Source organism: Lissotriton helveticus, chromosome 8 (genome assembly GCF_964261635.1).
Source record: "Lissotriton helveticus chromosome 8, aLisHel1.1, whole genome shotgun sequence".
Classification (NCBI taxonomy): Eukaryota; Metazoa; Chordata; class Amphibia; order Caudata; family Salamandridae; genus Lissotriton; species Lissotriton helveticus.
The window spans coordinates 795,807,340-795,951,518 of NC_136069.1; positions in this window are offsets into that span (position 1 = coordinate 795,807,340).

The window sequence follows — 144,179 nt, forward strand, 5'->3', positions numbered from 1 at the left end:
TCTGGAAGTGAAGGTGTTCGGAGTTGGTGAGGTTGGAGTCAGAGCTGGTTGAGATGCGGATTGATTTCTTATGGACGATAGCGATTCCACCTCCTGTATGGTCGGTGCGGTCCTTGCGTGTGATCTTATAGTCTTCAGGGATAGCGATGGCGATGTCAGGGGCGGAGGAGGCGTTCATCCATGTTTCCGTTAGGAAGGCGACGTCAGGAGATATGGTGTCTAGAAGGTTCCAGAGGTCAATGGCGTGCCTGTGCACCGATCGGGTGTTGAGAAGGATGCATTCTAGGTGGTTGGGGTCGGGAATCCGTGGTGTGGTCGTAGCGGAGATGTTGTCGGTGCCGCTGAATTTGCAGGAGTAGCAAGAGAAAGGTCCATGGGTTTGTCCAGGGGCGGCTTGGACGCAGTTGGGAGCGCGACCGGGGTTAAGGGCTAGGAGGGTGGCGGCATCGTAGGTAATGCGGGAGGGCTGGGCAGCGCGAGGGCCAGGGGTCCTGGCGCTGGGCGCGGTCCAGGCGCGGACGGGCGTAGACGGGCTTACCTTTGGCGCACCTTCGGCGCGGATTGGGCGCGATCGCTGCGCGTGGGAACTACTGTCATATATGGATAGTGGAGGGGGAGGGGCGAGGGCGTATCAGCTGGGAGGCGGGGCGGGTGCACGAGGACGACGACGAGGACAACAAACAAAATGGAGGCGGAGGGGGGAGGCACAGCGTAGCGCTGCAGGTAAATGCGCTGAGAGCGTAGGGGAAGCAGTTGTAATCTTACAGAGCGCAAATGAGGCACAAAGCAAGCAGAATGTCAACAAAGCGGCACAATTTCAGAAGCCACAGAGCGCCAATGCAAATACACTATGAGCAGATAAACAGCGCAGATCAAGCAAAGCGCTACTTAGCTATGCAGCAGGCGAAATGAACCAAGTGAATAATTCTGGTAAACGAGGCAAAGCAGCGCGGAGAAACCAGCTGTCTGCAGGGACAGTGGGAGCGACTCCTCAGCTCGTGGGAAAGGAGCGAGTCACGGCGCTTCCAGGGGCAGGGAGCTATTTGAGGACAGTGGGAGGGCGTATCAGCTGGGAGGCGGGGCGGGTGCACGAGGACGACGACGAGGACAACAAACAAAATGGAGGCGGAGGGGGGAGGCACAGCGTAGCGCTGCAGGTAAATGCGCTGAGAGCGTAGGGGAAGCAGTTGTAATCTTACAGAGCGCAAATGAGGCACAAAGCAAGCAGAATGTCAACAAAGCGGCACAATTTCAGAAGCCACAGAGCGCCAATGCAAATACACTATGAGCAGATAAACAGCGCAGATCAAGCAAAGCGCTACTTAGCTATGCAGCAGGCGAAATGAACCAAGTGAATAATTCTGGTAAACGAGGCAAAGCAGCGCGGAGAAACCAGCTGTCTGCAGGGACAGTGGGAGCGACTCCTCAGCTCGTGGGAAAGGAGCGAGTCACGGCGCTTCCAGGGGCAGGGAGCTATTTGAGGACAGTGGGAGGGCGTATCAGCTGGGAGGCGGGGCGGGTGCACGAGGACGACGACGAGGACAACAAACAAAATGGAGGCGGAGGGGGGAGGCACAGCGTAGCGCTGCAGGTAAATGCGCTGAGAGCGTAGGGGAAGCAGTTGTAATCTTACAGAGCGCAAATGAGGCACAAAGCAAGCAGAATGTCAACAAAGCGGCACAATTTCAGAAGCCACAGAGCGCCAATGCAAATACACTATGAGCAGATAAACAGCGCAGATCAAGCAAAGCGCTACTTAGCTATGCAGCAGGCAAAATGAACCAAGTGAATAATTCTGGTAAACGAGGCAAAGCAGCGCGGAGAAACCAGCTGTCTGCAGGGACAGTGGGAGCGACTCCTCAGCTCGTGGGAAAGGAGCGAGTCACGGCGCTTCCAGGGGCAGGGAGCTATTTGAGGACAGTGGGAGGGCGTATCAGCTGGGAGGCGGGGCGGGTGCACGAGGACGACGACGAGGACAACAAACAAAATGGAGGCGGAGGGGGGAGGCACAGCGTAGCGCTGCAGGTAAATGCGCTGAGAGCGTAGGGGAAGCAGTTGTAATCTTACAGAGCGCAAATGAGGCACAAAGCAAGCAGAATGTCAACAAAGCGGCACAATTTCAGAAGCCACAGAGCGCCAATGCAAATACACTATGAGCAGATAAACAGCGCAGATCAAGCAAAGCGCTACTTAGCTATGCAGCAGGCGAAATGAACCAAGTGAATAATTCTGGGAAACTAGGCAAAGCAGCGCGGAGAAACCAGCTGTCTGCAGGGACAGTGGGAGCGACTCCTCAGCTCGTGGGAAAGGAGCGAGTCACTCTGGAGTCAAGCTATCCAGGCTGAATGAAGGCTGATAGCCAGAAACCGGTCCTTGGATGCTTGATTCCGGTCTGGGAAAGACATGGCTTGGTAGTTCAGACTGGACTGTTCCCATGAGGCACAGGGTCAGAGCTGATTTGCATATAGCCAGTGTCTAACCCAGGGTGGTGTGGAGTGCATAAAAAATGATGGATTTAGGCCCAGATCCTTGTACTGGGGTGAATGTATGACATTGTTCGACATTCTGTCCATCAACTGTGTTTTTTGCAATTTTCACCCCGAGTGGGCTGGGTATGCTCAGACGTGAGTCCCAGGCTCTCCGCACCACTGGAGTCAAGCTATCCAGGCTGAATGAAGGCTGATAGCCAGAAACCGGTCCTTGGATGCTTGATTCCGGTCTGGGAAAGACATGGCTTGGTAGTTCGGACTGGACTGTTCCCATGAGGCACAGGGCCAGAGCTGATTTGCATATAGCCAGTGTCTAACCCAGGGTGGTGTGGAGTGCAAAAAAATGATGGATTTAGGCCCAGATCCTTGTACTGGGGTGAATGTATGACATTGTTCTACATTCTGTCCATCAACTGTGTTTTTTGCAATTTTCACCCCGAGTGGGCTGGGTATGCTCAGACGTGAGTCCCAGGCTCTCCGCACCACTGGAGTCAAGCTATCCAGGCTGAATGAAGGCTGATAGCCAGAAACCGGTCCTTGGATGCTTGATTCCGGTCTGGGAAAGACATGGCTTGGTAGTTCGGACTGGACTGTTCCCATGAGGCACAGGGTCAGAGCTGATTTGCATATAGCCAGTGTCTAACCCAGGGTGGTGTGGAGTGCAAAAAAATGATGGATTTAGGCCCAGATCCTTGTACTGGGGTGAATGTATGACATTGTTCTACATTCTGTCCATCAACTGTGTTTTTTGCAATTTTCACCCCGAGTGGGCTGGGTATGCTCAGACGTGAGTCCCAGGCTCTCCGCACCACTGGAGTCAAGCTATCCAGGCTGAATGAAGGCTGATAGCCAGAAACCGGTCCTTTGATTGCTTGATTCCGGTCTGGGAAAGACATGGCTTGGTAGTTCGGACTGGACTGTTCCCATGAGGCACAGGGTCAGAGCTGATTTGCACATAGCCAGTGTCTAACCCAGGGTGGTGTGGAGTGCAAAAAAATGATGGATTTAGGCCCAGATCCTTGAACTGGGGTGAATGTATGACATTGTTCTACATTCTGTCCATCAACTGTGTTTTTTGCAATTTTCACCCCGAGTGGGCTGGGTATGCTCAGACGTGAGTCCCAGGCTCTCCGCACCACTGGAGTCAAGCTATCCAGGCTGAATGAAGGCTGAAAGCCAGAAACCGGTCCTTGGATGCTTGATTCCGGTCTGGGAAAGACATGGCTTGGTAGTTCGGACTGGACTGTTCCCATGAGGCACAGGGTCAGAGCTGACTTGCATATAGCCAGTGTCTAAACCAGGGTGGTGTGGAGTGCAAAAAAATGATGGATTTAGGCCCAGATCCTTGTACTGGGGTGAATGTATGACATTGTTCTACATTCTGTCCATCAACTGTGTTTTTTGCAATTTTCACCCCGAGTGGGCTGGGTATGCTCAGACGTGAGTCCCAGGCTCTCCGCACCACTGGAGTCAAGCTATCCAGGCTGAATGAAGGCTGATAGCCAGAAACCGGTCCTTGGATGCTTGATTCCGGTCAGGGAAAGACATGGCTTGGTAGTTCGGACTGGACTGTTCCCATGAGGCACAGGGTCAGAGCTGATTTGCATATAGCCAGTGTCTAACCCAGGGTGGTGTGGAGTGCAAAAAAATGATGGATTTAGGCCCAGATCCTTGTATCGGGGTGAATGTATGACATTGTTCTACATTCTGTCCATCAACTGTGTTTTTTTCAATTTTCACCCCGAGTGGGCTGGGTATGCTCAGACGTGAGTCCCAGGCTCTCCGCACCACTGGAGTCAAGCTATCCAGGCTGAATGAAGGCTGATAGCCAGAAACCGGTCCTTGGATGCTTGATTCCGGTCTGGGAAAGACATGGCTTGGTAGTTCGGACTGGACTGTTCCCATGAGGCACAGGGTCAGAGCTGATTTGCATATAGCCAGTGTCTAACCCAGGGTGGTGTGGAGTGCAAAAAAATGATGGATTTAGGCCCAGATCCTTGTACTGGGGTGAATGTATGACATTGTTCTACATTCTGTCCATCAACTGTTGTTTTTTGCAGGACCACTGGCAGCATTTAATTTACAGGCCCTATGCACATGTAGTGCACTCTACTAAGGACGTATAAGTATATTTAATATGGCGATTGGGTATGAGCCATTGTTACCATGTTTTAAGGAGAGAGCACAAGCACTTTAGTACTTGTTAGCAGTAGTAGAGTGCACTGAATCCTAAACCCAACAAAAACAAGGTCAGAAAAAGTGGAAGAGGAAGACAAAAAGTTTGGGGGTGACCCTGCATAGAGGGCATTTCTAAGAACAACTATCTATGTTTAGCCACTTTTCTTGCTAGGCCTGGCAGAAAGAATCTGCTTGAGGCTTCACCGAGGGCCATCGGCCAATATTTAGAATTTTCTAAAGTGTTATTAAACAGCTTCAGTACAGAGAAGAGGTGTACCCTGGAGTTTTCATTCAAGTGAGTGCATATAATTGAAAAAATGTGCTGCCAGTGTTACTATTTAAAAGCTAGAATGCCACATTTGCTTACAGACCTTGTCTTCCATTCACCTTCTATGCTCACAAAAACTGCCAAATGTGTTTATATTTGGCTCTGGATCCACACTGGGTAGGGCTAGGGTTGCTACCTTTCCAAGAGAAAAATACCAGCCAAAGACTGTAAATGCCTGTTAGAAATGGGGTCTAAAAGTTGGCAGGTTGTTACCCTGTCCAAGTAGTGACCCTTCTTCTTAGTCAGGATAAGTGGATGTACTACTGAAATAACCCCTGCTCACCCCCTTAGTAGCTTGGTACAAGCAGTCAGACTTATCTCAGAGGCAGTGTGTAAAGCATTTGCACATAACATACTGTAATAGAGTGAAAACACTACAAAAGGACACCACACCAGTTTCGAAAAATATCCAATATTTATCCATGTAAAATAGTGCCTTGAAGATGGCAGCCCAGTCCAGTGCTCTAGCAGTGCAGAAAACAACAAATCCAACAGTTTCAGTCGACAGCATCGGTGCAGACCAGTATCGATGTCAGAAGACTTGTAAATAGTATCTTTTGCTCTGGCCGACCACGGCAGTGTGGGCCAGTGTCGCTGTTTGACGAGGTTGCAGTCTGAAGCAGGGTGGTGCGGCATGCGGTGCTGACGGCCATCGTACAAGATTCGCGGCCGTCGAAGATCAGCCGTCGATGGGGCTGGCGTCGGTAGACTGCAGCTGTCATGTGGCATGGGGCGGTGCTTCGTGTACCTTACGAGCGGTGCCCCCGGACCACGGTGCAGACTGCGCCGGCGATGTCAGCTGGCAACGGCAATGTCAGTCAGACCAGGGTGGCTGGGTTAAGCAAAGCGGTGCACAGTACAGTGCCCACAGGTCGTGGTGCAAGCAGCGTTTGTGTGGTGGTGGCGTTCGTCATCGTCGGTGGGACCAGTGTTCCGGTGCGAAGGGCGGCGGTGCCCTCTGCAGTGCCTCCAGATCACGGAACCGCTGGCGGTCTTGGTGAAGGATTCGGATTGTGGTTTCCCTCTGTGGCAACTGAGACACGTGTACCCAGAGGGGTTACCCAAAGGAAGGTGAAGTCTTTGCTGTTCCTGACACTTCTTAAACAGTTGATTGATCGCTGTGACAACTTTTGACTAAATTACTTCCACCGGCTGGTGAAGACAAGCATCTAACTTTCAACCGGATATGTAGGCAACTGGCTAGCCCTCACCCTTTAAATGATCTGTAGCGTGGTACACAGTACTCTGTACCACATATGATTAATGCTCCATATTGTTTGCAGACCACAATCAACTGATGTGAGTCGTAGGTGTCAGCTGACACGTCTACGAATATTGTTCACTACTGAATGGATATTCGTATTAGGAACCAAAATCGTTGATAAGCATGATGTTGCTACTGCACCTCTTGCTTTTGTCACACCAGGTACACACACCTCTCCTGATCTTTATGTTTGTTATTCAACATGCTGTCAAGTTCCTTTCCCCCCCCCCCCCCTGTCCTGATGAAGACCCGCCTTTGATGCGGAAATAGCAGCACAACAGTTTTGGGTCGAAACGTCAATGTTATTGTCTTAATTAGTCCTCGCAATGTCCCTGACTTGAAAAGGAAATTATAACTACCGTTGGGATTTATGCTTTGAATCTTGGACTTGCAATTTAAATATATTTTTTTACGCTTTGTACATGTTATTTATGTCACCTTTGACAACACTATGTCACATATCACTATCAGTCACTAACTGTACACCACCGTCATTTTGTTTTTTCGCTGCATGTGTTTCATGTCACAGACAGCCATCTATGATGATGATTTGCTTATATATGAATATAAAGTAAAGGAATTCAATTCCCTATCTTAAAGAATTTGTTTTCCTTGGGGTGTTACTTGGATATATGACTAAGGCATATTTTCTCCACTGCATCTAATACCTATTGCAAATCAGTTGAACTACCTGACAGAACCACTTTTTTCGTTTATTGTATTTGCCCAGGTTCTGAGGTTTGCTGGGTTGCCCCATTATCTTTAATGACTTCTTGAACAGGGGGCAAGCTCTACCTCACGCCCTTGGAAAAACTCAAACGAAGAAGTTGCACAACATTCCATCCAGTCCTTTCTCTGCCAAGGACAGAAGCAGCCACTGTAGACCAACACAGCAAAGCACACAGCAAAGTGGTAGTTCCTCCTCGCAGCTTCTCCAGCTCTTTCTCTTGGCAGGTTCCTTGATCCAAAAGAGTCCTAAAGATCTGGAGTCTGGGCCCCAATATTTATGCAGCCTTTTCTTCCTTCTCTTGTGGCAGAGTCTCTGTGCTTGGTCCAAACCAGTTTGGTCCTCTCTGGCCCAGTTTCTTGACAGGAGGTGGAGACGTCATTGTGTAAGGCAGACCAGGCTTATTCAGGTGCATGGAAATCTCCTACTACTACTCTATATACAGCCCAGGTCTACTCAGCCCAGCCCTGACTCATCCAGGACAGGCAGGACATACCTCAACCCCCCCCAGTGGCTGTCTACAGTGAATGCACATCCCCAGTCGCTGTCACTCCAAAGCCAGACAGTCGATCCACAACATAGCAGAGGCACACAGGGCGGTTAAGCAAGAAAATGGCTGCTTTCTAAAAGTGGCATTTTCAATCACACAATATAAAAATCATCTTTACTGATGAGTTCAGGCATCCTAAACTCCATTTCTCTATCTTGTCCCAATGGAAAGCTATACAAAGTATCTCCCATTCTATCCTATGGGACAGATAGCCTTTCAATAGCGAAAAACGAAATGCACTGTATTTCACTATCAGGATATGTCACACACACCAGTTCATGTCCTACCTCACCCACACTGCACCCTGCCCATAGGGGTACCTTGGGCAACTTTAGGGATTACTCACATGTAGTAAAAGGGAAAGTTAGGGCTTGGTAAGTGGGTGCACTTGTCAAGTCGACATGGCAGTAAAAACCGCGCACAGACACTGCAGTGGCTGGTCTGAGATACCTTTACAGGGCTACTTCTGTAAGTGGCACAACCAGTGATGTAGGCCCACTAGTAGCATTTGATTTATAGGCCCTGGCACTCTCAGTGCACCTTGCTAGGGACTTACTAGTAGCTCAAGCATGCTAATCATGGAATCCGTAACATAATTTGCAGTAGGAGCACTTGCACTTTAACACTGAACAGCAGTAAGAAAGTGTGCAGAGGCACTAAACCAGCAAAAACAGAGTCAAAACCAGGAGGTCAGAAAGCAAAAGGCAGGGGAAATACACCAAAAGATGCCAGGTCTAACAAGGCCTAGACATGATATTAAAAAGAATTGTAAACAAAATCATATGTATTCATTTGTAACATGACGTTTCTGTCTTTGTTTACTTAATTATTAGTTTATGCATCATTAAAGCAGCTGTAGAACACATTTAAAAGTGCTTTTTATTTATATTTGCATTTGAAATATGTACAGATAAAGTCTAAAAATACTGGCTTCAGGTGATTTTGCTTCATGTACCTGAGACATCACAATACTGAAAGTAAGACAGCTCAGGCTCACAAGTAGGTGCAACTGCTATAATAAATAAGTCCTCCAGTCAATTATGATACTCAACTCACTGAAAAGAAACACAATTACATTATACAGGTATAAGGCACACCCAAGATGGTGTATTTCATAAAAGTAAGAATTATGCTTCCTCCTTATGAAGAAGTGGGTAGAGTACCCTCTATGAAGCAGTTGCTCAACAGCGGAGGTGGGGGCTTTGCCCACAAAACCGGTACACTTTGTAATAACATATTGTAAATTGAGGGTTTGAAGATTAGGTGACTATGGACCAGATGTAGGAGCCCTAATACCGGTGGGTGTTGGCCGAATTCGGCTATTACCGACCGGTATTTGGGTTTTCAGATGAAGGGGCCATTATTTTACAGAATCAGTAAATTTGCCGATTCGGTAAATTTACCGATTCTGTAAAATACCGAATCGGTAATTTTACAGATTCTGTAAATCCAAATGTAGGTGACACTCCTGAGAGTGCCACAGGCCCTTAAGAGTCGGTATTTTACCACACAATCCTATTGTGTGGTAAAATACCGAATCCAGGTGTGCATGCACATCTGTGCATGCACACTGTGCAATGTGACACACAGACATGCCCTTAGGGCATGTATGTGTGCCACATGTCACACATGCCTTTACTTGGGGTGCAAGAGGGTGTCAAAGTGACACCCCCTGCACCTTTGCAACATTTGGTATTTACCGATTCGGTAAATACCGATTCGGTATTTTCCATTGATTCCTATGGGTTTCACAGCCCATAGGAATCAATGGGAAATACCGATTTGGTATTTACCGAATCGGTAAATACCGAATGTTACCGATTCGGTAATTCAAATATAATAATTACCTACATCTCCCTCCTTCATATTTACCGATTCATAAATACCGAATCGGTAAAATTCTGTATTTATGAGTTGGTAAATTGAAGTTACCTACATCTGGCCCTTGGTATTCTATCTATAGAGAACAGATGTTCATGTAAAAAAATATTGATATTTGCTAGGTTAATTTTTTAGAGGTTGGTTATATAAGGTTAGGTTTTGCACTCCATGTCAAAGATGTACAAATATTTAGCTGCAAAGTTTTTTAATACAATACATTTATGTTTTAATTATGTACTAGTATTTGTTAAAAAATACACAGCTTAATCAAGATTAAATTTGTTTTAAATTTAAATGAATTGGATACTGGGGTTTTCTTTTTAATTTTTAATTACACGTAATGTTGCTTCCGTTAAAGAATGGCCTGCTTTTTCTCAGTATTATAAAGGTTTTCAATAAACGTAGGGTTATAAACATATGCTCAATGAACTGAATCTCCAGTGCCCCCTTATGAAAATTTACCACAACAATCTGTAATTACACATTTTAAATAGCTACATTTCATTAACTTTGAGGATTTATTTTAAATTCTCATTTTTAATCATTTGTAGGAATTGTTTATTATGAAATAGCTACATTTCATTAACTGCGAGGATTTCTTTTAAATACTATTTTTATGATCTTACAGAAAAATCCATCATCTGTGGGAATTGTTTATTATGAAATATTGTATCCAACTGTACATTAGGCATCAACACATTAAAGAGTTTAACAAACACTCAGACCGTGGGACGGTCTTTGATTTCCTTACATTATTACATCATAGAGCTTATCCTTACATTATTTGATTCGAAGTAAATTTTTATGGATCATGTTAAAGATGTACGGATGATTACTTTTAAAGTATTTTACTACATTAAATTTATGTTTTTAATGATGCAATAGTATTTTTTTTAATTACAGCAAAATCAATGATCAATTCATTTTCTCTATAAATGAATCGGATGAAGGGTATTTACTGTTATTTACATGTAAATACTGCTATGTTTTGACAATTCAAAGTCTTTCTTATGGGTCTGGAAAAGAATGTTGCTTGCATGCTAAGAAATACATTTAGAGAATGTAGTGGAAAGGATGTTAAAGGACTCTCAGTGATAGCCTTGATGTGGTCAGCCTGCTACGGAATGAGATATTCTGGGTCACTAATGTGGAAATGGTACCACCTTATAATCTAAATAAAGGACATGACCTAAAACGATGTTCAAACAACTCTGACTACTCTAGCCTTGTAATTTCAATCCTCCACTGCAATATATTTTTTCTATGTGAATCTCACCTCTTTTCTCTTAATAAGAGGCACTGAAGAAGAGACACAATATTGGCAAATGTAACCTCCATCACTTGATAACAGTATCAACATTCCAATTCATGTCAAAGTAGATGTAGTGAGTGCTGTACATCGTACTGATCTAAAATGACATACTCAGTTTCATGCATGGTGAAGAACAGACAGATTGCATCCGCCCGTTAACACTTCCTCTCTTCATGCCACTGCACTAGTCACCTTTTCTTTCAACAGCTCCCTGATTAACCCGAAACTTTAGGAGGGAAGCGTACTGCTACACTGGTGCCGTGATCAGTTCAAAGGAAGGTATCAAGAACTCATCTGAGACCACCGGACTGAGAAGGGAAAATATATTTTTACTCACAATCAGTCCGTTGCTCAATGCTGCCTCCATAGGCAAATGAGCACCACAAACTCTTGGAAAAAGAGTAGAACCAAAGCTTATAAATAGCCCTTTCTAGGATGGTGTACAGTCCATTGGGGGTATTGAGGCTCCCAATCCAAGATATTGCTGGGGCTCTTCCTTTGATGCAAGCTCCTTTTTTGTCACTTATAAAGGGTGTTTTATAATAGGAAAAGTAAGATGCCTTGCAATGCAATTTGTTGCCAGATTTTTTAGTGCACTTTTCGCCCCTTGTTCCTGTTTTTGTCACTGGTTTTTGCTCGAACAGGTTCAATCCTTTCCTTTATGGGACCTTCTGACCTGGCTCTTTTCTCCTTCCTGATGACAAGAAGAGTTTGCTGCCTTGCTGATTTCCATAAACAAATTAAGGGTAGTGAAGAGATACTGTTGAGCATGGGCTAACCCTCCCCTGACTCAGAACTTTATACAAACTATAGAGCCCAACTCGTTTAAATCAATTTAAAAACCCTCATCACGGACAGAGGTATTTTAGGCGAGCAAGCCAGGCAGGATCCTTGGAGTCTGTGTAACAACTGGCATGCCTCTCCTCTGTGCACCTATGGAGCACCATTAAGTGCCTTAATATGTACCCATTTACGGACACCAAGTAGGTGGTTTAGATGTGCTTGAAGTATGTATAGTAAATTCACCAGTTAAGTCAGCATTATGGAATAGATGAGGATAGAGGTAGTATATTAGGACCTGACAAAAGCCACGATAGTTTAGAAACATAAGTGGCAAAAACATGTTGGCCCAAGCATGGGCGTCCGCAGAAATGTTTCCAAGGGGGTCTAACCTGGCAAAAGAAGGGGCGTGGCTAATGTTAATCAATAGGGGCGGGGATAAAATGGCAGACAATCAGGATCGGGTAATGCCCAGGCCAAGCTGAGAAAAAAAAGTGGTGAATTCTGCATTTTTTTAAACTGGACAACAATTAGAGCACACATAAACCCTAAAATTACCCCCCTGGCCCCTTAAAACGCATACATTCTCTGAACCCTAAAATTGTCCCCCTGGCACCCCAAAACACATACCCGCCCTGAACCCTAAAATGTCCACCCCTTGCACCCCAAAACCCGTACCCACCCTGAACCCTAAAATGACCCCCCCCTGGTACCCCAAAACCCGTACCCACCATGAACCTTAAAATTATCCCCCTGGCACCCCAAAACCCATACCTACCCTGAACCCTAAAATTATCCCTGCCCCCCAAAACTCATACCCTCCCTGAACCCTAAAATTACCCCCCCCCCTGGCCCCTTAAAACTCACACCCGCCCTGAACCCTAAAATTACCCCCCTGGTACCCCAACACCCATACCCACCCTGAACCCTAAAATTATCCCCCTGGCACCTAAAAACCCATATGCACACTGAACCCTAAAATTACACCCTGGCACACCAACACCCATACCAGTCTGGAACCCTAAAATTACCCCCTGGCACCACAATCCCTAAGTTACCCTGAACCCTAAAATTACTCCCTGGCACCCTAAAACCCACACCCAACCTGAACCCTAAATTTACCCCCTGGCACCCCAAAAGCTGAACAGAATAAGCTTACACTACATTTGCATATTTGGAGGGGACTGTCCTCCTTGACGTTTCCATGCATGTAAGTCTAGAACACTGTTCACTGAGAGTAACTTATATATGCAGCCAGTAGGTAATGCTGATGCTGTAGAATGCATTAAAGTTACTGAAACTTACTTAAAAACTTCTGACTGGTCTTCTGATACTATTTATTGGAGTCGGGCTGATCAGCAGCACTGTCGTCGTGGCATCCAGCCCCTCACTAAGGTCTCACTTTGTAGATAGATGTGGGTCAAATGTCTCCTGGTTTCTCCTTGCCTGGGCCTCCTCTGCTTCTTCGTAGGTGCCCTTGGATGCGAAAAGAGACAGATCCATGGCCCTGTTCACCATCCATCTGGTGAGCAGCCCCGCGGATGTGTATTCCATACAACTGCACCGACAGCAGGGGAAAGGGTTGGCAGTGCAGGTGACCCTTTTTCTTTGCAAAGTAATTCCTGCTGGCATCATAGCCCTGGGTTTGCTGTTTGTGCACTTGTATGGAATACACATCTATACAAGTGCACAGACAGCAAACCCTGGGCTATGATGCCAGCAGAAATTCCCACACACCTGCACTGGCCATCCCTTTCTCCCTGCTGTGCACATCTTCCCACTCCCACCCCATGCACACATTCACAACACATCAAGTGCTTAGGTGAAATCCCTGCCTTCAGGCAAGGATATCACCTCGGTGGCACCAGTCTAAAAGAAAACAAAGGGTGGGGGCAGGGAGGGTCACTGAAACCGTGCAGAGGCGGGCTGGTTCTGGGCCTCTCAGAAGGGGTCATAAAAATCACATTCTTGGATGCTTAGCATTCAACCATGGCTCGTTCTTAGCACCTGGTGGTGGCTCAGATCAAAGTAGGTGCTTTACAAGCGTAATATGATACACAGAAAAAATATAGAAACACAACATCCAGGAATTCTTAACACTCTATGGGAATGAAATATTAAGTAAAACGTCAAACACAAACAGGAACTAAATCGCTGATATGGATTGCCTTTTTACATTAGTTATTTAGAAATCGATCAGTGTTTATGTCAGAATATGGGCATAACGTTAGAGCCCGATAATGACCCGTTGCAACGTCCTCTGCGACCTAGGAGACCCGGCCCATTTAAAGCCCTGGTTGAGGGGTCACTTCAGAGAAACCCCTATTCTGGAATGGGGGCTGGGCAGGATGTTTGTGGCGGGGAAGGAGGCTCATGGTTCCTGCACGGCTTGTAGCGTGTTTTTCCCTTGCTAGTGGAGGTGCGTGCTTCAGTCATGCTTCTGGGCTTCATCCTGTCCAGATCTGCGCATCCGAGAATTTCACATTGTAAGTACCATGGATGCACTGGTGAATGCTTTGCAGACACTTTTGGTGAACTCTGTACTTTTGGTGATGTCATGTGTGAACGCAGCGCCCAAAGTGAACTCACCAGTTAATGTAGGGTGACCAACTGGCAAGGTTGCGAATTCAGGGCGGTAAGTGTAAAAATTCAGGACAAAGGGTCAAAATTCAGGACGAATATTCAGGACAGAAGGTCAAAATTCAGGACAAATCTTCAGAACAAAAGGTACGTTTTACAGACACATCCGAGGAAGTTGCGGGTTAGTATAAAAGTAAGTAAATAGACAACCACTTAAGTACAAGTCAAAATAAGTTTATAATAGGTTGAGACAATTGTACACGTCACGGTTTTTTGGTATGTGCACAGCTTTGAGCAACTGTGCAAGTCTTTTTGAGGTATTTCATATGATAATAATCTATTTATATGGTTACTGCACTAGGTTGTCTAGTCTGATATTTTGTTTGCAACTCAGGGTCGTGAGCAGACATGTTACGTGAGAGAAGTGCTCAGGAAGATCTGCTCGGATAGACTTTGTTACTAGCATCTCATATATGAATGTCATTGTGAGATGTAACACAGCAAGCATAGGTGAACTAAAGGGAGGATTGCTGTGATGAAACCACTATAGGGAACGCATTATGGGGGTTTCAGCAAGTGGAACTTAAAATATGGAATCTGACTTTGCTTATGGGTCTTCGCAGATAGTTGCACTAGCTGACGGAAGTCACAAAGGTGCTTTTCCCTGCAGCTTTCTTAAATAAGGCACTGTCAATACACTATTACATCGTTTATTTTTGACACCTTGCCTATTGTTAAAAACACAATTTACATCTCAAGCACAGTTTATGGCACTATGATGCTCTCCTTAAAACCTTACACCTAAAACAAAGCAGGCAAACATTTACTATTACTAGTGTAACATTCAAGTAACAGTTGGGTGTCACTCAAAATGTCGTATGCATGATGTATGGATCCCACACATAAGCACACAGCAAATACAGAATAGTAATACATAGGCAAGGGAGGAGCCAGAAAATTGAAATACCTCCCTCTTTGAACTAAAGCTCTTATGGCACCAAGAAAAGCAAAGTAAGTCATCACAACCCTCCCCAGAAGAGCTCTATTGTCCAAGGATCTAGCCATTCATCCTTCCATCAAACCCCTGACATCCACCATTTCAAATGTACTTTTTGTTATCTATTAATTTTTTCATCCACCATTCAGTCTTTCACCATTCATTCTGTCCTTCCATCTGTGTTCCCATCCATATTAAAACCTTTTCAACCATTTGCAAACCTATCCAACGTCTGTTCTTGCATCCATCATTTCACTCATCTATCCCTCTATCCTCCCTTTCACCCAATCCATCCATCCATCATCCATCCACTATTTCACCAAATCCATCCTTTCAATCATCCATCCACTCTTCCACCAATCCATCCATTCACTCATCCATCCAACCATTTACCATTTCACCCAAGCCATCCTTTCACTCATCCATCCACTCTTCCACCCATTCATCCACTCCTCCATCCAACCACTTACCTTTTCACCCATCCAGCAACCCTTTCACTTATCCATCCATCAACCATCCACCCTTTCACCCAATCCATCCTTTCACTCATCTATCATCCATAGACCCATTAACCCAATCCATCCTCTCACTCAGCCACCCACTCTTCCACTCATGAATCCCATTCGCTCATCCATCCAACCATTTACCTTTTCACCCAAGCCACCCTTTCACTCATCTATCCACACTTCCACCCATCCATCCATTCAGTCATCCATCATTCCATTCACTGACCCTTTCACTTATTCATTTATCAATCCATCTATCATTTCTCTCATCCATCCACCCATTCACTCGCCCATCATCTACCCTTTCACTCATCAACCCATTCTTTTACTGATCTATCTTTCATAATTGGTGATGTGAAGGGTGGGAACCCACAGGACAGCAGACACATGCGCTCACTACATTTCTTTCACATCCCCTACTGCTCACCTTTACTGGCACGCTCAAATCTTTTCTATTGCCATCTGAAGTCAGTCTGGTATTTTTCTAAATGGTCCTTGTATTTTTATTGGAGCTGTTTGTGTTTATTTTTGTATACAGATAGACATGCACAAACATTTTGCCACCTCTCTCTTTCATTACAGACAATTAAAACAACAGATTGATTTACATTTTTTTACCAGTTTCATAGCGAGATAAAGCATTGTCCGTTCCTTTCACACTACAAAATGAAATGGCACTGGAGAGTAACAAGATCTCACAATTGATCGAACACAAGCAGGTACATTTGTTAGAAGATACGCGTCTTCTTATGAGAAAAGGGTGAGATTATGCTTTCAACTGCACGGATCCCATACTTGCATATTTTCCAGGACAGAATACCCCCAGGGTACCCCCACTGCCTTCACTGTGCACCCCAACTGCAAGAGGAGACCTCTTTTAACCCGGCAGTGCTCTTCTGCTTCTCCTACCATTTGTGGCATATTTAAGCTTCAACTTTGAACTTTACCTTCCGCTGGGCTCCTGGGTGATTTTAAGCTAAGGCGCTTTATAGGTTCCAGGATGGGAAGTATGCTAGGTTCTGAGCTGGGATGGTGCAGTGAGCTAAAAAACGGTGATGGATCAAGCCCTGATCTTTGGACTGGGTAAGAGTGGTCTGCTTAATTCAGACACTCTGTTCATCACCACCCCCTTTTCTGAATCATCGGGAAGTATGCTTTGGCAGCTCAAACTAGCCATTGTCGTTCTGTATGTGACAATCAGCCACAGACAGAATGACAATGGGCGGGAGGAACTGCAAGGAGGAGTAAGAGTAACCCCATCAGGGAGTTGAGGCCTCTGGCAGGGAACAGCTCTGCTCCCTGCAAGGCCCATAATTACAGACAAAAGGCGTCCGTAAAAGCATGGGCGTCCGCAGGTGGGGGCAAGGAGGGGCGCTCCAGGGGTGGCAAGCACCCCTCCTTGCCCCCCATGCGGACACCCATGGGCCCTAAGAGGCTTAGGGGTAACTAGAGCCCTGGGACTTCCTAACTTTTCCAGTTTTTAATCATATTGGCTGGCGCCAAGATTAACGTGTTGGAGCTACCAGGCAGGTATTTTTAAAGAGTTACCCTAACCCCATTCACTACCCTATTCCTTTTCCAAGAAAGTGATCCCATGCATCTCATAGTTTGCTGCATGTCCTGTCCCACAGCGCAACGGGAAGAACTCTGTGATGGATCACTGACTAAATATCGAGGGACAAAATATAGACTACCCAAAATATCGATGCCAAAATATCGACAGACAAAATATCTAATTCCTATCTACAAACAGGTAAGTACCAAAATATCGAATCCAAAATATTGTTTAAAAATATATACTTTGTAAAAATATCAAATTTCTTAAAAATAATGTAAAATTAAAAAAATATTAAAAATAAATAACTAAAATATAGTTCAATATACTTAAATTACCTTTAAATGATTAAATAATTAATGTAACTTATAAAAACAAATATGCAATAATATATGTTAAAACATATATATATATATATATATATATTCACTGAAAAAACCATAGGTTATACACCATATATAGTTAGGAATTAGCATTTAAAAAACCTTATTTTACTCACACAAAACCAATGAAATTCCATATATAGTTAGTTGTACTAACTATATATCGCGCACCCGCAATCCACTGCTGATCATGTCACATATTACATCATTCATGACATGGTCAGTGACATCACTGATGACATCACTGATGACATCTCAAATGACATCACTGATGACATCACTGATGACATCTCAAATGACATCACTGATGACATCACTGATGACAACATCCAGTGACTGTATTTTTCTGTAAAGTTAAAATATGTCTTACATATTTAAGAATGAGTGGATGTATAAGTGTCTGGATGAAGGATTTAGTAGGTGCATGACTGACTGTATGAGTGAGTGGTTAAATGTGTCTCACTGAGTGCATGGGTTAGTGACTAAACTGTCTTAATTTGTGCATCATTATGTCTGTTCTTCTGTAAACTGCTGCATGTGTTGATCAGTAGCTATATGAGTAACTATATGGGTTATTGATTGGTTGCCCAAGCATTTGTATGGGAGACTGAGTGTGTGTGTGGGTGGCTGGGAGGTGTATGACTCTGTGCATAGATGTATGGGTTCAAAAGTGCATGTGGAAACAGCTGGATGGGTGGTTGACTGTGTGCATGACTGTATTGGTGAGTGAATGGATATCTCAGTGCTACATGTCAAAGTAAGTACATATGTAAAATACAGTACATGTGAGAGTTGACATATATAAATAACTGTGCATAAGAGCCAGTGAATGTGTGAGTGGCTGTATGGATCATTGTGAACTTGTATCCAGGATTGTATAAGTGAGTAAATATGTTTTAGTATATGTTTGAATAAGTAAGGTGTGTATAACTGTATAGTTGTGAAAATGGAGGTGTGATTGATTCTTTGCATGACTGACTAGGTGTGTAAGTAACTCCATGGATGAGTGACAGTCTGTGAGTGTCTGTTTACACTGAGTGTATCTAAGGTTATAATAGAGTCTGAAGAGGTTCATCGTATTATCACATGAATGATGTCATCAGTGATGTGATCAGTAATGTCAAATGAGATGTCATCAGTGATGTCATCAGTGATGTCATCAGTGATGTCATCAGTGATGTCATTTGAGATGTCATCAGTGATGTCATCAGTGATGTCACTGACCATGTCATGAATGATGTAATATGTGACATGATCAGCAGTGGATTGCGGGTGCGCGATATATAGTTAGTACAACTAACTATATATGGAATTTCATTGGTTTTGTGTGAGTAAAATAAGGTTTTCTAAATGCTAATTCCTAACTATATATGGTGTATAACCTATGGTTTTTTCAGTGAATTTTCAAGGTTTTGTAAATGCTAATTCCTAACTATATATGGTCTATAACCTATGGTTTTTTCAGTGAATTTCATTGGTTTTTTAAAAGCTAATATCTATAGCTGTAAAATGTATTCTTCTTTAAATCCCAAAATATATTTTATATGTTTATTAATAATTTTTTTTAAATATTTTTTTTTGTTTCGCTCCCGGTCCGCGAACCGGAAAGCTTTCCGTTAGCTCAAATTGATGCCGCGACCCGGTCCGCGAACCGGTAAGAAATCAACATAGTGACGGTATCGCGTTGCCGCGTAATGCGTCTTGTGACGTACCGCGTTAGCGCACCCGGAAGTGCCCCGGGGCGCGGACCGAGGCGCGAAACGCAGCTCCCCGGAAGCGATCCGCGTCGCGTCGCAAAAGCGCGACGTATCGCGTTGCCGCGTAATGCGTCTTGTGACGTACCGCGTTAGCGCACCCGGAAGTGCCCCGGGGCGCGGACCGAGGCGCGAAGCGCAGCGACCCGGAAGCTAACCGGGGCGCGTTCCGCAGCGCGTAACATGAGTGTGAGAGGTCATGTGACATGTTAATAAAACTTTTCATTGGTTCATTTCACTTTTGGTTTCATAATGATGTAAGGCTAGGTCAGGTGACCTAAAAATAACACTTTTCATTGGTTTAGAACTATTTTTTTTCCCAAATGATGAAAGCCCCCACCTTTTTTCTCACTCTGACTTTCAACTTTGAGAAAGGAAGACCTGATCATTTGCTCTGATTAAAAAATGGCTTCAATAGTAGCTTCAGCTTCTGCACCCCCACCACCACCACCACCATCTCCTCATAGGAAGAGAGGACCACCTGCACAGTTTATTGGAGACACAGAGGAGGAAGAGGAAGAACAAGACGGAGAGGAAGAAGAGGGACCACGATTTGTCAAAGAGTTACCCCGGGTATCTCATCGCAAAGTTAGCTTTATCTGGCAATTTTTTTCCATTCTACCAGGAGAGAAAAAAGTAAATGCACGCCATGCTACGTGCCTTATCTGCCAAGATAAGTTATCCCGGGGCACTAATAAAAAATACAGTTATGGAAATCACACGATGCACCGACATATGCAGAGGTGGCATCCAATCAACTATAGTCGTGCAGAGATGCGTGAACTACAACAGAACCCCCCAACTTCGGTAACAAGAACATCTACTGATATCTCTCTCACAGTTGGAGAGGCCAACGAAACAGTGGCAAATATTCAAAAAAATGTTGTCCATATGAAGCTGACATGCTTATATTGTGGCACTTTAATTTCATGCGCAAACATGAGTCTGAAATTAATTAATTTGGCTTTCGAGAAACACCGATGCTCCAAACGCAGCAAGTTTTAATTTTTTTTTTTGCTCCTGTTGAGCCTTTTTCAATGCCTCTTTCTGTTCTTTCCCTTTGAAAAAAAACAAAAAAACAAATAAGTGTTCAAAAAATACAAAAAAAACAAATAATGTTCAAAAAAGAAAAAAAAAATATAAAACAACAAAAATATTAAAAAAAAAGTTCTTTTCAGAACTACCTCTCCGTTATTAAAAAATTGCTAGAATGTTTAGCACTCTGGCAAGCTCTATTTCTTTTGGTTCGCTTCCCGGTTAGCTTCCCGGTACGCGGACCGGGAGCTAACCAAAAAAAAAAAAAAAAGAGTAAGTATAAGGAAAGTAAACAGACAGTGATGTTAAAAGAAAGACAGCTATAGGGAGTAAAGAAGAGATACTGTTTAATAGATCTATTTACCGAAGAAAAGACGGAAGAGGGTATAATTGTGAAAAACAAAATAGATAACGAAGTGAAAGAAAAAAAAAGAGAGTATAACATTAACAAAGAAGAGTTTCTTGGAGAATGTGAGTGAATGTTCAAAATAAGATTAAAACATGAAGAATAACAGAGAGAAAAAATAGAAAACAGAAAACAAAAAATAACAGAAAAAGATTAATTGAAACAGCAAAGAAATGTAAGTAACATAGAGCCATATCATCAACATATGCAATAAAAGTTTTGCAGCTTTTATTGGCAGAAATGTGTCGCTAAAGCTGCTTTTGCGGCAGAAAACTGCCGCTAAAACCACTTTTGCACCAGTTTTCTGCCAATAAAAAGAGCAATAATTTTATTGGCTGTGTTCATAATATGCCCCTTAGTGTGCTTCAACTACACAGAGAAAGCATTATGAACAAATAGTGATACAGTGATCAGTCAAAGACACTAAGAGTAATAGAGACGGAGTGAGTGAACAAGAGTGAGGAACTATGAGAAGAGAGGGACTGAGAAAAAGAGTGGAAGGAGTTGAGTAAGTAGGTAATAGAGAAAGGAATGAGGGAAGTAGCAAAGGCAGGAAACTGAGGGTTAAAGAAATGAAGCAGTGGAACTAATAGAAGTTAAATGTGATAGAAATGTAATGAAAAGAGTACAAAACATTTACCTTATAATTGTCGTTAAATTACTCACTTTTTGTTTTTATACTTTCAATCTGTGAAAGAGAGAACAAACATTTGAAAAATATTAAAACATGTATTTAAAAATTACAAAAGACAAGGGAAAAGATTGAAGGACAAACAGTTTTTCAACAACTTTGACACTTACAGAAGCTTCTGCTTCTCCAGGCCCCCTACACAGTCCTAAAGATATACATTTTAAACTAACAGTATCTTGATGCAGATGAAGTGAGGCCTATCTTAAAACATGGTGCATCTTTTGCATTGCTGTTGTCTCAGAAAAGTGTCGCAAGACACTAAAATTTTAAATGATTGCTTCAGGATGCCAATAAGATGTGTCCTATCCAGAGGTTTGTTTGAGGTGAGGCCTACTCAGGGTTGCAGATGAAATTTCGAGTTGTTGAAGAGAATAGAGGACATAATACATGTGAAGGTCTACCAATGAAGTGAGTCATGTCCACTGCACTCTTGAAAAAAGTCCAAACCTCCTATGTTTCCCTGGACAGACCTAAACTTGATCTGCACAATGTGATTCGTAATGATAGGAAACACAGGTGATGTAAATGAAATACGTGCAATTTATTTTGCTCATTTCACAATCACATCACTTGTGTTTCCTTTGCTTAGGTATCTCATTGTGCAGATGTAGTCCAGCATATGAAAGAATACGCAGAAGTGCAGCACTGCATGCAACAACTTTGACACTTACAGAAGCCTCACCTTCTCCATGCCTCCTACACAGTTCTACATATACATCATAAATGCAAACAGTACAGAATTAATTATACATGTTAAATGGTTTATTTTTGCTGTTCTCAGAATGTATCAAAATTCACTAAAAACAGTGACTTGAAGGTATTCATCATATAACAGCGGGGAAAAAAAAACACAATCAAAATGATTGTGTTTAAAAAACCCATACAACATAACAAATCAGAATTCAGAACTCCTTAAAGTTAACTTACTTTCCATGACGTCAAAGGATGTCCTATGAACAGCTTACACTCTGTTGTGCTGTTATTACTTTCAGCCCACCACTTTCTGAAAGAAAATCTCCATCGTTTTTAAAAACATGTTACATGCAATAAATGACTTCTTGCTCTCTACCACAAGTTTCCACAAGGCCAAATCTTGTCAGAGCCATTTATAACTCTTGGATTTCTTGTAAGCCAATCCCGTCATTTGGCATTTCTGCAACTTTCAGAATTAAAATGTTGAAGATCATTTTCACAATCCTGGAATAGTAATATCTTCCCCTTCTTGCTCAGTCATGTTCTGCATTTCCTATGACACTGATACTGCTTACTATAAAGCAGACTTACACTACCTCTATGAGTACTACAATTATTTAATTCTCTACATCACTTTTAATCACAAAGCAATGTAAAACAGTAGACAGCATTGCAGACTTACATTCCCTCTACTCTATGTTTTGATTGGCTGCTTCAATTAGCTTATAAAAAGAAATAGTTTTTCTGAACTCATTCAAAGTGCACTTATTTCTCCATGACGTCCAGTCTTATGGTTAGAAGTTATGTCTCTGAACTACTATCCTCAAGGCCAAATTGTGTAGGAGCCATTAGAACTTCTTGAAATTCCACAGAGCACATCCCGAGATTATTTCCCTAAAATTTTGGTTTTAAAAACACCAGGTAAGAATTTTTAAGGTCATACGGTAATTTTTTTGGGAAAATTAAAACAGAATCATTGCAGAATGACCAGCCATTTCTAGACTTTAAATAAGCTGTGTAATGTCCTGATGTTATTGAAGGGCCGTCATGATATATAATTGCTGCAGTTACAAAAGTCCTTCCTGATATTGACAACTGCGAAGCTACAAAATTTTTAATTAAAGTTGTCAATTTTGTTCCATCAGGCCTACATCGTTGGAACATTAAAATGACATACTGGCCATATGTTCGTATAAATAATGTGGACACCATTTCAGATTTACATTGGCTACACTCCATGTTGTGATCAGCTGCTTTTACTAGCTTATTAAAGGAGACTGATTTACTGTCTGGCAAAGTTAAATATATAAATCTTTCTGAGTCTACACTAGTAGTACTTGATACCATACAGTTCTCGCAGTCATGCTGCCATTGATAAGAAAGCCCAAACAGCTGATCTACATCTACACCTTCAGCATGCAATACATCAAGCATATACATTAAAAACTCCTGACAATCTTGCTGAATATTTTGAGAGAATTGTGTTTGGCCTGAACATCTGTCTAACAGATTTCGAATTTCAGACACACTTTCTATGTTTGTTCTATCAGTGCTACATTTCTCTAACACAGAATTTAACAAACTGCAAAATCTTTGATCAGAATTGACCACAATCTCTTCTTTTACATTTTCTAGAGAAAACAAAACATTAACCACTACATTAGCATAGCAGTTGACACCAGAACTGTTTTCAAATTGAAAACCAACAACATCTTCAACAGAATCCTTTTTGTTTCTGCTTGTAATTTTAGGTTCATTGACTTTTCGTCTTTTTGCTACAACCTCCCCAGTATTGGTCACATTTCTTCGTTTCCGGCCTACCACACGTTTCTCAAACAAAGGATACTGAGGCAAATGTGGCGCATACTCTCTTCTTAACCTATTGTATTCCTTAACACAATCTAGATCCGCACAAATGTTTGTGACATCACACTCAATCAAGTACAATCCCGATAAAGTTCTAACTCGTGACAATGCCACATATGCCATACCATCCTTGAACACAGAACTGCCAATATTCACCAATGCACAGTCTACACTTAAACCTTGCGATTTATGGATTGTCACCGCATATGCCAAGCAAACAGGAAACTGCTTACGGCGAACATATAAGTCTTTTACAAGCAAAAATCTAGCAGAGCAACGACCAATTAGCTGTACTTCCTCAATGCCATCAAATTTAATTTTAAAAAATTCAATTCCATCTCTATTTCTGTATTTTACAAAATCAACAACATTACCCATTGATCCATTTACCAGACCTCTTTCAACATGTAAATTCCTTCTTAAAATTATACGGCAGTTCAAGCACACATTCAGAGTCTTTTCAAAACCTGCAGTTTTAGATATACTCTTCTCTAATGAATCCAATTTTGTTTTCAGATTCTCAGACAAAATAATTGTTGATCCCATATGCTCTACTCTGTCAATAGCTTCCAGTTTCACAATCTCTTGCTTTTCTAAATGCAACATTTTGTTGTTGAATTTGGCACATTCTGCAAGAGTTGGCATCAAACATATTCCAGATTTCTTATCAGTAATTTTCTGAAAAATATTCTCAGGCACAACATCTTGTTCTGGATATAAATTTGACAGTAATCGTGCATGTAAAGCTTCTTTCCCATGCTCGGTCACTTTTCCAATTCTAACATCTTGTAGAATAGTCTTGTAAACTTCATCCTTCGCCTGACGCATATTTTCATGCAGTTCAGCATAATTGAAGTTTAACCATATATTGACGTTGCCAATGCTGCCTAGGCACTTCCTGGTATCTTCATGCGTGAGCATTTTGAACACAGGTTGCCCTTTCACTGGTGTCAGCTGCAAAAGATCTCTGAAAACAATGATGTGTTTGCCACCAAATAACACATCATACTCTGTTTTGAGAACTTCTTGCATTCTCAAATGCACAAAGGCAAGCATGACATTGGAAACCATGCTTACTTCGTCAATGATAAGAAGTTTCATTTTCCTCAAGATTCTTGAAACTTCAAAACAAGCATCTCCAGATAGCTTGTGATATTGTAATTTGTTGTCATGCTCCACTGGCAGCATCAGTAAACGATGTAAAGTAATCCCTTTAATGTTATGTGCTGCCAGTCCAGTTGGAGCGGTGACAACACAAGACAGCGATGACTCTGTCCTTTCCTGCAAATAGCATGAAATTGCTTTAATGAGGAAACTTTTTCCAGTTCCCGCTTCTCCACTCACGTACAGTCGGACAGGCTTCAACGACGTACATGAGCACTCTTTCTTGTCATGACTTAATCCATGATCAATTTGCATGGTAACTTCGTCATATATTTTCCTCTGCTCAACGTTGAGTTGTCTTTCCAACTCTTCTAAGTTAACCGCATCCTCCTGAGCATGTGCCATGGCTCTTTCCACTTCATTCATAGCAGTGGCAGCTTCATTTTCGATAACAGGTCCTCCTAGTGGATCCTGACTCAATGAAGCAGAACTCTGACTGTCCTGAGAACTGTCTCTGGCAATCTCGGCTGCAATCGTTGCTTCCTGCTCAATTTCCGCATTCAACATTTCTACATATTTGGGAAAAGCAGGACATTCTATGGTCTCCTTGGCAGCATTGAAAGAGTCTTCGTAACAGAGGAAATCTCCAAGCAGTTCCTCTTCTGCACGCCAAGGCTTGAAAAGTTGCAAAAGTGCTAAATAGAAAACCTCCTTTTTTTCAGGAGATTCGCCAGTCAATTTTCGATGGTTTACCAAGTGGCATTTTCTTTGCTTGACCAGACATCCCTCACTTCCTATTACAGCATACACTCCTTTCTCAGTATCTTCTTTGATGTTCCTCTTGAATATGTAATTTTGAAGAACCTCATACAGACAAACATTGTCGAGGTGACTGCTTCTATTTGGATAATATGTATCCAACATGTTGGTCTTCAAAATGTCAGTACTGTTTGCCTCCTTTTCCGCCAAATACTCAATTTCCCGCACAGGTTTCAGAACTCGATTACGCGTTGCAGCAAGACCAAGACTCGCCCAAACGATACTCCTGGACTTGGCATAGAGACTTGCTGAAGACAACCGGTCAGAGCATTCGTACGCTCCGATTTCTCGATGCGACAACATCTTCAGACTGAAACTGTACAACTTCTTGCTGAGGCTCTTTTCATGGGAAATGTCCTCCCACATATCCTTCAATTCTGTCTTCTCTTTTTTGGTGATGTAAGATGTCACATACCGAGCCACAGCCATACAGTTATCAGCCACAAACTGTATATCCATGTTAGCATTCCACATGGACAAAATCACCGGGTTGTAGTCGTTGATGTACTTTGACTCTTCGTTCCTCTTCAAATTGTATGTGTTTTTAGGTGATTTCTTCATCACATTATGTCGCAGCGAAGACATCAAACTGTTTACTCTTCCTTTAGAAATCACCGGTCGTGGAAAGCCGAAACGACATTTGGTGTAGAACTTGTCCTTGTTTCGGAATTTACGACGGCAGTACTTTCCACATCGATGGCTTTGGAAACGCAGAACTTTTTCTCTTAGGCTTTTCTTCTCCTTTGCGTTTGGAACAGCACACGTACAATACTGTTGGATGAAACTCATCACTGAGTCTTCTGGATCCGTTCCAAATTTAGGTGCATCCTTGATCCACAGCAGCATATGTATATGAGGAGCACCTCTTGCTTGGTACTCCTTTCTCCAGAAGAAATCCAACACCTCTCCAAGAGGTGGATTCTTCTTATTCATGATGAAAGACATCATAGCTTCAAATCTATGATTGAAGTACCTACATACATTGACTGGATCCAAAGAGCACAGTTCTCCGGGTGTCTTGAATTCAATGTTATCTACGTTAGCATTTGCCTCTCGTAGAAATTCAAGTAAGTCTTCCCAGCCATACTCGGCACAGCTCAGAGTGAGGAACCATGTGGGAGTACCTAAGTTCCTCAGCATACATTTTAAATCACCATGACGACGGTACCAGTACTCATTAGTACCACGCTGACACGCCATGAGATTAATCAGGTGAGAATCCAAAATACTGTCTTGGACATTGACTTTATCCATAAAGTCACTTGCCGAGATGTTTTGCATGTGTATACCACTTTTCAAGATGTGGTTCACTGCATATGACAGTCCAGACAGATCGCTTTCAAACAGGAGATGAAACAAATAAGGAATGCATTGTCGAAACCTAGCATCTCCTGCATACAATCGCAAAGTCCGGTATTCAGAAGCAGGAATTTGATGAGGTCGCTCATCATATCTTCCTCCTTGACCTGTTGGAAAAAGCTGTGGGAAACACCGAGCTTCCAAACTTTCCTCCCAAACACTAATGGGACTCCCTTTGGCTTGTTTCATTTGAAACAACTCAATAGCATTCCCCATGACTTCCTTGGAATGCAAAGGATGAACACTATAATGTTCATATATTTCTTCACTAGTAGAGGGTTCTACTTTCTCAATTTGACCAGCACACAAATCGCTATCCTCTTCCTCACTTACTTCCTCTTCTGCAACATATACATTCTTATAGTATTTATTATTTTTTTTCAAATACAATGTTGCCTTTTTAACTTTCCTAACATCTACTAAATCTTGCCATATTTTCTTATTCTTTGTCGGAACCCCATTAACTAAGATAACCAGAGGTTCCTCTTCCACTTTTTCTACTCCAATTGTGTTAATGTTTTTCTTCAAATCTAGAGGCAAATAAACAACTCTTCCCTTTAATCCTCTCTGTAAATCTGATGGAGGCAATTTCCCTGTCTTTGGCTCCATTCTTACAATAGCCTGAAAGGGATGGATACTTTGAATCAAAATAGATTCATAAGTATTTAAATCCTTCAATTCAGAAGGAATCTCAACCAATTCCAGATTATTATGAACTGCTCTAGCAGGCATCTGGTTTTGATTTAATTTGCAACAACAATAAGTACACACACGTTGATCCAATCCCAAATCAAAACAATTTTCTACCATCAAGTATGTTGCGAAATCCTTCCATTCACTATTATTTTCCCTTTCACTTTTTGCATATAAATCCACTAACTTAGTCTGATTCTTATAATAAGTGCGTCGACAACACACACAAGTGAAATTTGGCCTCTCACTTGATTTGACCTGAAATGTGACAATTTCCCTCTGGAAATTATCTGTACTGGAAACCTGTACACTATCTTCCACATAACCCGCTTCTTCTTCGTCAATTTCAACATTCTCCTCTTTACTTCCAAAGTAAGAAAACTCAATTTCTTCACATATATTCTTCACATCTATTTCAGAACCATGCAAAAGAGCAGCACATAATTGTTTAAGCATAATTGCTGGACTCTTAGCATAATACAACATTCTAACTAATTTCCTCACTTTATTATGATGCACTGCTAGCATCCTGAAATGATGAAAAACACTCTGGCATACTCTCCTGGAAAGACAAGCCAGTGAATGACCATGCAAACCTGTCACTTCTCTCACTCTGCAAGGATCTAATTCTTGCAACAACCTTATTTTCTGCTTCAAACTTTTCTTATTAAATGACCGTACAAAATCACAAAGCAAATTGATGGAATCCTGTCGCACACTACAAATACTACTGCACTTCCAGGTGTACACAGGACCCTTAGCACGTCTTCCTAAAACCTCATTACCTAACACCTCTTCTGCCTCTGTTGTCACAAGTTTTTCTTTTTCAACTGGACAACCATCTTTCACTTCATAAGCACGACCACTGGTGTCAACTGCATGCACCAAATCATTATCCTGGAAATAACTCTCCTCATTAAAAAATGCCTCACAGCTTGAACTATGCATCCATTCTCCAGAAAAAACTTCACAAAAATTACTACGATTAACTATTCTCTTCCATCTACTATTTCTTTTGAAATCATAAATTGCCTTGTTTAGCTTCCTAATTCTATTGATTATCAAAATAAATAACTTACGTTTAATTTCAAATGCCTGATCAATAACTTTCTCAACTTGTTTTTTTCTCTTATAAAAACCACTTTCTGTTGACCTTTCTTAATATTTTTTAACAAATTGCCAATTATCCTGTTGCGGAACATTCGTTTACGAATGTCCCTAAACTGTTGTTTCCTTCTACTATCATGCACAGAGTTATCTCTTGCTCTAGCAGTAACATTTTTGATTGGTCTTTCCTTTCCATTTGAATTGCTTCTCTTTTTATGGACTGAAACATTTTCTGCAGTAATATTTTTTTTACTACACATATTTCTTATGAATGTTTTTGTACTCTTACCCGGTGCTTTCTTCGTGACTTGACAAATCTTTTTGTTAGAGGACTGCTGCTTCTTTTGATTGGCCTGCTGTCTTTGACGTTTTGCAGCCTTTCTCTCTCTTTCTTTCGTTGGCATGGTGAAATGTTGAAATGATCTGCAGTTGAATCTGTGGTAAAATATATTAAAAAATGTTATTAACCACTATTACCAAACAGTAAATCAATAACAGTGATCAAAAACTTAACACACTACTTGACATTTTAAATAGAAGATTTTTTAGTCCTTGGCAAATTTACAATACAGAAATAGCAGAAAAGAAATGGAATTTATATTCATGTTACCTGTGCTATTTTATATGTGAATCTGATCTAATTTTATGAGCATATTTTAATATTTTATTGAACACACTACACATAACCTGTTTTTGAAGGTGTCTTTATTTTTAAATTAAACGGTTTACACTTTTACTTTTTATTTATTATAAATTTTAAAAATAAATGTTTATAGTTCCATAGGCTCAAGCAGGTCAGCTTCCCACCCTATGTCATATAAATCGGACAAATCTGCATCCTCATCACGCTCTTCTTCATCCTCAGGATTTAAATCATCCAAGGGATCAACATCCACTGATGTTTCAATTACAAGTTCAATGATGAGGTCAAAATCAACTGATTGCAGATTGTCGCTCATGTTGATGTTGTCTTTATCTTTAAAGAAAGATAACAACAATGAGATGTTGCAGAGTAAGAGACAAATCTCAGAGATTATAATAGTAAAATTGTTTAACAAGAGTAACATTTTGCAGCTATTATTTAGCCATGTCCAGCGATGCTGAGCAGGTGAAGCCTATGTCTAATTTTTCAGTGAACAGGACTCATCTCTTCTTAACCTTGGATAAGCCTCACCAACTCTGTGTCCCCTGCACATACTTAAATGTAAAGGGGCAGATTTATGTTAAATGGCACATCCCCAGGCATGCACCAGTTAACGTGCACCGCTGCTCTGCCACCCATGGTGTGCCGTATTTACAATCATATAGGAGAAAGCTGCGTCAAAACCCTGCGCCTGCTTTAAGCAGGCATAGGTCTTGACGCAACATTGTGGAGATGGGGCACCCCTGAGCCTTGCTTGAGCTGCATCGCACTTGCGATACAACTCCAGCAATGCGCCACCTTTACAGCACAGATACGTCACGCATCTGTGCCATTTTTGCCCCATGCTGCGCCGCATTGTAAATGCAGCACACCATGGGTGGCGGAACAGCGGCGCAGGATGACTGGCACATCCCTGGTGATGCGCCAGTCATCATAAATCTATCCCTAAGCTTCTTATCTTGTTACAGATGAACCGCCATATGTACCATCAAACTATTTTGCATTTCCTAAATAGCGAATTTTAAGGAATAAATAGCAATTCTTTACGATTCCTAATTTGCAATGAGCAAATTGCTAATTGCAAATTACCCATTCATTTCCATGGGCTAGGAGGCTCATAGGAATGAAGGTGCAATTTGCGATTAGCAATTAGCTCATCGCAAATTAGGAATTTTTCCAAGGGTGCATGGGTGTCTCAAGAACACCCTGCTGCACCCCTGAAAAAGAAATTTGGGGGCATATGGCGCACATACATGCCCTAAGGGCATGTATTGGCGTCATGTGGCACCTTTTGTTTTTTAAAAAAAAATGCTTTTTGAAAAGAATTCGCAAATTACCACCAACTAGAAGTTGGTGGTAGTTTCCAAATCCTTAATGTCATTTTTTACATATTTTTACTTTGATACATTGCATTTAAGGAATCGCAAAATTTGCAAATCCTTCAGTGCAATCGCAAAATAAGGAATAGCAAATTTTGCTATTCCTTATTTTGCATCAAACTTGTTTGATACATACCATTTGTCTAATTAGCATTCGCAAAGGCTGAAATTTGCAGAATTTTGATCTTTGCGAATGGTAATTAGCTTTATACATATGACCCCAAGTGAGGCCTGTCTTGCAACATGGTGCATCTTTTGCATCACTGCTGCATCGGTTTCATGTGGCACGTTTTTTTTACACCATGACACATCTGCCTAAATGCATCAATTTGTAATTTTCCCGCCTCATAGCAAATCTTTTGCACCGCCACTGCATCATAAAACTGACGCACAGTGGCGCAAAAGAGACATACACCTATCATAAATCTGTCTCTACCATTTTAAATGATTAATCCAGGATGACGATAAGGTGTGGCCTATCCAGAGGTTTGTTTATGGTGAGGCCTACTCAGGATTGCAGATTAAAGTTACGCTTGATAAAGAATACAGAGGAGATAATACATGTAAAGGCCTACCAATGAAGTAAGTAATGTCCACTTTATTGCGCCAGTCATCATAAATGTATCCCTAACCTTCTTATCTTGTTACAGATGAACCGCCATATGTACCATCAAACTATTTTGCATTTCCTAAATAGCAAATTTTAAGGAATAAATAGCAATTCTTTACCATTCCTAATTTGCAATGAGCAAATTGCTAATTGCAAATTACCCATTCATTTCCATGGGCTAGGAGGCTCATAGGAATGAAGGTGCAATTTGCGATTAGCAATTAGCTCACCACAAAGTAGGAATTTTTCCAAGGGTGCAGGGGTGTCTCAAGAACACCCTGCTGCACCCCTGAAAAAGAAATTTGGGGGCATAAGGCACACATACATGCCCTAAGGGCATGTATTGGCGTCATGTGGCACCTTTTGTTTTTTGGAAAAAAAGCTTTTTGAAAAGAATTCACAAATTACCACCAACTAGAAGTTGGTGGTAGTTTCCAAATCCTTAATGTCATTTTTTACATATTTTTTGTTTGATACATTGCATTTAAGTAATCACAAAATTTGCAAATCCTTCAGTGCAATCGCAAAATAAGGAATAGCAAATTTTGCTATTCCTTATTTTGCATCAAACTTGTTTGATACATACCATTTGTCTAATTAGCATTCGCAAAGGCCGAAATTCGCTGAATTTTGATCTTTGCGAATGCTAATTAGCTTGATACATATGGCCCCAAGTGAGGCCTGTCTTGCAACATGGTGCATCTTTTGCATCACTGCTGCATCGGTTTCATGTGGTACGTTTTTTTTACACCATGACATATCTGCCTAAATGCATCAATTTGTAATTTTGTCGCCTCATAGCAAATCTTTTGCACCGCCGCTGCATCATAAAAGTGACGCACAGTGGCGCAAAAGAGGCATACACCTATCATAAATCTGTCCCTAGCATTTTAAATGATTAATCCAGGATGACGATAAGGTGTGGCCTATCCAGAGGTTTGTTTAAGGTGAGCCCTACTCAGGATTGCAGATTAAAGTTACGCTTGATGAAGAATACAGAGGAGATAATACATGTAAAGGCCTACCACTGAAGTAAGTAATGTGCACTTTATTTCGCCAGTCATCATAAATGTATCCCTAAGCTTCTTATCTTGTTACAGATGAACCACGATATGTACCATCAAACTATTTTGCATTTCCTAAATAGCGAATTTTAAGGAATAAATAGCAATTCTTTACCATTCCTAATTTGCAATGAGCAAATTGCTAATTGCAAATTACCCATTCATTTCCATGGGCTAGGAGGCTCATAGGAATGAAGGTGCAATTTGCGATTAGCAATTAGGTCATCGCAAATTAGGAATTTTTTCAAGGGTGCAGGGGTATCTCAAGAACACACTGCTGCACCCCTGAAAAAGAAATTTGGGGGCATATGGCGCACATACATGCCCTAAGGACATGTATTGGCGTCATATGGCACCTTTTGTTTTTTGGAAAGAAATGCTTTTTGAAAAGAATTCGCAAATTACCACAAACTAGAAGTTGGTGGTAGTTTCCAAATCCTTAATGTCATTTTTTACATATTTTTTGTTTGATACATTGCATTTAAGAAATCGCAAAATTTGCAAATCCTTCAGTGCAATCGCAAAATAAGGAATAGCAAATTTTGAATTAAGGACATTTTAAGTCATTTCCACATGTGCAGTGTTTTCAAATTATGATTTGAAAATCGTTTTTGGGGAAAAGGAATGGTTTGCAAATTTATGACAAGGACATAATGGTGTATGCTTCTCTATAAGGCATTTCACTGTCTCTGATGTCATTTTTCCCATATTACATTATAAGACCTTTCCCCATGAAGCACATTCCTTGTAAATATGCTCCCACCTGTGCATGGTGAATTTAGATTTTGACTGTTTGAGTCACATAGCCATGTTAAAAGTGACCCAAAAAAATTGCAAACGCTTTAAAAAAACACATTCATGTGTCTTAAGCACATTTTAAGTCATTTCCCCGTGGACAGTGTTTTGTAAGTGGTGCAAAAGAGGCATACACCTATCATAAATCTGTCCCTAGCATTTTAAATGATTAATTCATGATGACGATAAGGTGTGGCCTATCCAGAGGTTTGTTTAAGGTGAGGCCTACTCAGGATTGCAGATTAAAGTTACACTTGATGAAGAATACAGAGGACATAATACATGTAAAGCTCTACCAATGAAGTAAGTAATGTCCACTTCATTGCGCCAGTCATCATAAATGTATCCCTAAGCTTCTTATCTTGTTAGACATCAACCGGCATATGTATCATATAACTATTTTGCATTTCCAAAATAGCAAATTTTAAGGAATAAATAGCGATTCTTTACCATTCCAAATTTGCGATGAGCAAATTGCTAATTGCAAATTACCCATTCATTTCCATGGGCCAGGTTGCCCATATGAATGAAGGTGCAATTTGCGATTAGCAATTAGCTCATCGCAAATTAGGAATTTTTCCAAAGGTGCAGGGCTGTCTCAAGAACACCCTGCTGCACCCCTGAAAAAGAAATTTGGGGGCATATGGCACACATAAATTTTAACAACATTCCATTACCTCAAAAACGATTTTCAATTCTTAATTTGAAAACACTGCCCACAGGGAAATTACTTAAAATGTCCTTAAGACACATGAAAGTGTTTTTTGAAAGCTTTTGCAATTTTTTGGGTCACTTTTAACATGGTTATGTAACTCAAACAGTAAAAACCAAAATTAACATGCACAAGTGTGACCATATTTACAATGAATGTGCCCCACGGAGAAAGGTCTTTTAATATAATATGGGAAAAATGACATCAGAGACACAGAAATGCCTTATAAAGAAGCATACACCATTATATCCTTGTCATAAATTTACAAACCATTCCTTTTCCCCAAAAACGATTTTCAAATCATAATTTGAAAACACTGCACATGAGGAAATGACTTAAAATGTCATTAAGACACATGAAAGTGTTTTTGATTGCCTTTCCAGCATGGTTGGGTCACTTTTAACATGGCTATTTAACACAAACATTCAAAATCTAAATTTGCCATGCACAGGTGGGAGCATATTTACAAGCAATTTGCGCCACAGAGAAAGGTCTTACATTAAAATGGGAAAAATAACATCAGAGACAGTCAATTACCTTATAAAAAAGCATACACCATTATGTCCTTGTCATAAATTTAAAAACAATTCCTTTTCCCCAAAAACGATTTTCAAATCATAATTTCAAAACACTGCACATGGGAAAATTACTTAAAATGTCCTTAAGACACATAAAAGCATTTTTTGATTGCCTTTGCAGGATGTTTGTATCACTTTTAACATGGCTATGTAACACAAACATTCAAAATCTAAATTTACCATGCACAGGTGGGAGCATATTTACAAGCAATTTGCGCCACAGAGAAAGGTCTTACATTAAAATGGGAAAAATAACATCAGAGACATTCAATTGCATTATAAAGAAGCATACACCATTATGTCCTTGTCAGAAATATTATAACCATTCATTTTCCTCAAAAACGATTCTCAAGTCATAATTTGAAAAGACTCCACAGCTCCTATGCAGAAAAACACCCTGTCAGTACTAATACTTCACATTTTCTCCAATTACATTTTCTCAAAGAAACAAAATCTATTTGTAAAACACTTGAGACAAAGCAACATTTGAAAAACACAACTTTCTTCATAATTTTCTCCTTAAAGCACACTATTCTCTATCTAAATTAAAGAAATATTTTCTCACCTTAGCAAATACTTTGAGTTTGAAAACAGTCTCAGAAACACACCAATTTGTCTTCAGCAGAGCAAAAGGTATGCACTCCAGAGTCTGCAGCTATCAAAAGCACAGAAATGCTGTAATTCTTCACACATATCTCTCATGTCACCCAATCAAAACTCTTCCCTCACTTTTTTTCAAATGAAAACCCTTCCCCCCTCTGCCATTTCATGCCTTTTCTGCATAGCAACCACCTCTTGGAAGACCTCTGGTGTTTGCAAGTTCACACAACAATGTTTCAATTGAACTCTGAACTCTCAGTGCACCTGCATATCCAGTGCAATCTTTCATTTAATGATTATTTCTTGACCACTCAAAATACATCTTTCAAAGAACTCATCCGTGCACCCTAACTTTCTGTTTTCAGCAATCAAAATCCACCAATCACTGTTACTGCTTCATTAACACAGAAACTCCACCGTTTTTTTCATTTTAAACTCTCATTTTTTCAACTGCCATTTCATTGCCACACTTCATCTGACTGCAGCAGAACCTTCTCTCACCATGTTTTCTGTCTGGATTGTTGGACATAGTTATATCCATTGGGCTCACAGGTATGCTGAGAACAGAAAATTACCTAACCTCAATTTACAAGATGTGGAAATTAAGTGGTTTGGCCACAGAGGATTAAAATGTCACCAATTGATACCATTGGTGAAAACCTTTATGCATTTGCCCAAACCTGACCTGTTAATGGTGCACTGTGGAGGTAATGATTTGGGCACTTTGACTGGGGTAGGTCTGGAAATGCTTTTAAAAGACACCTTTGAGCAATTGATGGCACTTTTTCCTCAGACTGCCTTGGTATATTCAAATATATGCCAAAGACAGAAATGGAGGTGGTCAAACCAATTTTGTCCACAAATTGAGAAGTCGAGGAAGCATGTAAACAAATCTGTTTCAGCTTACATGAGAGACCATGGAATGGGCTCCATTTACAACAATAACTTGCGTTACTACATGCAAGATATCTACAGAGGAGATGGAGTTCACTTCTCAGATGAGGGCAACAGAATTTTCACTCTGAATTTAAGACTGTGCATTGGTACCTACTTATAAGTACCTAAATGTACCATAAACCCAAAAGCTCTCCTCAGAGCTACCCTACATCTGATCACTCACAATTATTATTTTACTCTAACTTTTTTCACTAATTTTCAACAAAGTACGCTCCCCGGGGCGCTACCCGGTACGCGAACCGGGAGCTAACCTCGCGAAATTTAAAAAAAAAAATGTTTTTTTTTTCCGCATATATAAGCCTCCTCAGCCACCCTCACAAAACCTAGGGGGTCAAGATAAGTCTACCGTGCCCCCTTCTACCCATTCTGAACATTATTTGCCCTCCATTTTGTATCTTAATTCGACCGAAACACAAAATGGTGGACTCCCGTAACGCTTAAGGTTCGCGAACCGGGGCGCTCAACAGTTCGCGTACCGGGTCGCTCGCTGGGAAGCGCACCATCAAAAAAGGTGGGAAAGTAGTTTACAGAAAAACCACTGGAGACAATTTCACCAAATATAGATTAGCTCATACTACATACCAATCCCTACCATTTTCACAAATTTGATTGGAATTCCATTTAGCCATTTAGCCTGTAGACCTCTCTTAATATCCTGAGGTAAATTACTTCTCAAAACACATCTGAAGTGTTGGAATTGACAACCAATTAAAATGTTACTTTCATTTTCTACTTTTTTTACCTGACATTTGATTGGTTATGTACCTGAATATATATAAAAGAAGAGAATGAAACACAGCCATTTTGACTACTACTTCCTGGTGTACATTTCAATTGGATTTTCACTAATCACTTCAACTTCTTTCTAAAGGTAAGTTGTTATTTTAAAAACTGAACTATATTGTGCACTATCAGTTAATATGGTAAACTTTTTCTGATAGTTATATACTATCCCTCTGTAGTAGTTATAGATTTAGATAGACTTCTCTGTTATAGTTATGGATGGAGTTAGGCTTCTCTTTTATAATCATGAATTTACTTACGTTAAATCACATACACTTTTTTATATTCCTACTTCCACTCTGATACTATACACTGCCCAAAGATAAATTCACTGATAAAAAATGCCTATCTAAAATTAATCCCAACAGTGCCCTATCTCTACTAATATATATTTTTTTTATCCAAATTTCAGGCAACATGGAAGGCGAACAGAAAGTTTCATTTCAAATTGTCCTGCAAGAGAGCAGCCAAGAATTAATTGATCCAAATTATGTAGAATTTATGGATGAAACTTGGGACCAAGAACTACTGCAATGTGTGCAAGCAGTGGATGACCTCCTTCAAAATGAGGACATTTTACACCCTCATAGATTACAAGCTATGTTCAATGAAAATGACGACATTTCAGACAGTGAAATGTTAGAAATGTTATTAAATTTTGAAACACAATCACAATAATAAATAATTGCTTAAAAAATAAAAAAATTAAAAAATAATCAACAAAACCAACAATCAATTAACATACAGTATTTGAAAAAGTCTATCATTCATTTTTCATTGCAGTACGCTGCCCAGAACGCTTCCCGGTTCGCGGACCGGGCGCTACCCACGCAAAAAAAACAAAATTTTTGTTGTTTTTTTTTGCCCCGCGGGGCCCTTTTAAAACCTCCACATTAAACCTAGGGGGTCAGGGAGGATCTACTATGCCCCCTTATGGTTATTTCCCCCTTTGTTTTGGCCTCCTTTTGTCTCTCAATCCTACCGAGAGACAAGATGGCGGCCGCTCCGGACTGTTTAGAATGTTGACAGACACCGGAGAACCAATCAGCTTCGCTACGCGAAGTTCCGTTGCGCGTAAGGTCAGCGAACCGGGGCGCTGCCCGGTCCGCTGTTACAGATATATATCTTTTTTTAAACGTTAATTTCTCAAAATCCACTGGAGCACATATATTGAGACCTACAAAAGGCACATCGGGCTACCAGTCCCTACAATTTTGCCAAGTTTCGTGCAAATCCATTCAGCCGTTCGGGCTAAAAGTGAGGCCAACCGCCCTATGGAAAACTCAATGTTAAAAACACGTTTTGGGACCCCCCTTTTTTCTCGACCCCCCCTTGACGAACCCCCCCAAATTTTCAGGGGGTGCTCAGAAACAAAATGTTCCATTTTCCTGAAAATTTCAGCCAATTCCGTCCACAAACGCCAAAGTTATTAGACATAGAATTTTCAAAAATCCCATAGGGAAAAAATCCTAACTATATATACCTACTGGCGACCGCCAGTAGGTAATATATATATATATATATATATATATATATATATATATATATATATATATATATTAACATATTATTAATAAAAAATACACAATATTATTACCGTAGGATAGCGGGAGTGTAAAAATTACTATTCCCACTCCTGGAAGGGCAACAGTAGGGAAAGCGTTGGATAACGAAGGGGTAAAAATTACTATATTCCAACTCCAAAGAGTGCAACAGTAGGGAAAGTGTTGGATAGCGTAGGGGTGAAAATTACTATTCCCACTCCAGAAAGTGCAAGAGTAGGGAAAGCGTTGGATAGCGTAGGGGTAAAAATTACTATTCCCACTCCAGAGAGTGCAACAGTAGGGAAAGCGTTGGATAGCGTAGGGGTAAAAATTACTATTCCCACTCCAGAGAGTGCAACAGTAGGGAAAGCGTTGGATAGCCTAGTAGTAAAAATTACTATTCCCACTCCATGAGAGTGCAACAGTAGGGAAAGCGTTGGATAGCTTAAGGGTTAACAATTACTATTCCCACTCCAGAGAGTGCAACAGTAGGGAAAGCGTTGGATAGCGTAGGGGTAAAAATTACTATTCCCACTCCAGAGAGTGCAACAGTAGGGAAGGCGTTGGATAGCGTAGGGGTAAAAATTACTATTCCCACTCCAGAGAATGCAACAGTAGGGAAAGCATTGGATAGGGTAGGGGTAAAAATTACTATTCCCACTCCAGAGAGTGCAACAGTAGGGAAAGCGTTGGATAGCGTGGGGGTAAAAATTACAATTCCCACTCCAGAGAGTGCAACAGTAGGGAAAGCGTTGGACAGCGTAGGGGTAAAAATTACTATTCCCACTCCAGAGAGTGCAACAGTAGGGAAAGCGTTGGATAGCGTAGGGGTAAAAATTACTATTCCCACTCCAGAGAGTGCAACAGTAGGGAAAGCGTTGGATAGCGTAGGGGTACAAATTACTATTCCCACTACAGAGAGTGCAACAGTAGGAAAAGCGTTGGATAGCCTAGGGGTACATTTTACTATTCCCACTCTAGTGAAAATAAATTAATATAATTCATATAATTATCAATTAATCAATTAATAACAATTATTTATCAATTAAGAATTAATAATTACTCATTAAAAATTAACAATGTATTCAAAATAAATACCAAGAAATACATTTACATATTTAATTAATTATAATCAAATTACTTCCCACCCTATTCCCCTATAAACCCACAACCCGTTACAGAAAATACATTAATATTATTCACATAATTATCAATTAATAAAAATTAATTATCAATTAAGAATTAATTAATTACCAATTAAAAATTAATTAACAATGTATTCAAAATAAATACCAATAAATTAATTAACATATTGAATTAATTTTAATTAAATTACTTCCCACCCTATTCCCCTATAAACCCACAACCTGCTGCAGAATTAAATGACGCAAAAATAAAATAATATAAAATTAATTACTTAAAATAAATTACAAAAAAATATACACTTTTCACACATGCTGAAGTAATGGGTTTTTTCGGAACCCAGTGGTGCCAGGGACACACCCTAAGACTTCGAGTCCTTCCTGTTTCAGACTACAGAAACACAGAGTCTTCTTGGTGAAGTCAAAGAGTGAATTTATTGGCTGCAGCCAGTAACAGGTATCCTAGAAGTACAACACGGTGTATAGTCTCAGGAGACTGCTCAAACTTACAAAGCTAGCCATCCCTTTTATACAAAATATTATGCTTTAGGCAAACATTCCTTATTTTACAGTTGACCATTCACATATTTTCACTACAAACAAAAAGCAGAATCATGATGACAAGCTTATTTTCAGTTTGTCCAGCCCACAATCAATTACCCGGCAAGGCCCAACATTTTTCATCAGATATCGACGGACCCCTAATAAAACCGGGCACCTCCTCCTCGTAAAGCAGGTCATAAAGTAAGGAACAGAGACAGGTGTGTGTAAGATTAGGCGTGGTTTGTGTGCGATGAAAGGTTTATGGTATGTTGTGCCTTGATACTATCTCGATCGGCCACTGGGAGAGGAACTGACCGAACGGGTTTGGCTTCAGGCAGTGGAGTCAGCTTACCCAGGTCACATAGAAGTCAGCAAAGGTGTACGTGTCCTTCAGACTCGTTTTTGGCCTTAGTCATCGGCCTAAGTGAGGGCAATCACAAAATGGCTGCCATTCTCAAAATGGAACCCGAGGGTTCAGGACGGAATCTCTAATTTCTGGGTGATTTCGTCACTCCAATATGACGAAAATGCTTGTGCATGGTATACTAGTCATTCTCGGTCTGCCGATATCAAAATCGTCATGATACGACGATGTTTATGACACGGGTCCAGAATTTTCAGTACCACAGACCCTCCTTTTGCCGTTACATAGGCAATAACCTACACTCACGCTAATCTGAGTCCAGGTCTATATTCACAAAGTTATTGAGATGTTGCTGTAGCATCATCCTATTACTTAGCTCGTCCCTCGATACAGGTTTCCTTACACACGATGTAGCACATAGGCCACATATAGCAGGGGCAGACTGTACGCACAGACAGAAGAGGAAAAGAATGGCTAAGAACATCCTAATGACCATCAGAATCTTCCATCCCCAGGCGGATAACAGTTCCCAGAACCATCCCATCAACGACCAATCTCCTTTATCCACGTGAATAGATTCGGAAATCTTATGCAATTGGGAAATGGCCTGGTATACTGTCGGAGCGTTATCTGGAATGAAAACACAGCAACTTGATTGGATCACTTTACATACCCCACCCCGGTCTGCGAGTATGACGTCTAACGCGACCCTGTTCTGAAGGGTCATAAGACAATCCGACTGGAGCTCAGCAGTCAAGTTACTAAGGGCACCAGCAGTTTCAACTACGGTGGATTCAACTACCCTCGTCAATTGCCTTATGTTCCTGCTGTTAACCATGGATCCCCAAAACGGCAGAAAACCCTTCACGAAGTCTCCAAATTCTTGTCCTGCAGTGTCTTCTTTACTGAAGACACCTCTAACTAGCCTTGTCTTATGGTAATCTGCCGCAGCTGTGTAGGTGGGAGGCAACAGGAACGAAACAAAACATGTGCCCGAGAAGTCAGGGGGCAAGCATGTGTAGGCTCTATCATGGCAGATGAAATAGGTACCCTTAGCTGCTAGGAACGAAGGGGAAGTCTGAGACGCAAAAACATATGTCTCCGTGCAGATACTCTTCCCTAACTGAGCTCTGGGATTCTTGCCATTACCTTGCAGACATAGGTGACCCTGATGGGGTACAATCCAAATCGGGGTGGATCTCTTAGCTTGCTGTTTCTCACTCAGAGTAACTCCATATCCGGTCACGTTCCATCCAATATACGCTAGTGTCTCATCTCTCGGGATAGTCTCATAGGAAATAGTTTCCTTAATCATATCTACTATACCCTATACTAGAGCACTATTCTTAGGACCATCTTTCACAGAACGTAGGGGGCTGACTTCATGTGAGTAGATGAACATCGTTCTGTATGCCCACACAGAACCGTTATGGTTGAAAGGCAGGACCAGATAAGGGATACCTTTATCAGTAGTATGAGGCATAAGACCACACACCCAACAGTTAGTCGTGTTCACTACTAATTGGTTTTGGTGCAAAAGCTGAACGAAGGAGTTATTGATCAACTCTAATCTCCTAGCGGATTCATGTTGAGGAAGAGGGTGAAAAGAATGTGAGGAAACAGTAGAAGGAGGAGGTATGGGCGGTGTAGTGGATGCAAATGTCACTTGAAAAGAGAATAAAACATATCCCATTAAAAACATCATTACACTGAACAACATGGAAATGCATAATATCAAAAAACGTTTCTTGGTCATAATTCTACAAATTTTAGTTTTAAAGTTAATTTCTTTGGCAGGTCTCTCCATCTCGAAAAACTCCATCCTCTCTAATTGCTGCTCGCGATGGTAGGGTGTTCTATGCTAAGGAATGCTTCTGTCAGTCCAGGGCAACTCCCTTAGACCAACCATAACCGTCGGCCTAACGTCTTCGGCTGCACTCCAAAGACTTCGGCAACCGCGACCCTACAGCTGAACCCGGATGGTGGTTCGAAAAACTAAAATAAAAAAGTTTCTCAGATGAGAGAGCTGCACTTTCAAAAATAGCAAAGAAAAGGAAATTTGTATTAGTCCATAGTTCTCGGCCTTAGATTATAACGTCTTTTCCCAGGTAATGTCTGGTCCTGGAACAAGAGTTCAGGTTCTGTAGTGTCCAATCGAATTGACGGTGGCACAACTTCTTGCAAAAGATTGTCACTTTCTCGTTCAGAAATTGTTCCTTTTACACGTGCATCACTGAAAGGCAGAAAACGAGGCACAGTCTCAGTCTCAGAGTCAGCGATACCCTCCTGGACCCACCGGTCGTACGGCAGAGGCAAAGGGACCCTTTTGCAATGTACGCCGTGGATCCAGTTTTTCTTTCCTTCCACTCGAACGGCTGATCTTGTTGAGAGAAGGACTAGGTGGGGGCCGGTCCAACGGGGGTGGTCATTCTTTGTCCGCTGAAAATTCTTGACCAGCACCCAGGATCCAGGATCGATAGGATGTCCTGGAGCTTCAGAGACCTGAGGCAGAGTATCGTTAACCTGTTGGTGTAAAACACGCAATTTAGCCGTCAATTCATACAAATAATCAAGCAGTACAGGGTGTTCGATCTCACTGAATTTTGTCGGCCTTGGCACTCCCCATATGTTGGCCGGTCGGCCGAACACGATTTCATAAGGACTAAGTCCCACTCGCGAATGCACAGTCATTCTTGTTGATAGGAGTGCTAAAGGCAGAGCGTCAGGCCATTTAAGACCAGAGCTCGCTTGAATCTTGGCCAATTTCAGTTTTAGTGTGCCATTGTAGCATTCTACTAGTCCAGCTGATTGGGGGTGATTTGCAGCGTGGAATTTTTGCTGGATACCTAGCCCTTCACATACTTTCTTCATCACTCGACCCACAAATTCACTCCCATTGTCACTCCAGACCATTCTTGGCAAACCGAACCTAGGGAAAAATTCTTTGACAAGGGCTTTAGCTGTGGATAAGGCAGTGTTGTCTTTCAGGGGATATGCTTCTACCTATCTCGAAAAGGCACAAACAACAACGAGTACGTATTTCAAATTGTTGCACCTTTCCATGTGGTTGAAATCTAGCTGTAAAACCTCGAACGGATACGTTGGAGGCGCAAAATGACCAGCTGGAGTTGGGGTTCCCCTACCAGGATTATATTTCAAACACACCATGCAATTTTTGACCACATTCTCTGCACACTTAGGAATTCCAGCATTTTGCCATACCGGAGCCAACAACTTACAAATCCCTTTCACACTGATATGAGCCATTCCATGGGCCATTGTAACCACTGCAAGCACATACACATCAGGTAACAACCATCTCTGATGCTCTGACAATTCAACCCAACAAACATTTGCATCCATTTTACCCGTACTCTCTCTCCACACACTCAACTCTTTCTCTGTAGCTTCAGCTTGAATAGACTTCACACTCTCTATCGTCTCTTCACACATTCCAACATCACCAACCCATCTTGCTGGGCCTGCAACATACATTCGACTCATCACATCCCTTGCTGTTTCTTTTGCGACTTCATCAGCAAATGCATTGCCACGACCAACATCATCAGTAACCTTTTTGTGCGCACTACATTTCACAATCGCAACTTGCAACGGCAAAGTAAGTGACTCGAGAAGCTCATTCACCAACTGACCATGCTGTATCTTAGCTCCATGCGAAGTCAGAAACCCACGTTCTTTCCACAATCGTCCAAAACTGTGAGCCACACCAAACGCATACTGGCTGTCGGTATATATGGTCACTTTCATTCTTTTTGATAACACACACGCTCTCGTAAGTGCAATCAACTCTGCTGCTTGAGCTGAATTATGTGGGATACGTGCAGCTTCAACAATCGTATGCAAAGTCGTGACAGCATATGCTGCAGTCGTATCACCATTCGGAAGCTTGAAGCATGAACCATCCACCCATAAGGTACCATCACACTTCACAAGAGGAGTGTCCTGAAGATCTACTCTCACTTTCGTTTCTTCTTCTGTTCTGAGAAAACAATCATGCTGTTCAGAAGCATCTGTCTCTGCTACAATCGGCAACAACGTAGCTGGATTCAACGTGTTGCATCTCTTTATGTGTACATGACTCGCTAACAGTGTCAACTCATAACCTGACAATCGAGCACTAGTTAAGTCCTGTGTCTTGGTCCTGTTTAACAAAGTGTCCACTGCATGTGGAACCATCACAATCAATGTATTATTCATCACTAAACCAGCAGACTGCCGAATAGAAACAGCTGCTGCCGGTGTGGCTCTTAAACAACTCGGCAACGCTTTAGCTACCGGGTCCAAAGTCGATGAAAAATACGCGCATTGACGCTGCTTGTCTCTGAACAACTGTGTCAACACTGACAATGCACAACCTTCTTTCTCATGGACATACAATGTAAAGGGCTTACTGTAGTCGGGGGTACCCAACACAGGAGCCAAACATAATGCATTGCGCAATTCGGAAAAACTTTTCTGACACTCTTCAGACCATGGAAGGGGATTCGGTGTATCTTTACAAGTTAATGCCACCAAAGGTTTGGCCAACAAAGAAAAATTCGGTATCCATTGTCTGCAGTATGATGTAATACCCAAGAAAGCACGCACTTCTCTCTGTGTCCTTGGCACACTCAATTTCGCTATTGCCTGAATTCTTTCTGGGGTCAGTTTCCTTCCCTCCTTCGATAAGAGATGACCTAAGTAGGTCACTTCTTGTCGACAATATTGCAATTTTGAAAGGGACACTTTGTGGTGCAACTCAGACAAATGACGCAACAACGACAACGTGGCTTTTTTACAGATTTCCTCAGTATTTGCAGCCACAAGCAAATCGTCAACGTACTGAATAAGGGTAGCGCCATCAGGTAAAACAATCGTATCAAGCTGTGTTTTTAAAGCTTGACTATATATCGATGGACTTTCACAGTAGCCTTGAGAAGCGCGTTTGAAGCGGAAGCTTCGGCCTCCTAAACTGAAGCCGAAAATATCCCTACTCTCCTCGGCTATCGGGATGCTGAAGAAAGCATTCTTCAAGTCAATCACCGAGAACCAGGTCGCGGAAGCTGGAATCATAGTCAATAGGGCAGTGATATCAGGAACAACTGGAAATTGTGGCACAACTATTTTATTGACCTCTCTAAGATCAATCACAAACCTGTAAACAGGTGGCTGAGAAGGGTCGGTACGCTTCAAAACAGGCAGAACAGGACTATTGCAAACGTTGCCTCTTGTCTCTTCAATTACATCTTTTTCAATCAAATCGTAAATGATCGCTAGCAACGCTTTTTCACCTTCACTAGAAATTGTATATTGGGGAATGCGTGGCATTTTAACATTGGCTTTCAATGTCACAACATATGGCGGTATTTCCAAAAGACCCACATCATTAGGACCAGTAGCCCAAAGAATATCAGGAAGAAACGACAATTCTGTCGGAAGTTTATCCTTCGACAAATACATTGGAGAGACCACTTTCTTACCCAGGGTAAGTTGTACTCCTGAAGGAGAACAGTACAAAGTCGCATACAATCTTTTCAACAGATCCAATCCTAACAAGTTTTCACCACAACCTGTCGTCAGAATAAGGGGTGCTTCGAATTCACAAGGTCCAACAGAAAGGGACATAGGACTAGAAATTGGGTTCCTAACCGGGGCCCCAGAAAAACCTACTGAAACATTCATTTCGCCAGACAAAGGTGTGCCAGGGAGTTTAGAGTGCATAATAGAACTCTTTGTAGCACCAGTATCCAACAGAAAAGGCTCTGACACACCTGATGTAATCACCTCAACGTAAGGTCCACTCTGATCTACTGGAACTGAAACAACTCCCTCTCTTTGTCTATGGCTGTCCTAGCAATCATTACCTTCCATATTATCATCTTCTGCATAGTAGTCATCAGCAAAGTACTGAGTCGCCCTACCAGACGCGTTATTCTGCTGATCGAAACTATGCATTGAATTTTGAGGCGGAAAGGAACGCGCGTTCTGGGGGAAATTTCCACGTCCTCTACCTCTAGGAGCTTGTTGAACACCTCGACCTCTTGCACCAGAAGCACCATTCATACGCTGTAACAAAATAGGACAACTATACTTGAAATGACCCTCTTCTTTACAATATGAACACTGATTGGGACCTATAGGAGCACGCTGTTGAGGATACTCGAACCTTTGCGAGTTCCTCTGAAACTGTTGAGGTTGCTGATAGTTACTCTGACCACCACGTGGCGGATACGCCTGTTGTAAAAGAACCTTCGTCTTTAACTCTTTAGTTTTCTTGTCTGCTCTATCCTTCTCATCTTTATCTCGATTTTCATAGTACTGTGCTGTAGCCAGTATCTGTGCTGAAGAGGAAACGGCCCAAGAACTTTCTGAATCCTTTAATTTCTTACATAACTTGGGAAGCAAATTGTGAACAAACTTGTCAACGAACAACCGTTGACCACCTTCTGTACTCATATCTTGACCACTGTGATCGATAAACGTTTCTTCAAACCTGATGAAGAAATCAGACACTGTTTCATCTTTCTTCTGCTTACATGCAGACAATTTGTCCCAAATCACTCGCATAGCAGGCATTAAAGTCTTCATGTACGTAACAATCTTATCAGGGAGGTCTGCTACTAAAGGCTCAGGTTTAGCACCACCAACCTGTCGGCCGTCTGCAGCACCAATATTAGCCCATGTGTCGCCTAATTCTTGCGCATGATCTGTATGACGAATTAGACCCCATAAAGGCTGTGGAACAACATTCCCGAACAACATGTCTATGTCGGTTAAATTCATAATACATGAGCCTGCAGTCTGTGATAATTCCTTGTAATACCCTGCAGGGTTTTTACGGGGGTCAGGTAATGTCTGTTTAAGGGCCAGAACTTCAGCTCGCTTCCATGGAACATGTACCCAAACACGCTGAAAGTGTCCCGGAACTGGGGGATTAGCTGCTTGGTCCCCATCCCTCCAAACTGGGGGAACTTCTCTCATGGGATATTGTCTCGCCTTCTTCTTAACGGAGGAATCAGGCTCGAACAACGACTGAGAAATACCCTCACTCCTAAACGACAACAATGTCGCAACTGCTTTCTTAACATCGGAACCCACAATCGTGCCCTATGCAAACTCGAACCTGACACAACATAAATCAGGCGGATTGGATTCCAAATCATTTTCCTCCAATTCCTCACAAAGAAAAGCACGCATTTTCTCAAAAACGTACCTCTGCTTTGGTGCTTCCCACTGATGGAAGACATCCATAACAGACTCTAACTCATATCTTGTCGGGTTGGTAACCCATTTATGTGCCAAATAATCCAATGTTTCCTGCTCTCTAGAGTCAGGCAGTTGACTACGCAACTGTTTGCGCGCTGAGACAGGGGTCATACTCGATGCCCCAAAGAGAGGATATAGAATGCTAGCAACAGTGTCAGTCATTCTCTGTCGAACAGAAGGAGAAGTCGACGAGAGAACAGGAGGAAAAACAGAATGAGGCAGGGTACTTGCAGATGCAGACGGAGAGGCAGTATCAGGAGGAATACCAGAAAAGGTAGTCGATGCAGTAGGCAAGATCGTAGGAAGTACAGATAGAGCAGGTAGAAAAGTCGCCGGCCCTTGAGGAGGCTGCGCCAGAGGAATAGGAGCCAACTGAAGAGGAGCTGGCGGCTGTGGAAGAACCTGAGGCACAACAATAGGAGGTTGCACAACTAAAGGTTGCGGAGGTGCTGTAGCACTCTGCGCATAGGGGGGGCGAACTCAATAAGTGTGACATTAGGGGGTCTTTTTCAAGTTCTTTTGCTGCATCTTGCTGAAGAGGCGGCAAAACTGGATAACATTTATCAATCGCCATTTTACGTTGCCTGCGCAACTGCTCACTTGACTGTTCTTCTTCGTTATCTTTATACTGCGTAGCAGCTTGCATTATCGAGATACCACTTTCTCTCTTATTTCTCTTTGCTAATTTAATTTCCTTCTGTTTGGCTTTCTTACCCCATAGGCGGAAAGAGTCAAACATGGCCGGCGGGGCTTTCTTCTTAAAAAGTTTGACCTCCAGATTATCTAAGATGTCCGTGTCAAAGCTACCATATTGGGGCCATTTTAAAACACCATCTTTTCTGGTGTATCGGAGCCATACTTCATTATATGTGATGGGGCCTACGCCATATTTCACATATAGTTCATAGGTTAGAGTTCCAATCGGAGGAACCGGACACGAGTCCTCTAATCGGGAATCCCTATTACAACCAAGACAAAACAAATTTCCAAGTCTGCTAAGACCAGGCATCTTCGCTCTCTAGTCTAGCTTCAAGCTTCAAAAGATTATTGAATACGATAGTCTTGTGAATACACGAGTCCCTCTGCTTTGGTACTTGCAAGTTCCAAATCAAAGATCCCAAGGGGATACCCAAACTAAGAACCAAACTAAGGACTGGGAGACGCTCCACTTATACTTAACTGAGGTATCGATGACGTCACCAGAAGACTCGTCTATCGTTTCGCTCTACCAATCATCAAGGGTCCAAAACAGGGCGATAGTCAGGGCAGCAGTCCTTCGTAGCCGTCGGGAAGCGGGGAACCTCGCAGCAAAGACTTTCGGACCACGTCGACATATAGGGGTCGATGAAGTGGCGGCCTTCCTCCAGAATTTTCACACGAAGCTCCTCACGAACCTCTGGCTTGGACCGGTACCGCTGATATCGCCCAACGTTGGGCGCCAACTGAAGTACTGAGTTTTTTCGGAACCCAGTGGTGCCAGGGACACACCCTAAGACTTCGAGTCCTTCCTGTTTCAGACTACAGAAACACAGAGTCTTCTTGGTGAAGTCAAAGATCGAATTTATTGGCTGCAGCCAGTAACAGTTATCCTACAAGTACAACACGGTGTATATTCTCAGGAGACTGCTAAAACTTACAAAGCTAGCCATCCCTTTTTTTACAAAATATTATGCTTTAGGCAAACATTCCTGATTTTACAGTTGACCATTCACATATTTTCACTACAAACAAAAAGCAGAATCGTGATGACAAGCTTATTTTCAGTTTGTCCAGCCCACAATCAATTACCCGGCAAGGCCCAACATTTTTCATCAGATATCGACGGACCCTTAATAAAATCGGGCACCTCCTCCTCGTAAAGCAGGTCATAAAGTAAGGAACAGAGACAGGTGTGTGTAAGATTAGGCGTGGTTTGTGTGCGATGAAAGGTTTATGGTATGTTGTGCCTTGATACTATCTCGATCGGCCACTGGGAGAGGAACTGACCGAACGGGTTTGGCTTCAGGCAGTGGAGTCAGCTTGCCCAGGTCACATAGAAGTCAGCAAAGGTGTACGTGTCCTTCAGACTCGTTTTTGGCCTTAGTCATCGGCCTATGTGAGGGCAATCACAAAATGGTTGCCGTTCTCAAAATGGAACCCGAGGGTTCAGGACGGAATCTCTAATTTCTGGGTGATTTCTTCACTCGAATATGACGAAAATGCTTGTGCATGGTATACTAGTCATTCTTGGTCTGCTGATATCAAACTCGTCATGATACGATGATGTTTATGACACGGGTCCAGAATTTTCAGTACCACAATACACAACACTTAAAAAAAATCAATATTATTAAAAATTCGATATTTTTAATGACCTATATTACGTACTTTGATATTTTGACTTTCTATGTTTTTAAAATCGATATTACATTACTTACCTTAAAAACGATATTTTTGATGTCTATATTCTGTCCATTCTATATTTTAGACTCGATATTTGTGTTAGTCTATATTTTGGACTCAATATTTTGACCATATACCCTCTGGGATGTATGGTATGCAATAGACATCTTGGGGAGATTCAGAAAGTTGCCCATTGCATGCCATTGGCTTTGTGGTTTGTAACTCATGTTTTCTTGCTTCCCATTTGTTGGATGTATTTGCTTTCTGCTGTCCAGGTTCAGTACGTTCTACCTGATGCGAAAGCAGTGTTCAGTGTATTTTTCCATGAACTTGTTTTCTGTCAGCAGGCCTTTAAATCTTGTTCTTATCTCATCATGTTTGATGGGCAGTCAAACACAGAGGTCATATATCAGGTGATGACTTATCCTTCCGAGTGCTCTCTGTCTGTTAACTGGCCTTTAAATCTTGTTCTTATTTCATCACATGTATAGTGCAATGAGACTTCAAAGTGAGAGTGTTTATAGGAAAGAGAAAGGCTTTTTTTTGCAGTGCTGTAATGTGCTGGAGTTTGTGCTATATAAGACCACCTTAACATTCTTTTACTTTTTATTTAGGCATGTTTTTTGTGTTTTTTGTTAGGCACAGGGCCATTAAGCAATTTGCTCAGAATAACAAGTTGTTCAGCGCCGCTGGGACTCGAACCTGGCTCCCCAGTAAGCTGCCTTTCGATTGTATACTGAGTGTGCCCATTCTGGATGCTGATTTAGAACTCACAAGGCACTGTACATTAAACAAAGGGCACAGGTTCACTCACACAATATCTTGATCCATACATGCATAAGGTAAGGGATGCAGGTGGAAACGCTGTCGGATTAAATCTGGATGTGTAATACTAAAGTGCAGCATGGATAACTGATTGGATGCACTTTGACTGAGATATGCACTCCCCTGTGCAGCAACAAGTAATCGAGCACACATAGACATGTCACTGGTAATTGTCCAGACTCTGCTTTGCTCTAATAGTCTTAACAACCAATGTGTTGTACATCAGAGTGCTTCTAATAAAAACACTAGTGTGCAGAGTGTTGAGATAGTTATCAATGGTATGTCTTACATGTGTCAGGCAGTCTGCACTCAGCACTGACCAACACTTTAAGTAACCATAACACTTTATTTACATGTTACGGTAAAGAAGCAAAGAAGGTGTTCTAGACAACTAATCTTTAAGAACACCTTCAGTTTTAAAGACATCTTGTGCTAAACATGTAAAAACCTCATAAACTCTCTGCAAACTAGATAGAAGTGAATTTCATTAACAGACATGGGCGTTTTTCCTTAGTATATTAGATGATATCACTGCATTGGGGGCCTACCTATGCAGCAGGGCTGCAGGAGCATACATTACACCCCTTATCTGTGGTATAGCAGACATTTGTAGGGGTGCATTATAATCACATGTGTAGAGAGCACCTGCATATAATGCTTACATGTAACAACATGAAACGTGATGTGTTTAGGCCATGGAAGAGTAACATGGCGAATTAATGTAGAAAGTGAATGTAACCAGCAGAAAACAGTAGCGCGAAGAGCTCGTATTGTGGAACTGAAGATTATTCATGTATTAAAAGTGTTTATTAATGTTGTCTTCTTAATGTAAGTAAATGCATTATTTGAATGTGCCTTATTTTCCTATGCCATTCGTAAAGTTCATCTGTTAGCTTCTTATGTTAGCCGAATTTTGTAGGTATGAAATGCATTTCCCTGAAAGCTCTCACTTTAGAATTAACAGTTTGAATTTCATGTGTGCATTTGTGTTGCAGGTGAAAGAAGTTAGTTATCAGTTAGAATAAAGGCTTTGTTTTATTAGTTAGGCAAGAGACAAAAAGTGATATTATACATTCTGAATCGATAAGGGAAGGCCATTGTCATTTGCACAGGAGAAGGCTTGGGAACCAAGGACAAATGTGGTGAGAAGAAGAACACCATTGTCCCACGGAAAACTACCTTTAGGACGGTACCCAGAGAAAATGGTGTGACCTGCAATGAATCTTTGGAAAGTTCTCTTTAATGTTGTGTTGTTGGGAGTAGGGAAAGTGCCCACTTCTCCTTCTCACTTCGGAGAGAGAGCACCTTAGAACAAGCTGTGTAGCTTTATGCTATCTGACCCATCAATGGTGGAGAGACTTCTTAGGAAGACTCCACATGTTGTCACCTTTTATTTATTTTCCCTGAAAATGCTTAAGTAGGGATGTCATTTTAGCGTTAGTGTAGGGATAGATTAATGCTTTTCACTCATCAATCCTCGATGCAGGACAATTTGAACTGATACTTTTTGATCCACTTTATCTTGCTTCTTGGATTAATTGTTTTGTTTGTTCTACACCGTTTAACCTGCATAAACAGGTTTGGTGTTATGATGATTCCCATGTATTGCAATACTCTCATCTTGAGGTGTCTCTATGTCCAGTTGTTTTTAACTTTGTAATAAATGAACTAACCTTACGTAGTTGCCTGTGGTTACTATGTGTCCAGAGAAATTCTTGTTGAATTGATTGGCAATATTCATGACCTTTCCCCCTCTATGCTAACATGCCGCTAAAAAGAACCATCATGTTGTGATTCTGGAAAACGTCCAGAACTTATGAGCCTGGCCCTTTCATCTGCGACAAGTGTTCGTCTGAAACAAATGTGGACAGCTCTGTTTCCTTCATGTATTTCCTCTTTGGTTTTGACTCTGGATATGAATAATCATCAAATGTCACTGGAAAATATGAATCTGATGTCAGCGTACTTGATGCTGATGTGTGCTTGCCTTGGGCTGCCCTATTTAATCATTAGGCCTCTGCACCGCTAGAGTACATATGTGCTTCCGAGCTGCCTTCTGTCACCTCACATTGTCTGCTGTCACTCAGACAGCCGAAGGGGCCAAGTGTCTCCCTTTGAAAGGCAAATGTGACACTGTTCGAGCCCCTGTGGCACTGGACAGAAATCCAGTTTCATTTGCTTCTCTGAGGTATCGTATAGCAACAGAGGGCAAGCTTAAAGGAAAAGTGAAGTAAAGGAGGAATCAAAAACTTTACCCAGTATCTTTCAAGATGGTGACGACGTTGGTAACATTTAAAGAAGCCCCATAAATCATTTAACACTTTGAATTATTTCATTTTTATTCCTGCTCAGAGCACCCATTTTCAGTATCCTCTTTCCTTCATCTTCAGTGCATTCAAACTTCTTCCCTAAATTGAGAAAAACCTAAGTATAGATTTGGCAGAAAAAAATGAGTTTCTGCACACTTTGGGCTTAAGAGATAGATTGTTAACCCCTTGCGTGCTCGTGACGGAACCATTCTGTCACGAGCCACGGTGGGGCTGTGCTGGTGACGAAATGGTTCCGTCACGGCCCGGCCCGGCCGCCCGCGCGGCGCTAATTTCGAGCCTGCGCGTTCTATTGAGCGGGCGGGGCCGTGACGGAACCATTCCGTCACAAGCACTGCGCCACCGCGGCTCGTAATGGAATGGTTCAGTCACGAGCATGGCGGGGCCGTGCGGCGACCCCCCTGCTCCCTAGCGCCGCGGCGGAATTACCACTGTGGCCAAGGGGTTAAACTGTATCTTCTGGATTTTCCATGAATATATTTCACCACTGAAAACTTGAAAGAATATGTGTGGGGAAAAAGTGCCCTGAATATTGGAAAAGCCAAAGGAAATTGGTGGGCAAATACCAATTTCCGCCGAAATTCCACATTGTACATGTAAAACCTCATAATAGTGTGGTAATCTAACACCTCGTAAATATCATACATTGGGCATCAACACCGAGGAAAGGCATATGGGAGCAATAGTGACAGAGGGCATTATTTATTGCTGGGTGACGGTGGGAGGCAACACTGTGGTTGGACGTTGGTGCCAGAGGGAGCACAACAACGTAGACAGCGGGTGGGGCAGAAGAGGGAGCAACAAAACTCAGCAGATTTGGTGGGAGAGTGAGCAACGACATGGTGAGTGGGTAGGGGCAAGCAACAACATGGACAGAGGGTAAGGTGGAATGGAGAGCAAGAACATTGGAAGCCTTTAGGGGAAAGCAGCAACATAGACAGTGGGTGGGATGGGAGATGGTAGGAGGGAGAGCAACAATACAGACAGTGCGTGGGTGTAAGCAAAAACAAGAACAGCAGGCAGGGCAAGTAACACGGAGGGAGAAGCACTTCACACTAATAATGACTCCATGGAGACTCATGTTTCTTTCAGTTCCAGATAAGCTCCCTGCTAGAAGCATAGCTCTTTGCAGACAATGCCCCAAAATAACTGTGGGCCACATGTGTAACACGGTTTGGCATTCGCAAACGGGCCAATTCGCAGAATCGGGCCATTGTGACTGGAAAAAGGCTTTTTGAAAAGTACAAATCCCTACTTGCGATTTGGTAACCTATAACTGACTAGCAAATTGGGTTTGTGATTCTTTATTAGGAAGCGGCGTGCTTAGGTCGTCCCTTCCTAATATGAGATCGCAGTGGTATCTATGAATGTTTTGCAACCAAAGTGCGATTGAACAAACCTTCGCATTTTACCACCTACTTCAATTGGGTGTTAACCCATTCCCAAATGTTAAGGAGTCCCCAAGGGACCTCTTTGTGAGTGTTTGTAAAAGCATTTCTTAAGAGCAGGCACTGGTCCCACTGACTTTTTTTTAGGGATAATGGGCTGAATTTAAAAAAGAAAAGATTGCTTTTTTGAAAAGCTATCACAGACATGGCGGTGTGCTGGCCCTGTGGGTCGCAAACCGAGACCTACCACATTAATATTCATGAGGTCGGTCTATTTGCAACCCACTGGGAATCACAAAATGTGTGAAGCACATTTGTACATGGGTCTTTGCTTTTACCACATAGGGAATCATAACAATTCATAATTTGGTAATCACAAACACTTACTTTTGTACATGTGGCCCTGTATCTCTCTCAAATACACCCATAATGAATTGTATCTTACTCAGATTTCATTACAAGACCGGAGGCTACCATTATGCAAATACTTTTATTTGCTGCCCAAAGTGCAGCCCTTTAAAGAATATTATTACATCACAATAAACAGAACATTAGTATCATGAAAAAAAGGCTGTGCAGGCTCCCATCTTCCTCTTTTGTTCGCTGCTCTGACACAGCTAAGTACACTTTCCATTAGCGGTTTATCTCCCTTTTAATTGACTTTACTTTGACTTGCTTTATCTGCTGTTTGATACAATATTTAACTATTATACCTTTTAGATATTTATACTCGTACTGCCAGTTTTTAAGATCCTTATGCATTACTGCTGCACGTTAACCTTTTTTCCCTAACCGGGCTCCCCTGTCCAATTTATGGCGGGGATTAACTTCTCTTGCTAATGATATCCTAAGCATTCAGCTTTCGATTGTTTACTCATTCAGGTAAGTTTCTTGTCTTTTACCCGGTCTGCTCAACGCAAGCAGTCTCAATATTTGTTTCATTAAACAACCAGGGCAATTAAGCGTTCATATTCCCAAGAGCAACAGCTATGTAATCCCCCCCACCCCCCAAAATTTGTTTTAAAAAAAATGGGAAAATATTATAACGAACTGGAGCTTGTGGCCTTTTGACTCCCGCGTCTCCTGGCAACTTGCTAGGAGACGTGGGAACGTGCCTCATTCTTGCGCACTCCTGCGCATTACGAAATGCTCCCTCGACTCGGCGTCTAGTTCCCCTTGGTTACGCTGGTCTCGAGAGCGTAACTGAGCCTTTTGCCGTTTTGGAGCCTCTTTCCCTGATTTTTCCCAATAATAACATTTAATGATAGATCACCACCTGCTGGCTTCTTTCAAACGCTGCGCTCAACTCCTCATTTCTGCCGGTTATATATATTTTATCAAAGCTGCAACTTTTGAAAAACGTCAACCGGCAAGTCTGTTGGTAAGGCCTCTCTGTAGGGTTTAAGCCTCATAAAGGCATTTTATTGATCAAGCCTCATTTAGGCTTTTTATTGAATAAAGCCTCATAAAGGCATTTTAAGGATACTGTACCTGAACTTGTTTATATTTTACTATGGAACCTGATACAAATGTCCCTCAGAACTCCCCTAAGGAGATTTTTGGCGACAACATCAAGAGGTTTGTGGGGGAAGAACTTAAATCTTCCATCAGAGAAGCAGTTGACGCTGCTCTCTCGAAGAGGAAGAGGGTTTCTCCTCCCGGGGAGATCTATTTCTCTCTGTCGGACGGGGAATCCCCCTCCACCTCTGGACCTTATAAAAGGGGTAAGGTGCTCCAGAAAAGAAAACATAAGTTGGAGGCATTCACCAATGCGATGGAATTTGGTAGTCCTCGCGCTACAAGAGATGATGGTGCTCCCTGCAGCGCAATAGAGAGACCTCAATTCCTTGGGGCAGAGAGAAGGGGTGCCCGTAGCGGCATTATAGAATGCGTTACCCTTTACGGGACAAATGATTCTAATGATGTTTTTAATATCCAAACCACAGACTAAGAGGACTTGGATTAGTTTATTTTTGACCCCCAAGATACCTTTGAGGACCTCGATGAGGATTTAGACCACCCCTCCACCTCATCTTTATCTGTTAAAAACCCCCTCGGTGGGGAAATGTTTAACCCTTCCACCATTCGCCATCCTCGTAGCACCGAATGGTGGCCTATGGACCACGTAGGTAAATACTTATCCCAGTGGGTCAGAAAACCCCTCGATATGAATACCCGCAAACTACTGCGGAATGAGTGCCCTCAACCCTCCTTGGAGGACAAGATCTGCAGCACTCCAGCCTTGATCCTGAGCTGATCACCTTCCTTTTTAAATCAGGAAGGAACCCTAGGAAGGGAATTGAAAAAGGTCTCAAGCAAGTTCAAGACAAGCTCCCTGATGTAATGGGTCCACTATCAAAATTTGTGGACATTACTGAGGAGGCTAGATCCAACAATACCCCAATAAATGTTGAACTCTTACAAGGCTGGTCACAATGCGTAATATGTCTTAATGGCAACGCCAATGCAAATCCTATTACTGAACGCAGGAAGGCGGTTCTTCTCAGAATGAACCCCAAGCTCGCAGACCTTTCCGCTATGGAAGATATGTTCAATGCCAAAGGTCTCTTGTTTGGCAACAATTTTGTTAAATCCTTAGGGAAGTATGTCTTCACTTTTAACGCCTTCAGTAAGCACAATCTAATATGCGGTGAGTTTTTGGGGGACAACCACTTTTTGGAAGGGCTGGCAGGAGGGGACAGCCTGTCAGCCGTACCTCCTTCAGGTCCCACTTTTACCAAGACGGCAGAGGCTCCTGCCCCTATAGAGGGTTTCGTGCCAACTCAAATTTCTACCCCCAGCGAGGAAGAGGTTCAAGATCCTGCTGTGGCAGATCAAGGTCATCCAACCAAGCATTTCAAGGTAAGCACAAAGCCTTCTTCCCCCTTGAATGTGGCAGGAAGACTGAAGCATTTTGCACACAATTGGCATCGAATCACTCAAGACCCATTGATCTTGGAGACTGTTGTGGGGCTCAAAATTGAATTTTGGGAAGAGCCACTCCAAGAAAGAATTCCAAAGGAGGTGACTCTAGACAAGGAAAATTCAAAGTTAATAGAGTCAGAGATTTCCCAAATGTTAGACAAGGGAGCTATTATAAAAATTGCCCTGTCAGAATTGTCAAAAAGTTTTCAAAGTACTATCTTTCTTGTCAAAAAGAAAGGCAAGGAATGGCCACCGTCGTAAATTTAAAACACTTAAACAAGTTTCGAACATACAGAAACTTCAAGATAGAGAGTATCCATCTTTTGAGGGACATTTTACAAGCCAAGGACTGGCTGGTAAAGTTGGATCTGAAAGATGCCTACTTTACCATGCCCATGGACTAGGAGTGTCTCAAGTACCTTCGCTTCATTTGGAAGGGAACCAACTACCAGTTCCAGTGTGTTCCGTTCAGCCAATCATCAGCCCCTTGGTGCTTCACCAAGGTTCTTTAACCAATGGTCAGTTCTCTCAGACAGAGAGGGATTCGTCTAATAATTTACCTAGACAATATTCTCATCGTGTCTCAAGACAAGTCAGAAATCTTGAAACACTTAGATATGACCATGAACCTTCTTCAAGACTTGGGTTTCATCATAAATTTGGAGAAATCCATTTTGTCCACGGCACAGGAAATAGAAACCCATGGTTTACGAGTAAACACTATTCTGTCCAGCCTAATACTTCCCCACCAAAAGGTTACCAAAATAAAAAAAACATGTCTCCCTTATTCTTTCCAAAGAATCTATTTGTCTGAAAGACCAAGCCAGGGTTCTAGGTCTCCTCTCCTCCTCTATCCAGGCCATTATTCCAGGTCCCCTTCATTACAGGGGTTTGCAAAGACTAAAAGCTCTGAGCCTGAGAAAAGGCCTCTGGTACGAAGATTCCCTTCCCCTTTCGGAAGACGCTCAAGAGGATCTTCATTGGTGGTTGAACAACCTCCAAGCCTGGAAACATTCCAGATTTTGCCTTAGAATCAGATGCGAGCAACCATGGCTGGGGTGCTGGCCTAAACAATTTAGAGACCAGGGGGAGGTGGTCCTTAATAGAACAATCCCTTCACATAAATTCTCTAGAAATGTTAGCAGCTTATGAGCTTCAAAGAGCTTCTAAAGAACTCGAATACCCTAATCTGCTTGGGCATCTTCTCAGCTGTCTCCTACATAAATCGCCTGGGGGGGCGCGAGATCCAAAAATCTCTCAGATATTGGCAAGCGAATATGGTATTCCTGGTGAGACCAAAAGATCACCCTCAGAGCAGAATTCATCCCGGGATCCCAGAATTTAAGGGCAGACTGGAATTCACGTTTCTTCCACAATTCCAGCGATTGGAAGTTGAATCTCGAGGTTTTTTCCCTGATACAAGAGCTTTGGGGCCCAATCCAGATAGACTTGTTTGCCAGCAGATTAACTCAACAAGTACCAAAATACTTCAGTTGGAGGCCAGACCCGAATGCGTCAGGAGTAGATTCCTTTCTCCAGTCTTGGGAAGGGATCAAAGCTTATGCCTTTCCGCCCTTCTCAATGATTCAGAGATTATTGTGGAAAGTGAGACTCGAGTCATGCTCCATCATTCTGGTAACTCGCTTTTGGAAATCCCAAGTTTGGTTTCCCGGGGTAATAGAGTTAGCGGTGGACTTCCCGTGGTTGATCTCATCATGTTTAGGCCTACTCCAGGGTCCAAACGGAGAAGAACATCATTTGGTCTTTGAAGGGAAGATGAACCTTCTTGTCTGGTGGATATCAGGGATTCAGGCAGATATTCTGACCTTTCAGGAGAAGCTAAAAGCTTATTGGAAGATTCATGGGCACCAGGAACCAGAAAAAGATACAAAGGTGTTTGGAGAAAATGGTCTTATTGGTGCCTAGAAAGGGATTTGGATCCCGTTCAATGTCCTCTACAACAGGTAGCTAATTATCTTGCTCATCTTTTTGAGTCAGGTCTTTCTTTCAGAACTATCAACTGCTACAGATCAGCTATTTCTTCAGGCCATGCCTTGGTTTATAACCTTGCTATCGGTAGCATCCCCCTAATCAAAAGAGTTATTAAGGGTATTAGACTAAGGAGACCTCCCAGAGCTTGCTATCAATCCCTTTGGGATTTTAACCTTATCTTTAATCTTTTCCTTTCCTGGTCTGTCAACCATTTACTCTCCCTCAAAAGAATTTCCATGAAATTGGCAACTCTTCTGCGTCTAATCTCCTTTAGAAGGGTCTCCGACATTAAAGCCCTGGAACTTTCTTATAGATTTTACTCCTTTGAAGGTGTTCATTTGGATATCTGGAAAAGAACAAAAAACAATGTCAGAGTCTATCTCTTACCCCTTTTTCCATGAATGTGAAAAACTGTGTGTGGTGAATTGTATGAAGTGTTATGAAAATAAGATTTCATCATTTAGACCCGTTGGTTGTGATCAACTTCTCTTATCATATGTTAGACCCTTTAGACCTGTTTCCTCAGCGACGTTAGCCAGATGGATATGTTTGTTTATGCATGAGGTTGGAGTGGATCTCTCTAGATTTGGAGCTCACCCTTCTAGGGGTGCAATCGCTAGCAAAGTTTTTTGGGCCGGAAGTTCTCTGCCCGAACTACTTAAAGCTGCAGATTGGTCTAATGCAAGTACCTTCTCTAAGTTTTACTTGAGACCAATAGAGCATGTTTGCAGTGTAGCTCTACATGGCTTTAAACATGCATAATGGTAGCCTCCGGTCTTGTAATGAAATGACGATTCTCCAATTATTATGAAGAGAGAATCTTGATTTCATTAAAGACATACGGAGGCTAACATTATCCCACCATAATATTCTGATATTGCACTTTCTGCTTTTGTCTTCAGCTTTAGGCTGTCATTATACCTTTCACTAGCCAGTGTTTTTTTATTCCTTTTCAGATAACAATGTTAAGGATTAACCCGACTAACTGGAACTTAATTTTGTACTCCTGTGTCATCGTAGCCCAGGAGGAAGATGGGAGCCTATTTGTCATAATACTAATGTTCTGTTTATTGTGATGTAATAACAATCTTTAAGGGCTGCATGTTGGGCAGCAAATAAAAGTATTTGCATAATGTTAGCCTCCGTATGTCTTTAATGAAATCAAGATTCTCTCTTCATAATAATTGGGGAATCGTCATTCTCCCCCATGTGCTATATAAGGCTGTTTCTGCTCCCAACAACTGAACTTAGCAGACACTGGCTAGCACAGACTGTAACCAAGGCTTTGCCCTTCACACAAATTATGATTATGATGAATAATTCACACAGATAATGATACTCATCCCTCCCAAAAAACTAGACTTAACACTAGTATTGCTCCCCCAGAAGTGTACTTAATATTGTCTCAATGAGGTACAACAATAGCTGAGATGCACCTCATGCTGAATTGGCCTCAGATGCAACTGCCTAAATTGGTGCACCTCAAATATGCCTCTTTACCTCAATAAAAATAGAGCTGAACCTCACAAATATATCTTCTCATCTACAAGAAACACATCTCATTGACTATGTTACCTGACATAAAACACAGATACTTACCCCCTTCCCATGGAGCAGCATAACATACACACAATGTGCCTTCTCTTAAGATTTGTATCTAATACTGAAAACTTTGTCCTGGTAAAGCAGCTCACATAGACAACCTGTTTACAAGTTTAGCAAAAAAAAAACGCTGTTGGAGTTGACCTAAAACTGATAAACTTTCAGTTGCTTTAAGAACCAATGGGGCATATTACCAAGGGCCATTATCGCCGCCTTAGCTGGACTTTTTCCCGCTAAAGCGGCGATCATTTTATCGCCCTATTACCTAGCTGTCGCTAACACCAGTTAGTGACAGCTAGTAGGAGATAGCGATCATCTTGGGGCCCACTTTGCATGTCAGCGATATTTATCGCTAATGACATGCAAAGTGGGTGTGCCAAGATGTTAGCGACTGGAAACAGTCTCCAATTATCAACAAAGCCTTACTTTTGGAAATATTTGCGCTAAGCGTGAATATCTCCAAAAGATAACGCCTGCCCAGAGCAGTTCTTAGCCATGTTATCCAATGGAAGGTGGATAACATGGCTAAGAGCATTGTCACGATAATGCATGAATATCGCAGATTTTTTCAGCGATATTCATGCATTTCGCAGGATTTTTAACGCTTTTGAGATAAACCTTGATAATATCAAGGTATCTCAGCGACGATATAATTTTAGCCGCTAACCATGCATAGCGATAATTATCGCTATTGCTTGGTAATATGCCCCAATATTTCTCACCACCAGTACTGTACTTCAAAGACCAACACCTTCACTCATGAATTAACCCCTTCTCCGTGGGGCTAATTACCCCGCAGCACTGGGGGGAGCTCAGCTCGTCACGCTGCACGGTGGTGCTGTGCTCATGATGAGCTGAGTTCGTCATGACCACACCCGTTTGCGTGGAATGCTCAGCACAGCAGGGGAAATATCCCCGTGTGTGAGCGCTGCACGGGTCATGACAAGCTCAGCTGGTCATGAGCACAGAGCAACCGTGCCTGTGCTCGTCATAAGCACAGGAGGGGTTAAATAATTGACCATAGAAGGCAGACAACAAATTAATAGAGAGAGCCAAGTCAGAGGTCTGGCTTGCCTCTAACAGTTTGTGAAGAAGCCAAGCCATAACAATGTTTGGCATGTACACTGTGCAACAAACATCATATAAAAATATGACAAAGTATTAAAAAAAATGCTTTTTTCGTTAACACGCAGAAGCTTTTCACCTTATTACATCAGATTATATCACTGCATAGAAAGGCATTTATTAAAAGAAATAATTTTTATTAAACTAAGAGCAGTGCTTAAATTGGCAGAATAATTTCTGGGGCTCAAAATGTTGCTTAGAAGTCCACGTCCTGCACTATTGAATGTCGGGGTGCTGAGTACCGATACATAAGGGGATGATGGACGGAGCGCTTGAGCAAATCAAACACTCACCCCCAGTCAACTGATCTGGGTTTAATCCATCACCATTCTTTAGCTCACTCCGCCACCCCAGTTCAGATATGGCCATATGAAAATCAGTCTGACCCTGTGCCTCATGGGAACAGTCCAGCCCGAACTGCCAAGCCATATCTTGCCTGGACCGGAAACAAGCATCCTGGGACGGGTTTCGGATTCATAATCCTCATCAGCCAGGCTATCTTGAATCCAGTAGCAAAGTGAGCAAGGGACTCACGTCTGAGCATACCCTGCCAACTTAGGGCGAACAAAGCGATACAAAAGGGGATGATGGACGGAGCGTTTGAGCAAATCAAACACTCACCCACAGTCAACTGATCTGGGTTTAATCCATCACTATTCTTTAGCTCACTCCGCCACTCCAGTTCAGACATGGCCATATGCAAATCAGTCTGACCCTGTGCCTCATGGGAACAGTCCAGCCCGAACTACCAAGCCATATCTTCCCTGGACCGGAAACAAGCATCCTGGGACCGGTTTCGGATTCATAATCCTCATCAGCCAGGCTATCTTGAATCCAGTAGCAAAGTGAGCAAGGGACTAACGTCTGAGCATACCCTGCCAACTTAGGGCGAACAAAGCGATACAAAAGGGGATGATGGACGGAGCGTTTGAGCAAATCAAACACTCACCCCCAGTCAACTGATCTGGGTTTAATCCATCACCATTCTTTAACTCACTCCGCCACCCTAGTTCAGACATGGCCATATGCAAATCAGTCTGACCCTGTGCCTCATGGGAACAGTACAGCCCGAACTGCCAAGCCATATCTTCCCTGGACCAGAAACAAGCATCCTGGGACCGGTTTCTGATTCATAATCCTCATCAGCAAGGCTATCTTGAGTCCAGTGGCAAAGTGAGCAAGGTACTCATGTCTGAGCATACCCTGCCAATTTAGGGCGAACAAAGCGATATAAAAGGGGATAATGGACGGAGCGTTTGAGCAAATCAAACACTCACCCCCAGTCAACTGATCTGGGTTTAATCCCCTTTTGTATCGCGGGGTGCTGAGTACCAACACTTCATAATCTTGATTCCACCTCATGCCTCTTTAATCTATGACCAGATACTTTGTGCCTCTTTATCTCACTCTATCCAGTTACTGCTTTCTCACGTTTTACTCATCTACCTCCCTCTTCTTCTTTTCCCCTTGCATGATTTTTCCCTCTCTTGCTCGGAGTTAAAGGCTGATGAGGAAAAATAACTGTTGGTCCCCAAAACTGAGCGCCAGTGGGTCACACTTGCAACCACCGATTCAAATGAAGCACTGACTAAGTGTCAAGCAAGCTGTCATGTGAACCCTATAAGTTTTCGAGATTCTTATTCTACAAAGAGCGACATTGTTGTCTATTAAAGCAAACACTAAAGATGTTTTTGTACAATGCACAATATGAACTCATGTATTTCCAGATGTTCTCATATACAATAATGAAAAAAAGGAGGCACGCTGGAATAAAATATATGCTTCGGATCACATAGTTTGGCCAAGCAGGTAAGTCAGATTTGATCCCAGGTTTTCTGGTTTCACGTTGTGCAATTCTGCCTTTAGATTGTAATCTCATCTTGTAGAATTACTTTAAGTTTCTTTCTGCTACACTTATCATATAAACTTCACATGCAGGACATCTGATGATAAGATGAGATAAATGTTGAGGCCCGAGGAAGGAAAGGTCTCCCTGTGTAATTTTATGTTTAGTCTTCTACGGCTGTGGACACTGTGGAAGTGGGCCTGCAGTACCAATTCTGCCAAGCCCTGCAACATTTAATTTGTGGGGTCATTGTGTGAGTTTGCATTGGTACCTGCTAACTGTTAACTTTTTGCGTTTTTACTTTTTGAGTTAAAAGTGATGCAGAATTGGATTGGTGAGAGCCAGCAACAACTTCACAGAGTATTCCATTGTGCTGTGCATTGAAAAGATTTCAAAAATAAGCTCAATTTAAATGCACCGATTGAATCCTAAAAAATCGCTGTTCAACTTGATTTTAAAGATATAAGCTCTCCTTTGCTGCTCTAATGAAACATGCATTTACTACTATAATCCAATTACACAACACTTGATGTAACTCTGACGGCCTCATACATACTTTGGAATGGCGGTATACATGGGGAAAATATGAAGATAAAATGTGCAATTAAATTATTTACCACACAGTTTTTGCACAGTTCCACTCCCTGCCTGTTTAAGGAAGTGGGAATATTTTCCATGTAGGCCAGAGACCATGGGGCCAGAGAAGAGCTTGGTTCCCTAGAGTGTGAATTTGGAGCGCTTGAGTCCATTCTACAGAGGCAGAATTCCCTGGCAGATATGGATCAAGCCATTAGGAGACTTGTATATTTACAGACAAGATATAAAACAAAGGTTGAGTTCAAATGCAGAGAGAAGTGGCAGACAACTGCTTGAGGCTCTTTGAATGCGGGAAACTTGTGGGGCATTGTTGGCCTGGAAATCAAAATCTGACAGGAAAAGGAATAATTTTAAAAAATTGAGGATCACTGAAACAATATCGACAGACCGAATATCGGCTACCCAAAATATCGAAGTAAAAATATCGACTACAAAATTATCGACTACCAATACATAAACAACAAACTACACAAATATCGACTCCACAATATTGCAACTAAAAAAAATTGACAACATTATCGACCCAAAAAAATATCGCTAACAATAAATATCGACTTTCAAAAGATATAAAAACATAAGCAAAAATATCGATAAAAAAAATATAGACCACTAAAATATCGAAGAAACACTTTATCGACTTCTCTACACATCATAAAAAACACAATATATAACGAATAAAACATGTAAAATATTAACAAAACTCACCATAATTATATAAAAAAATACACACTATAATTGCTGAGTAAATAAACATCAAATACATTATAAAAAGTAACATTTTGAAAATACAATGCATTGACATCATATTATTATACCACATAACTCCCAAAAAAATTCAAACACTCTCAAGCAACCAATAAAAAAACACCAAATAATTAGGCAGACCAATGAAAACAACCAACACTTTATAGAAACACTATAAAAATAAAGCAAATCCACACCTAGATAACACTTTGCACCACAAAACGTGAAAAAGGGGAAACTCTGCCAGATTTTCACCAGAAGAGAAACCTGCTACACACAAAAAAGGATACACAAAAGAAAAGTAAGTACCACTACCTTATAATAGCAACTAAACTTAGCACTTAAAACTAAAAATAAAAAATTAAACAACAATAACTAAAACATTTTCTTTCCTTCCTTGCAGATATATCAAAGTTACCGAAAAAAAGCCCAACTTTTACAACTCTATCAAGTCTAAAACAAATGTAAGTATATAAAGTAAAATAACAGAGACAACTACTAAAAGAAAAACTATCAAGAGAACGTCCTTAGGCTAAGAAATCTAATAATACAAAATAAAACATATACAAAAATCTCATTTTCTTTTCCCAACAGAACCATCGGCAAAATAAAGAGAAGTAAAGCTTCCAAATACACAGCACTGCCCTCAAAACAACTAAGAAACAGGTAAGTATATAGTGAAAATGTTATAAATGCTAATGATGAACCTAGAAACTATACGAAATATCTCTATGCAACATTTATTTACTGTAGAAAGAAAAAAGAAAAATGACTGAAGGAGCCAAATTCATAACTTCACAGAAAGGCAAAACACTTTAATGTTATATGGGCTATACATATACCCAAGAAAAACAGCATGAAATGAAAGTGTTTTGGAAATGCAGCAAATATTACTGTAACAAATGATATGGTCGAACTATAACACAGGAAGCAACTGTAACCAATACCACAGAACATAACCACCCTCCCAACGTGACAGAAATAGAAATTAGACAAATGCTTGACTCACTAAAAGAAGCAAGTACTAGTACAGACCTCCCTTCTACAACTATCCTTAAAGAACACTTAAAAGTTCTCACCCAACATGCATCAAGCCAACTACCATCCATCGAATGACTAAAAAGGACAATAGCTAGGCAAAAAAGAACAACTGCAGCTACTCCACCTGCCCCAAAAACCTTTGAGTAAGTCCAAATTCCCCCTGAACTGAGATTAACTCATATTGACGAACCATTCATCCTATACGACAATGCATGTAAAGAAAAAAAGAATTATAACATTTGCTACAGCAGACAATATGGTGAAATTACACCAATGCGAAACATGGATGATGGATGGCACATTCTCTGTATGCCCTAAACCTTTCTATCAATTATACACCATCCATGGACACTATCAGAACTGCAATATTACCTTCATATATAGCCTACTACCCAACAAACAGCAAACAACCTATGTTGAACTACTAAATAAAATAAAAGAACAAACAAATAATAACTTCCCCCAAAAAATTATCATTGACTTTGAGAAAGCAATGATAAATTAAATTCTAAAAACCTACCCTCACACAGCAATCCAAGGTTGCTACTACCATTTTAACCAATGTATATGGAAACATATACAAAAATCTGCCTTAAGCTCCCAATACTGCAATGACAGCACTTTTGCCTACCAGGTAAAAAAATGAATAGCGCTAGCCTACGTTCCTGTTACAGACGTAGCAGAACATTACAACCTACTGATAGACAGCCCCTATTATAAAAAAAAAAAATTAAGCCCTCTATTAGACTACTTCGAAGACACATGGGTGGGAAGGCTACACAGATCAGGACAAGGAAAGCAACCAAAATTTCAAATCCCCTGGTGGAACGTCTACCTAAGTACCCTAAATAAACAGGCTAAAAGTAACAACGCTGTCGAAGGATGGCACAATGCTTTCCAAGCAACTACAGGCCGAGGTACCCCCACACTACATAAACTACTCCAATCATTACAAAAGGAGCAAAGTTACCAAGAACTTCGAATGGAGTAATCTGTAACACTAATTGGCCCTAAGCTAACTAAACAAACTAAAAAAATGTACAATACCTTACAAGACCAAGTAACCCTATACTAAACTACCAGAGGCCTACAATATCTGTCTATGATAGCAAAAACAATTCTTTAAACAAATCTAACATACCTATACTGAGAAAATATTAAACATAAAATATATATATGAGATACATGTTAGAAACTGTAACAAAACTGTCAAATATAATAATACAATTTATTTATATGTATCTGAACAGATTGCTTACAATTTCTAACATGTAACATAAAATAATTAAACAAATAAAGTGACAATCCCACTCAAAAAATAAATAAATAAAACTGGATGCCCCAGGGTAAGCTGAGCGCATTATAAGTTTCATATTATTATTATTACTTTGTTGCTGAAGATAATCCTTTGTAACAAAAGAAATCCTTCAATACTAGAAATCCATCCAAACAATCCAAAGGAACCCATAAAAAAATTCCAAAAATTCCAAAAACAATCTTCTCCAATACCATCCAGTCGATAAACTTTAAAAACCCGAAAATATTTATCAAAATTTGAAAAAAAGCTCCAAGGAAACCAAATGTAAAAATGTAAAAATAAAAACAAATCCATAACGAATCTTCTCCAAAATCGATCCAACGGTAAACCATTAAAAACCCGAAAATAGGTTAAAAATTAAAGAAACGCTCCTTGAAAACGCAAAAATGTAAGAAAGTGTGTTTAAAAAAGAATAAATAATATTCTACACACTTCTTACTAAAAAAAACCGCAATCTTCTCCCACAAACGACATCCACGCGAAGTACCTGAAAAAAAAAATACCCACCCACACACAATGCACCCCAACATACATTTGCAAACATTATTAAACATAAGAAGACCGCATGCCTTTCTGTGGCGGCATCGCCGCCGCGGAACGGCATCCAAAGCAGCCCATCATAATATGGCTGGCGGTGTCTATTAGACACAGCCACCATATTAAACCTTTTCCGCCCCGGTCACTTTGCGACCGGGGCGGAAAAGCGGCGGAAGGTCTTTCCGTCCGCCGCGGTCCCCCCGCCATTGTAATATGGCGGGGGGGGAATATAGGTGCGGATGGCGGGCGGATTGCCCCCGCCAGGCTGGCGGGGGCAATCCGCCTGCCATCCTAATGGGCTCCCATATATCTAACTTAAATAAAATACTTAAAAGTAAATTACCCTTCCACACACGAAGCAGCCTCCAACCGCGAGCTGTCCATGTCGAAATGACCCAAAATAGCATAATGCAGTTACAAAATAGTCCCTAAGAAACAAATAGTCCCATTCATACTAACATTAAATAACCTTCTAAAACGATTTGATACATGTTTCAATCAATATTATCTAACTTGTATTTTTTTTTTTTTTTTTTTTTTAAATGTTATAAAAATACTTACAATGTCCTATATGGTATTTTCAATAACTTTATATTAATTAAACAAACATTTACTTTAATAAAAAATACTTACATAACTGTATGAATATTAAATACTGCAATACATGTTACTATTATTTACTCTTTATATGTACAAACAATGTACCTTAAAACCTTACCTGTGTAATAATTCTTTACCTCTGTAAAAATTATTATTATTATTTTATGTATTATTAATAATACTTTCTTCCAAAAAATACAATTGTAATTTATAAATCAATGTCAACAATACCTACTTTTTTTCGCTTATATAAATATGTTTGCTTCAAAAAATCTGAAAATATACAAACACTGTATTATAAAATTATTAAAAAAATTGTATATGACATAAAATAAATCTTTATTTTTACAATAATAAATGTGAAATAAACAAAAAAATATACACTGAATAAATGTTACTTTTCTTAAAAATTATTGTATTAAAAATATATTTACAATACAATTTTTTTTCACCAATATACAACTGTGACTATAATGTAAATATGTTATTAAACTATTTCTCATCAAAATAAAAATGTGTACTTAACATTGAAAAATGTCAATACATTTTTATACTCATTTTATTACCATCTTTTGAACATAATAAAATCTTTAAAACATGCTTTGAGTCTGATCTATTTAATTTCACTTACTGTCAATTATAATAATTAATATTTTATATACATTTTACTGTATAATATGTATGTAAACACTTAAAATATCATTGTATATACTCTTACAAAATGCTGGACAGTCAACCAATATAAATTACTATTCCCACTCCACCTAGTATAAACTCAGGGAAGGTGCTGGACACTAAACCCTTATAATTTACTATACCCACTCCACCAAGTATAATGTCATGGAAGGTGCTGGACACTAAACCCATATAATTTACTATTCCCACTCCACCAAGTATAAAGTCAGGGAAAGTCCTGGACACTAAACCCATATAATTTACTATTCCCACTCCACCAAGAATAAATTCAGGGAAGGTTCTGGACACTAAACCCAGATAATTTACTATTCCCACTCTACCAAGTATAAGTTCAGGGAAAGTGCTGGACACTAAACCCATATCATTTACTTTTCCCACTCCACCAAGTATAAAATCAGGGAAAGTGCTGGACAGTCAACCCATATAATTTACTATTCCCACTCCTCCAAGTATAAAGTCAGGGAAGGTGCTGGACACTAAACCCATATAATTTACTATTCCCACTCCACCAGGTATAAAATCAGGGAAGGTCCTGGACACTAAACCCATATAATTTACTATTCCCACTCCACCAAGTATAAATTCAGGGAAGGTGCTGGAAACTAAACCCATATAATTTACTATTCCCACTCCACCAAGTATAAATTCAAGGAAAGTGCTGGACACTAAACCCATATTATTTACTATTCCCACTCCAGCAAGTATAAAGTCAGGGAAAGTGCTGAACAGTCAAACCATATAATTTACTATTCCCACTCCACCAAGTATAAAGTCAGGGAAGGTGCTGCAAAAAACCCATATAATTTACTATTCCAACTCCACCAAGTATAAAGTCAGGGAAGGTGCTGTACACTAAACCCATATAGTTTACTATTCCCACTCCACCAAGTATAAATTCAGGGAAGATGCTTGACACTAAACCCATATAATTTACTATTCCCACTCCTCCAAGTATAAATTTAGGGAGAGTGCTGGACACTAAACCCATATAATTTACTATTCCCACTCCACCAAGTATAACGTCAAGGAAGGTGCTGGAAAGTCAACCCTTATAATTTATTATTCCCACTCCACCAAGTATAAAGTCAGGGAAGGTGCTGGACACTAAACCCATATAATTTACTATTCCCACTCCACCAAGTAAAAAGTCAGGGAAGGTGCTGGACACTAAACCCATATAATTTACTATTCCCACTCCACCAAGTATAAATTCAGGGAAGGTGCTGGACACTAAACACATATAATTTACTATTCCCACTCCACCAAATATAAAGTCACGGAAGGTGCTTGACACTAAATCCATACAATTTACTATTCCCACTCCACCAAGGATACAGTCAGGGAAGGTGCTGGAAGATAAACTCATATAATTTACTATTCTCAATCCAACAAGTATAAACTCTATAAAGGTAACACATAGTAAACACATATAAATTAATATTTCCACTTCCAAAAACTATATACTTTAGAAAGCTGCTAAACAAAAAAAATTGAATTTACTATTCCCAACTCCACCAAGAATATACTCTAAGAATGCGCAGAACAATAAACACATATAATAATACTTCATAAATAATACATACCTCTTACATCACAAATCTTTTAAAAATATTAAACAATCAAAATTCTCAAATAAAAACAAATATTAGCAATATTTTTGTAAGTTTGTATCATTATTACAATTTTTAATAATTGTTAAATATATTTCTAAAAATGTAAAATAATTTTTAAATACTTGTACCTATTTACATAATTTCTAACAATACTGTAAAAAAAATTAAAATTTTAAATACATAACATTATTTTTCTCAAAACGTTTCCCAAAAATAAATATGTTACAATATTCTAAATTATAGCACAATTCTTAAAAACATTATACTTTATTTACACTACAATGAATTTGTGTAGTTCAAAATTAACATTTTAAAATTGTCAAAATAAATTAACTTTTTAATTTTTTAATTCAAATATTTAATTTTAACAAAACAATATTACACAAAAAACACAAAAAAAACCTAAATAAGAGGCCTAGTAGGATGGCGGACGGACCTGCGTCCGTCCGCCACCTTCGAGGTGGAGGGACCATCCGCCGGGGGTAGTGGCGGTCCCTCTGCTGCAATTAGGATGTGACCGCCACCCTGGCGGTCACATCCTGTATCTTTAACCTTGCGGCGGGTGCTGCTTGAAGCAGCACCCGCGCAAGGTTAAAAATGCATGCTTTGCATTTACATGCACAAAGCAGCAGGCACCGCGCGGTGCCTGCCGCTTTGTGCATGTAAATGCAGGGGGGTACCATAGTAACCCCCCATGTGCACCCCCACCCCCCTTCACCCTGGGGGCCCAAAAGGGGCGCCAGAAGCAAAGTTCCACATGTTTTTCCACGGGGAAAAGCCGCAGCGGAAAAGCATTTGTAAACACACATCCTAATTTGGCTGACGGTCTCTTGCAGACACCGCCACCAAATAATGCTCAACACCCCGCAGATCAGCGGCGGACGCACCTGCCGTCCGCCGCTGTTCCCACCGCCATCATAATCTGGCGATGGGTGTTTTCTGTGACCTCGGCGGTGAATCCACATTCTCCGGGCCGGCGGTGGCTTACACCGGCCCGGAGGATGCGGATTCACCGCCATCATAATCGACCCCTAAATTTCAAAATGTAATATTTAAATTTTTTTTTTTAATTATATGTCCTAAAAAATATAACTTTTAAATAAAAATTCTAATTTCCAAAATGAACATTTCTAATTACATTTTTTTTTAAAAAGAAAAAAAAATTATTAAATAAATTTCAAATTAAAAAAATATACACACCCTACACACCTAAAAAGATAAATAACACACCAAATTTGAAAACAAATTTAAATATTTTTTTTTATTTAATTTTTTTAATGGACAAAAAAATTATTTAACACACTCCCCACCCATTTCCTCTAAAAACACGCATCCCACTCCTAAAATGTATTATACATTTTATTAATTTAATTAAAAGATGTAAAATATTTATAATAAATAAAATTAAAAAAATCAAATTCACATTTTTAAAACACTCCCCACCCTATTCCCCTAAAAACCCACATCCCACTCCTAAAATGTATTATACATTTTTTTAAATATTTAAAAAATGTTTAAAAAAAATAAAAATATATATATATATATATTAAAATTGACATTATGAAAATACTCTCCACCCTCCAAACCACCCCTAAAATGTAAAATGTATAAAAGAATTTACAATTAAAAAATTAAAAATATTCAAAAATATATATATTTTAAAACACTCCCCACCCTATCCCCTAAAAACCCACATCCCACTCCTAAAATTTATTATACATTTTTTTTAATAATTACAAATTTAAAAATTTTTATAAAAACTTCAATACAAAATTATATATATTTAATTTTATAAATTAACAAACATATATATATTTTTTCTTACAAATACCTAACTTTTTCGACATTTTTAACAGTCTATATTTCTAACATCGATATTATTACACTCTATATTTTGAAATTCGATATTCTAACACTATATTTTAAGTTTCGATATTTTTAACTAACAAAAAATAACGATATTTTAAACAGTCGATATTAACTACTCGATATTTCTAACTTCGATATTTGTAATTTTTTTTTAATTCGATAAAACATACCTCGATATTACTTACCTCGATATTACTGCCATCTCGTTATTTCTCATTCGATATTCTGTCCAATCGATAAAAATGACTCGTATAAACACCCGGGGAGTCACTTCTAATAAAATAGGGGAAACAGGGGAGCATTTGGTACATTTGTACTTGACTCTCTGGGGTCGATTCCGATCCGGTAAAAAAACTGTCTGTACGAATCGTATCCGGAGCCCTCTCCGTACGACTCGTACACACGCCGTACGACCCGACGAGTACGATCCGGACCGGGGCATCTGGACGCGATCCGTACGGTCCACGTCAGGGAAGGGCGATTCGTATGGAAAAGCGCACAATCACATACACATCGTACGGTGCGTACCCCCCATGATCGCAGGGGTACGCCCCGTACATCAAGTGTACATGGGGTACGGTGCGTACCCCCCATGATCACAGGGGTATGCCCTGTACACCCAGCGTACATGGGGTATGGTGCATACCCCTGCGATCATGGGGGTACGCACCGTACCCCATGTATGCTGGGTGTACGGGGCGTACCCCTACGATCATGGGGGGTACGCACCGTATCCGGGGGGGCTTTCCGTACCTGTTTTGGCACGAACTCTGCTTTTACGGCTGTTTTCAGCTCCCGTTAAAAAAAGGGTCGTACTGTGCGTACCCGACACGTATCATACTTGCTGGATTGTATAAACCAGCCGCGAGCCGTACAGATGTCGCGTCCAGTGGGTTCCGATGGAGACTCGTACGGGGATTCGAGTCATACGGTCTCTGTACGATTCATACGGAATCCGGCTCCTGGTACGAATCGTACTTCGACGTACGTACGCAGGACGTTGCAGGGTACAATTTGTTCGGGAAAAACGCTCCGAACGGCTATTCGGAGCGTTTTTTCCCGAATCGGAATTTACCCCTCTATATTGAGAAGGCCCACCCAGATATACTAAAGTTAAGTGGATGGCTGAGGGGCAGGGGTCTCCCCGTCATGATGGACACTGGGAAACATTCTCTAGCAGCCCAGCATATTATAGAGGAAGAAATTGGGGAATATCTGAAAAAAGCTAAAAATGACAAAGCAACTGGTCCAGACGACATCCCGTCTGAACTCTATAAGTTATTAAAATAGGTAGTTGTCCCTATATGGAGGGACCTACTAAACGCTATTTATCTTGGGAGTGCTCAGATCCCAGAATCATGGAAAGAAGCCACTCTGGTATTAATTTTAAAACTTGCTAAGGATACTAAGAAGGCTCGTATAGGCCAATTTTACTTGTAAGTACTGATTTTAAGGTCTTTCCTAATATTCTTGCTAGTACATTGGCCAAATTAGCAACCAAACGAATCCATCCCGACCAGAAAGGTTTCAGCCCAAAAAGGAAGATACTTAAGCTCACACAACTCCTAATAGGTATAATTGATCTTGCATCCAATTACTCTGATTCCTTGACAGTAGCTACAATCGGCGCTGCCAAGTCTTTCGATGGAGTATGCTGGGTATATCTTTGGGAGGTTTTGCTTGTATTGGAGTTTAGCCCCAATTGTATTGTGACCCTTCAAAATCTGTATGGATCATCCTTTGTCCACAATTTGCTTAATGAGTCCTTAACTAGGACATTTAATATTTTCCGAGGTACTAGGCAAAGGTGCCCACTCTCCCCACTTCTCTTTGATATTTACATAAAGCCGTTGGCCCAATCTCTCAGGATGGATTCACAAGTAATACCTTTTGTCTCTCAGAGTTTCAGGAATAAGATAACCTTGGATGCAGATGATTTTATAATTTATACTGCAGATCCGAGTACGACCATCTCTAGGCTGGAGGAGCTAGCCCAGGAGTTCTGGACCTTTTTTGGGTATGGTATTAATAAGGCCATATCCAAGATTATGTATTGGAATATACCAGACTTTGATAGGAAATTAAATATTTCTCTGATTTCCCCCTATCTGCAGTTCCCCAGGCACCTCGGAGTGTCTACTAGATAGTTTAAGCTCCCCATTGAGGGATGCTGGTAGTATAAACCTGGTTTTCAAAATTTGATAGTTCAAGGTCTGGGAAAATGGGAAGTGCTAACAGCAAGGACCAAGGGGATTCTATCTAGATTCAAATATCTTCCAATGGCTTCTTGGTTTGTGGCTGAAAGGTAAGACGTTGGAGGAACCTAAGATGCTGAGTTAAGAATGCAGGATATGCGTCCTATAAAAAAGAGGCGCCCATCTGGTATTGGGAACTACTAGATGTAGAGGAGGAAAAATTGAAGGCTCCGTACCAGATTTGGGAGGAGATGGCGCCAGCGACGGAACTACAGCATCAATGGCAAGTACTTCAGAAACTGCTATATAGTACTGTCAGTTCTGCCACACTAATTAGGAACCATTTTTATACCCTCCATGGGCTATATTGGACCCTTCAGAAGGTCCAGAGGTTTGCGAAAAAAAAACAGGTCCCTGACTGCAGAAGGTGTGGTTGTTTTGAGGCTAATAACGAGCATATGTTAGTAACCTGCACTTCTCCTTCTGCCTTTTCGGATAGCGCTAAGTACTCTGTCAAAATCAAGGGTAAGCCCCATCCTTGTTTTATTTGGGATGGGTATTTCATCGTACTAATTCCTTGATTGTTCTCAGTGGAGTTTGTTACTCTACCTGTTGCTATTTTCCAGAAGGAAGATTTGCAAAAACTGGATGAATCCTACACCTCCCTCTCCTATGTTGCGGATAAAGGCTGTAGAACATAAGTGCAAATTGGATCTTGAAACCTCTCCTCATAGATCGGATGCAGTTTGGGCTAGACACTCGAGTTGGGAACGTGTCAGATCCATATAACAGAAAAGGCAGTCCTATGATTACACCTAAAATGCCAAAGCAATCCGGGCGTTATCGAACACTTTACTTAGATGTGGCAAATTCAATGCATAAGGCTTGTTGTCATTCCATTACTTGCACTTCTGGTTGCCTTTGTTGGGTGATATGATGACAAAAAAATGTATATATACTTTAAAAAAATTTAACTACATTTATTTATTTTAACATTACATCTAATAGGGGTTTATTTTAAGTCCTTCCCCTATTATTTTCAATGGGAGGGTTTTGCAGTGCCTCTGAGTGGCCAAGGGTGGTGCTGGACTTACCTCAGCTCTGAGCTTGAGTACATTTATGACTTTGTTGGGTTCCTTTTACCTGTAGTAACTACTGAAGTGCAGTTTATGAATAGCAATGGGCTTCATCTTTAATGTTTAGTGGACGAGTGCAGAGGCTACCCAAACCCTACCCTAAACGCTACTTACTGCTCCCTAAACACCTCCCATTTAGTAGTAAGCAGTCCCCAATTTCCAGCAATTGGCCTGCCCCCCCACACATTTCCTACTTAAATGTATACCTATGTGTTTCCTGAGCTCTCTGCAGTAAGATGGGAGAGATGGAGGTGTAGAACGTTGCATAGAGATTTGTGAATAGCATGTTGTAGCACATTAGTAGTGCTACTGTAGTATAAGTTAACATACTACAAAATTCAGTTTGTAAACAGGGCCCCATGTTTATAAACCAGCTGACTTTAACCAGTGGTACTTAGATAAAAAATTACTTTATTGCAGTTGGTACAGTGAGGCTTGTACTAAAGCTTGCTCGTAGCATGGAACACAGAAGCGCAGCACTAGGGCACCGGAGGGGTGAAGAGCCAATAGATGCCTGCTCCTAGTACACAGCTTAGGAGTCCCCAGTAGTGCCGAGGGTGCAGGGGTACCAGGCCCTAGGCAGAGTAAACAGCTAAAAGCAGACTGCTTCTGGCACGTAGCACAGGAGTGCTGCTATGAGCAGTACAACAGGTGCAGTGCCACCAGGACACAGCGCAGTAGTGAGTCAACAGTACCCTGCTCCTGGCACAGAACACAGGGTTGCCACTATCAATAGTGTAGCAGGTGCCGTGGCACTGGAGCACAGGGAGATAAGAAGCCAACTGTAACCTGCTCCTGACATGTAGCATTGGGGAACAAAAATCATTAGGGCATCGGGTGCAGTGGCACCAGCGCACAGGTGGATGTAAAGAACCAGATGCACCCTTTTCCAGGTATAGAGAACAGAGACACTGCTACACTGTGTTTTGCTACTCAGACAGAGCAGCTAAAGGCTGTCAGAATAAAAAAGATAAAGCAATTTTAGAAAACATGCTTACTTTTATATAATTGCCCCTATATATACTGTCCTTGATGTTCACATACCACAATATTGTAAGTGTTGATATTCAGTGGTACAACTGAGCCCAGCATCAGATGCAGACAAAATCTGCATATTGTACTGGGGAGGGTCCGTGATTGCCAGAAAAACACACCTTTACTGTTAGAATTGGTGGTCTGTAGTTGGTACAGGTAGGTACTTGTGGCAAATAGGGACCCTCTCTAGTCAGGATAAGGGGATTACACTCCTAAAACAACCCCTGCTCACCCTCTTGGTAGCTTGGCACGAGTAGCAAGGCTTTATCTCAGAGGCGTTGTAAGTTAAGCATTTGTGACCACATACAGTAACCCAGTGACAACACTACAAATGGACACCACACAAGATTGTATATCAAAAATAAGTATTCTTTTATATAGAGTTACCAGAAAACCAATAAATGACAAAAAGAATCCACAGTACTATTAGATTTTAAGAGTTCTGGTTAAAAGGCTTAATTCAAGATTCAGTGCGAGTCGGTAGCCCTGTCTGGCTACAGCTTTGTTGAAATAACACAGAGTCGGTGGGTCCAAGGGGTGCGATGCAGGGCAAGACGGTGCTTCGATGCGGTGCTTGCAGCTTGCAGTGCGGCGTCAGAGCCAGAGTTTGGGAGCTGGCGTCGATCAGTCCGGACAGCTGTGCAAGTCGGGTGGTGCGTCGCGAAGCGTGCGAGGCGGTGCCCAACTCCGGTGCGTTACCAGGACTCGAAGTCAGCAGCAGTGACCGCGTCGGTCAGACCAGTACGAGTAGGTGTAGCGAGGTGTTGTATGTCGCGGTGTCCACCAGTCGCGGTGCAGGCAACGGCTCGGTGAGCTCAGAGCTTACGTTGTTTGAGGCGGACATTGCTTGATGCGGTGCCTACAGGACACCGGCCCGGTCGTGAGAGTCGGTCACAGCTCCCTGCCTCTGTAGCCACTGAAACAGCGTTTCCAGCAGCAATTCACAAAGGCTGGTGAAGTCTACTGGTCCTGAGACTTCGTCACGGAGCAAGCTCTCTTCCAAGCCCTCGGAGATCTTTTCACAAGTTGAAAGTAAAGTCCACAAAGTTCTTTCTCCTCTCTTTGGCAGTCAGGCAACCACTGCAGCCCAATCCCCCAAGAAGCAGTTCCGCTTGGGAATAGTCTCTCCTCAGTTTCTTCAGGTTCCTTTTCTCAGCAGAGGTTTCATCTTGTAAGTCCAGAAGTGATCTAATTTCTTGGGATCAGGGTCCCAATATTTGCACCCCAAAATCCTTTGTTCTCTGAGGGGAGAGCGGCCTGTGCCCAGTCCAAACCAGTTCTGAAGCACTCTGTTTACCAGACTTTTCCTTTCCTTTCACAGTGCAGGGCAGGAACATCAGACGCCCCACAGGAACTGGAGCCAGCATTGTGGAAGGCAAGTACAGTCCTGGAGCACTTTGTTGACAGTCTTCCTTCGCTTCTTCCAGTGTGCAGGGCAGAGACATCAAACGCACCACAGGGGGTGGAGCCGGCATTGTAGAGGGAAGGCCCCCGTGGGCCTCCTTGATAAGGCCCGGTTGATAATCATCACTGGCGAGGTCAGTACAACTGTTACATGCCCTGACAAAGTTCAATCTTTTGAACGAAACGCGTTGACTGATGCTTTGCACAATTTGATGGATTTTTTAAATAAAGATTTATTTTTTCACGACAGAATTGACCAAGCTTCATTATTGAAATATATGTGTCTGGGAGTGCACCGCTCCATTGTTCTTGAAGTATTGCATATCTGCTCAGCAGTTGGCATCTCTCAACGGCTGGTGCAGGAGCTGATTGTGCACACCAACTTGCATCACACTACTAACCACTACTTGGGGAACATAGCCAAGAGGTGCGGCCACTGGAGTCTGCCGTTGGTTCTTTCTCTTTGTTAAAAAAACAAAGTGGCTTTTATAGATATGTTGTAGAGCATTTTAGGACCCTAGTGTGATTTTCCCGATTCATGCCCAGATACACCCTATCCTTATATAGGCATAGAAATCTTAACCATATTTAGACTTAGCCTATGCAGTCCAAATATGGCATGGCTTCTTCCACTAGTTCCGAAAATCCACAACGATTTCTTGGAAAAACCTGCCTTCAGCAGTCAGGGACCTCCCCTTGCTTGAATATTGATTTATCCAAGAGTTTTCAAAGAACTGAGTCTTTGATGACGTTAATATGTCCAACCTTACGTCAAACTCAGAACCTTCAAGGTATAAATATGCCCACACTTGCCCGGGCAAAGATACAGTGGTTTGGAGCAGTTCAACTATCTACCTACATGACACAGCTCGCCACAGCAAGTGCCGAAGGAAGGCGACCCTCCAGCAGACGCGCTGAGAAAGACGCTGTCTTTTCTCCTGCCGAGAAATTCAGCTCCAGTGTTTCCAAGCTACCCTTGCGGGTTGTTGGGAAATCGAGTCCTGAGAGAGAGAGAGAGAGAGAGAGAGAGATACCAGACCTCCTTCATTCAAAACCAAGGTACGGAGCTGATTAGACCCTTAGAGAATTCTTGGATAGATTCTTGGCAAATAATACTGAAACTAAGCTACACCTCACTTACTTCTTCCCTCGTACTAGACTTAGGTTAGGTACACCGGTGTAGGCGTATTTTAGAAGCACCAGTTGAGTACTTTTAGTCTTTATTTATTAATGTATGTATTCTATGTATTTTATGGCTTAGAAACCATATCATGCTTTTACAGTATTATTTTATAATACTCTTCGTACTGTACGCATTGTACTTCACAACCAGTATTACGATTGTAGCAGTTCATTTCTTCTGCTTGAGAAATAAGACTGTTGAGGGGCGTGGCTTGAGCGCCGATGTAGCTGGAAGCGGGACTCCAGAGCTCCTCTGTAGCCGACCCTCTCCGTCACATATCCTGACCCCAAAATTGGACCCCTGACCTCCACGGTTGCAGCGGAGGGTCTGGGGAGCATTGGGGGAGAAGCTGGGGGCGCTGAGTGCCCCGCGACCGCTGGAAAATAACTTTCCCCCCCGAGCGGAGCGGCTAGAGTGGCGGGCTCACGAAATGGCGGCCGGAGTCACAGGCCGTGCTGCCTGACGGAGATGAGCTGCCGGCAGCAGGGGGCCCACGGAGGTGGCAGGAAATCTCTGGGCGGGAGCGGAGCATCGCACGAGCTGGTCGAGGTGGTGAAGCGCGGCCTGAAATTGCGGGTTTAGCGAGGCCCGGGAGCGGCAGGTTCGCGAGCTGCCTGACCCTAAGATGGTGGCGCCCGCGGCGCCCGCGTGATCGAGGCGGCCCCTGGATCACCGTTCAAAGACGTCGGAAGGCCCGCAGCTTTCCCCTGAGAGGGGATCACCCTGCTGCTGGAGCGGGGGCACCGGTGACCTCCATACCTGGGGAGAGTGACAACCGTGGACTGTGGCTGCTGGCTGCCTGGGGGGCCATCCTGAGAGGAGATCGCTCTGTTGCTGGAGCGGGGGCACTGGTGACCTCTGTCCCTGGGGGGAGTGCCGACCATTGACTGTGGCTGCTGGCTGCCTGGGGGACCATCCTGTGAGGAAGGCGGGTGTGCTGGGGTGCGCCCCCGCCAGGCCCCCACGTGATCCTGGAAGGACACCAGTGAGCCGGCTGATGGTGCTCTGGTGCCCTGGAGACCGGCGATGCCCCCTTTATCTGCTTCTTCTGGACCCACCAGTGGTGCGAGGGCCCGGGGCCCCAATTTCCTACTCAACCTGCATTGGAAGCTGTGACATCGGCGGGGTCCATTGTGGTCCTGCAGTGGGGTCCTGAGAACGTAGAGGGCTGCTCCCTGGGGCAGAATGCGGTCCCTACGGCCTGTAGGCCGTCCATTTGCCTGCTGACCACTGCAGTCGACCGCCTAGTGCTGGCCCTGGAGATCTGCCTGAGGGTCCTCGCTGGAGCGTCTCCCCTGCGCTGACCTTGCCCCTGCGCCCACCGTCAGTAGAACAGATTTTCCTGCCACGAAGAACAGGGGGGTGTGGGACCAGCATTGGTGCCTCCCCTGGCGACGCCCGTGGTTTCGGACTACCCGACCAGCACTATCGCTTGGAGTGGACTCCGAAAGCTGCCACAAGATGGTCAGGGGGGCCAAAAAGAAGGGCTTTGATGTGCTGAGACTTGATGACCCGGGACATTCCATGGCGGGAGACGGGGCGGCGTCTGGCTCTGGGGGCTCGGCCCCACCACAGGAACCCTCCCTGAGTGACATTATGCAGGCCATTGTGACATCACGTGAGGCCCTAGAGAAGCGGATGGACACCATTGGGTCTGACCTGTCCCTCTTGAAGGATGACCACAGGAAGCTGAAGGAGCGAGTAACGACTTCGGAAGCGAACATGAAGGACATTCCTGGCGAAGGGGCTACCCTGAAGGCCTCATTGGCAGACGTGGCGCCGAAAGTTCAGGTGCTGGAACTCAGGGCCGAGGACAGTGAGGGACGCTCCAGACGTAACAACCTCCGTATCGTAGGTGTCCCGGAGAGAGAGGAGGGCCAAGATGCGGTGTCCTTTTTGGAAACCTGGTTGCGGGCAGAGGTGGCACCGGAGGGGCTCTCCCCATTTTTCTCCCTGGAGCGCGCCCACAGAGTCCCTAGAGCTGGCGGACCGCCGCGCCCGATGGTGGTGCGCCTTCTGCACTACCGGGATTGTGACCACATTCTTCAGGCGGCCAGGGGTTTACCGAACCTGCGCATTGGTAACAGCAAGATCATGATTTTCCCGGACTTCACCAGGGACGTCCAACGACAACGGTCATCCTTCCTGGCGGTCAAGCTCAAATTGAGAACTATGCAACTGCCCTATGCCATGCTGTTCCCGGCCCGACTGAAGGTCATTGCTGGAGGGGACACACACTTCTTTCTTACACCGCAAGCGGCTTGGGACTGGATAGAAGCCAGGGGGGAGGCTGGCGGGGGGCGCCCCCCCCCTGCGACCACGCCTAGACGAAGCTCCACTGATCTGACACCGACGCGACGACCTGGCTCCCCGGCTGGGTGGCAACAAGAAAGGGATAAGGCGGTGCTGGCGGTGGCAGCCATCAGCCAGGGGGGGGTCAGCCCCTCCAGTAATGCCTCGGAGCGCACGAAGAATGCTGATTTAAGTCCTAGCTCCAGCAGCACTCATGGTCTCTCAGAGGCGAACCTACCGGTGGTAACCCCACAAACGGCGGATGGCATCTTTGGCTGATGTGGCTGTGAGGACATTGGACACGCTGATGTACGGTACTGGGACACGGGGCGGGCCCTGCCTGCTGTCGCTGGGAGGCGGGGGCAGCCGGCTTCTGTTGATCATAACTGTGATATTGGGGGGTGAGCTGTGGATTGTTTCTGAATACTTGGGAGAGGGGAGGTAGGGAACCTCCGGATCAGAATAAGATTGACGTTTCAAATGGCCTAGCCTGCTTGGGTGTATTTACGCTTGATTTGCAAGGTTTGGATGGGGTTACCACGTTGGTTGTCTGTCCTGGGGAGTGGGAGTTGGGTAGGATTGTTTGATTGTACTTGTGGGGGGTGGTGGGTGGGATCTGGGCATGTCAGAGGGTCCTATGAGGGAACATGTGAACTGCAATGTGGGCTGCCATGGGACCCGACTTAGGCTACAAATGTATCACGTGGAATGTGAGGGGGATGCATACCATCCATAGACGCCACAAGATTCACTCATATTTAATTTGGCGGGGCATTCATATCACCTTCCTCCAGGAAACGCATCTCTTAGCACAGGAGGGGAAAGCATTGCAACGGAGATGGAGGGGGCAAGTCTACCACACTGATTACTCGGCCTAAGCTAGGGGGGTGGTCATCTGGATAAGGGCGGGGGTTCCCTTTCAATGCATTCAGCAGCTTATTGACCCGGAGGGGAGGTATGCAGTGGTGAGGGGAAAACTAGATGGGAGGGACCTAACGTTGGGTTGTCTATATGCTCCAAACGAAGAACAGCCTGCCTTCTTCTCCTCGTTGTCCCGCAAACTGGCCCCGTTTTTAGTGGGACTATTGCTCCTTGGAGGGGACTTTAATTGTGTAACTGACACTGCATTAGACCCCTCACATCCCCCCTTACCAAATGCACCGGCGAGCAAACTAGCGCTTGCGCGTTCTGACTGGCAACGTCAATGGGGGCTGATTGACTCATGGAGCTAACCACCCATTAGACAGGGACTATTCCTTCTTTTCCTCCCTTCATGAACTTCACGTCCGTATAGACGCCTTCGTGTGTTCCCCGGAAGTGCATGGAGAGGTGTGCCACAGTGAATACCTTACGCGCACGATCTCCGACCATAATCCGCTGCTGGTGCAGATGCGATGGTCACAGCGTCGCCCACGCATTCCCACCTGGAAACTACGCCCGGAGGCGCTCGACGATCAGGTCTTCCGGACAGCGATAGTCTCGATATAGAGACGTATTTTCAGATCAATGCGGGGACCTCGGGGTCGGCCACGGTTAAATGGGACGCCTTCAAACAGTGGTGCGGGGGCGATGCATTGCGACGGTGTCGGGGGTGCGGAAAACCTTACTAAATGACATTCGCCGAGAGGACGAGAAGCTACGCCCGCTGGAGAAAGAAAGACCTGAGCGACCGGACATTCATGAGGCCCTACTCGAGGCGAGGGAATCAGTGGCGGCGACGGTGGAACGTCTCAGGTGCTTCGACTACAAATCCTACCTCGCGCGTGCTCATTCGGAACAGGATAAAACAGGGGCTCTCTTGGCCTGGCTAGCCAATCCGGCTCGCCGCGGTTCGGTCATCCTTGAACTCAGAGATCACGCGGGAATGTCGCGGTTCAACCAACAGGGAATTAATGAGCTCTTCTATGTTTATTACACGGAACTATACCGTAGTCGGGTCCTTCCGTCGGAGGACGAGTTCCAGAGATTCCTGGAGGGTTTGGGTTTGCCGGAGCTGGACGAAGAGGACGCAAAGCCTCTGGGGGATAAAATTGAGGTGAGGGAGGTGAGAGTCGCCATCAAGAGTATGGCGCGGAATAAAACACCAGGCTCCGATGGTCTCCCGACGGAATTCTATCACACCTACGTTGACCTCCTAGCGCCCCAGCTAGCGTGGCTCTACAATGAGGCTAAACGGCTGGGTAGCTTACCGAAGACCACTGGCGAGGCGCTAATTGTCCCACTATTGAAGCCTGGCAAGCAGCCTTGGGACAGATCGGCATATCGCCCGCTGTCCATGCTTAACCTGGACTACAAAATTCTGAGCAAAATATTGACAACGCGTCTACTCCCCCACATGTCCACACTGATCCACGTGGACCAATCTGGCTTTATCCCGACCCTCAACACCGCGCTTAATATACGACGGCTCCTCCATGTTCTGGAGGCTGACACCTATGTGGACGAGGCGGCGGTGTTTGCAATCGACATGGAGAAGGCCTTTGACAGCCTGGAATGGCCCTACCTTTTCCATGTTATGCGTGCAATGGGACTGGGCAAGGATTTTGTGGATTGGACGGCACTATTGTACCGGAACGCTACGGCGAGGGTCAGAACAGGAGGTGTAATATCCGAGGCTTGCGCCGTAGGAAGGGGCACTCGTCAGGGTTGCCCCCTCTCCCCCTATTATTTGCCATAGTGATCGAACCTTTGGCGGCGCGGACCCGGTTGGGGCGGGCGTATCAGGGGTTGGACGTCTACGGGCAGGTGCACCATATCGCATTATATGCTGATGACCTCCTACTGTTTTTGGCGGACTCTGCTGCCTCCCTGCAGGGGGTTAAATCCCTCCTTCCGTCGCTGAGCACGGTGTCTGGCCTCAGAGTGAACTGGGCGAAATCTTACCTGTTCCCGACTCGTGCGCGTAGAACATGCCCGCACTCTACAGAAGGAGTGGCCTGGGAGGAGAGGAGTCTTCGCTATCTGGGTACTTCGATCTATCATAATAGTGTAGACATTCTAGAGGGTAATATCGGGTCGGCGATCAGACTTACTAAAACGAATCTCGACTTCTGGAGTACGCTTCCATTGTCTCTGGCGGGGAGGGTGGCGCTCCTTAAGATGGAGACGCTACCGAGGTTGCTCTATTTTTTCTGAACTCTTCCGGTCTGGATCCCGGCGAGTTACTTCCGGCGGCTACGGGCCATGGTGATTGGTTTTCTGTGGGGTTCGGGTAGACGCAGAGTGGCACACACCACGCTTCTAAGGCCTCGGGCTGAGGGGGGTCTCGCAGTGCCGGATTATGAGCTGTACTACCTGGTGGCCCAGGTACAGTGGTTGACACAGTGGGTAGCGAGAGCCACGAGAGAAGAGGATGGATCCGGTGAACCTGCGGGACCGGTTCGGGTAGTATCCCGGATCGTGCTGGGCCTCCCGATGGGGGACCTCCATCTCAACCAGGAATTCTCGACGGTCCGGAAGTGTTGGAATAGGTATCTGCGGAGGGGACATATAGTGGTTCCATACGCAGGGCGCTCCCGCATGGGGGCACATGGCACCGTTTGGCAGATTGGGAGCATCAGGGGCTAGCGACCGTTGGAGATCTGTTTGATGACGGAGTGCTACTACCTTTCGATCTCTTGAGGGATCGCTTTGCTCTTCCGGGGGGAGACTTCCTCCTTCATGCGGCGCTGACAGCGGCGATCCGTAAACATTGGAGGACGGGTATGACGGAACCGCCATTATCCATGGGCTGTCAATACGTGGTAATGGCCGCGGGGACAGTTAAGGCTATTACGTGCCTCTATAAGCGCATGACTGTGGAAGCTTTGACCCCGCTGCTAGCTCTGAAGGCGAAATGGGAGGCGGATTTAATGACAGAGATCCCTGAGGCGGCGTGGTCTGGTATAGTGGAGCGGGCCTGGAAAGGGACGCGCAACGCGAGGTTTCAGCGGGTGCATTTTCACATCCTCCATAGAGCATACCTGACGCCTGACAAGCTACATAAGTACTTCCCGACACACTCGGCGGCCTGCCGGCGTTGCCCCGCAGAGGTGGCCGATTTCCAACACATGTTCTGGTCCTGCCCGGCACTGGGCTCCTTTTGGCAGGGGATAGTGGAGAGTCTGCGGGAGGTCACTGAGAGGGATTTACAACCCACAATGGCACACTGCATTCTACACTGGTTCCCACACACACCAAAGAACAAAATCACTAGTAAGTTTCTGGACCTGGGTCTGCTTTTAGCGAAGCGAGCCATAACATCCCAGTCGAAGGCGAGTAAGGGTCCCACGGTGGAGAGGTGGCGGGCGGAGCTCAATAAATGGGCCCCCTGTGAGGGGGAGGTACGTCTGCAGATGGCACTTAGGGCAGGTACTGATACTGCTCTGGAGCAGGCCCGGGCCTGGGAGCGATTGGTTCTGGGACTTACGCTTTCGGACTCTGACAGCGAAGGCTCCCCCGCACTTAGTCCTGCTCCTTCGGTGCCTTAGCCTGGGTTTGTGATCGGCCAGGTTCTTTCCCTTGGATTGCCCCATGCCCCACGTGATGACTGCAGTCTCCTTTTGGCTACTCCTCATAGTCTATCTCGGACCTGCATTGCCCGGGAGGGAATCTGGCTTGCTCTTGTGGAACTCTGACATGCCTGGGGGGGGGGGAGTAGGGGGTTAAGGGATATGGGGGGGCTTGGGTTGGGGAGTTGGGGAGGAGGGCTGTTTGGGTTTGTTAGGGGCTCAATAGGATGGGAGCGAAAGGACCGGGAGGAAAGAAAAGCAGCCCTGGGTACTGCCTGAGGAACAGTTTTATTTGAGACTTAATGCACCTATCAGTTACTAGTGCTCTCCTGTCTAATGCCGCTCGACCTCCGGCGTGAGAGCTGAATGGCCGTGTAAGGCTTTTATTTAGGAACCGGTATTACGAGAAGGAGGGTAGCTGAATTGATCGATGAACTTGTTGTACAAACTTTGAATCTGCAATAAAAATATATTTTTTAAAAAAAATGAGAAAGAAGATTGTTCAATAAATACTTTTATCGAAAACGCCCGTCTCTCTATTTCTCTGTACCTCTGGTGAAACAAAGCATGCACGATTGACTGAGTGAAATAACTATCTATTGTTTCCGCGACTCTAGAGATATATTTCTTATTCTTGGGAAACAAAGTTGTTATGGTTATGCGGTTGTCATAAACTAATCACTTCTTGTTTATTCAAGAAAGTTTCTAGTGACCTCTGAGCTAGCTGGCACTCACAATTAAGTCTAATATATGCGATAGAGACCCAGTCGACCTAAGTCCTACGTCAAATCTATAGTATGTATTATTCCAATGCGCAGAGCCTATTGGGAATATAGGAACTACACTACAGATACGGCACCTGTTGGGAAGCATAAAATTGGGGGAAAAATATTCACCTGCAGACAATCCTCTGGCTTAGGAAAACAGGCATACAGATGGAAATGTCAATTGTTATAGTTCTCCAAGCACACTTTTGGGGATTTTCTTACTCCCCAAATCCCTTTCTCCCTCCATTTCTTTCTACCAGTCCCCGACATCTCTCTTTCTTAATCTACATTGATACCATCCAGCCAATGAGTGGTGCAACTTTTTTTTTTTTTAAATCTTTTTATTGTAAAAATTCATCTCCATAACAGTGCACATCAGTTTACAGCAGAAGTTCATTGGGAAATGCAATCAAATCATTCATAGAATCTCCCCCTTCGGTACCCAGATCTGTCTATCCACCAGAATCAAACTCTGAAACCCTCCCCACCACTTAAACAAGGCACCTCAACTACCCCAGACTAACATCCCACATACAGACAACCACCCCATCTTGCTCCCTCCTGATCCCTCCCCTGTCATGATATGCCTTTCTTCATCTACAGTAGCGGTTCGTAAAGCCCCTAGGGTATAGAGCACCCCACTTCTTCACTACAAATAATTCACACAGGCAGTATAACATTGTCAGCTTATACCTCTTTAAGGCATTACAGACTCATTCTGGGTGTCCCTCCAGTTTCCCCTATATCGCCTCTAAGCCGTCCATATTTTCTCCCCTTTCTTGGGGCAGCCTCGGCTTTCATAGATAATCTTCTCCGCCCTCTGGCACCAATCCAAGTCCCGCTCCCACTCTTCCACCGTTGGCAATAAATCACTCCCCATAACCTCGCCATATTTCTCTTGGCTACTATACTCGCCAGGGCCAGCCATGTCTTGTCCCACTTTGGCCAGGTAGTGTCGTTCGTCACCCCCAGGACATGCCATTGTGCCTCTAGCGGGACCTCTGCTCCCACCACCTCCTCCATTATACCTGTCAGTCTGGACCAGTATGCTCTCATTTTGGTGCAGTCCCAGAGAATGTGGAAGAAGGTTCCCTCCTCTCTGCACCCTCACAGACAGAATCATGAAGCTACATATCCAATCCTGTACTGTACCGTGCGTGGGGTGTATGATCTATGTAGGATACGCAGCTGAACCAGCCTAAATCTGGCGCGGATCGCCACCTCCCGGGGACATTGCAGAGCCTCATTCCAATCGTCATCCTCTAGAAGCCCTATATCGGATTCCCACTTTTCTCGCAAGGGTCCTAGTGGGTCCGGAAGATTGTTTATAAGCTTTTTGTAAGTGAGGGAGATAGCCTTATCAATCATGGGGTCTAGCAGTAGCCTGTCTTCCAGCGGGGCATATTCAGGTAGCTGGTCTACCTGGCTCATGTGTGTGCGTATGGCATGTCGAAGTTGCTGATAATGCAAAAATTCTCCATCCCCCATTTGGAATTCTGCCTGCAGGGCCGCAAAGTCCACCATATCCCCCCTCTTCCACACATCTCCCAGTGTGTCGATACCGATGAGGCTCCACTGATGTAGTTCCTGTAGTTTCGCAACTTCCGGGAGGACATTGCCAGCCCATAATGGCGTTTGTTCCGTGAGTTTCGCCCCCCATCCCAGTAGTTTCGTCGCCCACTTCCACGCCCCCACCACCACTGCTGTTTGGGACGACCAGGTCCGATCGCACCTTCCCTTGGTATAGAGAGCCGCTAAATTGGTATCGCTACCTAGGGCCATACGGTCCACTCTGTATGCAGGCTACTCCTGTGGGGCAAACACCCATCCATTGATGTTAATCAGTTACGTCGCCCAATAGTATAGACGGATATCTGGAATAGCTAGGCCTCCTTCATATGGCCCCCGTTGCAGTTTTCTAAGGGCTATCCTCGGGCAGCCTCCACTCCACAATAAGGAACGCTGTTCCGACTCTACCTTTCTAAAGATCTGGTCCGGGATCGGAAAGGGCGAGCTCTGCAGAACGTATATTAACCGGGGAAGGGCCATCATTTTAAATAAGACAGCGCGCCCCATCAAGGAGAGCGGAAGGGATTTCCAGTGTTCCACATCACCGTGAAGTCGCTCCAGTTGGGCCGATACATTCAATCGAAGAAACTCGGTATCTGATGTCGTGACCCATATGCCTAAATATCGAAATATCTCCTGCCAGACCAGACCCCTACAATGGTCTGTTAGCTGTGGCTGTGGACCCGCCAAGACATGCCCCAGGGATTTACCCCAGTTAATGCGGTATCCAGAGTACTCTCCGAACGAGTGTAGAATAACCATCAATCTCTGAATAGATGCCTCCGGTTGCTATACATACAATAATATGTCGTCGGCATATAACGATATGCATTCCTCCTAGCCTCCTCCCAGGTCTATGCCCCGCAACCCGGGGTCCGCCCATATCCAGTGGGCCAGTGGTTCCAGCGCCAAGGCAAAGAGGATCGGTAAAAGGGGGCAGCCCTCGCCCCAACTGGAATTCCCTTGAGAGAGCGCCATTGACTCGGACCCTCGCAAGCGGTTCCGTATACAGCAGTTTCATCCATGATTTGAAATTGTCCCCATATCCCAGTTTCTCCACGACTGCATAAATGTACTGCCATTCCATACTGTCAAAAGTCATATGGGCATCAAGGGACAGTAGGGCCGCCGGCACCTCAGGGCGTGCAGACACCGCCTGCATTACCCCAAACAGACGGCTCAGATTGAACCGCGTGCTTCTGTGGGGCATGAAGCCCGACTGATCCGGGTGGATCAAAGACTGGATAACCGCCCCAAATCTCGTGGCCAGAATCTTCCCCAGGAACTTTATTTCATAGTTAAGGAGGGAAATGGGCCTATAGGAGCTGCACGCTCCCTGCAGTTGCCGGCCTTATGAATAACTACAATTGTTGCCGACCGCAGATCCCTCGGAAGCTGCCCTACTTGCTTTGCCTCAGGGAACATGCATAATATGTGGGGTGCAATTCCGCTCGATACACTCCCAAACGCCTCTGCCGGGAATCCATTGGGCCCCGGCGCCTTTCCGGTTTGCAAATCCCCCATGGCCTCCTCCACTTCTTTGACCGTAATCTCGGACTCTAGAATGTCCCTGTCTGCCTGTTCTAGGGTGGGCAACTGCAAAGGGGTCAGGAAATCCCAGCACTCCTGCTCCCCCCTGGCCGTCTGTGACCGGTATACCGCCTCGTAATAGAGCGCAAATTCTTCCGCTATCTCCGTGCTCGTGTTTCGCACGGTCCTATCCGGCATCTCTATCCCCGGCACCCAGTTACGGTCCCTATCTCGCTTCTCCAACCAGGCTATCATTTTGTTGGCCTTGTCCCCCAAGTCGTACACTCGTCTCTGGGTGGCAAGGGCGTGCGACCTCGACTGTTCAGTAAGTACATCCCTCAGTTCTTTTTCCAGGAGTCGCGCCCTATGTTGCCTGGTCTGTTCCTGGTCCTGGGTTTGCCCCCTTTCATCCTCTATGGCCTGGAGCTCCAATTCCAACCTATCAATTTGGGCGTTTTTGTGCTTACGTCTACGTCCTACCTCCGCTTTTATATTGTCCCTGGCTACGGTTTTATACGCCTCCCAGACTGTCCCAGGGGAGCTAACTGAGCCTACATTCTCTGCAAAGTATAGATCTACCCATTCCCGGAACTTCTCCTGGAACTCGTGATCTTTGAATAAAAAGGTGTCAAGCCTGGGGGGGGGGACACTCCATTCTCGTCGTGGACCTGTCAACTGCACACCCACCTGGGAGTGGTCAGAAATCCCTCTTGCTTTGTGATGTCCACCCCGAAAGAGGCCCATACCGCCTGTTTGTGTGAATAAATAATCAATCCAGGATCCAGAGTCGTGAGCCGCGGATATATGTGTGTATTGCCGAACTTGCGGGTTGTGCGCCCTTCATAGGTCAACCAAGCCCATAGCTTGCACAAAATCTCGCAGGTGATTCAGCCCTCCCCTAGTCAGGAGGGCCTGCGACCTATCGATGTCCCTCCCCATGACTTCATTCATATCTCCTCCCAGGATCAGCGTCCCATTAGGCATCTCTAAGAGCAGTTTCCCTACATCGGGGAGAGTAGTGCTGTGCAATTTCGGGGGGATGTAAAGGGAACAAATGTTCAGTGTCCTGCCCTCCCATTGTGTCGACAACACCGCGTAGCGCCCCAAGGGGTCTAGCCATCGCTGCCCTATCACCAGTGGTAAAGAGTTCTTGATGAGAATCCCCGCGCGCAGAGTGTAACCAAATCTATCTAGGGCCTTACAGTGGTTTCCTAACAGGTGAGTCTCCTGAAGGAGGGCAATATCTGGGGCGTGTCTGTGGAGGTACTGAAGCACCATAGTGCGCTTAATTTTATTCTGTAGGTCATTTACATTCCAGGATACTATATTAACTTGCTGTGCCCTTGGGGTTTGCATCTCTGTCATCTGATACCCCACCCGTTAGGGGTGGCAACCAAGCCCCCCTGCCACCCACCTCCTGCCTGCCCACCGATTGTGCTAAAGGAGCCATAACATGTGTACAATAGAAAAGCAAACTCATCAAACAGAAACAATACCCCTTCCTCCCCTACCCCCACACCATCCCCCCTCCCTGCTACCCTGCTACGTCGGCCAACATGGCCAGACATCCCCCAACAAGCAGAGCGCCTGTAGCCCTTACAAAGAAAAACCCAGGGGGTGAGTGCTACAACCAAATCTCCCACCTGAGGCTCTCATCCGACCCCTCGCCGGAATGCGTTAGCCATCTCACCATGTGCTGCGACGGGGGGCAACGCCCCAAGGACAGTAGCAGTACCCAGCAAAAGTGGGCCCTGCCCCCCCTCTCCGGAGTATCCAAACAGTTCAATCCAAAGTGTCCACTTACTGCTGTATCATCTCCCCTGGTGGCCACCCTGCAAAGCAACATATTCCATCCCAATCATGTTCCAGTATGTCTGTACATAGAAGCGCCAATATACATTACATGCTCTTAGCTTGTGTTCAGACCGCACCACAGTCTCAGCCATGTCACCCCATGTACGGCGACGCCGACAGGCTACGGGATCTGTTCCTAGCCGATGGTCGAGGGCTGCCTTGCCATGGTCGCTCTTGCCCAGTGGATCCCGCTGATGAAGTCAGGGACTGGGTCGCCACATTCCTCCAGCCGCCCCCTTGCCTGGGGCCTCCCGTCGAGTGTACGCACTCCTCCAGCCAGACATGAACTTCTTCCGGGGATGTGAAAAAGAAGGATTTCCCGTTCACTAGGACCTTAAGACGCGCCGGGGAGAACATCATGTATTTGCTGCCATGATCACGAAGCACTTTCTTGACCCCATCGAACGATCAACGCTCTTGCTGGACTTTGAACGTAAAGTCAGGAAAAAGTCTAATAGTGGCGTTGTCGATATGTAGGTCAAAATGATGTCCCGATCCCTATAGTTGAGGATCCTCGCGATGATTGTTTGTGGGGGGGATCCAGGCAGAGGGACTGGCGCCCTATGCGCCCTTTCAAGACGAAAAATTTGGACAGGCGTTTGGGCTAAAGACGGTTCAATATCAGATCTTCCAAGAAAGGATCCACGCTTGGGCCTTCCATTTTCTCTGGCACTCCCACCACCCGTACATTATTCCTCCGGGCCTTTCCTTCCTGATCCTTCAGGCGGGCCGCCACCAGCTTCTGTTGATGGGTGAGTTGCTGGACCTGCTGCTGCAACTGTTTGGTGGTGCTTTGAAGTTCTGCAATGTCTGTGGCATTTTGCGAGGCTTTTTCGGAGGTCTTGTTCAAGTCCGCTCGCTGCAGCGTCAGTTCTATGGACATTTTATCAATCTTTGACTCCAGCGTGGTGCCCAAGGCCTGTATAGCCTGCATTATGGAGGTCAAGGAAGGTTCCTGGGACTCTGTTGGATTTCCGGAATGGGCCTCAGGTCCCCCACCCGGCGGAGCTGTGTAATTGTCCATGGTGTTGGTCTGTGTCAACGTGGATTTCTTAGGCCTCATGGCTGCTTTCAGGTCCGCCCACTGGGCCACAAATTAGGCCACTCACCGCCTAGGCACACTCCGAAGTACCTCACCGCCACGCGGCCCTCGCCTCTCAGCTCCGGTAACGCTCTCTCTGGGGACTTTAGGCTGGGCCTTCCAGTAGTTCCACGCTCTCACCTCAATCACTACTGCCCTGTCCTCTCGACCACCAGCCCTCTTGCCGCTCAACTTCTAGGCCAGGGGGTAGCAAAGGACGTCCCACACTAGGCCTGCAATTCCTACGCGGGGACCTACTACCGCTCGAAAGGGGGACCCTCCAGGGGTCTCATGCCGCTCCTTACAAGTCAGGGCGCCTCACCTCCTCCACCACTCCCATTCCCACCGGGGTCCACTCGCCTGATTGCAAGTTCACGTCAGCTTCCACTTCGCCCCCGTCACCACTGCCTGCCCGGGCTCTTCACCTCCAGTGTCCGCTTCACCACGTCCCCCCGGTAGGGGATCCAGGCGTTCGCCGGGTCAGGTCATTGGAATCTTGGAGCCCTCACTCCGTACGGGCTCGCCTCTGTGCCACCGTTCAAGGGGGGGTCATTACTCCCCGTTGGCGCTCACGGGGGGGGGAAGAAGCAATCCACCTGCCCGGTGGAGCCCCCCGCAGTCTTTTCAACCTTGTCGCTTCCCGGCACTCGCCGCTGCCGCTTAGGGAGCACCGCGGCCGGCTCGCTGATCACGCGAGGTCGGTGCTGCTATCGCGGTCTCCCGCAGTTTAGGCCCCAGTAGGCCCGCAAACGCCGGCTGCCGTCATACTGCTCCCGGACGTCGGAGAGGAAAAAGGAGCACACCTCTCTGAACCGGAGCTTAGTGGCTTGCAGATTCTGTCGCGCAAATGAATGAGACAGCAGGATAAGTGGTGGATTTAAGGGGTCTTCGGCAATGCCTCAGGAGCGCCGCAGTATTATGCGGCCATCTTGGTTGCCGCCAAGTTACGCCCCCCGAGTGGTGCAACTTTATCTATGAATTGCTAGGCAAGGTCCTTCTCACAACCTGTCACACCACAAATGTGTAAAGCTGCTGTAAGTTACATACACATATCAAGCTTGCTTGATACATACTAATATGTTAACCTTCAGTCAATTGTGTTACCCTTTTCATTAAAGTTAAAACATTGTATGGTTTCTCAACTCAAAGAGTTCTGTCATTTTGTGGATATTGTAACATTTTTGAGCATTTACATCTTCTGACAGCTTATCATACCTTTGAACCTGTGAGAATCTTAACTCCCAGTCTCTACCATCTCTCGTTCTTAAACTACGCTTATACCGTCTAACCAATAAGTGGTGTAACTTTATCCCCTAACTGCTGGACAAGGTCATTATCACAACCTATCAGCCCACAAATGTTTATAACTCTTGTAAGTTACATACACAGATCGAGTCAAGTCAAGAATAACTTTATTTCGGTTACGAGAACCATACAAATATTAACAGCATCACAAGATAAAATACAATACGTCAAAAAACCCCGATAAAATCTAAAACTAATCATAACATTCCAGCTAAATCATATCATTCTTTTATTACATACACAGATCAAGTCAATTAACCCATGCACTATGCAGCATGTACAAAGAGTTGCTGATTTACTGAAAGACTTGTCACATACCTTGAAAAACAGCCAGGCTGTCATCCACTTGACCACTCTCCCAGCCCAGAAGACATTTCGGTATAGGTTACTGTTCGCCACTCCTGGGTCTATCACTTTAGCAGTCACATAACTCCCTACTGCCGTGAGATGATGTTGTTGGTGTTAGGTGAACAGAACAAGGGCAAGCTTACTCATGGCATAGGCTCTATGGGGGGAATAACAATAACTGTTTCAAATTTTGAGAAAGAAAAAGGAATAACAGGAAAGAGTGTCTGAAACAGGGCAGACAAACTAACAGAAAGGAATAGTCTTAGCAATGGAGATAAAATAGAAACAGCAACATATAACTGCTTGACAGTGCAAATGTGCTACTGATACTGCTAAACAGGACAGTCCAATATTGTCTTCGCATGTCACCTGTCTCATGATAGGCCACAGCCTGAATAATGTACTAATAAGAGGGCTTGTTCATAGAGTTTCAGAGAAGCATTGACATGGTAGTCCATAAACCAGTCCTTTAAAAAAAATATATATATTTTTTTGTTGCCATTTTTCAGTTCAAGACAGCACTGTTCAAAACATCAACAAATAAAGGCACTCATGTCAGCATGTAGGACAGTGAAAATCATCATAGAAACAAATTCACAATAGGATAACATTAAATGAAAAAACAATATGGAGAGTGCGTGGCACATATGTAGACCAGACTTTTGGTGTTTAGGATTTAACCCTCAAATGAGGGACATGGGCCAGAGCAACACAGTCCCCCATTTAACGCCAACAAAGTATATCCATTTTACAACAATAATCAAAATTATACAAATTTAAACATGTTTAAACAACTTGGGAAACTGGGAGTCTGGGGGCTGCCATGGGAACCCAATAGTGCAATCTATACAAGAGCTAAAAAGAAAAGAAAAGGTATGTAGGGGGAAGTGTCGGGGGACATCTGTGAGTGGCTATGTGTATGAGAACACTCTCCACTTCATCTGCCACTAGGGCATCCAGGAGCAAGGGCTCCCTCTGTGCATGGAGGGCAGTGCAACCCTAATGCAGGGGCTTCCCAGAACTGACCACTTAGTGGCCATCCCACACTTCATGGGATCTCAGGGGTACTGCAGACCATGTCCGTAACCAAGTAAGGGCATCCAATTTGTCCTGCATCATGAGCAAATATATATCTCATAGGGTGGCGGGACCTCCCTTTCACCACTCATGTGAGTGATGTGCCATGACGTAAGCCTCAGATGTCACAAATTTAAGCACCACCCGAAGCCAGCCGTCAATCAAGGGTAGCTGTGCTGCCATTCATGGCATGACAGTCGCTTAAAGAGAACCATAGTGAAAACGTCCAGTTTTAAATAATACTTAGTGTGTTTTGTGCACTTGGTGGCTCCAAGTAGGCTGAGCAGGGTGTCTGGCCAGACCTGCATATCAACCACCGCTGCCTCATGCTCCATAACTTGCACCCATATCTGTCCCAACTGATGGCATTCCCACACAATGTGGAGGAAGGTCACATCGGGGGCACACTCGGGCCACCCCCGGAAACATTTTATGCAGGCAGTCGGTGCGGCATGAGGTAAGTGTGATGCAAATAATTGAACTGGGTAAACTTTAGGCGAGCATTGATGGACACCCATTTTACCTGTTCGAGCTCAATCTCCCACTGCTTGGAAGTCAGAACTGTCCCTAGACACACGTCCCAGTGGGGTTCGCCAAGCAGGGTAAGATCTGTGTCACATCTGGGTCCGTGCTTTAGTATGCACTACAGCCCATGGTGTAGGACTGGGGCCTCCTAACCCACCGTCCAGGTGTTTCTAATCTCCTGCACAGGAGCATTGTATGTCAGTAATTGACCAGCTCCCAGGTCATTGACATCCCGTAGATCTTGAAAGGAACAGAGGTCCCCATCAGTGTATAGGTTTCCTATGCAGGACACCCCCACCTCCTGCCAAGGTGCTGGGTCATGTACCTCCAGCAGGGCCCTCCTCCTAGGCATGCTCCAGAGTGGTAATTGCGGGGCGTAGGGCCTCAATTCACATTGTGGCTGAATATATCTGTTCCAGCAGCATTTCGCAATACACATCAATCTCTTCGTTCCTCAGGGTTGGCCACCTGCCGGTAGCAGCCATTCTGATAGCCCTAATCCACCCAGTTCCTCTCTGACCAATCTACCCTCACCTATTTCATCCACTGCCAGCCAGCGCATGGGCCACTGCAGCGCCGCCGCTGCGAAATAGATCTCGAAGTTGAGTACTCTCAGGCCACCTTCCTTTAATGGATGCTGAAGTGTTCAGATAGAAATTTGCTTATGCGCTCTGCCCCAGATTAGATCAGAGAGTAATCTCGATAAGTGCTGAAAGAAAGCCCTGGTGGGGATCACTGGCACTGCCACAAAGAAATAGAGGAGCCATGGAGTATCAGCATTTTCGCAATGGATGCTCGGCCCACAGGTTATATGGGGCAGATGTGCCCAAAAAGCCCATAGACTGTCACAGCGACGCCAGGGCTCAGCCACGGTTCCCGTTGAGGAGGTCCCTGTCAGTGTGGTCTACTGGTATTACTCGATTTATCTGCAGCCTTCGACACGGTCGACCACAAGATCTTGGTGGACCGTGTCGGAAAGATGGGCATTTGCCACCTGGCAAAGAACTTGCTCTCCTCTTTTTTGGCTGGGAGAACGCAGGTGGTCACATTGGGGCATTTTCAATCAGACAAGCTGTCACTGCCGTGTGGGGTACCCCAAGGCTCATCCCTAAGTCTGACACTATTTAATATCTATGTGTCGGACTTGGCATCTGTCATCAAGGCCCATGGGATGAGCCTTACCTCCTACGCAGATGACACGCAGCTTGTGTTGGCCATTAATGGTGATGGAGAAAGGGTAGCAGAAAACTTCCAAGGGGGCATGCGGGCGATTGGAGAGTGGATGGCCTCCAATTGCCTAAAACTAAATTCTGAAAAAACGGAGGTGGTCATTTTCGGACATCTCTCACCCAGTTGGTCTACTACTTGGTGGCCGCCCACGTATGGGACCCCCCCTAAACCGGTTCCTACTGTTAGAAATCTGGGAGTGACTTTTGACGAGAACCTGAATTTTATGGCCCACGCAAACAAAACAGCAGCCACTGCCCACCATAAACTAAGGCTGATTAAGAAAATTATGCCGTTCTTGCCAGCTGCAGTAGGAAGGACACTGGTAAGTTCCCTGGTGTTGTCCTCCCTCGACTACTGCAATGGCTTATTTATCAATGCCCAGGCCAAAGTGACTAATAAACTGCAGACAATTCAGAATGCCGCAGCCCGTCTCCTGTCTGGAATCCCGAAGTTCATGCCTATCTCGGAGGCCATAAAAGATCTTCACTGGCTCAAGATCCGGAACAGGATTAAATTCAAAACCCTTTGTATAGTATACAAAGCACTGCATAATTGCGGCCCGCATTTCCTGAAAGCCCATCTTAGGTTCCACTCATCCACAAGACCACTTCGATCTAATAACCTTAATCTTCTGCTGGTACCGCGTACCAAAACAGTCACTTGGGGCGATAGGCGCTTCCTGGTGGCCGCTCCTAGATTGTGGAATTCTTTGCCAGTAGCCATCAGAGAAAGCTCGTCCCTGATGCAATTTCGCAGAAAAATAAAGACTTGGCTGTTTGGTCAATAACAGCTGCCGATTTAGCCTCTGTGGGAACTTTACGCACTGTTTCTAGCGCCGAGACGCCTACGGGCATTTGTTCGCGCTCTATAAATTGTAAAAATAAAATAATAAATAAATAAATAAATTCACCCTAAGCTATCGAAAGGTGTCGAACTGCCAAGGTAGACGTTCAAAATGGTGGTTCCTCCACGTCTACATGCACTGCCCTCCTTAGGGGAAAGATACAGCACTTGGAAACTTTATCTAACTCAGAAGCTGTAAGGTGTGTCTTTTGCAGGCAAGCTATGTGGATGTATCTACGCCTGAGGTACGCATATATTCTAGGTTGGCGTACAGGAGTCACCATAACCCTTATATTCCATGTCAATGTGTTGTACGTGGAGCCCATACCGTGAATAAGATCCCCCTCTCTAAGGCTTGCTAATGTGTGTACGCAGCACAGAAAAATTGTTGCCCCCATTTGCCTCCCCGCTTTCCTGCTCAGTCCCATCAAATAACAACAAACAGTACATAATAATAGCATCCACTCCCTTGGACGCTAACAGGCATCGTGCCACAATCTCCCCAACAGAGCATTCAATGAGAAAAACGTAGCGTTAATGCTAAGCAGTCCTTGACAAAGGTCCAATGTGGCCCTGAGTGGCTCAGGCCCCCAAATAGAATATGCATGCCTCAGAATCACCACCAGTCAAGTACGAACTCTAGGTGCCCACAAGGTGATCACCCCATCCTCCCCCACCCTCTAACACAATCCCATGGCGGTTCACTCACCATCATGGCAAGAGTCACTGTTCTGGAATCTTTCTGCAAGGCGATCTTACCAATGCAATGGTAGAGTCTCCATCAGAGGTCACCAAGCTGGGTCCACCCAGTGCAGACTCCTGGTCGGTGTCAGGGGCCAATGCCTGAAATAGATTAGTTCCATGCAGCGTAACCTCAGCCACCACCTGCACTCATTCCTTTGCAGCCTGTTCATCGGATGGGTGAGACTGGGGTCTGTGAGGACGGTGGTGGCACTTGGATCTCCCGTTGGACCAGCCTCATAGGTCATCACCTTCTACTTCCAACTGGTCTGGAACTCCCTTGGTTCGTAGCCATACCCAAGCCTCATCAGAGGAAGAGAAGAAATAGGTTGTGTCGGTATTCACTACCCAGAGTCTCACAGGGTAGAGAAGAGCATACACTAGTCCCAATTGCCGCAGTTGCACTTTTACGGTTCAGAGCGTGTTGCGACGCCTTTGGACTTCGGCAGTGGAGTCTGGATATGCTGTGATGCAATTTCCATTATCGGTCCATGTGCCATTTGCAGAGAACAGCTGTAGGAGGAGGTCTCTGCCCCTATAGCTAAGTAGCCGCACAGTCAGTTGGTGCATAGTGGCACCCGGAGCAGGTGGATAGCCAGGAATACGGTGCGCTTTCTCCATCGAGAAAAAAGTAGGTATACGGTGAGCCCGGACCGTTTGTGAGAGCCAGTCCTCTAGAAAGAGTTTCATGTTGGGACCGTCCACCCTCTTGAGGAAGCCCAGGAAGCGAATGTTATTGCATCAGGAGCCCCCCCACATCTTCAGCTCTCATCTTGAGGTCACAGACTTCAGTGTGCTAGAGCTTTAGCTGGTCCTGTATGGCCATCAAGGAAGGTCGAATAGATGTCAGGGTAGACTCCCTATCATCTAATCTCTCCGCGAGCGAGGCATGATCTGCCCGCAGAAGCCAAGTTTCCATCTGGATACTCCCAAACTGAATCTCCATGACACTCTCAGAGCCCTGAATGGCCTGCAATACCCTATTGAACATTCCAGTATGCTTTTCAAGAGTGCTTTCTATCTGGCGGGTTGGGTTCCCTCGGTGCTGGGGAGGCCGTCAGCATAGCCATTATCATTTTTGGAGGTGGCAGTGGTTTGGAGACTTTTGGCCTAACCATGCACAAATGACTGCTGTCCATGGTAAGAGGGAGTTTATGGAGAGGTTTGATGGTAGGAGTTCTCAAGGGTAAACAAGTAGGAGAGGAGAGGGAAGACCACAGTTCCTCCCAGCACTTTTAATTCATAGATGCACATGTGCTCCTGTGCCTGTCCGGGGCTCTTGTGGTACAGTATGACTCAGGTGGTCATTAAGGAAGTCAATGCACATGGGCAGAACACTGCCCAACCACCTATGCTGTCCAAATGTGTTCCAGCAACTCCTTTGGAGGTACGGGTCATCAGTTGCCAATTGGGAACATGAGTGTGCCCTCTGAGGTATACACCTTGACAGTCTGAAGCCCTACAGTGTAGCTCCAGCCCAATGTCCACCCATGTACTGTGGTGACCAATCCTCCCCTCGCGTCTCTGAGGGTTATGACTCCCATGGTCCATAACCCAATGCCTTGCAGCGCTTCGCTATTTTTTGGGCACCTAGCACAGCACTGGTTAGTTTAAAATATAGTGTATTTGAATTAGGGGTAGTGCGGAGTTTGTGTGTCTTATTTTGCAGGGTGACTTGTTACCTGCTGTATTTATTTATTTATAGGTTTATATAACGCCAGAATCGACTCCAAGGAGTATCTCTGCGCTTATGTGGGTGCGGTAAGGGGAGGACAGTGGCAGTGTCTCCCGACCCCGCTTGGTGCCAGGTAACCATATCCTCAGAGCGGAACACTCGGAAATAGCTGGTGGACCTTCTTAGAATTGATTGCTAATTTTAAAATAACTCACTTGCGCCGAATGTCACCTGACAAAGATTTTATAACTGCACGTTGTATTTGAAATTGATTGCTAATTTTATTCACTCACCCTCTGTGCACTAACGATACTCCCCAGAACTGTAAGGGGCATCAGGGGCTAATTTCCTGGTCTGCGCTCAGTGTTCAAGCCTGCCCGCCCCGGTCCGACTCGGTATCCATTACCGTAGAGCGGAGGGCGGGGCAGGTGAGAGCCAGACACGCCCAGCAACCCCGAGGCAGTCGAGCGGTTAGCGCTCTAGCACCACTTTTCCAAGGACTATTTTGGCGGGAGGAGGCTTGGGCTCATTGGGGTAAGGGGTGGACAGTGGCAGTGTCTCCCGACCCCGCTTGGTGCCAGGTAACCATATCCTCAGAGCGGAACACTCGGAAATAGCTGGTGGACCTTCTTAGAATTGATTTCTAATTTTAAAATAACTCACTTGCGCCGAATGTCACCTGACAAAGATTTTATAACTGCACGTTGTGTTTGAAATTGATTGCTAATTTTATTCACTCACCCTCTGTGCACTAACGATACTCCCCAGAACTGTAAGGGGCATCAGGGGCTAATTTCCTGGTCTGCGCTCAGTGTTCAAGCCTGCCTGCCCCGGTCCGACTCGGTATCCATTACCGTAGAGCGGAGGGCAGGGCAGGTGAGAGCCAGACACGCCCAGCAACCCCGAGGCAGTCGAGCGGTTAGCGCTCTAGCACCACTTTGCCAAGGACTATTTAGCCACTCGTCGGACCAAGCGCGCAGCGGTTGCGCGCAGAAGGGGCGCCTTCGACAGCGCCAAAGACTAGCCTAAGACCAGCCCGTCTGCGCCCGTCCGTGACAGGACGGGGCAAGGGGCCATAGGGGCTACTACTTTCAACTTGGAAATCGCCCCTTCCTCCAGGAGAACCTATTCCCCTCAGGTACTTCGAAATCTATAGGTCAAACAAATGCACGATTGTGTTACGGGAGAGAGCCCTTATGTGGAGGGTCCTTTTTCTTGCCGCCACTGTCGTGCCCAGTTCACTATACATATTCAGGAAGTTTGCACTAATGGGTGTTCCACCGTTCATACACCCACCCCCAATGTCACTAATAAAACCGCCAGCACTCTCATTGGGAGGAAAAATCTTCTTTGCAACATAAGGTCGCTACCCAAACACACATCTGAGGTATGGGACCTAATTTCCTCTACCAAACCAGATTTATGTTTTCTCACTGAAACCTGGCTCAAACCCCATTTGACCCCCTCCATTACACTAGCAATCCCGACCGGTTACAAAATAATCAGACTAGACCGTCCCACAAAAATAGGAGGAGGGATCACGATCATACATAGGCAGGAAATTAACTGCTCCATAGTAGCGGAACTGAGCACCCCAGACATCGAATTATTGATTTTCAAATCTGCTCTTCCCCCCAAACAAAGCCAGATGGGAGCTCTGGTCTATCGCCCACCTGAACCTTGCACAAACCTCTCCAACACACTACTAGAGAACCTTGCCCCATATGTAAACAATGACAGGTATTTTGTACTAGTAGGAGATTTTAATATACACAGCGAGCAAAAAGACTGCAAGGAGGCGCAATTTGTACTAAATGACCTATCCCTACTAAGACTAATACAACGAAACTCGTGACCCACACACCAGGCAGGTCACACCCTAGATCTGATCCTATCTAATTCCCCTACAGTCACATGCCTACCCCCTATCCAGGTTAGCTGGACCGACCATTTTATCATCGAATTTTACACTCCTTACTCCAAACCTGCCCCCTCTGGGCCAATTTCCCTTCCCAGGGAACGGCGTCAATGGCACAAAGTCAATGAAAGTGCATTTAAAGAAAGATTTACTGAACCCTCCCTCACCCCCTCTGAAAATATAGAAACTGCCCTCAAGAAATTCGAAATAGCATCTAGGACTGCCATAGACTACGTAGCCCCCTTAAAACAATTTAGACCCCGACCAGCCAATAAGCAAGAAATCTGGTTTTCTGATGACCTCAGGGCACTGAAACAAGCAGCCAGGAAACTAGAAAAGAAATGGAGAACCTCTCGCCTGACGACTGACAGGAACCACTACTGGGACTCACTATCCACCTACCACAAAGCTATCCGTACTGCGCGAAAAACCCATATTGCATCCCAAATCACAGCCGCAGGGAACTCCCCCAGGGTCCTATACCAAGTATTACAATCCTTTGTTAATCCTGTAGCATGTGAAAGCTCTGAGCTGGCATCACAACAACTCTGCGACAAAATATCTCTATTTTTTACCAATAAAATAGATACCATCTATGAGAAAATAGTCAACACCAATAAAGCCATGATCACTGACATAGCCCTTGTCCAACACGATACGGAACATAAGCAAAACATACACACCCTGGATATTTTCCCCCCTATCCCCCCGAGGAGGCATCAGCACTGATCACGCAGATCAAAAGCGGCAGCCCGGATGACACTATTCCAGCCAGACTAATGCCCACTCTACTTAGAATACTATGCCCGATGATTGAGAAACTCGTTAATCTGTCACTTAGCACAGGCACCGTCCCCAGAGAATGGAAGCGTGCCCTAGTAAGGCCTATTAGGAAAAACACTTCCACACCATGGACCGAACTGGCCAATCTCAGGCCCATCTCCCTGCTACCCTTTCTGGGGAAACTGACTGAAAAGCACGTCAACCGTCAACTATCCAGCTATATCGAACTTGCTGGCGGCCTGGACTACTCCCAATCTGGCTTCAGGCCGAAACACAGTACAGAGTCCACCCTTCTGTCTGTTACTGATGACTTGCACATGTACCAGGACAAAGGCTACTCAGTGATCCTGGTATTATTGGATCTGTCGCAGCGTTCGACACCGTGTCTCATACCATCCTGATTGACCGGTTGGCGAACATGGGAATCAAGAACAAAGCCCTTGCCTGGCTAAGGAGCTTTTTATCCGATCGCACCCAGACTGTCACCATGGGTGCATATCGTTCAGCGGAGGTAGAGATTTCAAAAGGGGTGCCACAGGGCTCATGTCTGAGCCCAACCCTCTTTAACATCTATGTGGCACCCCTGGCAAGAGTGATGCGCACATTTGGCTTCATTCCCGTGTCATATGCTGATGACACGCAGCTCCTCTTCCCCTTTAAGACTCTCTCCGCTGAAGTAAGGAGCTCCTTCTCATCAGGCATGAAGGCAGTAGCACAATGGATGTCCACTAACTACCTACAATGCAACGTCAATAAGACAGAGGTCATGCTGTTCGGGGAGGCAAAAATATTATGGACCCCAGACTGGTGGCCGCATGACCTTGGAACTGTCCCAGAACCTAAACAGGTCGTCAGAAATCTGGGGATCCGACTTGACCAGGAACCATCGCTGAAACAACACAGCAACTACGTTACAGGCTCATGTTTCCACACCATCAGCCTGTTACGCAAAGTCTTTCCCCTGCTGCCAGACTACTTCAGGAAAACCTTAGTCCAAGCCCTTGTCTTAAGTCGAATCGACTACTGCAATGGCCTGTTTCTCTCCGCCAATGAGGGAGTGTTGGCCAGACTCCAGGTAATTCAAAACACGGTGGCCCGCCTAGTCCTCAATGCCCCCCCAAGAACTGCATCTAAACCCCTCCTTGACAAACTGCACTGGCTCTCAATTCGACAGAGGACTAAATTCAAAATATGCTGTCTTATACATAAGAGTGTAAATGGACAAGGCCCCACGTACCTGGAAAAGAAATTAATTCCATACATTCCCCCCAGATCTCTCAGATCCAGCAACAGTCATCTACTGGTAAAGCCTCGTGTCAAGAAGGCTAGACACGGAGGTAAGGCACTCTCAGTAGTGGGACCTACACTATGGAATAAACTACCTCTGACTCTCAGATTGTGTTCTGAACATCTGAAATTCAGGAAACAACTCAAAACTCTTCTGTTTAAAAATGAGATCTAGTCCCAGCCAATACCGCATCCTCTGTTTATGCTAACTGGCCCAAAAGCGCAGAGATACTCCAGTTGGAGTCGATTCAAGCGCTATAAAAACCCATAAATAAAATAAATAAATAAATAAGTATCAGTTGTTCAAGGGGAGACTATAGCTTGATTAAAAACAGAAAAAATAAGTTTTAAGTAATTTTCTAAAAACAAGATGGTTCAAGCATTCTCTTATCTAAAGAGGAAGGTCATTCCAATGTTTAGGGCCAATGTATGAGAGAGATGTACCCCAATCTCACTCTCCTGATTCTGGGAACTGTCAGCAGGTATTTAGTGCTGGAGCGCAAAGCTCTCGATGGAAGATAGGGAATGAACTTTTCGGACAGATAGCTGGGGCTGAGATTGTGCAGTGCCTTGTGAATGGTACAGCAAACCTTGAACTTTATCCGTTGGTGTATTGGGAGCCAGTGGAGTTTTTGAAGAAGTGGGCGGGAAGCTGATCTAGACGGCATGTTTAAAACCAGACGTGCCGCCGTGTTTTGAACCACTTACAGTCTGTTAATTAATGCTTCATTGGCGAGGAGCAACAGACCACTGCAATAGTCCAGGCGGCTCAATATAAGTGTCTGGATCAGAGTCTTTCTAACAGAGTCTGAAAGTAAAGGAAAGACTCGTTGGAGTAGGCCCAAGGTGTGAAAGCATGCACCCACTGTCTGGCCAACATGCTCTTTAAAAGAAAGAGCCTTGTCTTACAGAACTCCCAAGTTTTTAACAGAAGTTTTAGGAACAGGGGACTTTCCAAGATTGGTGGGCCACCAGTTTGGGGACCATAATACAGGGGCCTCTCCAAATAGTAGGAGCTTGGTTTTCCCGACCTTAGTGAAGGTCTCCTGGATGGTAGGAGTAAGTTCATCGAAGGGGAAGAGCAGCTGCATATCGTCTGCAAAAGATATTGGAACAAACCCATATTTTCTTAGGACATTTGCCAGGGGAGCCACATAGATGTTAAATAAAATCGGGCTCAGGCAGGAGCCCTGTGGAACTCCCTTGGTAAGTCCCATGGGTGCCGAGCGATACGCGCCTAAGGTAACCGTCTGAGTCCGGACAGAAAGAAAACTTGTCAACCAATGAAAGGCAGAGTCCCTTAGTCCCACTTCCTTCAGCCTTCCGAGTAGTATTTGATGGGGAACAGTGTCGAATGAAGCGGATAGGTCCAATAGCACCAGAATCATGGAATGGCCCTTGTCTAGGGTCATTCTGATGTTATCTGTGACCTCTAGCAGGGCTGATTCAGTGCTATATTTGACCCTAAAGCCTGACTGGGAGGGGTCTAGGCTGCCTGAAGATTCGACAAAGCTAGAGAGGTATTTGTTGAAATGTCTCTCTAATACTTTACTCGGGTAAGAGTGAAATGGGGCGAAGATTGGTCAGGTCGGTCAGGGGGGCCTTCGTGTTCTTTCGAATGGGCATTATCTGTGCTGCTTTCCACTCCAATGGCACATGACCTTCCTTCAATGATAGATTCAAAAGATGTTCAAGCAGTGGTGCAAGTTGAGGAATAAGGGTGTTAGCTATTCTAGCAGGAATTATGTCACAAGGAGAACCAGACTTCACTTGGTGCATTAAGGTCTCTACGTCTGGAATAGTAAGTGGGGGGAAGTTTACGAGTAGCGTAGAAGGAACCTGTCCTAGTACATCCACTGTCATAGGTGATTGAGGTGGGCTACTCAAGGAAACGATACAATCATAAATTGATTAGATTTTGGGTGAAAAGTATGATGCAACTTGATTGCAGAGTAATTGTGTGGGACTTCTGCATTTTCACAAGCCTTAGGGTTTATAAATTGCTGGAGAATGTTATATAAAACCTTCGGCGCATTACCAGCCAAAGTGAGTTGGTTGAAATTGTGATTCCTTCGTGCAAGCTTGATACTATTATGATAGCTCGACATAGACGCTAAGAACTGGGTTTTATCACTTTCCTTGTGGAAGATACGCCATTTCCTCTCATGTTTCCTACAGAGTTTTTTCAATGAGAGTAGGTGGGGTGTATACCAGATAGCTTGCTGGCGTTTTGGATGAGTAGGGGAACGTTTCGCTGGAACAAGATGGTCTATGGTTTGAGGTAATACTAGTTAGTAGTTTGTAAGCACTTATTCTAGACTATCAGAGAGTTTGTTCGAATGGACTTTCAGAGAAGCTTGAAAGTTCTCTGGGGTAACCTTCTGCCAATGCCTACGAGTCCTACTAGAATCTTTACATTGGCCCCTATGTTCTATTTTATGGGTTTTAATTGAAAACTCAATTAAAGCATGATCCGACCATGTGAATTGCTCTGGTGTCTCACACTGTATGTTAGGAGGGTTAGATAGATTAATATCTAATGTATGGCCAGCCGTGTGGGTGGGACCTGCATTCAATTTTTTAGGCCCAGAAGTGCAAGGTCGTTCAGGAAGGCTGATGACTCCATATTGTTAGAACATTCACTATGGATATTAAAGTCGCCTAACAATAGGATGTTAGTGCTGGCAAGTGCATGAGGGGCTATAAGTTCAATCAGTATATTTGAAAGGTCTGCCAAAGGGCCGAGGGCGGTAAACCAGAGCCCCCTTCCAGCTGACTTGAGCTGACAGATCAATTCGGAAAATGAAAACTTCCATCATTGAGTCAGTGTTCATCTAAAACAGAGACTTTGATACTATCCCTATGTATGATGGGAATCCCTCCCCCCATCTTAGCTGGTCTATTCATTCTGATAAACTTGTAACCATCTGGTATGGCCAAAGCAATGGAAGGCGTAAAATGGGGCTTATGCCAGGTTTCCGTTAGAAACACCAGGTCTGGCTGTGTTGAAGAGAGTAGATCCCAAATTTCCGTAGAATGCTTGGGTAGTGAACGGGCATTGCAGAGTATATTTTTCCATTCCCTCTCATTCCTAGTTGTAAGGTGTGTCCCACCTAACAAGGGGGTGTGCTTTGTACGATAGGGAACCTTATATAGTAGGAAATGGTCAGATGTTACCCAAGTTTGCTTAAAATTGGCAACATTACTCTGATATTGGCAGTGTCTGAACGAAAAGGGGCCTTCCACTACTGGTGGGAGGTAAAGTTGGCAGCATGGAGTGTTGCTTTTCCTAAGATCCAGTAATCCCTTGGGCACTGTGGTAATTTATTTTAATGTATTTTTTGTGGTAGCCATACAAATATTACATACTACATACACTACTCATATTTATTTTCATACACCACACACAACTCATAACATACCCGCAAATTACATAATTACAGAGTTAACTTTTAGGTAGCTACTTGGGTAATTTTTTAGTGCGTAGTTCCTGAGCAATCTCATCTTCTCCCATAACCAGACATAGATCAAATTCCCTACTGATACATGTCCATATATTAACTTCACATACGCTCTTGTCAATTTTGTTAATCTGTTCATTAAAGTTAATACATTGTTTGGTTGCTCAGCTAAAAGATTTCTGTCATTTTGTGTGAATAGAAAACCATTTGAGATTGTCATCTACACGTTTAGATCTTCTGACAGCTTTTCATCCCTCTGAACTTGTGCCAGTTTTGAACTCTCCTGCAGTGGATCACTCCTTATAATCCATCAGCCTGTGAGTCAAGGTCTCCATACCAATCCATTTTATGCATCTTGTCAATCCCATCGCCAGTTGGATTGTGATTATTCCCAGTTTTAAATGCGCTCAGCTCCACCAGTAAGAGTATATTGAATTTGTATTGCCAGTGATGTCATCACTCGATCACATACCATCCTCCGGAACACAGCTATGCGAATACAGCCGCATGCCATGGGATTGATATCTGCATCAGCTTGGTTACATTCAGGGTCTGTCCTGATTGGAATTAAAAAAAAATTCAGTTGTTTAGGAGTGATATAAATCCTGTCTAAGGTGTCAAATTGTGTCAGCTTATATCTGGCTTCACTAGAAATTTCTGCTGGCACTCAACAGGGGATGTATGTCATTACCACGCATGCTTTTACAACGCATGCCTTTACCACGCAACTTTTACAACGCAAGTCGTTACAACGACTTGCGTTGGGGGTGCTGGATAGTTATTAGTTTAATTTACTATTCCAACTCCAGTCCCCGTGGATAGTAGGGAAGGTTTTAGATAGTAAATTACCTATTCCCTATCCTAGAGCGCCCCCCAGCGCAAGTCGTTGTAACGACTTTCATTGTAAAAGTTGCGTGGTAAAGGTACTGCGATGTAAAAGTTGCGTTGTAAACGCTGTTTACCCTCAACAGGCAGTGCCCCGGTCTTTCTCTGGCAGTTCTTCACTACAGTCTCTGTCCCATTTATCTTTCAGCTTTGTCTGTTCGGTATGTCATTCTTTGTAGCCCTATTCAGTTGTGTATTCGCATAGTGTTTGCTGCCTCTGTGATATTTTGGTATGTTATAATAATTCTGGATTCAGCCTGCAACTGAGCACGTGTTTTACCAGCTTTTTGCAATCTTGCATATTAAGAAGGTGGTGTTTGGCACTCGATATACAACTTGTGTTTCCTCAAATGTGAGTATTTCGCCACTGAGGAATAACTCCCCTATTCCCTTCAGCCCCTCTTGCATATTATAGAGTTTGTACCATTGAGTGCCTTGTGGAATTTGTTGATGTACCATTCAGCGGCCTCCAGTTTGGGTTTGTGATCTGTATTTAGTTACATAATTGCTTTCATTGCTTGTGCTAACCCAAGTAGAACGTGTTTGATTCATCTGCCATATTGGCATGTCGCAGATGCTGGTTCACTTCTTCATCTGCCATATCCCCTCAGTAGTGTTCTATTGTGTCTGATGTTGTCCCCCTTCCTCAGTCAACTGTAATGATATAATATATTGCAGATGGGAAGCTAGGTAATAGTTTTCCAGCTCTGGGATTTCCACTCCGCCCTCCTCTCTTCTGCTGTGGACCACAACAAGACTCGGATTACGTCTTTCTCCCTCCCCCCCACATTAATCTTCATAGTAATTTGTTCATTCTGCCAAACAGATCTGTCAGGAGAACAGTAATGCTGCCCTAAAATGCATAAAGACATCTTGAAAGAAGGATCAATTTTGCCAATGCCACTGTTCTTATTTGTGAAAGCCAGAATGATATCACCCTTTTCAAAAAAGTCAGAATTTTATTAGATTTGTCAGCATTTCTGATGCAGTTATCATTATGCATAGGTACAGGAATGGTTCCCTGTGCCATTTTATGGGTGGCTGAGTAGCTACAGATTCAGCGAGCTCTCCTCCCCCCTCTAATCCCTTCCCTGTATTCAAGGGGGATAGCAGAGATATGTCCCAGTCCAACCTGAGTCTGGAGAAATCCCAGAATTTCTCCACCGATTTCAACAGTAGCACAGAGAGTGTCAGATTGCTCAGGTGTATCAGCATGTTATCAGCATACAATGATGCTATGAGTGGTTTGTCAAATTTGTATACCACATCGACCAAGCTTATCTAATAATAGACATGCCGATGGTCCAAATGCAGGTGTAAGTAGTAGAGGGAACAGTAGGCATCTCTGTCTTGTGCCCCTACCTAGTTAACATTGTTCTGATACTACTAAATCAGTCTTTATTATCCCCATAGACACTTTAAGGAGCAATTTCACACCAGATATAAATTGTAAGCCAAAACTGAAAGTTTTTAATATCAGGAAAAGATACGCCCATTCAATTATGTCAAAGGCTTTTTCCCTTTACTACACCAATATGTAACAATTATTTACACGTTTCTTACTTTCCTTAAGCATATGTGCTAGTATCTCTAAGTTCTGCCCAGTATTTATGCATGGTGTAAATCCACATTTATCCTGACCTATTAAAGATACTATCATCAGCATCAATGCATTTGTTGATACTTTTCCAAAACGTTTAGTATTGGTTTTTAACAGTGAGAGGGACCTGTACACCTTGTAGTCAATGGGTATATTTTTTGGTGTAGGAATCATTACTACTTTTGCCTCAAGCATGGTATCTGATTGCATCCTTTCTAGTGTGGTGATTTTCCTCGTACAATTGTTTTAAATTCATACTATCCCACTAGTTGCCCCTAATTATGCTTTACCCCCACTCAGTGCAGAATGTATGTAGCTCTTGCCTATTTCTGAATAGGGTGTCAAGTAGTATACTAGGCTAATGGCGTCATGTCAGTGCACTCTATTTCTAGTCAGTGTATATTGTGCCTTGCACTGTCCTAGTCGATAGGCATGCGCCTATCTGCATAAGAGGTCGAGATGTGGAATGTGTCCTAACATATGTGTGTGTTATGTAACACTCGCTCTACAGTATGAATAGGTCAATAATTGGCCATGGTGCTCTCTCCATGTGTCTTTCTTGGGGCACTGTGGTAGTTTTGGATACCATCGTGCATGTGCATCTATCTCAGGATGCTTGTTTCCGGTCCAGGGAAGACCTGGCTTGGAAGTTCGGGCTGGACTGTTCTCATGAGGCACAGGGTCAAGACTGATTTGCAAATGGCTGGTTCTGAACTGGGGTGGCGAAGTGAGCTAAAGAATGATGATGGGTTCAACCTAGATCTGTGACTGGGGTGAGTGTCTGAAAAATGTCAGCGCTCCGTCCATCATCTCCTTGTGTTTGCATGTGCATCTATGACATACCTTTATATAAATTGCCTTGTAGAGCGATTTGTTCTTAATTGTTTTATTTGCTTATTTGTTTATTGACATGTATTGCTTACAAACCGAGGGACAGGAGCAACAGAGCATTGCACATTTTTATCACAAATGATAGACCAAGAAATCCAAGTGGTTGCAAAAGCAGAACCTGAGCAATCGTAAAGGGAGCAATAATGCCATCTTGGGGGACGCACATTCTGCAGGCTAGTTGTTTTACTTGGAAGATATAAATTGCAGCGCCAGTGCGAACGCGCCTACTACTAGCGAATTCCTGAGGCACAAGCCGGGAATTTCACCACTGAAACTGTTACCTTGCTTTGATTTTAAAACTGCACTCTGTCTTTATTAATTTGTAAATTGTAGATTACACCCCTACCCTCTCAGCCGATTAGGTGCTGATCAAGGGATCGGGGAAGGACGCTGACTCCTTGACTCCGCAGACTGTGCGTCCTCTTGGGGGACGCACAGTCTGCGGGCTAGTTGTTTTACTTGGAGGATATAAATTGTGGCGCAAGTGCGCATGTGCCTACTACTAGCTGTCCCTCCCCTTAAAACTATATATGACCCCGACAGGGCGTACGCGCAGCGGGCCCACCGCTGGCGCGCCGACGCCCGGACGAGCCCAGAGGCCAGAAATTCTGTACATAACAGTACCCCAGCCCTGGATGCCGTCCCGCTAACATACTCTGGTACTGCTTTACGCGAATTTAGAGCGAGTGCTCTCACAGACTTCGTGCGTAGCATATGTTGCCCGATGAAGTTCCCGGGAGCCCTTGACGGCCCGTTGCCTGCAGCATCTGCAGCTTCCACACCTTCTCGGATACTATAGACTTTTATGATTCATTAAATAGATCCCCTCGAATTTCCAACTCTCCTAAACATATTTTATGTAATGCACACTCTTTGGCTAAACACTACGGTAGAGGTGTGGGACATGATTTCCACTCACTCTCTTGATCTCTGTTTCATTACTGAAACTTGGCTGACATCCACAAATCATCTCCCCTCGATCAACTTGGCCATTCCGGAGGGTTACAAAACCATCCATCTTGATAGAGTGGGAAAAATTGGAGGAGGCATCGCCATTGCCTTTAAAAACCATTTAAAGGTTCAATGGCTGTCCTCCGTAACTAATGACATCTTGGAACTAGGGATCTTTAAAATCACTAGGTCCCCATCGGAGGTCTAGAATGGAGCATTAATCTATCAACCACCAGGACCAAAAGTAAATTTTGCTAACTATTTGATCGAACTTATTGCTATGCAAGTCCTCGCCTCCACAAAGTTTATCCTACTTGGCGATTTCAACTTCCACTGTGAAGATCTCGCAAACTCAGAGGTGAATAAATTGGTCTCCAGCCTCAACCTTATTAGCTTTGTCCAAAAGGTGGGTGGCCCTACACATCAAGCTGGGCATATGCTGGACCTAATTTTCACCAATATGGAACATCTAAGCTGCCATCCTGCCTCCCCACTCACTTGGACAGATCACTTCATGATTGTGTTCACTTATCAATTCCAGACTGTCCCTACCTTTTCTGACTATCCACAACAGAAAAAGAAACAACGAGGCAGACCTTGGCATAAACTTACACTAGAGTCCTTTAACGAAGCTATTCCACGATACAGGGGAAAAAATGACAATATTGATGATAATGTCTCTGACAGGCTGGACAATTTCAACTCCAAATTGACAACAGTATTTGACTTAGTCATTCCTCAAACTAATCACAATACTGCCCAGCGACGACCATCTGCCACCTGGTATTCAGGGGAGCTGAAAAACAATAAAACCAGCTGCAAGCGCCTAGAGAGACGTTGGAGAAGCACTAAAAGCCCTCAAGATAGGCATATCTATAAGCTTGCACTCTCCAACTACCATCAAAATATAAAGAAGGCGAGATGGACTTACATCCTGAACCAAATCGAACAAGCGACCAACTCTCCTAAAGCTTTGTTCGACATAGTTAAAGATTTTGTGGCACCCCAAGCTTGTAAGGAAATACCAGTTGAGTCGCAGGAACTCTGCGACTCAATAGCAGAATTCTTCCATAACAAAATTGCATTGATTTATGCCAACTTTCCCACCACTACCTCATATAATTTAGAATCAGCTACTAGTTTGGTGGAGGAGCGGGTAACATCATCTGCTGGGCGTCTCGACCAGTTTAATACAATCCTGCCAGAAGAGATAGAGAATCTTCTGGTAACTGCAAAATCGGGCTCGCCAAGGGACTTATGCCCTCCTAAAATCATGGCTCTTCTTTCTTCCAGCTGTGCGCTGGACATCGCAGAAATCTTCAACTGTTCGATTCAATCAGGCAGTATCCCCGCAGTATTAAAGGAAGCTTATGTCCGCCCTATTTTGAAGAAAGCCACAGCAGACCCTCAGTTGTTCAGCAATTATAGACCTATATCTTTGCTGCCCCTGCTCGGTAAGCTATTAGAAACACTAGTAAACAGACAACTAAGTTTCTACCTGGAAGAGAATAAGGTCCTTCATTCCTCCCAATCGGGATTTCGCCCAGGCTTCAGCACCGAGACAGCCATCCTAGCAGTGACCGACTCTATGAGACAGGCACTAGATACAGGTGGCTCTATGGTTCTGGTCATTCTCGATCTCTCCGCAGCATTCGACACCATCTCGAATGGAATGCTCATGGAGAGAAAACATGCCAGTGGCATACGAGAACTGGCCTTAAAATGGCTTACAGATTTTCTGACAGACCGATGGCAAACCATCATGCTTGGTCCCTACTTGTCAAATAAACATCGTTTAGACAAAGGGGTGCCCCAGGGCTCATGTTTAAGCCCTACACTCTTCAATATTTATATGGCCCCTTTGGCCTCTATTGTTGAACCACTTGGGTTTGAAATCATCTCGTACGCTGACGACACTCGGCTTATATTCCCAGTTGGTTTGAATCCTGAAGAGGAGAAATTGCGATTCTCAGCGGGCATGCTGGCCATCTCAAAATGCATGATGGAAAATCGCCTCCAGCTTAACCCGAGAAAACAGAGCTGATGCTTATGGGCAAAGCATCCGCCATCTGGACCGATGACTGGTGGCCTGGCCTTTTGGGACGGCCTCCTGCTCCAACGTCATCAGTAAAATACTTGGGCCTAAAACTGGACCAAGCTCTTACTATGAAGGACCACATTTCAGCTACAGTGAGCTCCTGTTACTACAGCCTTCGCCTCCTGCGCAGAATAATACCTTTTCTGCCAGAGAAACATCGTAGAACCGTGGTCCAGGTGCTGGTAATCAGTCGTCTTGATTACGGAAATGCCTTACTGGCGGAAGTGGGTGAGACACTATTAGCCAAATTACAAGTCATTCAGAACACTGCTGCTAGGATGACACTAAATCGTCCCCCTGGCTCCCCATCACTTCCTCTATTGAAGGAACTACACAGGCTGCCAATAAAAAAACGATCCTTCTTTAAGATCTGTTGTCTGACTTTCAAAGCCTTAGAAGGCAAGGGCCCCAGTACCTTCAAAGATGCTTGTCAAACAGACCTCGGGTTGCAACCTTAGGTCCAATTCTTTAGCTTTACTGAAGGTCCCACGTATACGTCTTGTACGCACTGGGGGTAGAGAATTTTCCTATGTTGCCCCAAAATACTGGAATCAGCTCCTCTTAGCCCTGCGTAAATATACTTCCTACCTTGTCTTCAGGAAACACTTGAAAACATTCCTTTTCTAACTCCATTATAAATTTGTGGTTCCCCCTTCTGACCTCACTGTTTTCGCTAAGAGAAGCGCCGAGATGCCCCCGGGTGAGTCGAGCGCTATATAAAAGCCCCTAGCATAACATAACATAACATAATTTCACATATGATGTTTTCAATGAGGAATGGGATCATTTTTATGGTGTACCTTTACATTTGCAGATAAGGAGAAGTAATTCATTTAACCTCAAACCATTTTACCACCAACTGAAATTGAGCCGGATTGCAGAAGAGTAATTTTCACATGGGGGCATTGGTTCCCCATTCTGAAAGAGTCAAGGGCATAATTACAAGAAAAGTGACGGAGCGCGGTGTTAGTCTTCTTGGGTTCACACTGCCACTTTTGAAACGCAGGGCTGCACTGTATTTACAACAATACGGTGCAGTACGTTGCAGCCCTTTGTTTCCCACTTCTCTGGCGCTAATTACAGGTGCCTAGCTCCAATGCAGGCACCCTTACACTATAGTGCAAGGGTACCTGTGTTGTAGGAATGATTGTTTATGTGCAGGAAGGTGTCCATTCTTGCTGATGAGCAATCTTAAATGGCGATTTGTAATTTCTACGCGTGCTGCTTTGTGCAGCACACATTGGAGTTGGAATTCATCATTTTTAAAATGATTGTTTATCTGCAGGAAGGGATACCACCCTGCACATAAATAATCATGCACGGTGTTCTGCTTTTTTTATGTGTACTGCACAATGCAGCACACATAGAAACAGCAATAACGAGGAGAAATAAAGCATTTAACCTCGTAGCAACAGGTTTTTTTTGTCTTAATTTCAACGCTGCCCTGTATTTACGCCACCTTTGTAAGTATGGGGCAGAGTAAAAATCAATGGGTGTTGTGGCGGAATGCCCACCTCAACGCCCATTCCCCCCACTTTTCACGCTAAAGATAGCGTGAAAGAGTGCCTTATTTACAAAGCATCATTAAGTCACAGTCGCATACACTAACACTGCCATGTTAATAAGACGAAACCCACATTGCCACCTGAAGGTAAAAAAAGTGACATTCCTGTGACGATAGGGGCTTGTAAATATGCCCCTCAGTTTATTATTTTGAAAAAAAATTCAACAAGATATAAAATACCAACAGCTGTATGGGAGAGGACACAGCAAACCGGGGATAATCGAGCGCCTGTCTTCATTGAAATTAAACTTCCTGGTGATAATTGTTGGTCCACAAAGTATTTTTTAGCATTCATAGAAGGGGTTCAAGAGCAGACTACATTTAATTTTTCTTTTTTTAATGAAACCCTGCCAGTTGCCGCAAAACACAAGGCCTTTTTCTCTGCTCAATATGACAGTCCTGAAGTCTGCTTAACTAACTTTTCCGCGTTATAGTAAATACTATTTTTATTATATACAATAATCTTAACATTTCAACAACATGATCAACCCCCTTGAGGCAAAAGCCCTACCTAGGGAGCAGTGAGGACGTAGTGAGGTTGCTTTGAATGCCACATCTATAGGCAGTTTACCATTTGTAACTTTCAGGCAAATTCTATCTCCATCAAACACTTCCTAACTGAGTATTTTATTCCTACAGTCTAATGTAGTGTTAACTTTCTTCTCCACAGCTAAAGTTTAAGTTCCTCTCTCTGTGCCCTTGAGGCCAATACAGCCCTCACTGAATCAGCTTCTTGGTGACCAGGGAGACAGCAGATGGGTGTTGGGATTCTGCCCTAGGCTTGTATGGAAATACAACTTGCAATCTGTTATCAAAAGCAGAAACTGAGCTTCGCCCAACAGCCCTTCATAGAGAAGGGCCTCCTAAAAGAAACAGACAAGCTCCACCAAGCATATGGGAGAGTTAGAGCAATTGGCATTGTGAATGACAATGTTTTTTATCTATGTGTTTTTGAAAAGGACTTTGAAAAACACAGGAAAGATTGGCCTCTTGTGAAACTCTGAGGCCTGGTGAAAGGCCAAAATTCAGAAACTGCAGTTGTATGTCTGCCTTCAGAGGAGGAAGTTGAGCGGAAAATGGACGACAGACATGAGAGGGAAGAGAGACAAATATAGGGAGACAGTGTGGTGGGGAGACATTGGCAAAATTGAGAACAGAGAGAAAAGGCAATACAAAATGAGAGTATGAAAGATAGTAAGGAGAAGAGAAAGTAGAAGTCAATAGGGACATGAAAGAGGAAGAGAAAAAGAGACATAAAGGGAAAAAGGGGCATCAAAGGGCAAACATAAGGATATGAAAGAGAAAGGAGATGGTGCTCTTCGGCTCCTTTCCTGGCACACTGCACAAGCTGAAAAACAATGGGAGAGATAGGGAAGTGCAGGAACACTCTCTTGATCCCCAGTTATATATCAATAAACAACAAAAGAGAGGTTAATGTCTCTTATAAGCCACTTGGATGGAGCCACCAGATTTAAGATAATCGCACCCTATTTGGGTTTGTGGGGCCCGATGATGAAGCATGACACTGACTAGGTCAGTGTGTGAGGGTTTTCCTTCAAACCCAAATAGGGTGCGATTATCTTAAATCTGGTGGCTCCATCCAAGTGGCTTATAAGAGACATTAACCTCTCTTTTGTTGTTTATTGACACTGCACAAGCTCCCAGACACCCCTACACCACTCCAGACTCTCAACAGAATCTATGGGGCTCATTACAATGGCAGACAGACTTTCATCCATCAGCCATCGTTTCAGATTTGGGACCAGCCGCCCACGAGGCAGCCTCCCCACAATCAGAATTATGATGCAACCGCCACCATGGCGGTCGCTTCGCCTATATTTTGCATTGTGGCGGGGATGCGTTCAACAGCCCCCGGCGCAATGCAAAAATAAAGGCACTTGCATATCCCTGCACTACGTGGCAGGCACCATGCAGTGCCTGCCACATGGTGCAGAGATCTGTAGGGGGTAACATAGGTGCCGCCCAGCGCCATTACCCAGTCACCAGGGATTAAGGGGGGGCCCAAATCCATTTCCGCCATTCATTTTGCTGCGGTTTGTCTGCTGCAAAACTAATGGAGGAAAGGGATATCATAATCCATACTGCGGTGCCTGCAAGGCATGGCCGCAATGTTGGGCTATGTTTCTGTTCTGACAGGCGGTCGGAAAAGGACCGCCTGTTAGAACCGTGGGGGATGGTCTTTACGACCGCCACGCATACCCAACGATTCCCCCCACCATCATAAAATGGTGGGGGAAAGCAGCAGTACGATGGCGGAAGGCCCCCACCAACCGGCTGTCAGTGGCGGGCCTTCCGCCATTGTAATGAGCTCCTATGTCTGCATGTCGGTTTGGTTGTCCTAAGACAGTTGGCAAAACAGAAATGTGCGCGCACTGAGCCCCTAATGGCAGAGGTCGGTCACCCCACTGCTGACAGCATCGCACTACTGCTGACAGCGAGGAGATGCAAACCAGACAAACACAATGATAATATAACTATTGTATTACCATTTTATTTTTCACTGAGCTGAGTCTTAGGGCGGAGCCATCCTGACAGACAGCAGCAGGTAGGAGGAGTGGTGGGCACTGTAAGTGCACTTGTCGGTTTGACTATTTGTCTTAGGATGGTCAAACCGACATGCTCACTTAGATTTCTCCAACCTGAGCTGTGTTGCACATCAACATGACATTATTTGGGGAATCAGGGCGCATTTGAGAAGCAACCTGTTACCACTGAAAGCCATGGGCTGTTATAGTGTGTGGGGACGGCATGTGGGTGTCAGGACTTTATGCTGATTGTTCATGATCAGCAGCAGCATATGCAGAATGCACATGTGTATGCAACTTACCTGCAGTGGATATATGAATAGAGGAGTAATAGATGTACGCCTGGCAGGAATTGTCTTTTTTAAGCAGTACCCAGGTGATGAGTGCATAAATAGGGTGAAAAAGGTTCTGCGCTGCATCTGTTCTGGTTAAGGGAGGCCCTAGCTTGGCAGTTCGGGCTGAACTGTTCCGACTGGAGCAGAGTCAAGACTGATTTGTATATGGCAGGGTCTAAACTGAGGAGACATGGTGTGCAAAATAACGAAGGATTGGGATGTGGCCCTAATAATTACTAGTGGCTGAGATTCATTCAAGCATTCCATCCGTCAATTTTTGTATACCTTAGGATTTTTTATATAGACATATAGGTGCCACACGTTTAAGTGTATGGGATTTATGAGTGCAGGGATAAGTGTGGAAGGATTGTGACTATCATTCACAAGAGTGAAAAATATATGTGAACAGGAGCGTGGGGATGGCGTATGGGTACAGAGAGTGTGTGGGGGCATTGGGTACCAGGAATGTGTGGAAGGTTAGTAACTGCTAAGAATGTATGAATATCACAAGACTGCCATGAGACATGTGTGAAACCTATATTTATTGGGTCAGTGGCAGCCAGCAGAATGTGGGGACAGCACAGTAGTCACTTTAGGTGTTACAGGTGAGGTCATATCTGATAAAATAGGCTTTGGAGATGGGGATGTCTTGAATGAGTTTACCAATAGTGTATTTAGACTGTCATGGTTTCCTAGCCACCCTAGCTTTAGGCTTTTGGAGATTAGGTTTGCACTGCTACTTTAATGCCCATCCAACTGAAACATTTTTCATAAGATAGATAGACATTGATGGGGAAACAGCCATTACAACGCAACTAAAACAATGCACTACCATTACAACAAAATCGTTACAACGCAGGATCCATTACAACGCATGCCATTACAACGCATGCCATTACAACGCAGCTGCTATTACAACGCATGCCATTACAACGTAAGTATGGGTAAGTATTTAATTACATTTTAACCCCTACACCATCCAACACATACCCTACTATTACGCCCCCCTGGAGTAAGAATAGTAATTTTAACCCCTACACTATTCAACACTTACACTACTATTACATTCCCATTATTAAAAAAAAAAAATACTTACGTTGTAATGGCATGCGTTGTAATAGCAGCTGCGTTGTAATGGCATGCGTTGTAATGGATCCTGCGTTGTAAAAGTTTCAGTGTAATGGTATGCGTTGTGAATGTATGCGCTGTAACGTCATACATCCCATTAATGATACCTTAAGAGTTGGCCACTTGCCATATTGACGCCGGACACGGAGGGGGACTGGGTGGTCAGTAACCGGGATACCGCCGAAACGTTTGCTAAATTGCTGATTGCCATGTGGGTGGTAGTTGTCTAGCTGGGCGTACTGATACGAGACTGTGAGTGTGCTGTGGGATCGATGCATGTATGTTTCTTTCTTTTGCTGTTCTGTAAAACAATACCATATATTTAAAAAATAGACATACGTATACAAATATTCTTATACATCCAGAAATATAAATGAACATTTATCCCTCAAGTTAGTGCAAATCCAACAGAAAGCTTTCTTCAATTATCATTAATATGGAACAGTACTTGGAGAGGCAAAGACACAGTAAATGCACTTAGCAAGCACTGTTCTGAAATTATATTACATTTTTTCTACATAACGGAATGTATTTTTAAACACACTAATGCATGCATGCTTTATTTATTTTCAATTTGTACAGTTTACAGAATTTTATAAAGTGTGTTGGATAATGCAAGTCAGTTTGTTATATAAAAGGGAAATTGTCTATAAAGGTTTAACACCCGCCCCACTCTTCATCTCCTCCACTTTATAGCTCCTCCGTGTCTCTTTCATATTTAGTATATAATAGGATATAATAACTGTTTTTGCAAAATGCCTTCTCTAATTAAAAGGAATGCGATTGGTTCACACTAAAAGTTAATATTTACTTTTACAATACTTTAAAACCATGTGCACTAAAAAGGGACAGGATTATGGGGGTCATGAACACGCATAAAAGGACAAGATACAAATGGTTGCAGGCATGACGTATTATGATCTTCTAATTGGTGCTGCTTCTTAATTTTAAAACGTTTGAGCTAGTTTAGTTAGATTGAATTTTGTACAAGTAGGTTATGCCTTTGCCCAGTGTCTGTAGTCTGTATCCAAGGTGCACAGTTACAAACGTCAATGCACTCTAGGGACAAAACCTCACACATTACGATGCATCATAGGAACACTAAGGTAGCATACTGCATTGGGGCCCATCGGGAGACGGGGAGGGGAAAGACCGACCGGAGACAATATAAGGTGTGATAAAGGCTGCTTTATTGGGAACAGGTGCATCTTAACACAATACCACATCCTTGGCCTTTGCCGTACAAAACTAGGCCTAACTAAATATACACATACCTGACCAAACCCCCACCCCCACCCTAAAAAGTTCCCCCGCAAACAACATATACATAAGTACCAACTACCCAAACGCCTGCCTCAACTGTTTAAACACTTGCCATATGTACACTCCCTCCCCCTCTGTCCAGGAAACATCATTCCTCCTATCCTACCCCCCCTTAACTAGGGAAAGCGCCACCCCAACAACATTTTACCAGCACCTGCCCCCAGCTACATCAGATCCCAGCCGACCTAACCAAAGAGCGCACCTGCTCCCAACAAAACCCCTCCAGAAACAGCCCCCAGGACCAGAGAAACAACCCCCGCTCAAACCCACCCGAAAACCATGCCTCCATAGGGCGGGAGGGCGGGACAACAACTCTCCTGCCTAACTCGGCTGCTGGGTCACTGTCCCCAAAATGGTGTACAGTGACCCAAAATGGCCGTTCTTATACCCCCCAGCCCAAAGGAAGCCCCAGCCAGCCCAAAATCCCCCCAAGGAGCCCAACCAGCCCAATCCTGTCTTCCTGTCCCCTGTCATTCCCGTCCCCCCCCCCTTTCCTCCCGGGGTCCCAAAATTCCCCGGGGGGGCAAGCCTCCCTCCGGTCGGCCACCCCCCGCAAAGCCACATTGGGGCCCATCGGGAGACGGGAAGGGGAAAGACCGACCGGAGACAATATAAGGTGTGATAAAGGCCGCTTTATTGGGAACAGGTGCATCTTAACACAATACCACATCCTTGGCCTTTGCCGTACAAAACTAGGCTTAACTAAATATACACATACCTGACCAAACCCCCACCCCACCCCTAAAAAGTTCCCCCGCAAACAACATACACATAAGTACCAACTACCCAAACGCCTGTCTCCACTGTTTAAACACTTGCCATATGTACACTCCCTCCCCCTCTGTCCAGGAAACCTCATTCCTCCTATCCTACCCCCCCTTAACTAGGGAAAGCGCCACTCGAAAGCCCCATACGGCTTTCGACCCCCCCCCTAGGATCCCTGCACCTTTGGATACCTGCGCACACCAACGGCCCGATCCACTGCCTCCTTCAGCTGCACAATATAGAGCTCCATCTCATATCGTGACAAATGCACGCCTTCCTCCCTGAAAAAATACATCGCCCCATACCTCAGCTCCAGGTGCTCCATCCTACCCAAACCTTCCTTCTCACAGAAAGCCCGCATTTCCCTGTTAATTTTCCTTCGTGTCCTGTCAATAGCCGCAGGCCTCTCTGCCCCTCTCCAGCATCGTCTAGGAATGAATTCCGACCAAATGACATAACACCCCGCCCACTGCCTCTGAATTTCCAGCAAATCCCTCTTCATCTGTTTCACAAGTGCCAGTCCCTTACACTGCACCAAGTCATTTTTCCCCAAGTGGATGACTACCACATCCGGACAGACCCCCCCCCCGCACAACATTGTTTAAGGCCGGCACCAACTCGTGCCAACGCATGCCCCCTTTTCCCCTCCAATGACACCTAAACAACTGTTCATCTAACTCCAAATTGAGGTTCCTGTGTTTCTCCCATTCGGCCCCCTCCGCTCTCTTAAGAAAGGAATGGCCCACCACGTAAATGCTAATCGCTGTCGCAGTAGGCCCCGCCACCGCACCTGCAAAGATACATATGAAAGCAGTGGGCCAAATATGTCAACCTCACTCCACTCCTACCCCCGCATCCTGACGTATGTCCTATAACAGTCCGATTTCCAGCGTCCCAGCCTTTTTATCTCTTCCTTACCCCAACCCTTTCGCGCCGCCTCCGTCGCCGCACCAATGCGAAAGGAATGCGTCCCGAATTCCTTCGGGTCCTCACCCATAGACCGTTGGGCGTGCCGCAGGACCCACAGCAGCTGAGCCGCCGTCACCCGACCGGCCTCTCCCCGGCCAAAAACCTCCGCACCGTCCTGCGCCTGCCCCCTCACCAGTCGTCTCCCCCACTCCGCCGGTCACACCGCCTCTGACCCCCCAGGACCCAGCACCACCCAAGTACCCTCTCCACTCTGATCAGTCTTTGACCTTCGCAAACGTACCGCCACCTCCCGGCCTCGCAACTCTACCTCCCCCCACTTCACTCGTCCTTGCAACCCCACCAACTCCGACATGCGGAACGCTCCAAAAAACATCCACGACATCAGTGTTGAAAACAAAACCGTCTCCGCCTGATCCCTGCACACTCCCGGTAGGCGGCGCACCAAGCCTTCCAGCATCACTTCCGTAATAGGACGTCGCTGCCGCACCCGCGCCCCCTTCTCCCTCTCCCAACCCACCAAAAGATGCCCCCCATAACCCCACCAGAGCTTCCCCATGAACACCACCCCTGCCAACTTCCCCGCAATCGTCACCCTCGCCAGCCCCTTGTCCATCAAACAGAGCATGAACCGCACCACCTGCTCCTCCCGACGCCACTTGCCACATTGCCTTACCGCTCCAAAACGTAGAAACTCCAGCCAAGCCTGCTCATAAGTCTTCTACGTGGACGCCGCAAGAGACACCTTCACCAACTGAACGATCCGCGCTCTCCCACCAACCAAAGCTCCTCCGGCACCTGCATCTTGACTGCGGCCGCCTCCGTGGCTAGCCCATGGAACCTCTGCCACTGTGAACGAGACAAAGCATCCGCAATGTCATTGTCCACCCCCGGTACATGCTGAGCTTGAAACAGAATGTCATGCTCCAAGCACTTCAAGACGAAAACGCGCATCAACTTCAGCACCTGTGGCTCCCTCGCGGACTGCCGATTCACCACCTGCACCACCGACATATTGTCCACCCTGAACAAGACTCGCTTGTGCGCCAGGTCCTGCGCCCACACTGTCACAGCCACCACCAACGGAAAAAGCTCCAGGAACGTAATACTCCTTCCTCCCGCCTGCCAATGAGCCGGCCACTGCTCCGCGCACCATCTCCCCGCCCAGTAAAGCCCGAAGCCGCCGACTCCCGCCGCGTCCGACGACATCGTGACGTCCCACTCCCAGTCCTCTGGCGGCACCATGGGCACTCCATTAAAACGCCCCAGAAAAGCCAGCCACATGCTCAAGTCCTCTCTCGAACCCGCCGACAGGCGTACGTGATGGTGTGGCAACGTCAGACCGGACAATGCCAGCCCCAGCCGACGGCAAAACGTCCGCCCCGCCCGCACAACACGGCACGCATAGTTCAAATGCCCAAGCAACACCTGCACCTCCCGCACCTTCACCTTCTGCCTGGCCAACATGCCACTCACCATGTCCATCATCACCACCCGCTTGTCCTCCGGTAGGCGTGCTTCCATGGCCGCTGAGTCGAGCTCTATACCGAGAAAGGACAGCACCGTGCTGGGACCCTGAGTCTTCTCTGGCGCCAAGGGAACCCCCAGGTAACCCATCATGTCCGTAAAACTGTCCAGCTGCTGCTGGCAGTCCGTCAAACCGGGCCGACCCACCAGGAAGAAGTCGTCCAGGTAGTGCGTCACCGCTCAGAGCCTGTGCTCCAGGAAAAAGCCCACTGCAAGAAGGAGCTGAACCTCTCAAACAATGCACACAACACGGAGCACCCCATGGGAAGCGCTCTATCCACGAAAATGAGGCCGTCAAACTGGATCCCCAGCAACTGATGATCCGCCGGATGCACCGGCAACAACCGAAACGCACATTTTACATCACATTTCGCCATGAGTGCACCCCACCCCGCCGCCGTCACCAGCCTGTTCGCCACATCCACGGACGAGTACGATACTAACGCCAAATCTGCCGAGATATAATCATTCACCGACGTGCCCTCTGGCCTTGACAGATGCTGAATCAGTCGAAACTGACCCGGCTCCTTCTTTGGAACCACTCCAATCGGTGAAATGATCAAGTTCTGCCGGGGCGGCTCCTGAAAGGGACCCACCATCCTCCCTTCCTTCACCTCCTTGAAAAGCTTCTCCCGGACGATACCTCTGTGCGCGTTCACGGACTTCAGATTCTCCGCCCACCGAGCGATCCGCGGACCCTCGTACCCCAACCGAAAACCCTCCCTGAAGCCCCAACGCAGCACGGCCGCATCGTCCGCCCGCGGATAAGCCGCCAAGAGAGGTTCGAGCCTGTCCAGCCTAGCCGGTGTACGAGCCTTTTCTCATGGCACCGCCCCCCCCCTGTGCCCCCTCTCCCACCAACGGGAGCTGTCGCTGGCTGCTGCCCCTGTGCGGGCCCTCCCCCGAGCTCCCAGCAGCGCACCACTGGGTGTCTCCTCCCGCACTTGGAGCATTCGTGCCAAAAATGGCACACTTGCCTGAGACAGGACCCCTTATTGAAGTCCCAGCAGGCCCCGACGCTGTTTGTACTCCAGGTGTCTCCCGACCCCACCCCCCCACGGGTGGGGCGGCCCGTAAAGGGGGGTGGCGCCAGCGGAAGCCCACTGGCCGTGTAGATGGTGCGGCCAAACTTCCACCCACTCATCGTCTGCTGATACAAGTCCGCATCCAACTCTCCCCACTTCGCCTCTGGATCCGACGCCATGCGCGCCCGGAACTCCTGGTCGTAATGCGACCAAGCGTAACCTTTCAAAGCTTTATTCGAGCAATATACTCATAAAAGCATAACATACATTTAAAAAAATACAAAACAAGGAATTAACCATTTTACAATCAATACAATCAATAATAAAAAAACGTTGTGCAAGCTTTAACAAGAGAAGGATAAAAACAGTCAATAACACATTTGCTCAAGATTCAATGTTCGTTAAAAGAGGTGGCCCTCCGTCTAATGGACCATGCCCACCCCAAGTATTTTGCTATTCCCAATACAATTGACAAATCAGTGGAAGTGCAAATAATTCTTAGCGCCTCAACACCACTAGATATCCCTAAGTTCCTACAAACAGGGGCTAACCAGACTCTTCGAGGAGTTGCGTATGCTTTACAGAGGAATAAGAAGTGGGCTATGCTTTCCTTCGCTGCACAACACACCGGGCAGCACGACTTGGTTGTGCTCCTCTACCTACCCGTCAAAGATCTCAGGGGGAGGGAACCTGATCTTAGCTGGAACATTAGCTTCCTGTCTCCTGGGACGGTGATACTGTCCCAGTATAATTCTAAGAAAGGACATTGTTTAATTTCCAAGAAGCGCCCCCCCATCGTGTCAGATCTTGTTCCGCTCCAGAGTTTACCATCGACCTTGTCCCAATATAAACTTTTAATGGTATTTTTACTAGGGAAAACTTCCCCGGAGGGATTATTCCAAAGTTGGGAAAGGCCGAGATCTCCTAGAGCAGCCCTGAGATATTTGAGCCAAATTATTTTGTGGAAAACATCTGCTTTAATTATAGCAAGGAATCCGTCGGCATAGTGCCGAATCTCTGGGGTAGTCCAAAGACGTCGCCAATAAAGAATTGGGCGCAATCTTACTCGGTCACTGACTGATCTTCTCCCAAGATCAAGACCAAGCGGGATTAGTGGGGTACTCTGGGGAAGTCCCGTAATGCCCCTGATAAACCTATTCTCTGATATCTGTAGGGGGAGAACCTTGTCAAAGCCCCAAAGTTCCGCCCCGTACAGAGCTGACCCAATGACCTTTGCGTCGTAAACTGCCAGGCTGGTTTGATAGGTTTGGATTTCGATTTCTTATGTTCTATCCTTAATACTCCCGCGATCTGTTGATGTTTCAGGACCGCCTTTTCAATATGGTGCGACCACTTTAAATTGTTGGCGATCTGGACCCCGAGATAAGTAAATACACTAACCGTCTCTAACTCGCAATTATTCAGAAGTATTTTTGGGCAGGCTTTCCGCTTAGGCGAGAAAGTCATCAACTTAGTCTTGCCCACATTGACTTCCAAACCGTGTTCCCCACAAAAATGGTCAAAAATATGGAGGGCGCGCTGCAGACCACCCGGTGTTTTTGACAGAATCAATGTGTCGTCGGCGAACATCAGGATGGGGACCCTGATGCCCGCCAGCGAAGGTGCATCAACACTGGCATCCAACATCCTAGCCACAATACCGTTAATAAATAACGAAAAGAGCAAGGGTGCCATTGCACATCCCTGGCGAACACCACGCTCGACAGGGAAGTTGGCGGAAGATTCACCATTCATGCCCCATTGAACCCTGGCAAAATTTGCCTCATGCAGCCTCATAATTAAGGTGAGTAGCTCAGCTGGGAGACCAATATCGCTCAACACTGCCCAAAGCTTTCCCCTTGGGACCAGGTCGAAGGCAGCCCGCAAGTCGACAAAAGCGACGTACAGGCTGCCCTCGCCAAGCACCACTGTCCCCCATTGTAGTAAGGTGAACCGAAACACCTGGTCAACCGTACTTGTGGCCCGCCTAAAACCAGCCTGGTAAGGGGACAATGCACTATTCTCTTCAACCCAATCCATCAGCTTGTTTACCACCATTCTCCCTACCACTTTCTGAATGGTGGCAATCAAGCTTATCGGCCTATAGTTGGCCGGTAGGGACCTATCCCCCTTTTTAGAGATGGGTATAATGATTGCCCCCCTCCATCCTTCTGGGACTTCAGCTCCTTTTGCAATGGAATTACCCAGGAGGGAAATATACCTAACCCACCGATCCATGTCAGTCAGTCAGTCAAATTAACTTTATTCGATTTGTTAAAATCATACAAAGTACATAAAAACAGTATTATTTACAATTTAAGAAAGAATTAAACAATTTCATTTACGAGCAAGTTAATTTGGATAAAAAAACACATTATGTACATCAAATTTCCAAATTCATGCCCCTTCTGGCTCTGGATGCTGCCACAAGAAAATTGGCCATGGCGAATGTGATACAGATGTTACCCAGTGATTTTAAATATAACATGGCTGGTCTCACCTGGGAGAAGCCCGCTTCTCTTAAGACTGGTAGCAGGTATTTTTTCCTTTGGTCGGAAAAGAAATCGCAAAACATAACAAAATGTAAACTGTCCTGAACAGAAAAATTGTCACAAGTGCAAGGGAGAGCTAACTCAGGTTTCATCCAGGTATTAAAATGGCCCAAATAAAAATGAATAGTGTTAAATCTGAATTTTGTTAACAAGAATCTATGAAACGGATTAGTAACAAAACATAAATAGGGTTCAATTGCAAGTGACTGGAGTGACAAAAAATGCATTCGAACAGAAGGTTTTGACAATTCGACTTCTTCACGCGACATGTATGCCCTAACCATAAACTGTTTTTTTATAAGACTCACATCCTGCTTAGTGATACACGAAGGGGAGGTAAATAAATCTGGACGACCTAGTTCAGTAAAAGATTTGTGCAAATATGCCATCCATGGTATCTTGTGACTATACTCTAAACTCATCACATCCCTCATGATCGTGTGATTTAACACAAGTTCAGGATTTAACCACGTCTTAAGCCAGTATATTAATGGGGCCAGTCTCAGTTTGTCCTGGATGTAGTCCAAACCAAGTTCTGTATGGATTGAGAACACCGGGGAGGATTGGGGGAGGGACAGGACAGAGCGTAAAAAACTATTTTCAGCTACCTGGATTTCTTCTAGTCGTGCATAACCCCATAAAGAGGCACCATACAGGGCCACGGGAAGGGATTTACTGTTATAAACCTTGATGATGGCCTTCATGGGTCTATGTCCCAGCCTTTTAGCGAAACTTAAAATGGCCCTAGATGTTCTTGTAACCGCTAAGCTTTTTGCGCGTATCTGTGGGCCCCAGGTACCCCTGCAATCAAAAAGCACGCCCAGGTATGAAAACACGGGAACTCCCGACACAATCTCTCCTTTGCAAAAGAAGGATTTAATTCCTCTCTTGCCGCTTTTCCCTTGTGTCCCTACAACCATGGTGTGCGATTTGGAGGCATTGACCTTCAAGTCCAACCGGTCCATAAAAGTCCCAAAAGCGTCCAACAATTTTTGGAGACATACCCCTGTGCGTGCAATGAGTACAGCATCGTCCGCATATAGGAGAGCAGGAATCTTAGCTTCTCCTACATGCGGTACGTCACATGCTGCCTCAAGTAGATGCTTACCTAGGTCATTTATATAGATGGTAAACAACAGGGGGGCCAATATGCATCCCTGCCTAACGCCCCGTACAGATCGAAAACTTGACGTACATCTTCCCTCTTTGGTTACTCTTACAGCAGCGAATAAATCCTGATGCATAGAAGCTATAAAAGCCACCAAATCGGCGTCAATTCCCATATTCGTTAGGATTTCCCAAAGTTTTGATCTGTTTACCAGGTCGAAGGCCGAGGAGAGGTCCATAAATGCTAAATACAAGGTCCCCTCCTTGGCCACCGTATACTTGGAAATCAGAAGGTGCAGGTTTGAGCACTGTTCTAACGTGCCCCTTTTTTCCCTAAAGCCGTACTGTATGTCAGCCAGGCCACCACGCTCCTCCAGGCTATCTCTTAATCTCACTAAAAGGACTCTGCCCAGGATCTTAATGGCAGAGTCCAGGAGAGAAATGGGCCGGTAACACCCTGGGTCATCCCTTCTGCCCTTTTTAAATATTGGGACGATGGTAGACGTAGCCCATGTATTTGGAGGGGGCGAGGTGTTTGCGGCTGTGAACACATTGGCTAGGATACCAGCCCAGAATTTGGGGGAATGTAAATAAAAATCAGCTGGTACCCCGTCTGGTCCGGGGGCTTTATTCTTTGTTGTAGCACAAATTGCTTTTTCCACTTCCCCACTATTAAATTGTATAGGTGTGGCCACCAAACCTACATTGTTTTGTGGCAACGAACAGGCACCAGACTCGCCATAAACAGAGCTGAAGTGGGCCAGCCACTTCTCATCGGGTATTACACAATCGGTATCTAGATTTGGAGAATCAGAAAAATAAGGGTGATTTACTACAGCCCAGAATTGCCTGCTGTCTCTCAAAATGTTAATGTCGTTTAGTTGGTCCCATGCCTCATGCTTAATACTATCCCTTCTAGACTTTGTTGCGGCCCTGTACTCTTTTCTCAAGGCTGAAACCAAAACCCTATCCCTAGGTTGTGCTTTAAGGGCCATTTTTAAGGCTCTGAGGGCCCTGGTGCAGTCAGAATCGAACCATTTATGCGGCTTTTGTTCACCCCTACCCCTTAATACCGTAAGGTTCTCGGCCACTACATGGCATATTGATTGAAAGGCGGACATGGTGTCATTACCTGGCACGGTCGGATCTTGGCAAATTTTGATGTGCTCTTCGATCTGCTGACCGATATTAGTGTAGAACTCCTCTGCCACCACGTTCCCCCATTTCAAACGCCTGCCTTGATCTGTTGTGCGAAGGGTGAGGCCCTGTTTGGAATGCCCTGGCATTGGACCTAAGGCACCCCCCCAGCAGATGGACAGGAAAACAGGATTATGGTCGCTAAACGGCGAAAACACAGTACAATAGGTAATAATGCATTTACAAATGGCAGAAGTCACAAAAATATAGTCAATAACAGAGCCCATGGGGGAGCCCTTAAACGTTGATGCTCTAGGAGCCCCCTCTCCTGCTGTGAATTCAAGAAGGTTATATTTGGCCAGAAAATCCTCCAGTTCCTCTCCTCGCCTAGTATGTTCGAAGTGTGGGCCCTCCTGATCCCAAGCCTCCGTCACTCCTAGGGCGGGGCAACCCAGATTGCAGGGGTGAATGTTAAAATCACCCATTAACACCAGTTCATAGCTAGAGGGGGAATTTTGAGTAAAAGCGGTTAAAAATGCATCCAGTTGGGTGATGTTATTACCCCCGAGTTCCTTATTGACAGAATTGTAGAAATTAATGAACAGAATGCTCTTTGATGGGCAGATTTGCCTTTCCACAATTAGGCAATTTGGGGAATCACACTCAATTTTTTTCAGCGTGCCAGCAAAGTCTAGAGAAAAAAAGGTCGAGAGGCCTCCCCTCGCTCTACCTGCGGCACTTGGGCGAGCCGCGACTGAGAAGCCAGCAAAGCCATCCAGCCATTGATTGGAAGACAAGTCCCAAGTTTCTTGTAGGGCGATAACGTTGTGGCTTGCGACAAAGGTGACCCACTCGTTGTCGCTCCATTTTGTACTGATTCCGGCAATGTTCCAACTAATAATTTTACATCCTGTTTCTTCCTTCAAGATAGGTATAGTAGGAGAACAGGGGTGAGTAGTGGACTTGTGTGATGCCCTGTCACCATTGGCCAAATTAATGGTAATTACATTTGATGGGCCTGGGGGGTCATTGAACAGATGCCCCTGGGTACAGCCTGTTGTTAAATTGCTGATTGCGTCCGAAGTTCTTTTGTCAGAGCAGGGCAGGGTGATGGGATTACCGATATGTGGTTGTCAATCGCAGTCATCTAAATTAGAGAATGCAGAAAAGCGATTTTCCATCCCCAAGCCCCAATCCACCGACGCAACATCCTTCCTCCCTCTTTTGGTCACAATGTTCCATTTGGTTCTCAAGATGTTTGAGTTAGGGCCACTGCCCTTTCTGGGATAGAAAAAATCCAGAGTCAATGGAACTATAGAGGTTGATCTCCTTTGTGGTGGTAGGATGTTAGGAAGGATATTAGGCAGAACCCCAGGGTCAGAGAAGTGTAAAACGACACACTCCCCTTGAAACTTTTTCACCCTCTCCCCGATCCACTGGACCCTTCTAGCTTTGACGAGCTCTTGGGAGAGTTGTTGTTTTCCCCAAGGAGTGATTACCATATTGTTGGATAGCCAGGATAAGGATTTGTTAATTAGAGAAGATGTTGTTTCCCGCTCACCTTGAGCCAAAGGAGGAACATTGGCGAGGACAAGTACCAATGGGGAAGCTTCAACCACAAGCTCGAAGGTCCCTTTTTCTGTAGATGGGTCATCAGCAACAGCAGCAGAGGTCGGTGCGAACAGGGGGGCACCAGGAGGAGTGCTATTAGTGATATAGTTTATTGGCGGAGGGTTTGAAGCAGGGGTAGGTATAAGACCGCTGATAGCTGTGGATACCGATTTGTTTAAAGATTCCTCTATCTTAGCAGAGACGTTATCAGGGAGTTTTCCTATCTCAGCCATAGTCTGTTGTAATAGGCCTTCCAGTCGGTTGACTTCCGATGTTAGCTTGTCTATTTTGCTGACCAGAGGCTTAACCACGCCTTTGATTTTAGTGTCCATCATAGCCAATAATTTGTTGAATTGGGCGTTTGTAAAATAAGCTTCACTGGTCAAGTCTAACTCGTCTTCCTCAGAATGCTTCCTCGGGAGGTTAGCCACTTTATTTCTAGCTGATCTTAGGCATTCCCGTTTTCCCGGAACAGGTACTAGTGGGGAAATATGACGCTCAATACTAGTAGTTGACTCTAGCGCTGTCTCCTGCGTGCTACGCTCTTCAACGACAATACCACTAGGCTGAATAATACTAGTGTCCGGGAATGGGTTAGGTGTATCATTGTTTATACTAAAGGTGCTCACAAGACCAAAGGGGTCCTCTGACTCAATGTCTATAAAGGGGGATTGATTGGCTGAGTCTATGCCCAGCGAGGCTCTCCTGTCGCAGTTGATTTTTTCAACGACTTGTACCAGGTAGTTCTCTATAGAGTTGCTGGGTGTGGTTACCTTTTTAGGAGGCATTGTGCTGTTGACACACGATCAAAGTTTTGCAAACACTTACGTGAAAAAGCACGGAAGCCTCGACCGCGGGGCAGGGAACCAAGGGGCCAGTCCCAACCCAACCGTGGACAACCTCGGACGGCCTCAGACGGCCCGCCCTTTGCCCGGGCTTAGCCCCGGGCGTCCCGCGACGCGGGGGCTCTCCTCCCTTTCTAGGGCTCTGGCACCCTCTGGTGCACGACGTCCCGCGTCACAGCACGCGCGCCGCCGCGAGGCCTGCCGGGATTTGTGGTCTCCCGGAGCGGCGGCGCGGAGTCCGGTGCCCTGGGACTCTTGGCGGTGGCGGCGTCGGTGTTTGCGCTCCTTCGCGCCTGCTGCACTCTGCTCCAGTGACTCTCGAGGCGGTGGCGGCAAGGACTAGGTAAGAGACAGGTTCCCCCCGCTTGCCGGGGCTCTCCTCCCTTTCTAGGGCTCTGGCGCCCTCTGGTGCACGACATCCCGCGCCACAGCACGCGCGCCGCCGCGAGGCCTGCCGGGATTTGTGGTCTCCCGGAGCGGCGGCGCGGAGTCCGGTGCCCTGGGACTCTTGGCGGTGGCGGCGTCGGTGTTTGCGCTCCTTCGCGCCTGCTGCACTCTGCTCCAGTGACTCTCGAGGCGGTGGCGGCAAGGACTAGGTAAGAGACAGGTTCCCCCCGCTTGCCGGGGCTCTCCTCCCTTTCTAGGGCTCTGGCGCCCTCTGGTGCACGACGTCCCGCGTCACAGCACGCGCGCCGCCGCGAGGCCTGCCGGGATTTGTGGTCTCCCGGAGCGGCGGCGCGGAGTCCGGTGCCCTGGGACTCTTGGCGGTGGCGGCGTCGGTGTTTGCGCTCCTTCGCGCCTGCTGCACTCTGCTCCAGTGACTCTCGAGGCGGTGGCGGCAAGGACTAGGTAAGAGACAGGTTCCCCCCATGTCATTTTTAAAAACGTCAGAGGGTATCCCGTCAAGACCCAGGGCCCTTCCCCCTTTGGCAGCACAAATTGCAATTTCGGTTTCTTTAAAAGAGAACAGATTTCCATTTGCAAAAACAACTGAAATCGTTTCCACAGACTCATCCTCATTGGACTTTGCATATTGTGGTTTAAAATATTCCACCCAAGCACCTTCAGCAACATTATTATCAGGTTTATTCGGGGTGCCACCTCTACCCCACTTTAATAATCTCCAAAACAACCTGGAGTCCTTGTCCCCTGACGCTTCCTTCAACTCAGCCCAATACTCCTCATCCCATGCTTTTTTCACTAGTTGTATACTGGCCTTGTAGTATTTCCTGGCCTTGCTTATAGCTTCCCTATCCCTTTTTCTAATAGCACTACCTAAAGCTAGCCTAGCTGCCCTGCACTGGTGGTTGAACCACCTAGCTGGTTTAGGTGGTTGTTTCATATTTGACTTGCATGCTCTCATGAAGAGTGGTCTTATAAGGGAGAAGAGCTTATTATGTATATCCGTTATTTCCCTGGACCCTGGGTTAATGGAATTCTTAAATTCCATTGCAGCGATTGCAGCATCCAGCTCAGTTCTTATAAATTCCATTGAGTCCACATTCGCCAGGACACTTGGCCATTTAAGTCTGCGCATATCGTTGGTCATTGTGGGCATTTGGTCATCTTTCAATTGGTGGCTACCTAACATGGTTGACCACCAGTTGTGGGTCACGCAGAGGGGATTGTGGTCACTTTCCAATCTACCCTCTACTTTCATGTCCCGTACCCACTGCCACAGATTCGGGCTGCAAATGACATAGTCTATCCTGCTATGGTTAAGACCATTGTCAAAAGTACTAGCCCCATCCCTATCACCTTTCGTTCTCCCGTTGAGAGCTCTCAACCCATATTCCAGGCAAATTGCATTTATTAACAGGATGTCACCCTAGGATCTTGGAAGTTAACAACTATACAATCACCCCCCACTTTCTTGGCAGTACAACCAATCCACTCCGTCCTTCTTACTCCAACAATCAAACCATCTACTTCCCCGGGGAGTGGTCTATTTACCCTCAACCAGTGCATAACTTTATATTTGAGCATTTGGAAGGATTCCTTTTGCCCAACCAGTAATGGTGGCACATTTATAAGGACAGCCACATAGGGAAAGGAGTCTGGGGTAAGATTCATGTAGGGAATCCTGCGCGGTGCCCTCATCGGTGGTGGATTGGGTAAACTATTAGCAGGAGCCACAGAAGAGGTAACATTTGGTCGTTGGGAACTGTTTGGAAAAACATTTTTATTCCCAGGGACATTTATGCTGCTACTAACTGCAGTACCGTTACAGGGTGTTGGGTTGGCCAATGGGTCTTGATGAGTAATGGTTGGGGGGGCAACAGTACTAGAAGATTCATTTGTACCCGTGGCAACTGTGGCAGATGGCTTAACTACTTTGGTGGTCTTGCTACTTGGGTTGATCTTTGGCTCTAAATTTGTCTTTTTAGATTTCCCTTTACCCTGAAGCCCACTTAGGGTGCCATCCACAAGTGGGAAGGATACAGCGGCCGACACATCCATCCCCTGTCCACTAGGTTGGTGAGAATTATTACACTCTCCCAATCATATGTGAGACTTTATTAAAGATTTTGTGGTGAAAAAATTGTCCAGAGTTGCCTGTTCAAAGTGGTCTAAGCTATCCACTAATTTTTTAACTTTTTCCTCGAGCGGGGTTAAAAGAGACTTCATTAATTTCTCCAGCTCGAGTAGCAGGGTAGGGGTGACATGTGAGGACTCACCCGCTCCCATTTCTGGGAAGTCGTTGATGTTGGAATTGGAACTGATTGGCACATTACCCCCCTCAAAAGACGTAGAAAGGACTAACGGTGGGAGCTGCGACAACCCTGTGGATAGTATATCAGTACTATTTGGGTCAGAACTAACTACCTCAGGAGCGGCCCCCGCCTCATATGCGTTTTCCTCATTGGGGCCAACCTCTATAGATTCCTGGGAAGGACGAGAACTTACTACAACTTTCCTTAATTTCTTAGGGGGTTTAGACAAGTAGCTCTTTTTTTGGGCAGGACATCTCTTCCTTTTAGGGCAGGACTTTGTTCTAACCACTTGATTTAGCACACTCTGTTGGGCCGAGATCGGCTGCCCTATTGATGGATCAGTGGATAAGGGAGGTGTACTTACAAGGGTAGAGCAAATGCCCGGATCCACATAGGGGTCGGTCAACAACTCAATCATAGGGGGAAAAGGGTAAGAGATTTCAGCTACCATTGGCAAGGTTAAAGAAGACCGTGGCGGAATCAGTGCCGGGAAAACCTGTGGTTGTCTCTTTTCCAAGGGTATTTTAAGAAGTTCAATTGACAGCCTACGCTCAGCGCGTCTCTCCGCCAATGCAATCTCTTTATCGATATCGTTATTTACCCGTGAAAAATATTTATCCAAAGGGCCCGAGATTGCTGGCCCCACCTCTCCCTGAGGAGGGATACCAATGGTGGAAATTGTTGGTGAAGACATATTTGGTAACCCAAAAAAGATATTAGATTTCACTAATTACAGTACCTAGGTTCGTTTTAAACACCAAGTCATAGAAGGAAGGCAAAAAGTCACTAATATAAGTTAACAGAGAGGGGGCCCAGCCCGGCCTCCCTCGGCCCCTGACGGCCACAGACGGTCCCACCCTGGTCCCGGGCTTCTCCCGGGACGCTCCCGCGCGCTCCAGCGCAGCGGAAGTAACAGTTCCTGTTATAGGAGAGAGGTGTTCAGGGGGCGGGTCAAGCAGGGAGAGCGTCCAGGTGCAGGTGATGACAACGCAGGGACTCCTGGGAAATGGAGTCCCTGTCTCTCACCTGGCGCTCGCAGCCCTGCAGATCCCACTGGTCACTGGTCGGTAGATGTTAGCACCAACAAACAAAGTCAAGCGCCCAGGCAGACGGGCGATGCGGGACCCGCGAAGCGGGTACCGCGAGGTTCAGCAGCAAGCACTCAGGAGCAAAAATGGAACAAAGAGCTCTCCCTCCTCCAAGCAGGTAGGCGTAAGGCGTCTCCCAACGAGGCAGCAGCGAGCAGGCACCTTTTCACTCGGTGCTCAGGGGGCGGGTCAAGCAGGGAGAGCGTCCAGGTGCAGGTGATGACAACGCAGGGACTCCTGGGAAATGGAGTCCCTGTCTCTCACCTGGCGCTCGCAGCCCTGCAGATCCCACTGGTCACTGGTCGGTAGATGTTAGCACCAACAAACAAAGTCAAGCGCCCAGGCAGACGGGCGATGCGGGACCCGCGAAGCGGGTACCGCGAGGTTCAGCAGCAAGCACTCAGGAGCAAAAACGGAACAAAGAGCTCTCCCTCCTCCAAGCAGGTAGGCGTAAGGCGTCTCCCCAAGTGTAACCTCCGTACGTCACGTGTGCCCGCCGCACCACATCTATATATTTGAACAAAGCGACCGACCTGTCCGGATACTTTTAGCAGTATACACTGGCGTATATCAGGAAGGCAGCCGACCAATTCTCAATGGTCACTGGCACTTTGGGGCGCCTAGCTTACTCCTGCTCCTCCTCCTTCGAACCCTCCTTGGCCATCAATTCCATGTGAAGCAACTTCAAAATCTCCACATACTCCCCCTTCCAGATCTTCTCCTTAGTTGCCAGTGACAAGTGCGCCCCCAGTGGTTTCGCCACCCCAATATAAGGCAGCTTCCTGACCGGCACATCACAACTCTCCTTCGCCCCAACGCCAGACGCCGCCGACCCTCCAGACTTCGCCGCATCCCCCATCCCGGCGCCCACCGACTCCGCGTCTCCCGCCGCCCCCTCCGTCGCCGTACACACCCCGCATCCATCACATACCTGCCCTTCACCAATCTCACCAAATCCCCTCCCTCAGCATCCGTACTCACAGACACCTGGCCTCCCCGAGGCGTGCCCAAGCCACCCCCTCCGGCATCCGCACCCCCAGACACCTGGCCTCCATGAGGCCCGCCCAAGCCACTCCCCAACCGTGCACCGGCCTTACCTGGCATCAAGGCTGGCGTCCGCACCGGATCCCGCCGCCTAACCAGGTCCGCTGGGGGGGCCGTCACTCGCGGCACCGTCTGCCGGGGGCGTACCTGCAAAATACTTCCAACAGCATTACTCGTTTCCCCCTTCCCCTCCCGAAGCTCCCCTTCCTCCTCTGACTCCATCTCCCCGCATCCTTCTCCATCCCCCCACTGCCTTGCCTGGCCACCTCCCGTGCTCACCCTGCTCAGACCTGCCTTGTCCCTGCACGCCTTCATCAACGCCCCCAAGTCCACGCTCTCCCTCCTCCCACTCTCTGCTCGGTAATCTGTGTAGCCTGACACATTCGCGCTCCTTCCCCGTCCCCCGGCAGCCGTCCTGACCCATCGGGAGGGGGGCGGCGGAGACCAATGGCCCTGCCATCTGCTGTCCTCACGTGCATGGTCCCTCGGTGGAGCGCGACCGCCCGTACAAGGCAGAGCCGGCCCATTCTCTCGGCGGGTTGGAGCCGCATGCTGCTCACCCGAGCCCCCTGCCAACTGCTCCTGCCAAGAAAAAAGCGGGGAAGTCCAGCATGCCGAGGAAAACTCACCCCCTTCGCCCCCCAACCTTCTGGCGCGCCCCTCCCTCGGCCGCTGAATGCCCTCCCCGTCACGCCGGTCGTCCCCCCCCACCACCCCCACCCCGCACCCCCGCGCCCCCCGTATCCCCCGCGCCCACCCCCAACCCCCCACACGCCCCACATCCCTGTGACCCGCCACCGCTACCCCCCGCCACCCCCCACCCTCGTGACTCCACTCTCCGTACCCCCCACCCCCGTCTGCCCCCGCTCCCCGTGGCAATGCCTCGCCCCTCCCCCACCCCCGTCCACCCGCACCTCACCCCCCCCGCCCTCCATCTACCCTCACCCCCCGTGGCGACGCCGGCCTGCTGGGCTCCACCGCGCCCCCCTCCCCCTCCGACGATGACCCCCAATCCAGGTCGCTCTCCCCCTCTCCCCCTGCCTCCCCCTCCACCTCCGATTCCTCAATCAGCAACGGGGAGCCACCCCCTCCCTTCAGCTGGCCCCCCAGCCCCACCCCCCCGTCCGCACCCTGCGCCGGCCCCCTTCCCCCCACCCCCTCACTCCCCACACCTTGGACGCCAGGCAACGCCCCGTTACCCCCTCCCCCACCAAGCACACCCACGTCCTGCACTACGGGCTCCCGCCCTCCTTCCCCCCCCCACCAACACCTCCAACCTGGCACTCCTCCTCTTCTTCCGGGCACCCCCCCACCCCTCCCCCACTGACAGCTCCCTTAGATCCCCCCGCGCATTCCTCCAGTGCCCCGTCTGCCTCTACCTCGCAGCCCGCCCCCCCTCCCCCCCGCCCCCTCCACAAACAGCAGCGGCGCCTTCCGCGCTCCTCCTCGCTTCTTCCCCGGCCCTTTTCCCCGGTTCGGCGCACCAGCCACCTGCCGACCGCCGCCGCGCGTCACTCCGCCTCCCTTCCCCGCCCCCTCCTCCCTCCGCGCCCGCGACTTCAGCGGCTCACAGGCCGCAACCGCCGCCGCTGCGCCATCAGCAGCGCGCCGCGGAGGCCTTACCCGGACATCTCCTCGCAGCAGCTCCATCCTGCCAGCTTCCCCCAAGAGGCGCAGAGCCTCCCGCACTCGGAGATCAGACAGCGCCTTCTCCGCCATGCCGCACGCCAGGTAACGCCGCTCCAGCAGTCCGAGTCACAGACCACAATACCTGCTGCCCTGCCGCTTCCAAAACCTCACGCCTCGATGCCACCACCGCTCACCAACCTCCGCCGCTAAATCCCTCCTACACCCTACACTGCAACAAAACCCAAACCACAACAACTCTCCTGCCTAACTCGGCTGCTGGGTCACTGTCCCCAAAATGGTGTACAGTGACCCAAAATGGCCGTTCATATACCCCCCAGCCCAAAGGTAGCCCAAGCCAGCCCAAAATCCCCCCAAGGAGCCCAACCAGACCAATCCTGTCTTCCTGTCCCCTGTCATTCCCGTCCCCCCTTTCCTCCCGGGGCCCCAAAATTCCCCGGGGGAGCGAGCCTCCCTCCGGTTGGCCACCCCCCGCAAAGCCCCAATGCACACTAGTCAACGGAAATCCACCGCATCTGAGGGACTTCAGGTCACTGCTTGTAACTGGTCACTGAAAAGTAGGGGCGCTGAACAGCCACATAACCCAGCAGCCGATTGCCACTGTCCACTACACCTCACTGAATCCTAGAAATCCTATTGCACCGCACTATCTATCTCCAATAGTCAGTGCCCCTTTATCACTGGAATGCTAACCAATCACACTGCATTGCATTCTAGGCACACTAGCACTCAGCACAATGCTGTAAGGATACCAGCGCAATATATTGCGCTTCATCCTGGGGATACTGGCCCACCTCCCTTAACTGCAGCCTAGAGACATTAACTCACTACGGGAGACCGCAACAGAGGCAGGAGAACTTTCACTCTGCCCCTGGCCCACCAAAAGCACGCAGCTCCTTTGTCCCAGTCTCTGGAGGGGCTTTGAAAACTCGGCGGCAGTACCATAGCGCAGGAGACTGCAACAGAAGCAGAAGAACTTTCATGCTGCCCCTGGCCCACCAAACGCACCCAGCACTTTTACCACGGTCCCTGGAGGGGCTTTGAAAACTCGACGGCGGTCCCGCAGCGCGGTGGCGTGCCAGAGCTCAGTCCGGGCAAAACAGGGCCAAGACGGGCCGGTCTTAGCCCATCAATGACCGACAGAGGCCGGGCTGGGCCACCCCCCTAAGGTTGGTTCGTCTTTACCTATCTTTATCGATTTACACGTGTCATAGGTTTCCTGTTCCAAATTGTGATTGTGAAAGCTTTTGCAAAGTTATGGGTAAAAGAAAAATGGGCCACACGCCCATCACAGTGGGAAAATTGGGAGGGCAAAAATCACTATTGACTTATTTGACTGGTGCTATGAGGGCCATCGAGGGCCATCGAGGAGCAAATTCATACAGTGGAACTCAAGGATGGTTGGGCTTGAGCGTGGAAAGTAACAACGGAGCAAGCACATCTATGAACTCTGGTACACCTACGTGTGGGGGCAAATTGCACAGGGAGCAAAAAATGGGTGTATTCAGGTGACTTCAGATCTCCTATATGTTAGTGACCTAGAAGAGGACCCCCAACCACGTCCGAAAGTTGTAAGAATCCTGACGCTGGGGAGGATACACATGAAGTTAATCATGCTGGGAAAACCCGGGCAAATCACTTCAGAAAAAAGGAAACATTTGGGTAATCACTCCAAAATAGCCGGACCGAGTAACTCTGCCTGTGTTGAGAGAGCCAGTGTGAAGGCGGATACTATAGGCCAAACCCTTGAATTATACCACATTGTTAGGAAGATCGATAACTTACATAGCATTGTGGTTGAAGCTTTAGGGAAATTAGCAGTTGCTAATACAGAGGGGTGCCTGAGAGGAGATAACAAAGCCACTGCAGGGGGGGGTGAACACGTCACAGAATGACAACCATTCCAGAGGCACACTCCCAATCCCTCAGACAGGGATTTACCCTGTCATATAGCTCTAAGCTAGACTGTGCATGATGTTACCTGTATGCCCTCCCAAAGACCTACTCCCTCTGGCAATAATTTGCAATCTTATAATGACCACAATAAGCTTATTGTAGAGCAGAATGGACCTAATAGTAGATCAGGGGGACACCAAATTGGGCCTACGCCTTCCCCTGAGAGCTCAGTCTTTACATACCTTGACCTACCACCGGCGGCTACACCATATGTAGTAATACTAGGCAATGCCCCCTCCTTGCACGTAGCGGAAAACGAAACATGGGAGCTCTTCAAAACAAATCTCTTCACTGGCTAGGTAAATAAAACGGTCTCACTGACACATTATTTGAGAACTTTAAAATGGTCTGACGGGTTACTTGGGTGGGTAAGGGCCCGAAAACCCTCCAGGGAGATTGTATTGACTTAACTTTCAGTGATCCCATGTTAGTGCATGCAGTACTTACAAGGACAGGGAACACATGTTTCAACTATACTGGAATCAATGTCTTACCTCTAGGTGCTTTCTATTTGCCCCCTGTTGTGAATAATTTTAAAAACCATGTAAGGGATCCATATGCTGGAAGTAAGAGATTACGTAATGTCCCGCTCCACAATCGCTTCGATCTGCTATCCACTTTGGAAGACATAGATTGACCAAGAATTCAACTCATTGGGGGGGGGTTGACCGAGCGAGGCTGGAATCCCCATCACCCTCAGGTATTTCCTCACATGAGTTGGGTAGTGGTCAAATCTTCCTTATGTGAGAGTGGGATAGATCGTAATCAGTTTTCAGCACATATTATTGAGGGCAAGGATTCGACTGATAATCGTTTCAATTCTGCGGGCAATTCTGAATCCAGCTCTGATACCACAGTAACATCTATCATGGATGTGAATAACCCTGAGTGGTTAACGTTTGTAGATCATTTCTCTATAATTTGTTTACAAGAAACCTGGTCAGTTAAGGAAAACCATATTGTTGGTTTTAGAACTTTCTTCACACCGGCAGTCCGTAGCGAGCATGGGCTTAACAAAGGGGGCGTATGTATATATGTTTCAAATAGGGTGGGGGCAATTAACACAAAACTTATAACTGACTCTAATCACTATCAGAACCTATTAATGAACAAGACAGGTGGACATGGTTATTAATTTGTATAATAACATCCCCAAATCTCAGACTATGAGTGTGCTTAAGAATCTACATCACACTATCGGTAACCTGGAAGATAAAATGTCTGGTGATATGTGTATTATCTGGGGCGGTGATTTTAACTGTTTTCTGTGCCAGTATAGTCAATGAGGTATATGTGGCCTAGGAAGGGATAAAGAAGATATAAGGGCCCATTTTTCCCATCTTGTACTGGGGGATCAGCTAAATGATATCTTGTTTCAGTTTGACCTGGGATATGCCAACAAACTATGCACTCCCACAGTACCTCGTAAGCCCACCTTTAATGGTAGGGGCTGTAATTGTATTATTGACTCTATCCTAGTCTCAAATAGATATTTACGCAGCGGCCGCTCCTTCGTAACACATGATATTATAATAAGTGATCATTTCCCAATCAGCATGGCTCTTAAACTGGAGAGGACAGATAGAACTAATTATCAAAAGGAGTTAAACTATGATTTTAAGATTAATCTCGCTAGTACTAACAAGTATTCCCTAAAGTGGGCAAAAGTGGATCCCGTGGCTTTTATTCATAACCTGATAAACAGGACTAGTGATGAATT